We start from the raw sequence: 122,829 nt of genomic DNA, 5'->3' as shown, positions 1-122,829 counted from the left end.
AGACTGGATGGAAACACACACTAAGGATGGAAGATGCAAACATAGGGTGACAAAGTGAAGGGATGAGTTTTGAGCAGAAAGGCAAAGTCATTTTCTCTCGGTAAGCGGAAGAGGAGGAGTGCCAAGTCTTACTGGCACTCATGCCTTCCCAAAAAAGCAGGTTCTCAGGAAGATTTAAGAGGTCCGCTAGGGGTAACCATAGCCACATTTTCCTTTTGATTTCTATTTTCTGACCAAACTTAACCATTGCCGTATCCTGCTCAACCACCCTGTACCATTTTGAAGTCCCCTCGTAATTTACTACCTCAGCCTAGAGTTAAGAATCTTATCCTTTATAGGACAGGAAGCTAAAAGCCTGAACTTTGGTCTGGGCCTTCTTCATTGCTGAGTTCCCAGTGTCAAGTACATGGGAGGCATGTAATTAATGTATTTGCTTGAACGAATACTTAACCCAGTCCTCTACTTACCTTCTATCCTCCCACTGTCCTCAGGTGAGTGATTGCTGTATTACTGGTGTATTCTGTGAGGACAAATATGAACTTACATTTCACTCAAGTTTTCAATAAGTATTTACTCTGTTCAAGGCACTGTGTTGATAAAGGATACAAAGATAACCATTAGGCCAGGTATAGTGGCTCATGCCTGTAATCCCAGCACTTTGGGAGGCTGAGGCAGGAGGATGGCTTGAGCTCAGGCATTTAAGACCAGCCTAGGCAATACAGTGAGACCTCGTCTCTATTTTAAAATTATAAAAAATAAAATATTTTAAAAACTCCAAAGATAGCCATCAAGGAGACTTAACAAACAGCCCAGAAAGAGTTAAGACATGAACACACATAACTGCAGCAGAGAGACAGTCAAGCATGCCTTGAAAAATACACAGATTATCAAAGTCGTGTATCATTGTTACTCATAACAACCCTAGGAAATAAGTACTATTATGCCCATTTTATAAACACAAAACTGTGGCACAAGAGTTTTAGGTAAATTGCCCATGTTTACGCAGCCAACAGATGGCAAAACTAAGATTCAAACATGGGTTGCACTTGAACTCATGTTCAAGTTGCCTTTTGTCAGAGAATGAAAGGGTTTTTAGGCATAGAGAATACATGAGAGCAGCAAAGGAACACAGAGGTGGGGAAGGACAAGTAGTTGACTCAGCATAGCAGAATGCTTAAAGGGTTGGACTGAGGCGCAAGGGGGTAAAGCTTGGGGATTCAAATTACTGGAGGTCCTTGAATGCCATATTAAGGAATCTGAACTTTAATCCATGGGGGATGGAAAATCATAAAGATTTTAGCCGGGCGTGGTGGCTCATGCCTGTAATCCCAGCACTTTGGGAGGCCCAGGCGAGTGGACCACAAGGTCAGGAGTTTGAGACCAGCCTGGCCAACCTAGTGAAACCCCGTCTCTACTAAAAATACAAAAATTAGCTGGGCATGGTAGTGTGTGTCTGTAATCCCAGCTACTTGGGAGGCTGAGGCAAAAGAATTGCTTGAACCTGTGAGGCGGAGGTGGCAGTGAGCTAAGATCATGCCACTGCGCTCCAGCCTGGGCGACAGAGTGAGACTCCATCAAAAAAGAAAAAAAGAAAGAAAGAAAAGAAAAATAAAATTATAAAGATTTTTTACACCAGGTTTGGTGGCTCATGCCTGTAACCCTAGCACTTTGGGAGGCCAAGATGAGGATTGCTTGAAGCCAGGTGTTTGGGACCAGCCTGGGCAACATAGTGAGACCCTGTCTCTACAAAAAAATTAAAATTAGCCAGGCACGGTAGTGCACACCTGTAGTTCCAGCTACTGAGGAGGCCGAGGCAGGAGAATCACTTGAGCCCACGAGTTTTAGGTTACAGTGCACTACGATTTTGCCACTCCACTCCAGCCTGGGCAAGAGTAAGACTATGCCTTAAAAACAATTTTTTTTTTTTTTTTTTTTTTTTGCTGGGCATGGTGGCTCACACCTGTAATCCCAACACTTTGGGAGGCCAAGGTGGGCGGATCGCTTGAGGCCAGGAGTTTGAGATCAGCCTGGCCAACATGGCAAAACCCTGTCTCTACTAAAAATACAAAAATTAGCCGGGTGTGGTGGTGCACACCTATAATCTCAGCTGCTTGGGAGGCTGAGGAAGAACTGCTTGAACCTGGGAGACGGAGGTTGCGGTCAGCTGAGATCGTGCCATCACACTCCAGCCTGGGCAACAAGAGCAAAATTCCATCTCAAAAAACCCAAAAAACCAAAAACCAAAAAACACATTTTTGAATTTTTTTTGGCTCAATTCTGATGCACAATCCTCAGTTAATGGTATTTTACTTGGCTCATATTCTTTTTGAGACAGGGTCTTGCTCTGTCACCCAGGCTGTAGTACAGTGACCTGACCATGGCTCACTACAGACTTGACCCCTGGGCTCAAGCAGTCCTCCCACATCAGCTTCATGAATAGCTGGGACCACAGGCTTGTGCCACCACGCCCAGCTAATTTTTAAATTGTTTTGTAGAGATGGGGTCTTGCTATGTTACCCAGGTTGGCCTCGAATTTCTGAGCTCAAGAGATCCTCCTGCCTTGGCCTCCCAAAGTACTGGGATTGTAGGCATGAGACACTGCGCCTGGCCACTTTGCTCATATTCTTGAACATATAATCAAAATGTTTACTATGTATTCAGTGTGAGATACGTTGGGGGCTGCGGTGGGGGGATATAAGAATCACTCCCTGTTCTCTCAGAGATTACAATTTTACTGGGAAGCAATGAATACAAAATGAGCTGCATTCAGATTCTGAAAAGCCAGTAAGCTTACACAGAACAGGGAATTAGGTTCTAGTCAGGAAGGCCACCCAGGAAAATGCTGCAAAAATTGAGATATGAGTTGGTAGAAGTGAGTGAAGCTGTCTTTGGCAAGTAAGAATGGAAATGGCTGATGAGGCCTGAATTAGTCATCAAGGGTTTGAAGAGGGAGTACTTTCATGTTTCAGGCCAAGGTGGCTGAGGCCTTATCAGAACAAGGCAATTAACTGCACGTATCTTCACATAACACTCTATACAGTCCAGTCTGCCTCTTTGACTTGTCACCTCCCCTCTCAGAAAATCACTTTTTTTTTGTTTTTGAGATGGCGTCTCACTCTGTCACCCAGGCTGGAATGCAGTGGCATGATCTTGGCTCACTGGAACCTCTGCCTCCCGGGTTCAAGTGATTCTCCTGTCTCAGCCTCTCGAATAGCTGGGATTATAGGCGCACGCCACCATGCCTGGCTAATTTTTGTATTTTTAGTAAAGACGGGGCTTCACCATGTTAGTCAGGCTGGTCTCGATCTCCTGACCTTGTGATTCGCCTACCTCGGCCTCAGTGCTGGGATTACAGGCTTGAGCCACCGTGCCCCGTCCATTTTTTTTTTTGAGACGGAGTCTCACTCTATCACTCAGGCTGGAGTGCAGTGGCATGATCTTGGCTCACTGCAACCTCCACTTCCCACGTTCAAGCGATTCTCCTACCTCAGCCTCTTGAGTAGCTGCAATTACAGGCATGCACCACCATGCCTGGCCAATTTTTTTTTTTTTTTTTTTTTTTTTTTTTTTTAGTAGAGATGGGGTTTCACCATGTTGGCCAGGCTGATCTCAAACTCCTGACCTCAAGTGATCCACCTGCCTTGGCCTTCCAAAGTGCTGGGATTAGACATGAGCCACCACACCTGGCCTCACTTTTCATTTTCTAACGTGTGTGTGTGTGTGTGTGAGAGACAGGGTCTCACGCTGTTGCCCAGGCTAGAGTGCAGTGGTGTGATCTTGGCTCACTGCAACCTCCCGGTTCAAGCGATTCTCCTGCCTCAGCCTCTCAAGTAACTGGGATTACAGGCGTGTGCCACTACACCCGGCTAATTTTCGTAGGTCTAATGTCATTTCTTTCTGGGTAAGGATCTTTGCTATTTTAGGAATATAGGCAGATCTGAGTACTCAACCCCAGGTTCAAGTTGAACAGCTCCTCTTTAATCAAAGGGAGAACACAGATGTATCAAACAGAGTAGGAAAGAAATGTATCAAAAGACAGTAGGAAAGAAAGCCTTTCCTTCTTGAAAGGCTGAGGTTGAGAGGGAAAGCTAATTTATCACTACAACTCTATGGTAGCTTTCCATGCTAAATTTTCCCTGCCTCTTTTGTGATTTTTTGATATGGAAGAGTAGGGGTTTTATCTTCTCTGTAACAATTAGGCCATATTTCCTTATACCAAGTAGAGGTGCTCAAACACTGTAGTGGTATTAAAGGGCTGAGGAGAGTAACTGAAGACTGGCATACAGAACTCCACCTGGAGGACAAAAGTCCGGCAGATGATTCTTGTCATCTCAGTGCCCTTAAAGTAGTCCAAAATCCTAAAATTCAAAGCCAGAAATTCCACACCCATTTGGTAAGCACCTATATATACACCATATATTCTACTACACACAGATTATATATCTAAAATGGAAGGAAATCTTTCCTCTTGTGGGAAAGAGGAAGTGGAAAGGAGGTGTACATCCCAATACATCTACCTACAACTGAGAGAAATTAACTACTATTACCACCTCCCACACCATCATCTTTCCTCTCTCTTTGCGTAGCCTGAGCTTTCAGAAGCACAACTGCAAACATCTCTAACTGGTTCACAGGAATCTATTCCTTGGTCATGTCAAACAAGATGTTATTTATAACCCACACCTCCAACCCTACCTAACTTTGAGTGGATGGGGCAACAATTACAACAGACTCTGCTAAGTTTCCACAAATCATTGGTTTATTAGAAAGTTCCTTTCCCTCATTTTACAGCATAGATATCTCTATCATATGTGATAAAGTTAAATACAATCTGTTATGCTTGTAAGTAAGGTTTTTATTTTTACTTTTAAAATCACTATTCTGGAAGTTAAAGAAAATGCCCCTAGGAAGGCAAAGAGGCAGCCAGAGTATGGCTCAATCTACAAGCTAATGGGAAGCAGCACGAAAATGTTAATACTGTATTATTTATTTACATGGGCTGAAAGCAAAGAAAAATGAGTCCCTTCACTTACACAGATGATTTCATTTTTCCAGTGCTAGTTATCCAAGAAGTGATGCTTCTGAATCAGATGAGTACTGAACAGGCAGAGGGTGGGAGGGCAGTCAAGAGTTGTGTTTGCCTGCCACTTTCTTTTCATAAACTTTACTCTTTTGAGAATTTGAGAAGGCAGGAACAGAGCCTTGGCCCAGGTAAGTATGGTTTTTCTTGTCAAGTGACCAACCAACCAATTCTAGCCACACGAATAGTTAGGAAAATGCCAAAGTGGGAATTGTTAACCTCATCAAAGGAGATGGGACCTGCAACACAAGCACCTTTGGGTCAGTGTGTTAATTAGGGCTGAGAGCCTGGGTGAAAGGCAAGAAGAGGGGCAAAAGAGGCTGAGGTGGTAATTCCTCTTGTCAGTGTCATGGGAGAAAAGAAACAAGGAACGTTTACTGTCTAAACTGAGCTGGGCAGAGGGCATGGAAACTATGAAGCAAAATATCTGTAAATGTGCTCACCTCCCAACAAAAGGAAGACTGTCCCAACTCATCCTCCAGCCTACTTCTACTTCAGTTTCTACCAACCCAAAAGGCACATTAAAAAAAAAATTGTCAGAGGGGGCTAAGTACTAGGAAGGCAAATGGACTGACTGCCTGGAACAAGGTACCCAGGGAAACCCAGGAATCCCCCCAGACAATCACCAAATCTCACTGCTTCCAGACAATAAAGCTGTTGAATCCCCTCCTTCTCCTCTGTGGGGTCTACCTGTTTCTCTGTGTAAAACAGCAAAAGTACATGAGGGAGACTGTTAAAGATGAGCATCCCTCAGAAGCCCCCAGCTGACTGCTGCCCATTAGCTCAAAAATCCCAATACTGGGGGCACTACATACTGCAAATTACTTAACATTTTGTCCCAGCAAAAAATGTTTTAACATTTTATAGTTCATAACTTCAAAAAATACATAAGTTTGGTAAAATATACATGCTTAGTCAGTTTTGCATCTAGCAGAAAACAAATATTTTATTTTTTGTTTTCATTTTATAACCTTTAGAGTTTCTTAATTCAACTAGGGCAAACATATTTACACAAAGCCACCAGAACGAGGATCACTTAAAGAGCTGGATGTAAAAAATATTATTGCAGTATACTACAAATATGGAACCTTTTTTATATGAGCTACAAAAAGCAGCATTTACGTTTATAGAGTTCAGTGCAATTTTTTACATTAAAAAAATCCTATAAATTAAGAAGGAAACATCAACACAACAGAAGAAAATATACCCTTCACTTCAGACACATGAGCTCCTCTCTGGGAAAGTACACGGGCAACTCTATGTTCCATACAGCTTTTATTCATGATAGGATCTTCTTTTCTGGGATATGGAGATGCCTCTTCTGGGATGAGGGATACCAACATAACAGTGCCAAATGTGTGGCTCCGTTGATGTGGGAACTGGATGGAATTGCAGCCTGAGTTATATCAGGTTCCAGGTGAGACGCTTTCCACCTCACCTGGGATAACATAACGTCACCAAAGATGGTCAAAGATACTACCCCAAAGTGGTGGCACTTCCACCACTAGAACAGCTTGGCCTTCCCTGTGGCGCTGAGAAGGCAAGACCAGATGGGCCCACAGCAAGTGCTCTGGTGACAACCCACTGGCCAGAGGGGAGGAAAATGTTTTAAAATTTATAGAAGGGAAGAGCAGAGAAAAAAGCAGAGGGAGGAGGGGATTATCTAAACTTGACAGTTTGGAGATGTTGCTGCAGAGGGGTGGGTAGCACTTACTGGTGTTCCCTAGCTTAGAAACACAGAAGAGGGAGGGACAAATTGAGAGGAGGACAGGAAAAAGAAATCCCTGATAGTAAACTGAAAGCAAACTTCAAATCTAAACCCACCCCTGCAAGCCAAAACTCAATTCTTTGGCTGTCAGACACTGCCCATCCCAGCTTCTACTTGCTGGTATTAATGGCTCAACACCCCCAAGGGAACATTTATGGGTCTCCTCCCTTGGCCCTACCTAGGATCCCATCCCCCAACTCACGTGCCATGGCTGGGGGGATGTTGCAGGTCCTGACCTGAGAAGATGGGGTGAAGTAGTGGGTGAAGGTGGAGTGCAGTGGCAGCTGCTGCAGCAGGCCGTGGAGCAAGTAGGGTGGGGTAGAGGGCAGCATGTGGGACAGGGTGAAAGGTGAAGGGCCCAGGATGGATGGCTGAGGCGGGAATGATGTGGATGGGATGGCTAGCGAGAAAGGTGGCAGGGTGGCCAGGGATGATTGAGTGAGTGAGGTGGGACAAAGAAATGGGGGTCAGATGGGGCTGGGGAATATGATGCACCTGGGCAAGTGGTTGGGGATGGGGGTGAGGGTGAATGCCGATGGCGGCAGCAGCTGCAGCAGCATGATGTTGTAGGATGGCATGCTGAACAGTTGTGATGGAGGTGGCAGAGGCTGTAGCTGGCTGCTGAATGTGGATGGGTTGCAGGGCTGGTGTGGCTGGGGCCAGGGCAGCTGAGGCTGGAAAGGCCTTTACTTGCTTGGCCAGAAGCTGCTGCTGGATGTGTTGCTGAGCAGCCTGCTGGAGCTTGCTGTACTTCTCCATCTCCTCAGGGGTGAAGGTGATGGGCTGGCTTTCCAGGGGGGCCAGTGAAGCATCCTCAGCCCCATCTGTTGACTCAATACTAGGATCCCCACTGGGAGGTGCATAACTGGGGAAATGCTCAAGGTCTGGTGCTATAGGCAGCAAGCTGGACTCCACAGGGCCTGGCTGACTGCTGCTATCCAGGGACTCCAGGGTGTCCCCATCACTGGGGTCGGGGAGGTAGTTATGGGAGATGGTTGGGTCCCCAGGGTAGCAGTCAGAATGTGCTGGGGTGCCTAGTGGAGCCACAGGGTGATCAGCAGTACCTTCTCCAGACTTTGACTCTTCTGGGGGTGGGTCTAATAAGGGGCCAGTTGTTTCCTCTGAAGGGAACTGATGCGCAAATAGGGCATCACTACTCCCTGGGGGCCCCTCTTCTGTCTCTGACTGTTCTTGCTCTTCCCCCCTTTCCAAGCCAGACTCTTCACACTTCTTATTGGGCTTTCGGGTAGCTGGGAGCTTCCCTATCAGTGGAAGGACAGGCTTATTGCCAAGAGATGGGGGGAGCTTGGGCCCAAAGTAACCTTGTGGGGGGTCCTTGAGCTTGGGCCCAGCTTTATTAGGGGTGGCCTGCACCTCCTCACTCACACTAGGTTTCCTCTCCACTTTCCTTGACTGGATCTTCTCCAGTAGCAGTTTGGCAGTGACAGAGTTCTTGTCTTCAGGACTGCAGTCACCTTCTGACCCTCTTCCTGTGCCAATGTTGCTGTTCTGGGAAGGTGGACCTGTTGCTTTACTGTCATCTCCTCTGCCATCATCTTTCTTCCCAGGACCTTCTCCCCGGCCTGATCGGAAATAGTGGGGGGACTGGGAGCGGTAGATCTTAGAACGAATGAAGTCCCGACGCCCAGAATGCCTCTCCTCAGGGCTCTCGTGACCCCATGATCCCTTCCTGGAGCCTGATCTCTGGGAAGGGCTCCTGGTGCTGCGGCTGCGGTCCCGGCTATAGCTCCGGCTCCGTTGCCAGCTGTGGGCTGTGGTGCTACGGCTTCTCCGCTTGCTTCGACTACGACTACAACTGCTGCTGCGGCTGCGGCCCCGGGATCTTGAGCGCTCTCTGGTATGACTCCGAGATCGGCTTCGGGACTGGCTGCAACTGAGGCTATAGTCATCATCAGAAGATGAATATTTGTGCCGTTTTGATCGGTGTTTGGAGCTGGCATAGTCTGAGTCATCTGAGTCATGGGAGCGCTTGGAGTGCCTTCGTGATCTGTCACTGTAGTCACTGTAGCTGTCATCAGAGTAACTGCGCTGTCTACTATAGCAGCTCTGGTCTGAAGAGGCATCTGAGCTACTTGAGTAAGAACGCCGGGAGGAACGATGCGAGGAATGGCGCCGGCCAGACCTTGAGCGGCTGTGGGAATGCTCACTGCCTGAATCTTCCTCTTCTTCTTCCTCACTGTACTGGGATGGAGACTTCTGGTGCAGCCGGTGTGAGGAAGCATCATCACTATCCTCATCTCCACTACTGGGTTGGCTCCGATGGCTAGACCTGCTGCTCCGTTTGGTGCCTGCTCTTCGCTGGCAGGATGAAGGTGGAAGTTCACCTTTGTGTTTCCTCCCACCATGGTCTTGGGAGCTGCTACCACCCCCACCTTCATCCTTTTTGCCACTGCTCCCCTCTTCAGCTGGGAGGGATCTCCGCTGGGAGTCATCTTGAGCTCGCCGCCTTCTTCTTGGTGGTGCGGGACTGCCACTCCCAGGGGGTTCTGGTTTGGGTCCTCGTTCAGAATCTGCTGGGGCTGATGACTTATTCTTCTTTCGTTTTCGTTTCTTGCGCTTCTTAGATTTCTCCCCTGACTCTGCCTTAGAGCTTTTCTCTTCTGTGTCAGCCTTGTGTTTACGTTTGTGTTTGCTGGATTTTTTGTGCTTCTTTTTCTTTTTGTGCCGGTGGGACTTCCCAGATCGTTCTTTCTTGCTGGGAAGGCTTCTCCCTGTGTCTTCTGTCTCAGACCCATGGCTACCCCCAGGCTCCTGCTTGTTCAGGCCGCTACAGGCAGACCCTGAAGCAGGTGCGTCCATTCTGCCTCCTGAGGAACGTACTATTTTCTCTCCGCCCACTTCCTTGTTTTTATTTGGCTCACCAGGATTTAGGCCTTGGAGATGGTCCTTTGAGGAGCTTCCTATATCCTTTGGTTTTTCTGTTCCTTTAGTTCTGGCATCTTTGTTCCTTGAAAGTTTAAAGTCAAAATATAAAGGGTTACAACTGTATGAAATGGAGGGTTCTGCCTTGGTGAAAATTAATAGTTCTGATGGCCACTGGAGGGCAGTGCTTTCATCTTTGCTCAAAACTGGGAAGAAGGGACCAGTAGGATGTTTGGGTCCTTCTTGGCTTTCTTTCCCTGCTGGGGTGGCCAGAGATGTTTCTTTAGAAGAGTTGGACTCACACATTTGGGTCTCTGAAACCTTCTGACTATGACTTTCTAAACTCTGATCACTTACATCCCCTCCTAAGGCCTTCTTTGCCTCAGCTTTGCTTCCTGGTTCTGAGGGCTCGGTCATGCTGGTTTCCTTCGGCTGCTCAGAGACTTCACTAACTGTCTTTTCTGCTCCTTGGCTTGCTGCCGCCTTGATGCAGCTTTTAGGCTTGGGAGAACTGCCTTTTTTACTCTCTGGGGCATTCTTTGGGTGTGTAGTATTATCACCATCCATTTGTTCACTGGCTCTCATAAAAAGTAGAAAGGGAAAATTAGGTTTTACTTTGCAGTGTGCTGGGGGGATGTAGTGGTAATACTCAGGCTCTGTAGCCCCAGCTCCTTCTTCTCGTTTCATCCTTTTTAATTTGGATAATGTTGAGGCAAGGGACCCTCCATCCTGAGGGTCTTCATCCTCTTTTTTACCATCAAGATTACTGCTCCCATCAGAGTCTCCTACCTTCTGCAGTCCTTGGTCAGAACCCTTCTCATCGGGTTTTGTTCCATCTTCAGAGGTCCCTTCTTCCGCATGGTCCTTGAAAACTGATGCTATTGATTCGAGTTTGACAGGAGCCTTCTTGGCAAAAGAAAATGACACTCCCAATTTTTGCAATGGGGTCCCCAGATTATTCTTAATGCCAAAGCTGATGCCTTGGGAGGCTAACCCAGGAGCCTGGGCCAGTCCAGTGGTATTAGTGATTTGTACTGCAGTGAAAGGGCCTCCTTTATCTGTGGAGAATTCAGATCCCAGGCCACAAGAAGCAGTGGCACCTGTGCCACTATTTGTAGCTGATTCATCTTTATCATCTTCTCCACCTTCTTCATCTACAGCCACTGTGGTTGGTTTGAACATGGGACCACTTCCAGGTGCACTACATGATGATTTAGAAAAATAAAAAACAAAAAGCAGGTTTAGGAGTACATTTCATAAACCTTATAAAATACTAATCTCTTATATCCTATCATTCATTATAGGTAGGTCTCAAAGACAGTGAGTGGTGGTCATATTCCCTAGCCCTATACTAACAAATGCGACTTTCTAAGAGGAGGTTAGGCAAAGACTCATTCTGTTAACCTACCAAATTCCCAGGGCCAGCCAGTTATTACATAGCTTTTCCTTAAGCTGTCTAAAGTACAAAAAGCTGGGTGTGGTGGCTCATGCCTGTAATCCCAGCACTTTGAGAGGCCAAGGTGGACAGACTGCTTGAGGTCAGAAGTTCGTAAACAGCCTGGCCAACACGGTGAAACCCTGTCTCTACTAAAAATACAAAAATTAGCCAGGCATGGTGGCACACACCTGTAATCCCAGCTACTTGGGAGGCTGAGGCAGAAGAATCGCTCTAACCTGGGAGATGGAGGTTGCAGTGAGCCAAGATCACGCCACTGCACTCCAGTCTGGGTGACAGAGCGAGACTCCCTCTCAAAAAAATTAAAAAAAAAAAATAAAGTACAGGCCGGGCACGGTGGCTCACGCCTGTAATCCCAGCACTTTGGGAGGTGGAGGCGAGCAGATCATGAGATCAGGAGTTCAAGACCAGCCTGACCAACATGGTGAAACCCCGTCTCTGCTAAAAATACAAAAATTAGTTGGCTGTGGTGGCGGGTGTCTGTAATCCCAGCTACTCAGGAGGCTGAGGCAGAAGAATAACTTGAACCTGGGAGAGGCAGAGGTTGCAGTGAGCTGAGATCGCAGCACCACTGCACTCCAGCCTGGGTGACAGAGCAAGACTCTGCCTCAAAAAAAAAAAAAAAAAAAAAGTAAGACTTATGTCACGACTGAAATAGCCCATCATTACTATGTTTCTGATCTCATTTCTTATTTTATAATTTTGTCCATCAGTATGTTATCTAATGTATGGCTGTACATGTATTCACATAGGTTTTATTTCATTCAATTAAAGAAAAACTCTTGCTGGGTAAGGGTGGCTCACATGTGTAATCTCAGTGATTCAGAAGGCTGAGGAGGGAGGATTGCTCGAGGCCAGGAGATCAAGACCAGTCTGGGCAACATAGTGAGACCCCACCTCTAAAAAAAATAAAAATAAAAATTTCCCCATGCTTTCAAATTTCATTTTTTAAAAATTTGCATATTCTGAGTTAAACATAGAAACTTCCACTGTGCTACTTATGGCAGTCTGTGGTCAGCATGTCTGCCACAGAAACTAAAAAGTCCATGCCTATCTCCTGGGTACCGTAACAAGCATTTGCTTTGGTTTTGTGGCAGTTTCTGGGCATTCAGTACTACAGTCATAATGTTACCTGAGCACTTTCATCTTTGACAAAAGGAACATCAAGGAGCCTCAATAGTTTTAAACTGATGATCTTGCCTGAAAGTTTTATTTTTCTGAGGTGGGGTCTAACTGCATTGCCCAGGCTGGAGTGAAGTGGCATGATCATAGCTCATTGCAGTCTCAAACTCCTGGCTCAATCCTCCCACCTCAGCCTCCTAAGTAGCTATGACTACAGGTGCACCTCACCATGCTGGCTAATTTTATTTATTTATTTGAGACAGTGTCACCCTATTGCCCAGGCTGGAGTACAGTGGTGCGATCTCGGCTCACTGCAACCTCTACCTCCCGGGTTCAAGTGATTCTCCTCCCTCAGCCTCCCAAGTAGCTCGGACTACAGGCATGTACCACCATGCCCAGCTAATTTTTGTATTTTTAGTAGAGATGGGCTTCACCATGTTGGCTAGGATGGTCTTGATCTCTTGGCCTCGTGATCCACCCGCCTCGGCCTCCCAAAGTGCTGGGATTACAGGCTTGAGCCACCATGCTCGGCCCATGCTGGCTAATTAAAAAAAAATTTTGCAGAGACAGAGTCTTGCTATGTTGACCAGTTTGGTCTTGAACACCTGGCCTCAAGTGATCCTCCTGCCTCTGCGTCACAAAGTGCTGGGATTACAGATGTGAGCCACTGCGCATCTGGCTTGCAATTTTTATAGTTTGTACACTATACAGCGTACACTATACCCTTAAATTCCAAATCAAGAACTAAACAGAATCAGATACCTATTTGTATGATGTCCTTGTTATCCAAACCCTAGCTAACAGCTTTCCTCAACTCAGGGATAAGTATATTCAGACAATATGTAATCTCTCTTTTTTTTTTTTCTCCCAAGCTGGAGTTTTGCTCTTGTTGCCCAGGCTGGAGTGCAATGGTACAATCTTGGCTCACTGCAACCTCTCCCTCCTGGGTTCAGGCAATTCTCCTGCCTCAGCCTCCTTAGTAGCTGGGATTACAGGCGTACGCCACCATGCCCGGCTAATTTTTGTATTTTTAGTAGAGACAGAGTTTCACCATGTTGGTCAGGCTGGTCTCAAGCTCCTGACCTAAGGTGATCCACCTACCCCGGCCTCCCAAAGTGCTGGGATTACAGGCGTGAGCCACCGTGCCCAGCCAATGTGTAATCTCTTGCTATCTAAACTATTGCTACTGGAAAATGAGAACTCAACAGATTTGGAGAGCAAGAAATACTTACACTGTGTTATGAAACCTACTCCACAGCAAACAAATAAAAAACAACGCCCCCCAAACTGAATAAAAAGGGGATTCTTTTTTTTGAGACAGGGTCTTGCTCTATCACCCAGGCTGGAGTGCAGTGGTGCGATCACAGCTCACTGCAGCCTTGATCTCCCAGGCTCAAGTGATTCTTCTACCTCAGGCTCCTGAGTAGCTGGGACTACAGGCATGTGCCACCATGCCCGGCTAATTTTTAAGAATTTTTTTTTTTAGAGACAGGGTCTTCCTATGTTGCCCTGGCTGGTCTTGAGCTCCTGGGTTCAAGTGATCCTCTTACTTTGGCCTCCCAAGGTGCTGGGATTACAGGTGTGAGTCACTATGCCCAGCATATGCTTTTTAATATAAATGTTAGAAAATGGGAATAACTGTAATAGTGTCATAATTTATTGATTTATTGAGAATCTTTGATGTGCTAGGCATCCCTTCAAGCATTTCTGAGGTAATAATCACTCCTCACAACAACTGTAAGTTGTTCTTATCTCTATCTTACAGATAAGGAAACTGAGGCATAGAGAGTTTAGATATAATTTCATTAAGTCACATAAATAGTAAGAAAAATATGGCCTCAAAAATACACATACTTAATCAGTATATTATACTATAATTATATAGATATGCTTTTAGTTTGAAAGAAGGATCTATTAAACATTTTAAGGAACTGGAGGACATTATGTTAAGTAAAGTAACCCAGGAACAGAAAATCAAACACTGCAGGTTGCCACTCATATGTGGAAGCTTAAAAAAAAAAGTTGATCTCATAGAAGTAAAAAGTAGAACAGAGGATACTAGAAGCTGGGAAGGGCGGAAGGAGAGATTTGTTACAAAATTACAGCTAACTAGGAAGAGTAAGTTCCAGTGTTCTATACCACTGTAGGATAACTAGAGTTAACAATACTATATAGTTTAAAATAGTTAGAGGATACCGAATGTTCCTGCACAAAGAAATAATAAATGTTTGAGATGACGGATATGGTAATTACCCTGATCTGATCGCTATATATTATATGTATTGAAACATTACTAGGTAACCTATGAATATGTACAGTTGTTATCTGTCAATTAATAAAAACTGAAGGTTTATAATTCTTTTTTTTTTTTTTTTTTTTTTGAGACGGAGTTTCACTCTTGTTGCCCAGGCTGGAGTGTAATGGCGCAATCTTGGCTCACCACAACCTCCGCCTCCCAGGTTCAAGCGATTCTCCTGCCTCAGCCTCCCTAGTAGCTGGGATTATAGGCATGTGCCACCACGCCCGGCTAATTTTGTATTTTTAGTATAGACGGGGTTTCTCCATGTTGGTCAGGCTGGTCTTGAACTCCCAACCTCAGGTGATCTGCCCGCCTTGGCCTCCCAAAGTGCTGGGATTATAGGCGTGAGCCACCATGCCCGGCCACTTTTGTTTTTTTTGAGACAGAGTCTCGCTCTGTCGCCCAGGCTGGAGTACAGTGGTGCGATCTTGGCTCACTGCAAGCTCTGCCTCTCAGGTTCACGCCATTCTCCTGCCTCAGCCTCCAGAGTAGCTGGGACTACAGGTGCTTGCCACCATGCCCGGCTAATTTTTTGTATTTTTAGTAGAGATGGGGTTTCACCGTATTAGCCAGGATGGTCTCAATCTCCTGACCTCGTGATCCGCCCGCCTCGGTCTCTCAAAGTGCTGGGATTATAGGAGTGAGCCACTGCGCCAGGCACAAGGTTTTTAATTCTTAAATCTTAATTTAAATCTTAAATTATAATCTGAAATCTATAATTTAAAATTTTAAGGATTATAATTATCTGTACAACCCTCTGATAAAAAATATCCTCACCATTCAGCTTGTTTTCTTTGCTCTGCCAACTCATGGAGCCGCCGAAGGGCTTTTTCCTGTTTTTTCTCATCCTTGCGGGATCTTGAAGAGACATTTCGAGCAAACTCTCTCTGCTTCAGATCTTTTAATCTCTGGGTTAAAAGAAAGAAAGATACAGAGGGTGGATGATTTACAGTAACTTGGGAATCAGAAAGCAAAGCCTTTAGGACATGACCCTCAACCAACAGTCATGGTATTAGTGTAGAACACATTATCATATTCTCTTATGGCAATTGAAAACACAATGGCTGATTACTTTGGGTATAGCACTTGCAGTATCTGCATTTCTAATTAGGACAGCATATCATTTGCTTTATTAGGCAAAATAAAATGATCTCAAATGCAACAAGCAAATTTTAGAACACTGGGAGGAAAGAAAGGGACTATTTAATCACCTGCTCCTCCAGGATGCAAAACTAGACAAACATAACATGAGATAAATTGTAATAACACAAGCCAAAGAGAACAGAAAGGGGTTAGGCTAGTACAGAAAATTACCCAGGTGTAAGATCTTGAAAAGCAATGTACAGCTTACATGGGGGGGGTTATTTAAATTAGAACAAATAGAAAGCATACTTTTATTTCACCATAAAAAGGTGTTTTTTTTTTTTTTTTTTTTCCGCATGAGTAGAGGTTTCCTGTAACTATTAAATAAACCCAAGACAGGTCTTCCAGCACTAGCATGTTTAGAGCTCACCAGTCTGACCACTTTTATCTGGTCAGCCTGCTGAAAGTAGTATGTGAGGCTTTGCATTCCTTCATGGCCCTGAGAGGAATATCCAGGGGATGAGGAGGGAGAGCAGAGATAAGTCAAAGATTTTATTACTTAAAATCCAGATAACAGAATGGGTCTTTTATTTTCAGAAGCTACTGTATAATTTTCCTTAAAATAAAACAAAACAAACTACAACCAAAAAAGAACAGTGTTATGACACACTGGTGACAGAACCCAGACATATCTATCTGCAATGAAGACAGAACTAAAATTATTTTCAAGACATTAGATAATAACAAGAAACAAACAAAATGAAACATATACATTAGCCTATGCTTTTACAACAGCATTGGGAAAAGGAATTTGACCCAGTATAAAGTGGACATTGCTTTGTAGAAAGGCATGATGTTCAACAGACAGAGGAATTTTCTTACCTAATATTTATGAAATGTGTTTTGAATCTTTTTAAATTGGGAGGGGGGAAGGGTAAAAAGACACACACAAAAAAAGATATACAGCTAAAGACACTAGTAGAAAAACTCACTCTTGTGATCTGGGCTCCCAAATTAGAAGGATTTGCTTTCAATACATCAGCTGAAAATGTCACATCACAAAGAAAAAAAAGTAAAAAATAAAACAAGAGTGGAAGAGAAAAAAAAAAATAAAGCAAGCATTACTACACGAGCTCTCTTAGTGAATCTGTAAACTATTATACTGAACAATCAGGGACAAAGCCATCAACTCTAAAAGGGCTAGGGAGAAGGGAAGCACCTGTACAACATATATATGTGTACATACACACAGACTGACACAGTAATCCCACCTAGAAAAATGGAACTACCTGTATTTCTTCCAGAAAAATGGTTCCAGAACTTTGGAAAAGACCATTATGGTATTAAAAAGCAGTCCTGTTTCCATTAGCCCTTATTATGGGGGAAGTTCAAGTAATGAACAGCTGGCAAAACTGTTAGTGCCTATAATTAAGTTTTTTTTTTTTTTTTTTGAGATGGAGTCTCACTCTGTTGCCCAGGCTGGAGTGCAGTGGCACGATCTTGGCTCACTGCAGCCTCCGCCTCCCAGGTTTAAGAGATTCTCATGCGTTAGCCTCCCAGGTAGCTGGGATTACAGGCGTGAACCCCTATGCTTGGCTAATTTTTGTATTTTTAGTAGAGACGAGGTTTCACCATGTTGGCCAGGGTGGTCTCAAACTCCTGGTCTCAAGTGATCTACCTGCCTCGGCCTCCCAAAGTGCTGGGATTAAAGGCATGAGACACCACACCCAGCCCACAATTAAGATTTTTATAAAACCACTTCAAGATGAAGGATCAACTATTTTAAATAAATACGAATTCTAATTTCTTCCTCCTGAGGGGAATGGGGCAGAAAGAAAAGGCTTATCAGGCCTATTATATGATTACTTTTGGCCACAAACCTAGTTTTTTCTTCCCCAAACATGTAACAGGCTCTCTAACCAAGATTTAGATAGAATATAATGTTCTTCTCATATCTGCCATTTTCTCTTTTTTTTTTTGAGATGGAGTTTTATTCTGTCGCCCAGGCTGGAGTGCAGTGGTGTGATCTTGGCTCACTGCAACCTCTGCCTCCCAGGTCCAAGCAATTCTCCTGCCTTAGCCTCCCGAGTAGCTGGGACTACAGGTGCCTGTCACCACACCCGGCTGATTTTTTATATTTTTAGTAGAGATGAGGTTTCATCTTCTTGGCCAGGCTAGTCTTCAATTCCTGACCTCAGGTGATCTGCCCACCTCGGCTTCCCAAAGTGATGGGATTACAGGCATAAGCCACTGTGTCCATATACATTATGGCCTGCCATCTTCTCTCTAGCCACCTGCTAAGACTGGAAAATCTCCCCATGCCATTTCCTCCCCTCTTACAAATATTTCACTACTTTTAGGAAGCATTTTTCAAACTACATGACATTGTCCAAAAGAACAATCATTTTATCAAAGTATGGAGTCCCCAGGGTGAGTCAAGATTAGGCTTTCCATTCAGCAGCCACTCTGTACAACCTTGAAGATGAAGGAACAGGACCATGCCCACATCATGCTGAAGACATCCTATCTCAAGTTCCTACCACAGGAATATGGTTGGAGGTAGATACGGAAGAAGATGGGATGATGCAATAAAATGAATCCAAATTGCAGGCTCCCTCTGGGCAAACCTATCCTAAGAATACCCTATAAGGCTTAGGAAGGCTCCCAGTATCACATTTACAAACTTTACAGTCAAGTCTGCAATCTCAAAAGCAGAATTGAGAACCCCAGAATTCTCACCCCAACCTTGAGACCATCTCAAGCAAACCATCTCAAACTGAGTATGTATACTTGTGGTTTCTCTCAGATGAGGACATTCTGGCGACTTTTTTTTAAGAGACAAGGTCTCGCTTTGTTGCCCAGGTGGGAGTGCTGGGGCTATTCACATGTGTGATTCCACTACTGATCAGCATGGGAGTTCTGACCTGCTCTGTTTCCGACCTGAACCGGTTCACTTCTCCTTAGGAAACTTGGTTGGCCCCCAGCTCCTGGGAGTTCATCACATGATGCCTAACTTAGTGCAGACACCCAATCAGCATAGCGCACTATAGTTCAGAACTCCTGGGCTCAAGTGATACCCCCAGCCTCAGCCTCCCAAGAAGCCAGGACTACAGGCATGCACCACTACGCCCAGCCAAGACATGGGTTATAAGGTTCATATTTTCCTTTACCTAGAATGAATGCCTAACTCCAAGTGTCTCCTGCCTACTCAAGGTCAGACTAAATTCTTACAAAGTCTCCACTGATCCTTCAAAAGAGGGGACTGTTCTTTCTGAACTGTCCCTAGTGGTGCTTTGTCATACTGCTCACCTAGCAGCTATTGTACTTTGTTCTCTGACCAGTTATTCCTGTCTTTTAAAAAGGCAGTATGTGTAAAGCATCGGAGTCAGAAAGCTTGGGTTCAAATCCATTAATTACTAGCCAATCCACTTATTACTAGGTGATTTCACCTCTCTGAGTTCCAGCTCCCTCATTAAAAAACAGGGCTATCTATCTACAGATTAACAAGATTAAATGTCAAAATAAATGTAAAGCATTTAATAAGTCACAACTGTTCAATACTCCCTTCCCTCCGTGTGGGGCAGGGACTACAGCTTATCTTTATAATCAACCCCGCAGTGCACAAAACACTACTAAGTCTACGGAGGGCATCTGGTAAATGTCCAGTGAATAATTCAGTTCAAACATCAGATCCTTCATTTTTCCTCAAATAATTTTTTCTACCATTTGTAGGAAAGGTTGATATAAAGTATTCTCATATCTTTATTAGGGACATATTAAAGTTATATAGTATGGTCCTCCTAGTTACCACTCCAGATACCTCTTATTTCTAGACAGAATTGGGCCAAATGGCAAAAGATACTGGCCAGAAACTTCTCGGCTTCCTACTTAAAAAGTAATTTTTATAAAGGCACAAGGACCTAATCAGAGTCAGGTTTTCCAAAATTGCCTATTTTATTCCAAAAGGCTACCAATGTCTGGCTCATTTGTCACGGAATACCCACGTGAAATTCTGTGAATTGTACCTGTACTTTTCTCTTAAATTCTAAAGAGGAACACAACTATAGATAATTTCTTCAGGTGAGAATAGAGAAACATGCCTGCCTATGAGAGAAGAGATAGCGCTCACAAGACCAAACACTGCAGATATGTCATCAATCTCTTGTCAAAGTCTGAGCAAATTCCATACCATACACAAAAATTCAAGTTAAACTCCAAAATGGGACATTCTAATTTGAATGGATTTAATTATCCGTTTAAGCTGACTCAAAAGCTATGAGATGTCCTTATCTCTGAAAATTATACAATATGCTTTCTGAAGAGCTGCTAATAAATTAGATTATGTTATTGAACCACTAATGGTATTAACAAAAATTTAAGCCACATAGCACATTTTTAGTTGGGAAATATCTTAATTCAAGAAAAGGAGACTGAACCCCACTGGAAATGAAAAGATATGAAGATTCTGTTTTCCTGAAAAATCAATAGCATTTTTCCAAAACAGTATACATTTGTGGCACAGTACAGAATGGAAGGAACATTTCCCACAGATCCTTAATCACATGGTGGCTGGGATTTCCATTACACCTTCCAGAAGACCAGTAGAAAGGCAAGACCCTAACAAATGATCCAGTACTTGAAGTACCCATCCACATTAACTGTGGCTCTTTGGGTTAAAGACCACTCTAAATGGAAATGATATTCCAGTTCTTAAAACATAACTTAAACAGCATTATATTGGCAGAAAAATGTTTTACTGTGGACACAAAGTATTGCTCTATTATTGCTGAAAAGATTAAGCCAAAGAAATGAGAATCAGGTAAATCTGAATGTGGATTATAAATGTGCAGAAAAGGTACACCCCAACAGCCACCCACTTCTCTTTAAGTGTAGACTTCAAGAGCATAAACATTCTGCTCAGTGTCTATTAAAATAAGGCAACTATGACAATTGGGCTTTGCAGATCATCTGTAAAATGGCTCCCAAGAAATACGGCCTCTTTCTATAGTGGTTAGAACTTTTAAGATAGTCATCATTCTGTCAATAGTCAAGAGCAACAGTGTTCCTGCTCAACTGTGATTGAGTTGAGTAAGACACATATTTCTGCACAGTGTTCTCTAACAACAAAAGATAATACAAGGGTTTAACAAAATCTTTTTGTATCTTTTAGTGCTATGCTTCTCTCTACCATCAAAATAAAATTTGACACTAGGAGTTTATATTTGATGGAGTATACTCCACTAAGAATAATTCTGATTACTTTCTCGAGTATTTAAAATTGATTATCTACATTTAAATAAAACCCATTTTTCTCATGTAAAGGGGATTTCAGGTATCAGAAAACAGGCAGAATTTAGGGCAGAATATCTCCTACTGCCACTAAAATCCCATGTTCTACATTTACTCAGCTCTGAAGAGAAAACTTGATTTTGTCCCTTTAGGGTCTAAAGATTATCCATGGTGTCTTTCCCTCACCAGATAGCAACTCTGCTCTCCCAACAGGGACTGAGGCTTAGTCTTTCTTTGTAACTAACTATGCAATGTACACATAGTTGTCTATGACACAAAAGAGATGCGCAGTAAATATTTATCAAACTGGGTTGTGGCTCACACCTGTACTCTCAACACTTTGGGAGGCTGAGGTAAAAGGATCGCTTGAGGACAGGAGTTCAAGACCAGTCTGGGCAACAAAGCAAGACTGTGTCTATAAAAAAAAAATTGAGATGGAGTTTCACTCTTGTTGCCCAGGCTGGAGTACAATGGCGCAATCTCAGCTCACCGCAACCTCTGCCTCCCGGGTTCAAGGGATTCTCCTGCTTCAGCCTCCCGAGTAGCTGGGATTACAAGCATGCGCCACCACGCCTGGCTAATTTTTGTATTTTTAGTAGAGACAGGGTTTCTCCATGTTGGTCGGGATGGTCTCAAACTCCTGACCTCAGGTGATCTGCCCACCTTGGCCTCCCAAAATGCCGGGATTACAGGCATGAACCACCACGCCCAGCCAAAAAAATTTTTTTTAAATTAGTTGGGCGCAGTGGTTATGTGCTTGTAATCCCAGCTATATGGGAGGCTGAGGCAGGAAGATTGCTTGAGTTCAAGGTCACAGTGAGCTATGATTGTGCCACTGCACTCCAGCCTGGGAAACAGAGCAAGAACCTTTCATTTTATTTTTTATTTCATTTTTTTGAGACAGAGTCTCCCTCTGTCACCCAGGCTGGAGTGCAGTGGCAGAATTTTGGCTCACCACAACCTCCACCTCCTGAGTTCAAGTGATTCTCGGGCCTCAACCTCCCGAGTAGCTGGGACTACAGACGCATGCCACCACACCCGGCTATTTATATTTTTAGTAGAGACAGGGTTTCACCATGTTGGCCAGGCTGGTCTTGAACTCCTGACCTCAGGTGATCCACCTGCCTCTGCCTCCCAAAGTGCTGGGATTACAGGTGTGAGCCACCACACCCAGCTGAACCTGTCTTTAAAACAAAATAAAAAAAGATGTGTTGTATCTCGACCACTATTTCTGGCTAAGCATAATCTGGCCTTCTTCAAATCTCAACCACTCCTTTTCCTCTTATGTCAATGATCCTGCATACCAAAATCACAGCCTCTTCTCTCCACTGTTTTTTTTCCCCCTCCCTCTACAACAAAACATTAATGTTTGTCTCCTCTCCCCTTCCTAACTGAAGTAATCATGCTGTAGTTGTTGCTTGCCCGGGTCACCCTAATTCATGTCTCAGTGTTTGATGTTCATGGATGAGATCACCCAAGAAGATATCACCAGGTGGTGGGTGAGAGAAAAGACCATGAGAGAATATAGAATGTTTCAGTATTAAACTACCCGGTGAAGGAAGATTATAGATGAATGGTTAGGGAAAGCCACGTTACTGAACATTAGATGTAAATTCTTTCTTTTACCATATGCCTATGAGTAAGTGATGAAAATTAATTTTATTCAGTAAGAAAAAACCAAGTATTTGGTAAGAGAGAAAATTAGATACTAATGCCAATTACAGATAGTGAAAAACTGAGAGAAAAAGAAAAAAATACAAATTCTTTTTATTCTTATTTTTGAGATAGAGTCTCCCTCTATCACCCAGGATGGAGTACAGTGGCATGATCTCAGCTCACTGCAACCTCCGCCTCCCACATTCAAGTGATTCTTGTGCTTCAGCCTCCCACGTAGCTGGGATTATAGGCTCCCACCACCATGCCCGGCTAATTTTTTGTGTTGGGATTACAGGTATGAGCCACTGTGCCCAGCCCAAATTCTTTTTTTTCCTTGAGACAGAGTCTCACTCTGTAGCCCAGGCTGGAGTGCAGTGGCGCGATCTTGGCTCACCGCAACCTCCCGAGTTCAAGCGATTCTCCTGCCTCAGCCTCCTGAGAAGCTGGGACCATAGATGCATGCCACCACACCGGGCTAATTTTTTTGAGATGGAGTTTTGCTCTTTTGCCCGGAATGCAGTGGCGTGATCTCTGTAGCCTCCACCTCCTGGGTTCCAGCAATTCTCCTGCCTCAGCCTCCCAGGTAGCTTGAATTACAGGCACGTGCCACCATACCTGGCTAATTTTTGTATTTTTAGTAGAGATGGGGTTTTGCCACGCTGGCCAGGCTGGTCTCAAATTCCTGACTTCAAGTGATCTGCCCGCCTTGGATTCCCAAAATGCTGGGATTACAGGTGTGAGCCATTGTGCCCGGCCAGGCCGAATAGTCCGATATCAAATTAATTTGTCATAAAATTACCATGTAATGCTTGTTTTGCTATTTTCAGGAATTCAGCAAAACGCCTTAAAAGTATGGTATATTCTTTAACAGCACCAAGTATGCCTGCTTTAGGGCATATATATATATGAACATATACATACACACATGTACATATGTATATGTAGTACATATTTTCACCACCACTACCACCATGAAAACTTAAGCTGGTTAATGAGGTTTTAAAAATGACTTAGAGATAGACTTCATATACCCTAAAATTTACCCCACCCCCCTTTTTTGGAGACAGGGTTTTGCTTTGTCACTGCACTGGAGAGCAGTGGCACAATCAGAGCTCACTGCAGCCTCGACCTCCCAGGCTCAAGTGATCCTTCCCACCTCAGCCTCTCAAATAGCAGGGACTACAGATGCACTCCATCATGCCCTGCTAATTTATTTTTATGTTTGTAGAGACAGGATCTCCATATGTTGCCCAGGATAGTCTCAAACTCCTGGGATCAAGGGATCCTCCTGCCTTGGCCTCCCAAAGTGTTTACAGGCGTGAGCCATTGCTCCTGGCCCAAATTCACACATCTAAAGTGTCAAATTTAGTGGGTTTTAGTACATTCTTAGAATTGTGCAACTATCACCACTATCTAATTTTAGAACATTTTCATTACTCCCAAAAGAAACCTCATACCCATAAGCAGTTACTCACCATCTCCCCTTTGCCTAGCCCCAGGAATCTACTAATCAGCTTTCTGTCTCTATACATTTGTTTATTCTAGACTTTTTATATAAATAATACAATATGGGGTCTTTTGTGATCAGCTTCTTTCACTTAGCATACTATTTTCAAGATTCATGCATGTTGTATATACCAGTAAGTCCTTCCTTTTTATTGCTGAATAATATTCCATTGTACAGATGTACCACATTTTATCCATTTACCAGCTGATGGACATGTGGGTTATTTCCCTTTTTGGCTATTATGAAGAATGCTGCTATAAACATTTTTAGGCAAGTTCTTGTGTGGACATATGTTTACACTTCCCTTGGGTATATACTAGTAATATGGTAACTTTATATTTAATGTTTTGAGGAAGTGTCAAAAACTTTTCCACTATCTTTTCACTATCTCATCAGCAATGCAGGAGGGCTCTAATTTCTTGATATCTTCTCCAACACTTTGTTAGAGTACCATTTTTATTTTAGCCATCCCAGTGGGTATGAAATGGTATACATAAATTTTGTGGTTTTGTAGATAATGAGCTTTAAGTATACAGGTTGAGTATCCCGTATCTGAAATACTTAGAACTGGAAGTGTTTTAGATATTGGGCTTTTTTACATTTTAGAATATTTGCATTGTATATTTACTGCTTGAGCATCCCAAATCTGAAAACCCAAAATGCTCCAATAAACACTTCCTTTGAGAGTCATGTTGGAATTCAAAAACTTTCAGATTTTGGAACATATTGGATTTTAATTTTTTGAATTTGGGATGCTCAATCTGTATTTACATAGCACTCCAAGAAGATATCTGGGGACAAAGATTTGCCCCATAGGTAAAATCTGAAGGCGTTTAAGTCATAAGAGCTGCCTGGGTCCAAAGCAAATGGCACAACAACAACCCAGTTCAGAGCTCTTTACAGTACTGTCACTAAAGAACTTATTACTTAGGTTGCTTTAACTTTTCTGACTACAATAGAACAAAGAGTCTAATCCCAGCATCTCTACCACAGTGCATCACTGTAATAAATTAAGTGTAAGGGGCAGAAAGGTTGAAACTGTAGAACAAAAGTAAGGCAGAATCATTTTTAGTCAACTGGGATTGAGTGCCAAAATGAAGAACAGTTAGAAATACATAACAAGAGAATGCCTGGTTTACCCTGGCAACATTAGGTCCTGAAGTGTCTGTTTTGAGGGTTACCCCTAATCACAAAAGCAGACAGCTCCCCTAGGCAGAAGGGGATTTTTTCAACAGTTTTGTTGTTTTTGAGACGGAGTCTCACTCTGTTGCCCAGGCTGGAGTGTAGCGGTACTATATTGGCTCACTGCAACCTCTGCCTTCCGGGTTCAAGCGATCCTCCTGCCTCAGCCTCCGAGCAGCTAGGATTACATGCGTGTGCCACCACGCCCAGCTAATTTTTTTTTGTATTTTTAGTACAGATGGGGTTTCATTTCACCATGTTGGCCAGGCTGGTCTCGAACTTCTCACCTCACATGATCCATCCACCTCGGCCTCCCAAAATGACGGGAATATAGGCGTGAGCCACTATGCCTGGCCTTCAGCAGATTTTTTTCAAGGTTAGCTATGTCGTGATTGCTGGGTATAATAAGTTTACTCCCAACATAAGCAGAGGGGAGTGAATACATAAGACTTAACAGGTGAAAAGGCATGAAACATGCTAAATTTTTGGAAGACTGGCCAAATGATGTCAATTTTCTTATTAAGCAAAACAGACCCCAAGAAAATGGTATGAACAGTGGTATAGAATACCACTGAACCCAACATTTTCACCTCTCTGCTATAGGTTATTAAAATAAAACTACAACATGTTCAAGTGCTGAGATGCACTCCTTTCTTCAAACCTGTGTTGTTTCTTAAAGCATAATCCCTGAAGAGAACTGTGCTGTTTAAGTAATACATGTTATTGGGTAATGAAACAGTCAACTAAGAATAAGTAATCCTGTCAAAAAGCAGTTGCAAACAATTTAGACAAAGTTAACTAAATCATGTATTAACAGATTATATTCTGTACAAATCAGAATACAGTCACTGGTGGCTGCTAGAGGCTTCATCTGTTTTAGTTCTGCTATTTAAAGCTCAGGGAACTACTGCTTTTGTTCACAACTGAAACAGACCTTGGAATTAAATAAGACTTTAGTCCTTTTAGAAAATGTAAAAAGTATAGGAGTTTTCATACTACAGGTATTTTAGCAGAAAGAAGAGGGAGGCTAAAAGCATATTCCTCTGACTGAGATACTGAATCCTACAGTTAAAGGAATTTTTTTTTTTTTTTGAGACAGGGCCTTGCTCAATATATTACCCAGGCTTGAGTGCAGTGGCACAATCTTGGCTCACTGCAATGTCCACCTCCTGGGCTCAAATGATCCTCCTGAGGAAAACTCTAAATTTCTGTTCCTTGGTAATGTTATGTTACTGCGTAATGAAACCGTCAAGTGTCAAGTAAGAGTAAGTAATCTTGTCAAAAAGCAGATGCAAACAGTTTAGACAAGGTCAATCCTGTCAAAAAGCAGTTGCAAACAGTTTAGACAAAGTTAACTAAATCATGTATTAATAGACTCAGCCCCTCCAGCAGCTGGGACCACAGGCAACTGCCATCACATCCAGCTAATTTTTGGGGGCATTTTTTGTAGAGACCGGGTTTTGCCATGTTGCCCAGGCTGGTCTCGAACTTCTGGGCTCAAGTGATCTGCCCGCCTGAGTCTCCTAAAGTGCTGGGATTACAGGTATGAGCCACCACGCTTGGCCTAAAGAATTTCTGAAGATGCTTTACAGTACCAGATTTTGATAATCTGGATCAGACTACCAGAGACTGAAATCGCAAGGAAGTTGGTCCCAACACTATTAGCAAGGAGGCAGCTTTTCAACGTGCCAGTTCCCCAGTATCAGTCAGAAGCCACGGGAACCTGTGTGGGAAGGAAGGAAAAGCATAGGCCTGAGTCACAAATTCAAATGTTTACAGGAGTTTGGCAGGTAACATAATGAGTCACACAGATTGGTGTAAGAGAAAAGATGAAGTGGAGATCACAGCTAGTTGCAGAATGAGCAAAGAGATGGCAACTGTTCAGCTTTAGTCAACTGTTATGTTGAAATGTAGGCCCAATGTTGTCTGATAATTTTAATTTTTCAAGATAAGCCAAAGCCTAAATTATGTAAAATTGAATTTTTAAAATTTGGGAATGAACTGAAATTAAAAAGGGAAAAACTAATAATGTGAAGGCCAGATAAAATATATCCGTGAGATAATTTGTGACCTCTCTAGTTTATGTACTAGGAGGACCTTTAGTGGCACAAACAAGAGGCTAAGATTGGAAGAAAAATCCTGAGTAGGTAACAAGGTACAAAGGAAGCAGCCAAAAAGAGAGAAAGAGAGAGAGAGAAGAAAAGAAAAAGAGGAAGAAAGGAAGGGAGGAAGGGAGGGAGGGAGGGAGGATTGACTATAAAGGTGGTGCTGCTATTAATTAATTTACTTTTGGGAAACAATATTCTTTGGAGTTTGAATTTTAGGGCTCTTGAAATGCTAAAGAAAATGATTCCACTGTCATATCCATTAGCAGACAAATTTTTTAAAGATATGCAAAATAATTAAGGAGGCAGGGACGTAGGGATAGAAAAATCTGTAGTTTCAAATTTGTCTGTAACTTACACTAAGCCAACAAAGGTAGGAGATGATCAGTGCTAATGTCTTTTTTTTTTTTTTGAGATGGAGTCTTGCTCTGTCGCCCAGGCTGGAGTGCAGTGGCATGATCTTGGCTCACTGCAACTTCCACCTCCCGGATTCAAGCAATTCTCCTGCCTCAGCCTCCCCAGTAGCTGGGACTACAGGCACGTGCTGCCACGCCCGGCTTTTTTGTATTTTTAGTAGAGAGGGGTTTTCACCATGTTAGCCAGGATGGTCTCGATCTCCTGACCTTGTGATCCGCCAGCCTCGGCCTCCCAAAGTGCTGGGATTACAGGCGTGAGCCACTGCGCCCGGCTAGTCAGTGCTAATGTCTATTGAGCATTCAGGCGTTATCAGAATTAACTCATGTAAAAAGGAATCATATATTGGATTTCTTCAGAAATGGAAAGGCCTACTCTTAGAGATTTCAAAATGTATTAACATCGATCACTTGAAAACTAGGGTTAAACTACTGAAAAGAGCCAAAATACCTAATCAGCTTCTGTATCTCTGAAGATCAAGCTGGGTCTTAATATTTTTGTGTTAACGACTCTTCGTAAAATCTTGGAAAACCTGAGAAAAACTAGTGAATATAAAGAGGCACATAACACCCCCGCATCCCGTCAGGAAAAAAACAACTCAAACCTTGAATGAGGGTGACCATATAGCTCCTTTTGGAGAGATTATTTGTGCTTATTAAAGAGAAGGGTATGTTTAGGATCCTGCCTCTACTATAGTTTACTACTAACATAATACATTATTTCTCTGAAAAATATTAATGGTGAAAATCTGATAGAAGATGCAAACTAGGGATTGCTAATACAGGGTTGAAAGTACTTACCTATTATCTCAGATTCATAATAATCCTGTGTGCCTTCCTGGAAGACAAGACAGGGTGTCTTTATGATTTTAGAGCATGAATTTGGAAAAATGGTAGGTCCATTTGTATGTTAAGTTCATGTCCATCAAAGAGGAATGAAAAATATGTCCTTCCTCCTGTTAGGGGTTATGTGGCTGTGTTGTACCAAGGTCAATTAAAGATTCCTTAGAAATTATTTTTTTTGTTGTCCGAGACAGGGTCTTGCTCTGTCACCCAGGCTAGGGTATAGTGGCATGATCACAGCTCATTGCAACCTCAAACTCCTGGGCTCAAGCGATCCTCCTGGCTTAGCCTCACAAGTAGCTCGGACATACACTACATGTGCGTGTCACCACATCAGGGTAATTTTTTTTTTTTTTTTTTAGAGAGACAGAGTCTTGCTCTGTCACCCAGGCTGAGGTGCAGTGGCACGAGCATAGCTCACTGCAGCCTTGAACTCCTGGCCTCAACAGATCTTCCTGCCTCAGCCTCCTCAGTAGCTGGGATTATAGGCATGAGCCACTGCACCCAGTGGGTTCCTCAGACATTCCAAGTTCAGGGAAGAGACGAACTATGAAAAATTTAGTGCTGTGCTTCTTTTGTTTATATATTTGTAACATTCTGTTTTGAGATCCTACTGTTTGCATTAGAACAGCAGTATGAAGAAAGGTGAAAAAGCCTACCTTTCAAGCAAATGAAGAACATTTCACCAAAAAACAAAACCAAAACCAAACTTGTACTACGTGGTTTTTTTTTTTAATGCGTAAGATGAGCTTTTAAGATGAAGAAATAAACTCACATGCATTCATTCATCATACCAGCTAAAGATTTTTCCTAGACCAGGGATCACAGATATATATTCTGTATTAGTGAACAGGCAGTCCATGAGTTCTCCATGGGTAACCCTTAATTTTGTATTTTTATTTTGATGGTACTCTAAAGAAGAGTAATAAGTGAATATTCTGGATCACCTAGATGAGCACTTTATAAATGTTTACAACGTAACTTGAGACTTAAAATTACAATAATTTGTTTGTACTAAGGTCAAATGACACCACAATATCATATATATACGAAAGTTTTTAATTAATTCTGATAGAATAGGGTTTTCAACTGCAGCACTATTAACTGCCATTTTGCCTCTTTGTTTCAAGGAGCTTTTCTGTGCATTGTAAGATGTTACTAGCATTGCTGGCCTCAATCTACTAGATGCCAGTAGTATCACACCCTTAGTTGGGACAACCAAAAATGTACAGAGACATTGCCAAGTGCCTCCAGAGTGACAAAATCTCCCTAGTTTGAGAGCAAATGCATAGAGAAAAGTGGTGGGAGAGCCGAGGTAACACAAGGTGTGCAGGAGAATAAACATGTCAAATTCAAATGAACCAAAGATGTAACAATTTCTACTACATTCAGGTTGAGGACAGTGTCACTAAAACATTATCATACAACACATTAATGCTGTCAATGTGAATTTTATTACATTGTAAATCTGTTTTGCTTTTTTTCCCTTAAAAGGCAAGTCTATACATTATTGAAGTTTGAATTATACTTTTTCCTGGTTTACTTTTTTCTTTATTTTTGAGATGGAGTCTTGCTCTGTCACTTAGGCTGGAGTGCAGTGGTGCCATCTTGGCTCACTGCAACCTCCACCTCCCAGACTCAAGCAATTCTCCTGCCTCGAGTAGCTGGGACTACTAGCCAGGCCACCACGCCTGGCTAATTTTTTTTATTTTTAGTAGAGACGGGGTTTCACCAAGTTGGACAGGCTGGTCTTGAACTCCTGACCTCAACTGATCTGCCCGCCTTGGCCTTCCAAAGTGCTGGGATTATACTGTGTGAGCCACCACACCCAGCCTATTGTTTTCTAGTTAAAACTTTTTTTTCTTTACAAAAATTAGCCGGGCGTGGTGGCGCATGCCTGTAATTCCAGCTACTCTGGGGGCTGAGGCAGGAGAATCGCTTGAACCCAGGAGGCGGAGGTTGCAGTGAGCCGAGATCGCGCCATTGCACTTCAGCCTGGGCAACAAGAGTGAAACTCCGTCTCAAGAAAAACAAACAAACAAACCTTTTTTTTCTTTTCTTGAGATGGAGTTTTGCTCTGTCACCCAGGCTGGAGTGCAGTGGCACGATCTCGGCTCACTATAACCTCTGCCTCCCGGGTTCAAGTGATTCTCTTGCCTCAGCCTCCTGAGAAGCTGGGACTACAGGTGCACACTACCATGCCCAGCTAATTTTTGTATTTTCAACGGAGATGGGGTTTCACCATGTTGGCCAGGCTGGTCTGGAACTCCTGACCTCAGGTGAACTCCCCCTCAGCTTCCCAAAGTGCTGGGATTACAGGCACGAGCCACCGCACCTGGCCTCTTTTCTAGTTAAAACTTGACTCTGAAGTCATCAACTAGTGTGTAACCTTTCTTTTTCTTTTTTCTTTTTTTTTTGAGACAGGGTCTTGCTCTGTCACCCAGGCTGAAGTACAGTGACATGATCTTGCCTCACCACAAAATCCGCCTCCCAGGTTCAGGGGATTCTCGTGCCTCGAACCCCCAAGCAGCTAGGATTACAGGCGTGCACCACCATGCCTGGCTAATTTTTGTAGTTTTAGTAGAGACAGGGTTTTGCTATGTTGGCCAGGCTGGTCTCGAATTGGCTTCATGTGACTCTGTCCATCTCAGCCTCCCAAAGTGCTGGGATTATAGGCATGAGCCACTGCACCTGGCCTAACCTTTGTAATGTCATTTTTCCACCTAAAATATCTTTTCTGTTAATATATCACAGATATTTCTTAATTGAAAAAATTCTCAAGAACCCCAAAACTTGAGTATATACTTAGATACTAAATGTCTTAATTAAATAAAGATAATCTGAAAGAGTTTTTTATTTGTTTTGTTTTTTTGAGACAAGGTCTTGCTCTGTTGCCCAGTGTGAAGTGCAGTGGCATGATCATGGCTCGCTGCAACCTCAAACTCCTGGGCTCAAGCGATTCTAACACCTCGGCTTCTGGAGTAGCTGCGATTACACATGTGCCACCACACCCAGCTAATTACATTTTTTGTAATTAGCTTAGATTGGGGGGCAGGTCTTGTACATTGCTCAGGGTGGTCTCGAACTCCTGGGCTCAAGTGATCCTCCTGCCCTGGCTTTGCAAAGTGCTGCGATTACAGGTGCGAGCCACCGTGCCTGGCCTAAAATTTTTTTTTTTTTGAGACGGAGTCTTGCTCTGTCACCCAGGCTGGAGTGCAGTGGTGCGATCTCGGCTCACTGCAAGCTCCGCCTCCCGGGTTCACGCCATTCTCCTGCCTCAGCCTCTCCGAGTAGCTGGGACTACAGGCGCTCGCTACCAGGCCCGGCTAATTTTTTGTATTTTTAGTAGAGATAGGGTTTCACCGTGGTCTTGATCTCCTGACCTCGTGATCCGCCCGCCTCGGCCTCCCAAAGTGCTGGGATTACAAGCGTGAGCCACCGCACCCAGCCGGCCTAACATTTTTAAATTATAAATACTTTGAAAAACTGGAAAAGGTCCTGGATAGAAGTATTCACTGTTGAATTTTTCTTTCCTGAAAAACCAGTCTTTGAAAGAGTAAAAAAGTAACTGCCAATACAGCTTGTCTATATATATATGCTCTATAAATTTCTCTTCTTCGAATCAAGCAAAGCTGACAATGTATTAAAAGAATGTCCACGGCCGGGCGCAGTGGCTCACACCTGTAATCCCAGCACTTTGGGAGGCTGAGGTGGGCGGATCACGAGGTCAGGAGTTCGCCCCATCTCTACTAAAAATACAAAAATTAGCTGGGCATGGTGGCAGGCACCTGTAATCCCAGCTACTCAGGAGGCTGAGGCAGGAGAATCACTTGAAACCAGAAGGTGGAGGTTGCAGTGAGCCGAGATCCACCACTGCACTCCAGCTTGGGCGAAAGAGCAAAACTCCGTCTCAAAAAAACAGAAAAGAATGTCCAAAGGTATGTAGTAAGTTGAAAAGCTGTCTTGAATACAAGTCCATTAGTGGAAGAATCTTAAAATTGGTTAGGTATATTTAAATGGGGGAGACTGTTCCAAAAAAGTGTAATACCACAACCAGCTTACAAATTCTTCCCGTTCTAGTAAGAATAAAACTTGGTCAAAGATTGCCTTTTACCTGTGCACTGAAATCTTATGGTTGGTGAAGATGAAGGCTAAAAAAAATCTTAGTTCAACAAGTCCAGCTTAAGAGACATCATTCCAATGCTCATAAATTTACAAGTTTAACAAATACAACTATTGTACCCCCCAAAAACCTAGTAAGTTATGTTAAAGTCACCCAAGATCAAATGGCTTGAAATTCTTTAACAAGCCAGAACTGTCCTATAGGTGTAACAATTTATTTTTCCCTTCTAAACTCTCCCAGGGGGATTATTGCCATCTTCTGTATATCAGTAACTAGTTAGGTACAATTTTCTCCTCTAAAATGATGGGGTGGCGGCGGGGGAGGGGGCAAAGACTGCAAAGTGTAATTCATTTATCAGCTCTTCAACATGCAGCATCAGAGGTTTTTGTTAAAGTTAAGATAGCATCTAATTTTATTTTCCTTCTCAAAATTTATCTAACTTCCAAGGTATACTGAATAGCAAAATGACTTAATAATAGAAAATGGTAGCCAATAAAGCATGAACTCTTATGTAGGGAACTTGAAAATAACAGTCTGCTGAATAACTCTTCAAAGTTTAACGCGTTAAGAGCAGAAATGGAAACAAAGCTCCCAGTGACCCTCAGCTGAATTACAAAATTAAATAAAAACTTAGAAATCAATAAAAGGCAAAAACATTATATAAGATTTACAAAACACAATTTGTCAAATAGTGTATATGTGGGAGTGTGGGCTGGAGGTGGTGTCTATGTCAGGATTTCTGCCACTGAAAAAACAAAGTGTGTTGGATGACTGCAGATAAAGATTGGCAGACACAAGAAATCATAGACACCAAGTTTTGGGGGGTATACTCATAAAATCCAATTGTTGTAACAATAGATAGGTACCTTCTTCTGTTAGCAAGTAACTACAACTCACCTGCTTGTGTGCATGATCATAGGAGTTGATATGGTTATCAAATTCCTGATGTTTCTGATATTGCTTATCACACAGTTCACAATAAAAGTTGGCTCTGAGGTCTTCCAAGGCTTTGGCAATTGCCTTCTCTTTGTCAACATAATCCTTCAAGAACCATGAAATACAAAGAAACAAAAAATGAACTTGGTAAAACTTTAAGTGAATGTTATAGAGAAAATAGTCTATCTGAGAAGACAAAAAAGGGCTTTTCATAATATTTAGTGGTACCAGTAAAAGCTGGATGAAACACAAGTGGTACTTTGGTGGGTAATCTGTGTGTCGTCGTACTAACAATTGTCTTCAAATAAACAAATGTTTAAAAGGACTAAGGATGCTCAACTGATAAGTATAATGCAAATATTCCAAAACCCCCAAAAAATCTGAAATCTGAAACACCTTTGGTCTCAAGCATTTTGGATAAGGGATACACAACCTGTATTAATAGTCTAGTTTTCAGACACGAAGGAAAAAAGCATTACCTGAGTCTGTAGCCAATGATGGAGTTAAATATTCTATGGTCATTCTACATATAAGCTGCACTGCTTGGAAAGCCAACCCACAGATATGTGTTATCTGCTGGTCTCAGCGAGATTGAAAACTGTGGGACTCTTACATGTGAGAGGAGGTTGGAGAAAAACAACAACAACAAAAAACTGTGGGACTGACTCAAAGACAGTCCAATTTGCCTCAGCAGTTTCACTTAAAAACTAGACATCAAAAGACATCTCAAAAAGGAAAAAAGAGAAAACAATTAAAAGATACCTCAAAGCAAGTTGAGTATATTCATTTGCTAATGTCGCACAGAAGGATGAGAAAGGGACAGGAATGCTAAGTGACTACTTGCTTGACTTTTAGAGCAGGGTAGATGCATTACTTTCATAATGAGCAACTCCTTCTAGCAGACTGACCTAAAAAAGATAAGTCTTATCTCAAAGACTATATCTACAGTTTCAAAGCAGCTCTATCATCTCCCATAAGAGCTACTTAATCAGTAAACAAGAAAAGGTTATTATTTTCTGGAGTGGCAGTACTGAACTAATTTGGACAGACTTATTAAAACTGAAAAGTGAGTATGTGTAGCACATTGTTATTTTTGCCCTATCTAATCCTTCACAATAATTTTCTTTGACAGTTCCGGACAGTTTCATGTTGTCTGGCTATTAAACGACTTGTGGCTTTTTTGCCCAGGCTGGAGTACAGTGCAGTTCATGGCTCACTGCAGTCTTCACCTCCTGGGCTCAAGCAATCTTCCCACTTCGGCCTCCCAGGTATCTTGGACTATAGGCGTGTACCAGCAAACCTAGCTAACTTTTGTATTTTTTGTAGAGATGAGGTCTCACTATGCTGCCAAAGCTGGTCACGAACTCCTGGGCTCAAGTGATCCTTCCACCTTGGACTCCCAAAGTGATGACATTGCAGGTGTCAGCCACCACACCTGGCTGCAAATTTAAGCCACAAAACTAGAGTTCCTGGTATGAATACAGCAGTATAGGAAAACAGCTTTGGTTTTCTTCTTGGGTATCATAAAAACAAAATTATGAATTAAAAAACCCCCACCAACTGCATTTTCAGAAGAACTGGGCAACAGATATGATCTGGAGTATGAAAAACACACAGAAGGAAAGTTAAGCTCTTTATAGAACCTGAATGAGGGAAATGTAGTAGAAGCCACACAAGGCAAAGCTAAGCAATATCAAAAAAGCCAAAGGTGGCAATTTCAGAAAATGGCAAAACATATATCCTGTACATAAAAGGATCCTCTGAAATGAATATACCTACATCTCTTGCACTCATCAAGAATTTCTGAGATCTGGGAAGAACAAAGGGATGAACTTGGGTTAGGGTGGATGAGGAAACATTTGCAGTACAAAGAATGCACATAGAGAAAAGCAAAAAGTTCTGCCCAATTGCGGCAGATCTAAGAAAAGGCTGAGGCCAGGTGCGGTGGCTCACGCCTGTAATCCCAGCACTTTGGGAGGCCGAGGCAGGCAGATGGCTTGAGCTCAGGAGTTCAAGACCAGCCTGGGTAACACAGTGAAACTCCGGCTCTACCAAAAATACAAAACATTAGCTGAGCATGGTGTCACTTGCCTTTGGTCCCAGCTACTTGAAAGGCTGAGGTGGGAGGACCACTTGAGCCTGGGACGCAGAGGCTGCAGTGAGCCAAGATTGCGCCACTGCACTCCAGCCTGGGTGACAGAGTGAGACCTTGTCTCAAAAAAAAAAAAAAAAAAAAAAAAAAAAGGCTATCAGCACATGCTCACTAAAGGAAGATCCACTCAACTACACAGGACAAGAAAGGGCACATAGTGTGACAATGAAAATGGTCCCAGAACAATCAGTGACAATCAATAGTGTAGTAAAGTTATTGAATCTTAAAGACAGACTCCTTTCAGCAGCTAGGCAAAAACAATCAAGAAGGGGAAGATCAGGCCAGCCTTTGATCTCTTCAACAACACACACACACACTCTCTCTCTCTCTCTCTCTCTCTCTCTCTCTCTCAACTCCAGAAGACAGTGGTACAATAAATACTATAAGATATCTAAGGAAAGAATTAACTTAGGATTTTATATGTATCTTTCAAATATAGGGAATACATACACGTATATATGGAGTTATATGTATGTGTACATATATACACACATATACATAAGTTGATATATATGTAATTGCCTAAATTAATGTTACTATTTTTTTTTTTTTGAGCCAGCATCTTGCTCTATTGGCCAGACTGGAGTGCAGTAGTGCAATTACAGTTCACTGTAGCTTCGACCTCCTGGGCTCAATTAATCCTCCCACCTCAGCCTTCTGAGTTGCTAGGACCACAGGGGCATGCCACTATGCCTGGCTAATTTTTGTATTTTTCGTAGAGACAGGGTTTCATCATGGTGCCCAAGGCTGGATGTGAATTATTTTTATAGGCTTATGTTTATATAAAATACATATGTATATAAATAATTCAAGAAACACTGTTTGCACAACCACTTTTAAGTAAGTTAATAGGGTACAAAATTCAGAAATAATAGAAGAAAACTCAGCAAAAGAACTGGCAGACTGCTTTAAAACCATTTACTCCTATAACTAAGGTTAAAAGAAATAGGGCTATTAAAGTATATACATATAACTGTAACATATACATATAACTATGTATGTTATATGCTGTCAGAAAATAGAAATGATACAAATAATAAAAAACTGGGTGGGCAGGCAGAAGCAGATATGAATTTGAGTTTGCTTACTTCTGCAAACTCAATAGAAGTAAAAAGAACTTTACAAAACATGAAAATTATTAAGTAATAGAAGTAGTGTACATAATATAATAATTAAATGGTATGAAGCCACATACTAAGAATGGCCATTTTACTTATTAACATTATATGATAGAGTTTTTAAAATGGAAGAGGAAAGAAGAGAAAACAAGCTAGCTTTTTATTGCTTATAGTATGAAAATAATGGACACTCAAACATGGGTAATTTCATTAAGTTATAAAGGTAACTAGAACAACACAAATATAATCCATCCTATATCCATCCATCCATCCATGTATCCATCCATCCATCCATTTATTTCCCACTTTGAGACCACATAATAACTTAAAAAATAAAATAGGCCAGGCGTGGTAGCCCATGTCTGTAATTCCAGCACTTTGGGAGGCCGAGGCAGGCGGATTACCTGAGCTCAAGAGTTTGAAACCAGCCTGGGCAACATAGCAAAACCCCATCTTTACCAAAAATACAAAAAATTAGCTAGGCGTGGTGGTGTGCACCTGTAGTCCCAGTTACTTGGAAGGCTGAGGAAGTCCTTCAAAAAGTACTCGTAGGCTGGGTGCGGTGGCTCACTCCTGTAATCCCAGCACTTTGGGAGGCTGAGGTGGGTGGATCACCTGAGGTCAGGAGTTTGAGACCAGCCTATCAACGTGATGAAACCCTGTCTCTACTAAAAATACAAAAATCAGCCAGGTGTGGTGGTGGGCGCCTGTAATCCCAGCTACTTGGGAGGCTGAGGCACGAGAATCACTTGAATCTGGGTGGTGGAGGTTGCAATAAGCTGAGATCGCACCATTGCACTCTGGCCTGGGCAACAGAGTGAGACTCCATCTCAATTAAAAAAAAAAAAAAAGTACTTGTAGAGGCCGGGCGTAGTGGCTCACACCTGTAATCCCAGCACTTTGGGAGGTTGAGATGGGTGGACAGCTTGAGCCTAGGAGTTCAAAACCAGCCTGGGCAACATGGTGAAACCCTGTCTTTACAAAAAATATAAAAATTAGCTGGGTGTGGTGGCATGCACCTGTAGCCCCAGATGCTCGGGAAGCTGAGGTGGGAGGATCGCTTGAGTCCAGGAGGTCGAGGCTGCAGTAAGCTGTGATCACTGCCACCGCACTTCTAGGTGACAGAGTGAGAACCTATCTCAAATAAACAGTACTCACAGAATATTTACACAGACAAGGCCGGGCACGCTGGCTCACGCCTGTAATCCCAGCACTGTGGGAGGCCGAGGTGGGCGGTTCACGAGGTCAGGAGATCGAGACCATCCTGGCTAACATGGTGAAACCCTGTCTCTACTAAAAATACAAAAAATTAGCCGGGCGTGGTGGCAGGCACCTGTAGTCCCAGCTACTCGGGAGGCTGAGGCAGGAGAATGGCATGAACCCGGGAGGCAGAGCTTGCAGTGAGCCGAGATGGCGCCACTGCACTCCAGCCTGGGCGACAGAGACTCCATCTCAAAAAAAAAAGAGTATTTACACAGACAAAAAGCCCATTATAGGCTATAGAAGAAACCGTCATAAAGTCAGAAATGAAGAAGTAATATGCACAACATATATCAACACAGTATAATACAGCTAAGAATTAACAAAAATGTTTAAAAGACCCTTCCATGAATCTGAAGCTGCAGAATTTTAAGATAAAAAAGGATAATGACAACATTATACAGAGGCTAAAGTATATTGCTTTAAGAAGTTAAGCCTATGTGTATTCCTTGAACACAGGTTTAACCCCTTACAGCAATGGAAACAAGAAAATAAATAAATGTCACACTCTGGAGAAACTCTTGTGTGTGTATATATATATACAAGAAAACTGATTCCACTTATATAAAGTTAAAAAACATGTAAAACTAGGCCACGTGGTGGCTCACGCCTGTAATCCCAGCACTTTGGGAGGCCAAGGCAGGTGGATCACCTGAGGTCAGGAGTTCGAGACCAGCCTGGCCAACATGGTGAAACCCCCTCTCTACTAAACACACACACACACACACACACACACACACACACACACACACACACACACACACACAACAACAACAAACAAAAACCAGCTGAGCATGGTGGCACGTGTCTGTAATCCCAGTTGCTCGGGAGGCTGAGGCACAAGAATTGCTTTAACTCAGGAGGTGAAGGCTGCAGTGAGCTGAGATCATGCCACTGCACCCCAACTTGAGTGACAGAGTAAGACTCTGTCTAAAAAAAAAAACCAAAATTAGCTGGACGTGGTGGCGCACGCCTGTAATCCCAGCCACTTGGGTGGCTGAGGCATGAGAATTGCTTGAACCCGGGAGGCACAGGTTGCTGTGAGCCGTCGTGCCACTGCACTCCAGCCTGGGTGACAGAGCAAGACTGTCTCAACAAAGCAAGACTGTCTCAAAACCAACCAACCAACCAACCAACCCACCGACCCACCCACCCACCCACTACATAAAACTAAGCAATACATATTTAGGATACAAAACACATTAAAAAACCATTTTAAAATGCAAGGGAAAATAGAAGAGGAAGGAACACTTCCTAATTTATTCTGAGTATTACCCTGATACAAAGACATTACAAGAAAACTACAGACTAATATCTTTTCTGTGTACAGATGCAAAAATGCTCAACAAAATGCTATCAAACCAAATTCAACAGCATATTAAAAGGCGAAGTGGGATTTATCCCAGGAACTCAATGTTGGTTCAACATACAAAAATCAATCAATGTAATACACCACTACAATGTAATACACCATTATTAACAGAATATAAAAGGAAAAAACCCACAAGGTTATCTCAGTAGATACAAAATAAGCATTTGACAAAATCCAATACTCTCTTTCATGGTAAAAACACTAAACAAAGCAGGAGTTTCTAGAAATTAGGCACTTCCTCAACCTGATGAAAACAAAAAACCCCCAGCTAACATCATAATGGTGAAAGACTGAAAGCTTCTCTATAAAGATCAGAAAGACGACAGGAATGTTCACTGTTGCATTTTTTTTTTTTGAGATAGAGTCTCACTCTGTCTGTCGCCCAGGCTGGAGTGCAGTGGTGCGATCTTGGCTCACTGCAACCTCCGCCTCCTGGGTTCAAGCGATTCTCCTGCCTCAGCCTCCTGAGTAGCTCGGATTACAGGCACACAACACCACGCCCAGCTTTTTTTTTTTTTTTTGTATTTTTAGTAGGGAAGGGGTTTCACCATTTTGGCCAGGCTGGTCTGGAACTCCTGACCTCAAGTGACCCGCCCACCTTGGCCTCCCAAAGGGCTGGGATTACAGGTGTGAGCCACCGCACTGGCCACAGTGGTGATAATTTTACAACACTGTAAATAAGCTAAAAATCATTAAATTGTAGTATTGCTATAAAATGACTAAAATGGCAAATTTATGTTATGTGAATTTTATCTCAACAACAATTTTACCTACAAAATTGTGAGGGGGCCAGGCACAGTGGCTCACGCCTGTAATCCCAGCGTTTTGGGAGGCTGAAGCAGGCGGATCACTTGAGGTCAGGAGTTCTAGACCAGCCTGGCCAACATGACAGAACCCTGTCTCCACTAAAAATACCAAAATAATTCGCTGGGTGTGATGGTGCACACCTGTAATCCCAGCTACTCAGGAGGCTGGGGCAGGAGAATTGCTTGAAACCAGGAGGCAAAGGTTGCAGTGAGCTGAGATTCTGCCATTGCACTCCAGCCTGGGTGACAGAACAAGACTGTCTCAAAAAGGAAAAAAAAAAAAAAAAAAAAGGCGAAAAACACAAAAATCAGCATAGTGTTTATCTCTAAAGGAGACAGAAATGTGATGGGATCATGAAGTTACTGATAGTGCTCTTTTTCTTAAATTGAGTAGAAAATACCTAAGTGTTTATAGTTTTTCTTTATATCTCACACATTAAAAATATTTAATAAAATAACAAGAATGTCAAATGAGACTGCAGTTTTTGTTTTTTCTTTTAAAAGTCTGGTAGAGCTATTTGGCTCTAAGATTATATACAAGTAAAACTTCGATAAAAATGAAAATTAAAAAATAAAAATGGGAGGCTGAGGTAGGGGGATCATTTGAAGTCAGGAGTTTGAGACCAGCCTGGGCAACATAGTGAGACCCTATCTCTTAAAAAAAAAATTAGCCAGGCATGGTGGTGCACGCCTATAGTCTTGGTTACTTGGGAGGCTGAGGTGGGAGGATTGTATGAGCCCACGAGTTTAAGGCTGTAGTGAGCTATGATAGCACCACAGAACTCCAGCATGGACGACAGAGTGAGATCCCATCTCTATAAAATTAGAGATGAGAGAGTGATGAAAAGGAAGCAGTCAGAGTAGTGACTAAGAATTCTGGTTCTAAAGACAAGTAAAAAGAGAAGGTGGTAGCTATATGGAGAGTAAATCAGAGTGGGTTTTTTTTTTTTTTTTTTTTTTTAAATTTTAGGATTCCCTCTCCCAACAAATCTTCAAGTATGTTTACTGTTGATAGGAAAAGAACAAATAAAGAGAAAGGTTGCCAATACAGGAAAGAAGTGGAAGGTCCTTGATAAGACAGGGAGAGTTATGATCCAGAATTCAGATGTACGTACAAATTATCATTTAACAGATGGTGAAACAAAAGAGAAATATTGAAGTATGAGAGCAGGCGAACCCTGGTTTGATGTAGGATAGTATACGTAGATGAAGGCATTACTACCTGATGGTCCAAATTCTCTTTCTTAACTAAAAACATACGGGAAGGCAGAGATACGACAAGGGTAGTTAAGGAAAGATGAAGGCTGAGTACCAATGTTTGAGAATGACAGCTGAGAGGACTAAGAGGGACATGACACATGAGAGGATTAATTGGCAGCTCTGAGGGCCCAGTGAGGTTGGCAGAAAGGGTATAGAAATAAAGAATGCAAGTAATGCATTTTGTACTAACGGGACAGGCTTTTGGTGAGTATGTATGACAAAAGGACTAGGAGGAAAGGGAGTTGGGATCAAAGTGCTATGAGAGGTAAACATGAGTGTGTGGTGCTAGAGGGGAAAAGTACAAATTAAGGAGGAGCTAAGTTACTAAAGCTTCCAAAGTCATGTGAAGTTGAAGAAAAAATATAGGAGAATAAAGGAGTGACAGCAGGAAGGAAAAAAGACCATGGTCAGATAATAGGACATTAAAGATTTTAGAAACAGTGTAGTTCAGAGTTGACAGGGTTTCGGAGTAAATATTTTGATCAATAAGATGGGGAAAGTAATTCTTGCTCTTGCCCAGGCTGGAGTGCAGTGGTGTGATCATAGGTCACTGCTGTCTTCAACTCCTGGGCCCAAGTGATCCTCCCAATTCAGCTTCTCTAAGTAGCTGGGATTTATAGGCATGCACCACCAACACCTAGCTATTTTTTTTCTTTTTTCTTTTTGTAGAGACAGATTCTTGCTACATTGCCCAGACTGCTCTCAAACTCCTGGGCTCAAGCAATCCTCCCAAAGCACAGCTGTGATCCACCGCACCCAGCCGAGAAATAATTCTATTACCAGGGAGAGAGCATCTCAAGATACTATGTATAATCTTATGAGGCTGTGAATTACTGAGGTATTTCATTTATTTTTCACTCGACAGTGTAACTTTTACTTGAAAAATAAAAATGTATTCTTTATAATGTTTATATTTCAGACAGTACATAAAATGAATCTGGCTTTTCTCACTATTTCAAAATATTTATTCATTCAACTAATATTTATTGAGTACTTATGCATCACACACTGTGCTGGATGCAGGATATATACTGGCAGACAAATAGACATACTCTCTCTCCTCAATGCCCTTTCTGACTAGTACAGAAAGCAGAATATAAATTAGTGAATAAAAATTTATAATTACAAATTGTAAGAGAGGTTGTTGCAAGAGAATAAGGCAGAGTGGTTAATTATTTAAATGAGTTGATTAGGGAAGATCTATAATGAGGTAATATTTAAGCTAAAACCCAAAGGAGAAAATTTAACCAAGTGAAAGATGATGAAACATGGTGTCATGACCACTCTTGTGCCTAGAGAAAGAATGTAGCCAGAAAAAGAGGGCCCAGGTCTGAAGCTGAGGAACTCCAATATCTGAAGTTCAGGCAGAATAAACAGCAGCCAACAAAGGAATCTACATAGAAGCAGCAAGACAGATAAGAAGCAACTAATCTAGGAAAGTATAAATTCTTCAAAACCAAGAGTAATGAAAATGTTTTAAAGAAGAAAGAGTATGCCAGGCGCAGTGGCTCACGCCTGTAATCCCCACACTTTGGGAGGCCGAGGTGGGCAGATCACGTGAGGTAAGGAGTTCGAGACCAGCCTGGCCAACATGGTGAAACCCCATCTCTACCAAAAATTCAAAAAAATTAGCCGGCCGTGGTGGCTCATACCTGTAGTCCCAGCTACTTGGAGGCTGAGGCACGAGAATCACTTGAACCCGGGAGCAGTGAGCTGAGATCACACCACTGTACTCCAGCCTGGGCAACAGAGTGAGACTCAGTCTTAAAAAAAAAAAAATTAATAATAATAATAAAATAAATAAATAAATAAATGATTTATTGGATTTAGCAAATAGAAGTGTTTGGTGGCCTTGAATAAAGTGGTTTGGTGAAAACTGCTAAAGTCAGTATAAATAGGCTGAAGAGTGAATAAAGAGAGAGGAAAGAAGAAGAAAAAGGGGAAAGAAAAAGGGGCAGGAAAAGATGAGTTGGTTATATTATAGTTCTGGATAAAATAAAACACACAAAAATTTAATATATAGCTAAGCTAAGTTCAAAAACAAGAAAGGGGGTCAAGCGCGGTGACTTACGCCTGAAATCCCAGCAAACTGGGAAGCCGTAGCAGGCAGATCACCTGAGGCAAGGAGTTCAAGACCAGCCTGGCCAACATGGCAAAACCCCATCTCTACTAAAAACACAAAAATTAGGCTTGGCGTGGTGGCTCATGCCTGTAATCCCAGCACTTTGGGAGGCCGAGGTGGGTGGATCACAAGTTCAGGAGTTCGAGACCAGCCTGACCAACATGGTGAAACCCCGTCTCTACTGAGTGTTGGGGTTACAAGTGTGAGCCACTGTGTCTGGCCTCTGCAAGTGTTGGGGTTACAAGTGTGAGCCATTGTGTCTGGCCTCAAAGGACTTTTAACAATTTTTACTGCTACCACTACTTGAATACCTACTATGTAACAGGCATTGTGTTTTCAAACACTAATTCATGTAATCTTTCTAACACACTTTAGAAGTAGGTATTATTATCTCTATAGTTTTTACAGAGCCAATAAATAGGAATGTAATAGAAATCTGAGATCTACTACTAATTACCACCAAATGTCAAACAAATGCTGTTAGCAACAGTGATGATTTTCAACAAAATTTGAGTTCTTTCTTATTCAGTGAGCACCTCCCCATCTCCCAATGAATAGCTTTGTTTAAATACCTTGTACTTTTGTCTCAGCTCTTCTGTGTCTTCTTTTTCTACTTCTAGGACACGGCGCCGTTCGGTAGCATCTTCAGCATAATCAAGCTTGACAAAAATAGATATGATTAGATTTAATTCCTAAAGTACCCCCAAGATTAGCTATGAAAAAGTTATTTGCACAACTACAGTATTATCTGAAAACAAAAAAAAATTGTATTTTGCTTAGCTATTGCTTGCTTTATTGTCACCTCACAGAGAAAATCACATGCAAAATAGTTTGTTACTTTCATGCTGGTAGTTTCCAAAAGGCACATTTGTTGAAAGTAGACTTCACTTCAATGTTAATTTTCTTTTCTTTCTCTCCTTTTTTTTTTTTTTTTTTTGAGATGGAGTTTCACTCTTGTTGCTCAGGCTGGGGTTTAATGGCATGATCTCCGCTCACTGCAACCTCTGCCTCCCAAGTTCAAGTGATTCTCCTGCCTCAGCCTCCTGAGTAGCTGGGATTACAGGTGCCCGCCACAATGCCCTACTAATTTTTTTTGTATTTTCAGTAGAGATGGAGTTTCATCATGTTGGCCAGGCTGATCTCGAACTCCTCACCTCAGGTGATCTGCCTGTCTCGGCCTCCCACAGTGCTGGGATTACAGGTGTGAGCCACTGCGCCCAGCGACTCCTAATTCTTTGAAAATTAATATTGAGGCTGGGCACAGTGGCTCACACCTGTAATCCCAGCACTGTGGGAGGCCGAGGCGGGCGGATCACCTGAGGTCAGGAGTTCAAGACCAGCCTGACCAATATGACGAAACCCTGTTTCTACTAAAAATACAAAAATTACCCGGGCATGGTGTCATGCGCCTGTAATCCCAGCTACCTAGAAGGCTGAGACAGGAGACAGGAGAATCCCTTGAACCCGGGAGACCGAGGTTGCAGTGAGCCGAGACTGCGCCATTGCACTCTAGCCTGGGCAACAAGAGCGAAACTCCATCTCAAAAAAAAAAAAAAAAAAAAAAAAAAAAAAAAAAAAGAATTAGAAGTCAATGAAGAAAATATTTTAGGCAATGAAAAGTAGGTATTACAGGTGACAGCCGTACCCAATTCTACAAAGGCAAAGCTTTTATCACAGCAACATTTTAAGAGCTGAGCAACACTGCCTACTGAAGCAAGTACCAAGGTCTGGATCTAAGTCTGATATTGCCTTGCTGTATAACCCTCGGCAAATCACTTAACTTCTTTATGTGCCAGTTAAAACAGCAGCTCTGTTTATATTCTATTTGTCTCAAAAGTAGCACTAAATGAAAATGTAAAATATATTTTTTAGTCATCCAAAGAAAAATATTAAAACTACATTTCATCTGATAAATGTATTCTTGCACAGACATCTGAATTTGGAATTAGTATTATTTCAAAATATCCCACAAAACTTATGAGTTAATGAGATCAATTTACCTCCATTTCCATGCGACCCATGCCCATGACATCATACTTGACAACGATTGGAATGGGATCTGTTCTCCCTGTAACAGGAACACATAATCAAGGTAAGGTGCAAAGCCAAACCAACAGCTCATTTTACACATTGGGTTTTGGGTGGTTAGAGATCTTGCCTTGGAGTGCAGAGACCAGAAAGCTACAGTGAACCAAACACAAGCCATTCTCACAGCTTACACTCAAGACCTTCCTTTCCTAGTTTAAAGCCAATTAACCACCTTGGCTGACCTTCCAGTTGGGATTAATTTCAAATTACTATGGCAAAATTACATTAATAAGTAATGCAAAGCACTTTTAAGCAATGGCATCAGGAGGTTTAAATTGTAAAACTTTAAAAATTCCTTTTAAGATCCCCAAATAACTTCCCATCAAATATCACTTTACTCTGCCCACTGATATCCTCCTACACAACTTTTTAACCTAGTTAAAAAAAAAAAATCTCAACTGGCATGGTTAAATAGAAAAAGTACATTTTTAAACATGATGCAGTAAAACTTTATAATTACAACTCAGTATGTTGAATTTGTTTTCAAAAGATGCTTTACAATTTTTTTTGATGTTCCTCATAGACTAGGAGATGCTTTACAATTTAATGGGGCTGTGAAAAGTTTAAATAAAAAGAAACAATTAGTTGCCCTTAGAGAAAAGAATAGTTTTCCTTTTAATCTGGTGCTCTAAAGTCCCATTTCCTAGAGTGGATTTAACACTGGCTGCGAGGGTAACTGGTAAGCTGTGAAAAGGACTAGTTGCGAAGAAAATTGACTTTAAACTAATTGATCTATGCTGGATAATTTTTTTAATAAATATATATTTAATCCACTCATAACCAGCCAAACAAAGCAAAATGGGGCAGACAAGCACTTTACTACCACAGCTGTTTTACATCACAACTTGCGCTTTTTATTGTGATGTAAGCCCACTGAAAAGAGGACTTACCTTATCCGTTGTATACCTTTAGTGAAAAAACACAATGTTTACTTCCCTCATCATTTCACTCAGGCTGGTGTAAACAATTGGTTTTTTTGGTTGTGTTGTTGTTGTTGTTATACACACACACACATATATATACATATATTATACCTTTGGGCTAAAAATGGAGTTTTCTTAGGCTAAATCTGAGGCATTACCCTCCCAACCCCAAAAAAAACTTTTTAAAAAATAAATGCCATGATCATGACTGGTTTTGGTCCTGCAAAATAAAGAAGAAACCATGTTCAAAACGACCACAACCACTTATACTCGGTGGCTCTATATTTGTGGAATTAATTTTTGCCTTTAAGATGGAATGAAAAACAAATTCATAAGTTTAACTACTTATGTATCCTATTATTGTTTTTAAACAATAAATAGGGAGAATTAGAATTATCACAGTAAAAAAACAAAACAAAAAAACCAAACCCAAACTGTTAAAGAACATCTCATGTCAGAAAAAAAACAAAACAAAACAACAACTTCTAGAATACAGCCTTCTTTTAGATACAATCAAAGGACTGCCAGTAAAGCAAAATGAAAATGCATTACTACCCTATGCCCAATGGTATAATAAATAAGCAGTGACTGCAATCTTTAGCAAAAGGACCAAATTAAAGACAGGTTATAAAAATGACTTCCTAGGTGCAATATCACTTTCATAACGTCTCAGTCAGGGATTTACTGGTAAAAACAAATAGTCCAATGAATGAATTAAAAAGAAATGTCAAAGCAATTTATTTTGGTATCTTTTTTGATCTGTCAGAATTTGTTTTGCAAGAATCAAGAAAGTTTTGGTACAAATTCATTACCTCTGTAAACCCCTGTTTATAAACTCTGCATTAGTACTTTTGCCTTCTAAGGCAGTCAAAGTTTGTTTTAATTTATTTATAAATTGCAGTAGCAAGTGCTAGTGCCCATTACATTGTGGGGAAATCAAGTTTTTGACAGTATTAGAATTTAATGTTTTAACTGATTTTATTGGCAGTTCTAACACAAACAGATACATCCCTTCTTAACATTACCCTTTAATGAACAAGGATCAGACAAGTTGCATAAGGAAAGGAAAGGAAAATGAAAAAGACCAAGCAGAAGGATGAAGGCTACAACAGAGAAAGTAAGCCTAACATATTGGTGCACTGATGACAAAAGGAGTAATTCAGTCTGAAAATAAAAAATTACCACTGCTAAGATTACCATCACCACAACAAGTCCAGGATCATAATGCTGTAAAAAAGAAACACCATTTGTTAGGCAGAAACCATTAGGGTAGGAAACAGGCCTTCTAGCAGGCAGACTGGATGGGGTAAAGTTAACAGTTGGGCTTTGTCCCTCCCCCAATCTCAGCCGGGGACAGAGGAAGGACATTTTGTGCTACAGCAGCTGTTTTCATACTGGTCAGACCAAGGTGTGAGATTTTTGTACTGCTACTTGAGAACATGAACAACACCCTCTTCAATAAGGCAGGGGGTAGGGTGTCAGTTTAAAGTAAGAGAACTAGCTCTAGTTTCCAATCTTTCATTTAACTATTCATTCTCGTAAATCAGTATTCAGGGCCCAAGGTAGGACTTTTAAAAGAAATGACATCTAAGACTCTATCAGATCAACTAACTGGACAGTAATCAAGTCATTTACTTCACCAAAAGAACTCTAGGAGGCTTGGAGTATGGGTGAGATGTCCGCAAGACTTCTCTAGAAATATATACATAAAACAATTAAGCGGTCTAGAAAATAATCTTAGATCTTCAGTGCTTGGAGAACTTTGTGCATTTGAATTCTGTTATGAATGAATACAACTCTTTAAGTGGCTCTCCTCAGAACTTTGCTTCCTGTTAACCGAGACTTCCCAGGCTGGCCAATATCCTTCTTTCAGCACACAACAAAACCAATCTTTGAAGGACAGCTCTAGAGAAACTGACATCACAAGAGCTGTCACATTTAAAATTACTCCACTCAGAGTTAACTCACAGAAAATAAACAGTATGACTTTCAAAGCAATCTTGAAGGTGACATTATTGCCTGGGCCAAGTAGTAATTTCTTAACATTATTAAAGAGGCTATAGACCAAGGAAAGATCCCAGTGGGAAAAGACACCAAACACTACATACAGGAAGAGGCTGCAGCATTAAAAAACAAAACAAAACAAAACAAAAAACCCCCTCAGTTTATTCAGTTGCTATCAATGATAATCCTAAAGAACATCACTTACAATATCTGAATACCAATTTGTAGTGATGACCTCAAAAGGTAGGTAGCAAGAGTGTCTGCTAATATGTATTCTCTAGAAAACTCAACTTTTTTTTTTTTTTTTTTTTTGAGATGGAGTTTCGCTCTTGTTGCCCAGGCTGGAGTGCAATGGCGCAATCTCAGCTCACCACAACCTCCACCTCCTGGGTTCAAGCGATTCTCCTGCCTCAGCCTCCCAAGTAGCTGGGGCTACAGGCATGCACCACCGTGCCCGGCTAATTCTGTATTTTTCGTAAAGACGGGGTTTCTTCATGTTGGTCAGGCTGGTCTCAAACTCCCGACCTCAGGTGATCTGCCCACCTCGGCCTCCCAAATGCTGGAATTACAGGCGTGAACCACCTCGCCCGGCCTCAACTTCTTTTAAAAATAAAATCCAGGTTCCCTACTTCTTGGTTTCTTTTAAAATACAGCAAATATTATTTAAAATATATTAAATTAGTGAGAACATTTTTGTTGCTTGTTTCACTCCAAAGGAAGCAACTTCAACCAGAACACTAAATAATCTCCTTAAAAGAAACTGTCTTCCTCAGGAAAAGATCTACAGACACTTACTGTACTTTGGTCAACTGGAGAAGGGAAAGGAAACACATGCAAAATCAAGAATATGCCAATATCAATGTATTAATCTGATGGAAAACAACTGATACTCATATTTTCTAAATCAAAACCTTAAATAATGTTTCACTAACTGGAATTACACATTTATTTTTTAGAGACAGGGTCGCTGAGGCTGGAGTACAGTAGCACGATCAGCTCACTGCAGCCTCCACCTTTCAGGCTCAAGTGATCCTCTTGCTTCAGCCTCCCAAAGCTCTGGGATTACAAGTGTGAGCTGCACATCAGCCTATTGCCTATTTTAGAAGGTAGTTTTACTTATGCAATAATAGAAATTCCTAAGTGCTCTCATATATATGCAAGTCTTGCTAAAATGTGAAGGCATTATAACATAACTAAAGAAAGAATACAGTCAAACACAAAAACCCACTGATTATCACAGCCACTCTGTCATTGAGAACAATCCCTCAGGAATCAGTTCTGATTTTAAAATGGTTAAGGTTACACCAATCTACAAAACTGTCCTAAAGACTTAAACTACAGAGAAATAACTCTTTTGTTGTTTTTTGGGAAACACCATTTTTTTTTGAGATGGCATCTCACTCCGTCACCCAGGCTGGAGTGCAGTGACGCGATCTCGGCTCACTGCAACCTCCGCCTCCCCCAAGTTTAAGCAATTGTCCTGCCTCAGCCTCCTGAGTAGCTGGGACTACAGGTGCACCACTACACCCAGCTAATTATTTTGTATTTTTAGTAGAGACAGGGTTTCACCATATTGGCCAGGATGGTCTCGATCTCTTGACCTCATGATCTGCCACCTCGGCCTCCCAAAGTGCTGGGATTACAGGCGTGAGCCACTGCACCCAGCCCAGGGAAACACTATTTTTAAAGAGACAAACTCTAGAAATAGAACAACTGGGAAGAATATATTAAAGGACAACCATAATCTAGTAATCAGCCATACTTTAGAAACAGAAGACATATGATTTCCCTGCAGAAACAAATTAGAAAGGAAGAAGCTTCTACAGTGATTAAAACACTGGTTGAATTGTCAACAGATGTAAGAATACCACAGTGTAAGATGTAAGAACACCACAATGTATCTCTGCTGCTTTTCCCCTTACAGAGATTCAATACAAATATTTACAACAAATATTGAGTTTTGGCCAGGCATGGTGGCTCACGCCTGTAATCCCAGCACTGTGGGAGGCTGAGGCGGGCAGATCACTTGAGGTCAGGAGTTCGAGACCAGCCTGGCCAACATGGTGAAACCCCATCTCTACTAAAAACACAAAAATTAGCTGGGCGTGGTGGCGGGCACCTGTAATCCCAGCTACTCAGGAGGCTGGGGCAGGAGAATCACTTTAACCCGGGAGGCAGAGGTTGCAGTTAGCTGAGATTGCACCACTGCACTCCAGCCTGGGCAACACAACGACACTCCTTCCCCCCGCCCCCCCAAAAAATCAAAAGCCCGGGCACGGTGGCTCAGGCCTGTAATCCCAGCAATTTGGGAGGCCGAGGCGGGTGGATCACCTGAGGTCAGGAGTTCAAGACCAGCCTGACCAACATGGTGAAACCCTGTATCTACTAAAAATACAAAATTAGCTGGGCATGGTGGTGCATGCCTGTAATCCTAGCTACTAGGGAGGCTGAGGCAGGAGAATCACTTAAACCCGGGAGGCGGAGGTTGCAGTGAGCTGACATCATACCATCGCACTCCAGCCTGGGCAACAAGAGTGAAACTCTGTCTCAAAGAGACAAAAATAAAATAAAATAAAATAATATATATATACACATATATATGTGTGTATATATATGTATACGTATATATATACATATATATAGAGAGAGAGACAGAGAGAGAAGGAGAGAGAGAAAGAGAGTTTCTACTATATTCAAGGCACTGTTCTGGGCACTGCATATAGTGATGATGTTAAAAAAAAAAAAAAAAAAAAACCACCACAACCGCAGCACCACGTTCCATGAATTACCAATAAATAGGCAAAATAGAGTAATCTGACCAGCTGGAACTTCAGCTGAGAATGAGAGAAAACAGAACATTTGTGAAGCTAATGCATAAGCAGTTAAAAAAGCTTAAAATGTCTGAAGTTGTCTTTTAAAGATATCTAAAGTTGTCTTTAAAGACGACCTTAATGAAGTGCAAGTAAATATAAAAGCCATCAAAAAGTCACAAAATCCATGTTTTTTTTGAGACAGGATCTTGCTAAGCCACCCAGGCTGGAGTGCTGTGGTGCCATCTCCGCTCACTGTAAACTCCAGCTTCCAGGCTCAAGCAATTCTTGCCTCTAGGCCTCCTGAGTAGCTGACACTACAAGTGCCTGCCACTACATCTGGCTAATTTTTGTATTTTTAGTAGAGATGGGGTTTCACCATATTGCTCAGGCTGGTCTCAAACTCCTGGGCTTGAGTGATCTGCTCACCTCAGCCTCCAAAGTGCTGGGATTACAGGTGTAAGCCAATGAGCCCGGCCTAAAATCCACTTTCAAAAGACAATTAAAACTGGGCTGGGCTTGGTGGCTCACGCCTGTAATCCCAGCACTTGGGGAGGCCAAGGCAGGAAGATGCCTTGAGGACAGGAGTTTGAGACCATACTGGGCAATAGAGCAAGACTCTGTCTCTCCAAAAAATTTTTCTTAAAAAAATTAGCTGGGCATGGTGGCATGCACCTGCAGTCCTAGCCACTGAAGAGATTGAGGCAGAAGGGCCACTTGAGCCCAGGAGCTGCAGTGAGCTATCATCGCACCACTGCACTCCAGCCTGGGTGACAGAGAAAAACCTTGTTGAAAAAAAGAGAAAAGGGGGGAAAAAAGACCATTAAACTGATAAAGGCCAAGAACCTACACTGACATCTTTAAAGTACTTATTTCTTCTTTTTAAGTAATGCAAATACATATGTGAAAATCAAGATAAAAAAAATTACGCAGGTGATTCTCTGATTTGCAAAAGTATTCAAAATAGGATTCAAGTCATGTTAATGGACTTAAATATCATTTCATTTATTGAAACAGTGATCACATGAAACTTTCAGAAACACTGAATAAAAAATGGTACATTTATTTCCAAACCAAAGCTTAATTTCTGCAAATTTCTCCTGAAAATGAGTCTTTAGGTGGCATAGAAACAATTATTACTTTCAGCATCGTTTAGATATTTTTCTAAGCAACTCTAACATATGATATATGCTACCTCTCAGAAAACATTAACTGAAAACATTGAGCACATTACTTAATCCCTAGAGAGTTTTTAAGGTTTAAAAAAAAAGGAAAAACTTTCTACCCAAAATAGAGTTCAAATTATCCAGTACTACAAAAACCTACTATATTCTTGCCATGGCCTTTTTAGTGACCTATACAACAACCAAATTAATTTGATTTTTTTCTTCCTTTATTTATTTTTTAAAACAGGGTCTCACCATCGCCCAGGCTGGAGTGCAGTGGCATAACCACGGCTCACTGCAGCCTCAACCTCCTGGGCTCAAGTAATCCTCCCATCTCAGCTTCCTAAGAAGCTGGGACTACAGGTGCACACCACCACATGTGGCTAATTTTTGTTATTTTTTGTAGAGACGGGATTTCACCATGTTGCCCGCCCAGTTTGTTCTTGAACTTCTGAGCTCAAGCAATTTGCCCACTTTGGCCCCACAAGGTGCTGGGATTACAGACATGAGCCACGGTGCCTGGCCAATTTGATTTTCAAATACAGATGTTTTCTAAGGCACACAAGTTTAATTATGACCTAAACGAATTTCCATCTGATACTTTCCATCTAGGATAAAATAGTTCAATTTTAATCATTTAACTAAATATATTAATAAACAGGAATAAAGGTGGGGCAAAAGGCTTTAGTGAAAGTGTTGTTAAATCAGAATGTTAGGCCTGGGAAGGATATCTCATCCAGGGATAACATGATATCCTCAAGCCCTTAGAAGAGATAATAAAGAGAATTCATGAGTTACTTTCAATAAAAAAAAAAAAAAACCTGAAGAAAATCATACTTTTACATGAGATACAACTGTTTTAGCTAAAATTATACTGACTCACTAAAGATTGCCTCAAGCTAACCACCATGCTAAGATCAATTTGTTTTTTCAAATGGGAAAGCCAAATTAATAAATACAATTTTGGGGTAAAATAGTCTAAAACATGGGGCTGAGGAGATACGGAAAAAAACAGTTAAGTCTTTAGTTTAAAAAAAAAAAAAAAAGGCCAGGCATGGTGGCTCACGGCTGTAATCCCAGCACTGTGGGAGGCCAAGGCAGGCAGACTACTTGAGGTCAGGAGGTCGAGATCAGCCTGGCCAACATGGCGAAACCTCGTCTGCATTTAAAATACAAAAATTAGCTGGGCGTGGTGGCATATTCCTGTAATCCCAGCTACTTGGGAGGCTGAGGCAGGAGAATCACTTGAAACTGGGAGGCAGAAGTTGCAGTGAGCCGAGATCGCACCATTGCACTCCAGCCTGGGGCAACGAGAGAATCTCCATCTCACGGGGGGAAAAAAAGTGGTAGCACTTTTGTGCCCTGAGTTTTACTTATGTTTATATCCATATCTGACACAGTATGTAGGCCAGAATAGCATTTAGTTAAAAAGCATTTGTTGACTCAGAGAATGAACATGTTCGTAGCGGGTCTGAAACTTGTTCAACCGTAAATACTTAGTCATCATGATGTGCGCCGCTTAACATCACAAGATACTAATGATTTAACTCTCATAATCAAGGAATTATTTTATCAAGTAGAACATATCACTATATTAGAAACGTCTCCATATATCAAAAAATATGTAAACTTTTATAATGAAATATTTGAGTTTTACATTACTGGTCATTAGAGCCTTAAGGCTTGTTCAATTTCATTTCTTGTTATCACTCAGTAGTCAAGGAGAAGGAAGCATCAAATGTTTAAGAAAAAAATACTAAAGAACTTACATTCAACATATATCGACAAACTTTTAAAAAACTGAATTGGAAAGTTGCCATAACCAGTTTCAGTGAAGGAAAACCTCAAGTCAGCCCCCATAATAATGGTGTTTTCCAGGAGGTTTAGGGTAAGTGGTCTATTAGAAATTCTGAAAACATTTTTCCTCTTTTAAAAAAACAGGTCAAAGTAAAAATTAATTGCTTCCTTCAAGTACCCAGTACACTCCTATATACATGTAGGTAGACCAAAAATTACCAGTGAGCTCCAATCTATGTGAGTATTTCTTTTTCTTTTTTTTTTTTTTCCCCCTAAGATGGAGTTTCACTCTTGTTGCCTAGGCTGGAGTGCAACAGTGCGATCTCGGCTCACTGCAACCTTCACTTCCTAGGTTCAAGCGATTCTCCTGCCTCAAGCCTCCTGAGTAGCTGGGATTACAGGTGCCCGCCACCAGGTGGCTAATTTTTTGTATTTTTAGTAGAGACGGGGTTTCACCATGTTGGCCAGGCTGGCCTCGAACTTCTGACTTCAGGTGATCCACCCACCTCATACTCCCAAAGTGCTGGGATTACAGGCATGAGCCACTGTGCCCAGCCTACATGAGTATTTCTTGATTAATGAATTCCAAAAGAAAAAATATACTTGTAAAGAGTGGCAACATGAAACTCAGGGGATCTGAATTACAGTTCTGTCACTAATGGGGCATGTGACCCATTATTAGCTATTAATTTCTTTTTATTTTTAGAGACAGAATCTCACCCTGTTGCCTAGGCAGGATGGAATGCAGTGAAGTCATCATAGTTTACTGTAACACTGAACTCCTGGGCTCAAGTGATCCTCCCACCTCAGCCTCCTAAGTAGCTAGGACTACAGGCACTCACCACCATGTGTGGCTAATTAAAAAAAAAAAAATTTTTTTTGTAGAGATGGTGTCTCACTATGTTGCCCAGGCTGGTTTCAAACTCCTAGCCTCGAGTTATCCTTCTGCCTTGAGTTATCCTTCTGCCTCAACCTCACAAAGTGCTGGGATTACAGGTGTGAGTCACCATGCCGCCTATATTAGTTTCGTGATCCAAAAATAGAGGAGTTAAAGGCCAGGCACGGTGGCTCATGCCTGTAATCCCAGCACTTTGGGAGGCTGAGGCGGGCAGATCACGAGGTCAGCAAATCGAGACCATCCTGGCTAACACGGTGAAACCCAGTCTCTACTAAAAACACAAAAAATTAGCCAGGTGTGTGGCAGGCGCCTGTAGTCCCAGCTACTCGGGAGGCTGACACAGGAGAATGGTGTGAACCCGGGAGGTGGAGCTTGCAGTGAAGCCGAGTTCACACCACTGCACTCCAGCCTGGGCGACAGAGTGAGACTCTGTCTTAAAAATAAAGGAGTTAGACAAATCTATAAGGTTCACTTCACAATTCTAAAGTTTGAAGAGTGGAAAATATTTGAGTAGAAAATATCTGGGGGAATTATGTAGACAGCAGCCAGTCTTGTGATACTATAATAAGCCAACAATCAAATGCCTTCTTAAACTTACTATTGTTTTTCCATAGCTACACTGAAAATTTTACTATTCCAGGATCACTCCATTACCCCAAAACTTTCCAGCCCCATTTAACTTTCCACTGCAACTCCTCCATTTCATCTATTTTTTTTTCCTTAAAGACTGAGTCTCACTCTGTCACCCAGGCTGGAGCGCAGTGTCACAATCTTGGCTCACTGCAACCTCCGCCTCGCAGGTTCAAGTGACTCTCCTGCCTCAGTCTCCTGAGTAGCTGGGATTACAGGCATGCATCACCATGCCCAGCTAATTTGTGTTTTAGTAGAGACGGGGTTTCACCATGTTGGCCAAGCTGGTCTCGAACTCCTGACCTCAAGTGATCTGCCCGCCTTGGCCTCCCAAAGTGCTGGGATTACAGGTGTGATCCACCGCACCTGGCCTCCATTTCATGTTTAATAAAAAAAATTTTTTTTTTTAAGACAAAGTCTCACTCTGTTGCCCAAGCTGGAGTACAGTGGCACACTCTTGGCTCACTGCAACCTCTACCTCCTGGGTTCAAGCAATTCTCCTGCCTCAGTCAGCCTCCTGAATAGCTGGGACTACAGGCACGTGCCACCATGCCTGGCTAATTTTTGTATTTTTAGTAGAGACAGGGTTTCACTATATTGGCCAGGCTGGTCTTGAATTCCTGACCTCGTGATCTGCCCGCCTCAGCCTCCCAAAGTGCTGGGATTACAGGTGTGAGCCACCGCACCCAGCCAATAAACTTCTTCCTATATTTTTCTAGGCAATCCCTAAAAAAGACTGGGCTGCAAAGCTTAGCTCTCTAATAAGAGATAATAGCTAGACACTTGTGTGACTTTTGGCAAGCAGAGCCTGAGTCTCAGCAGCCTCCTCTGCAAAATGAAAATATTATCACCACCTTTTTTTTTTTTTTTTTTTTTTTTAAGACAGATTCTAGAGCTCTATGGCTCAGGCTGGAGATTAGAGTGCAGTCACACAATCATAGCTCACTTGCAGCCTCAAACTCCTGGGCTCAAGCAATCCTCCTGCCTTAACCTCCCAAGTAGCTAGGGCTACAGGCATAAGCCATCACACCACACCTACCCCATCCCCCTTTTTAGGACTGGCATACAGACCAAAAGAGACAACAAATGGAAGATATTTCGTAAACTTTAAATCACTATACAGAATGCTCAAGGGTTCAGAAAATAAAGAAATTAGTCTTCCTTTTATTTCCAAATTAGACATTTTGGGGGTGTTTGTTTGTGAGACAGGGTCTCACTCACTCTGTTGCCCCAGCTGGAGTACAGTGGCGTGATCTCAGCTCACTGCAACCTCTGCCTCCCAGGTTCAAGCGATTCTCCTATCTCAGCCTCCTGAGTAGCTGGGATTACAGGAGCCCACCACCAAGCCCGGTTAATTTAAATTTGGCATTTTTGAAAGTAAATACCTTAAAATGAAAGATACTCTAAAACAGAATCTGTGATAATTTCCAAATGTTTTACATACAATTTGATGGTAATGAAACAACCCCATTTACAGATGGAGAAAATTATTATCTATGATCAATAATCAAAGTATTACAGGCTGGGCATGGTGGCTCACGCCTATAATCCCAGCACTTTGGGAGGCTGAGGCAGGATGACAGCTTGAGCCCTGGAGTTCCAGACCAATCTAGGCAACATAGGGAGACCCTGTCTCTATGAAAAAAATTTAAAAATTGGCCAGACATGGTGGCAAATGCCTATATTCCCAGCTACAGCTACACAGGATGCTGAGGTGGGAGGATCACATGAGCCAAAAAAAAAAAAAAGGAGGAAGGAGGAGGAAGAAGAAGAAGAAGAGGAAGAGGAAGAAGAAGAGGAAGAGGAGGAGGAAGAAGAAGAAGAAACAAACCACTATCACTATATACCCTTTTGCTCACTTAAGAAGCTTCCTGGACACTCCACTCTCTTGCCTAAGTATCCTACTAACCCAGTGTCATTTTAATAAGGCAAACTAACCTAGGTCCAAAAGTCTATGAATACTAAGATAGGAAACAATGTAAATTAGGCTAAGGCTAAGACTATTAAGAAAAAAAAAAAGCACTATACTACTTTAGTGTAACCAATACATTTTGGATAAATTTAAAAAAAAAAACTGTCCACCCTATTTACTATAATGAAGGTAATTTTCTTAGAAGCCTGTTATTCATATGGTCCAAAAGAATGTTTTTCTAGCCCTGATCCATTCTATTTGCATTAAAAAATGGGGCAAGGGGATATTTAAAATATCATTTCCTGGGCTAGGCGTGGTGGCTCACGCCTGTAATCCCAGCACTTTGGGAGGTTGAGGTGGGTGGATGACCTGAGGTTAGGAGTTCGAGACTAGCCTGGCCAACATGGTGAAACCCTGTCTCTGCTAAAAAATACAAAAATTAGCCGGGTGTGATGGCACATGCCTGTAATCCCAGCTACTTGGGAGGCTGAGGCAGAAGAATCACTTGAACCCGGGAGGCGGAGGTTGCAGTGAGCCGATATCGCACCACTGCACTCCAGCCTGGGCAACAAGAGCGAAACTCTGTCTCCAAAAAATAAATAAATAAAATAAAATATCATTTCCTGAACCCTACCCCAGACCTGCTGATTTATGCTGGTCAGAATCGACATTAAATTTTTTGCTTGTTTTCTTTTTCAGTAGATACAAACTATTGCTATGTGGCCCAGGCTGGTCTTGAACTCTGAACTCAAGCCATCCTCCCACCTCAGCCTCCCAAAGTGCTGGGGTTACAGGCATGAGCCCCTGCACCCAGCCTCAGAATCTACTTTTTTTTTTTTTTTTTTTTTTTCCTGAGACGGAGTTTCACTCTTGTTGCCCAGGCTGGAGTGCAATGGCGCGATCTTGGCTCACCGCAACCTCCACCTCCCAGGTTCAAGCAATTCTCCTGCCTCGGCCTCCCGAGTAGCTGGGATTACAGGCATGCACCACAACGCCCGGGTAATTTTGTATTTTTAGTAGAGACGGGGTTTCTCCATGTTGAGGCTGGTCTCGAACTCCTGACCTCAGGTGATCCGCCCGCCTCAGCCTCCCAGAGTGCTGGGATTACAGGCGTGAGCCACTGCACCCGGCCTGAATCTACATTTTTAACAAGAACCCAAGGTGATTCTGCTGAAAGCCATAAGACTAATAATGGAAAAAGCACTGGGGTAGAAGTAAGAAGACTTGTTTAGTAAAGGTAGCTCCTATCCTTAGTTTCACCTCAGATAAACATTTAAGTTTCTCAATCTTTTAAGTGGCATTATGTCTCATTCTATATACTGGAGAGAGAAATATATAGGTATATAAAACATATAGCCATATTTAATTCCTGACACCCCCAAATCTTGTAAAAATATGGCTATATGGAGGGTATAGCAAGGTCACAGTGCTTACTAGTTGCAGAGTTAGAATTGAACCCAGGTGAAATTTCAGAGGAGCTCACAAAGTATTAACTTGCGGTTCAAATACAGCCTGGTATGTTTTGTTTAATTTCATTATTTTAGACTTCAAGCCAACATTTATCAATTAGAACATTTCACAGAAAAGGAATCTGAATTCCTGGCTGCTTTTAACAATTTTAGAAGATCCAGCAACACTGAGATTATAATCTTAGGTGGCAACAATTAGCTTCTCTAAACACAGCAAAACTCACACCACTTGCTATTGTCTCACACTCACTCAATTTCAACAACGTATGCTATCATCGGGCCGCAACTCCTACTTCAGGTCTACATTCTTTGCTCCCTCCTTTTGAACCAAATGGGAGTTACAAGAAAACCAAGTGGGATTTCTATCTACTGGTTTGGGAAGATTTAGTGAGAAAGGAAATACTGGATTTAAAACTAATAAACTACATTTGAAAAGATATTATACTACATAAAAATATATTACACTTTGTTCTCTTTTCCGAGTGTTTTAAGTGCCATTGTTTTGAATTTTGGTGGTAAATTTTAAATGAACTTTTGAAAGATTTTAATAAAATATGTTTATTATAAAACACTTACTTTATGTTCTTATCATTTTCAGATTTCATTCCACTTTAAAATACCAACGCTTCTCATGGAAGAATAAAGAGATTCCACTAACTCACAGACACCTGTACTCCATGTATCTATCAGCAAGTATAGATGCACAGATAGAAAATAGTTGGTTGCTTCTTTATTCTCACAATCTGAGACTTTTCACTTAATTATTATAAAAAATTTGAAATTATAACTTAAATTGCTCAATTCTCTATTAAGCTTCCACTGTACCTTTAACTTCACAATTAAAAGTCATTATACTGTATTAAATTTGTTACATTATTTGTTTCCCTATTAGAAATAAACCTCTGGAGGGCAGAGGTTCTATCTTATTCACTCTTAAAGACTTAGTACAGATCTGGCACATTCTTTTTCTCTTTTTTTTTGGAGACAGAGTCTTACTCTGTCACCCAGGCGGCTCACTGTAACCTCCGCCTCCTGAGTTCAAGCTATTCTCATGCCTCAGCCTTCCAAGTAGCTGGGATTACAGGCGTGCACCAACATGCCTGGCTAATTTTTGTATATTTTGGTAGAGAGGGTTTCGCCATGTTGGCCAGGCTGGTCTTGAACTCCTAGCCTCAAGTGATCCACCTGCCTCGTCCTCCCATAGAGCTGTGATTACAGTCGTGAGCCACCACACCCAACCCAGATCTGGCACCTTTTAAGCATGCAATAAACATATGCAGAATACAAAACAAGAAAAACAGCAATAGAGAATACATAAATGCACAGTAATTACTATCCTTTAGGAATTTACAGTCTACTGAATTAGGTAAAAGAGACACATCAACAAAAATTATACAAGATTGAATATTTAAAATGCCACAGGAGAGAAATAGAAAGTAGAAGTCAGGGAGGAAATTATAGTATGAGACATAAGTTACAGTATTTTCTTTTTCCCTGGACACCAATTTCCATCCCTAAATATTTGGCAAAAGTTCTTACCACTCAACTTTAGCCTTAAGTTTCTAGTGAATTTATACTCATCATGAAGAATATATATGACCACTTCAAGTGCCCTACGAGAATATATCACATTCAGAATTATCTCCACTTTTTCTGGCCTGAATAACTACTGTATATTTCAATTCGGTGGCACTGGTATTTCTCACCACCATCATATCTCTCCAGGATAGGGAAGTAAGCTAGCACCTACAGTTTAGGTACATTACAGCATATTGGTTAAAAGCATAGGTTTTGGCACCAAGATTCTACCACTTATCTGCTGTAAGATCTTGGGCAGGCTGGGCGTGGTGGCTCACGCCTGTAATCCCAGCATTTTGGGAGGCCGATTCGGGCGGATTGCCTGAGGTCAGGAGTTTGAGACCAGTCTGGCCAACATAGTGAAACCCCGTCTCTAATAAAAATACAGGAAAATTAGTCAGGTGTGGTGGCATGCACCTATAATCTCAGCTACTTGGGAGGCTGAGGCAGGGGAATTGCTTGAACTAGGGAGGTGGAGGTTGCAGTGAGCCGAGATTGCACCACTGCACTCCAGCCTGGGTGACAGAGCAACACTCTGTCTCAAAAAAAAAAAAAAAAGGAAAAAAGATCTTGGGCAAAGTATTGCTCAGAATATCAATTTTCTCACCTGTAAAATGGGAGTATCTACCTCAAAGAGGATTTAAGTTAGAAAATCCATGTCCAAGCACTCAGTAAACACTTAATAAATGATGGCTATTATAAAAGATTAACACTAAATCTAGTGAATAGGGGCTTGCTAGTCAAACATGTGCATAAACTGACTATATATTGTCTTCATAGTTGACCTGTTTTATCAGCCTTCATAGTTATTCCTTCCTTTCCATTTCCACTATTACTCTTTCAAGTCCTTATCTATACTCATACCCAGACAACTTTCTAAATGGTTTTCCATCTCCATCCTCAGACATTCTTTGACCAGACTATTATTTTATTTCCATCACCAATGCCTGGCTGGGATAATGAAAAGAGATTTCGATGGCAAATCAAAGAATTTGGGTTTGGGTTTCAGCCCTATCATTAAAACATTTTGGAACCCCAAAAATACATTTCTCAACTGTATAGTGAGTTTTAACTTATCTTCAATATGTCTTTTTTTTTTTTTTCTGAGATAGGGTCTTACTTTGTCACTCAGGCTGGAGTGCAGTGGCATGATCTCAGCTCACTGCAACCTCGTCGACCTTCTGGGCTCATGCGATCCTCCCACCTCATTCTCCCAGGTGGCTGGGACTACAGGCACATGCCATCATGCCCAGCTAATTTTTTCTTTGCATTTTAAGTAGAGATGGGGTTTTGCCATGTTGCCCAGGCTGGTCTCGAACTCCTGAGCTCAAGCATCCACCCACATTGGCCTGCTAAAGTGCAAGGATTACAGGCGTGAGCCACCACACCCGGCCTTCAGTATCTCTTCTGGCTGTAAGTCTATACCTCTGCTCTGATCAAGGTGTCTTTGGCTTACAAAATACAATTCCAGATTGGAGGAGCATTAAAGCCTTCCACATTCAGTGTGGCATGAGCTTTGGAGGCAGAAGGACTGAGATCTGAATCCTGATTCTATAGTTTACTGGTTGCTTACCCTTGGGCAACATATTGGACTTCTCTAAGACTCAGTTTCTTCCACAAAATGGGACAACAGTAATTCTCTCAGGGGCTTATTATAAGATTTAAATGAGATATTTGTTAAGTGCTTAGCATATATGAGATTTGTGCCTATATTAATATTTCCCATTTCTCCCTTCTAGTTGTAGGTAGGGGTGTGTGTGTGTGTGTGTGTGTGTGTGTGTGCAGGCGCGCGTTTTGAGACATGCTCTCACTGTCATCCAGGCTGGAGTACACTCGCAATGACACGGCTCCCTGCAGCCTCAACTTCATGGCCTCTCGTGATCCTCCCACCTAAACCACCAAGTAGCTGGGACTAAGGGTGCACATCACCATGCCAGGCTAATTTTTTTTTTTTTTTTTGGTAGAGACAGGGTCTCACTATGTTGCTCAGGCTGGTCTCAAACTCCTGAGTTCAAGAGATGTTTCCACCTCAGCCTCCCAAAGTGTTGGGGATTACAGGCATGAGCCATCGTGCCCAGCCTAGTTACAGTTTTTAAACTATTCCTGGAGACCTAGAACTCTGCTTCAATCAAAACAACTGCTGGGTTGCCCCCTCTTTCATATACTGAAGTTTAACCTCAAAAAAAAAAAAAAATTGAGGTGGTTTCTTCTGTTAAAAAACGCATAAAATCCACTACACCATGGACATAATCTGCTCCAATTAGCCACACCTACTCTTTGTCAACTGCAATTACTTTGTATACATCAGTATCTCCTATCTTTGGTAATATCTATTCCTCCCTCCTCAGTACTTAGTGAAGTCACCCCTAGTTATTCTTCTTTTGAACCCTTACAGCATTTTATTATTATTTAGAGAAAAGGTCTTGCTCTGTTGCCCAGGTTGGAGTGCAGTGGCACAATCATAGCTGTAACCTTCAAATCCTAGATTCAAACAATCCTCCCACCTCAGCCTCCCAAGTAGCTAGGAATATAAGTGTGCACTACCTTGCCTAATTTTTAGAAGGGGTCTCACTATGTTGCCCAGGCTGGACTTGAATTCCCAGGCTCAACTGATCCTTCTGCCTTAAACTTTTGAGTAGCTAGGACTACAGGCACATGCCACTGGAACTGCAACTTCTTTTCTGATTGTTATTTTGGCATGACTTAACTCACATTTAAGGTCTTTTCATTTATCCTTTAAATGTGATGATCTCCGTACTGAGAAACAAGTAGTCCCTTTCTATACAGCATGCAAGTTTATCATTCTCATTCAGTCTCCTCTCCTGCAATCCCTTTCATCTTTATATTTATTTTAATTTTTGTAGAGACAGGGTATGTTCCCCAGGCTAGTCTTGAACTCCTGGCCTCAAGCAATCCTCCTGCTTTGGTCTCCCACAGTGCTGGGACTGCAGGGGTGAGCCACCACATCCGGTCCTTTCCTTTTCTGTTTTATCCCTAAAACCTAACCTCTTACCTTAGACTGCCAATTCTGACTAATCTTGTTTATTACCTGGGCCTCTTCTCTATAGTTTATATTTATTCCATTAAAAAGGTCAAAGGCTCTACAAGCTCTATATTTTATTTTATTAAATGTGGATTGTGAATAACTAAAATTATGGTTGCCTTTGGCAACTGTATGAAGACTCCAAGACCCATTTAATTAGCAGGAAACAGAGATTATAGCTACATGCTTCTTCAAATACACCAGCTCTGTGTATAACTAAGCTTTTCTGACAATCCATACCTTGATTTGTGATTTGGGGGAGCTACATATTTGCTATTCCCCCACCAACCTATTCCTATTTTCAGTAACAGCTTTTCCTAAGAAGGGAAAAGGTATAAATACTGATTTCAAAGTTAGGCTTATAATTGAATGGCAGACCCTCGGTAGCTGTATCATCTTTCCAAAACTTTCCATTTATAAAATGAGTGGCCGGGCGTGGTGGCTCACGCCTGTAATCCCAACACTGTGGGAGGCCGAGGTGGGCAGATCACCTGAGTTTGGGAGTTCGAGACCAGCCTGACCAACATGGAGAAACCCCATCTCTACTAAAAATACAAGATTAGCTGGGCGTGGTGGCACATGCCTGTAATCCCAGCTACTCGGGAGGCTGAGGCAGGAGAATCGCTTGAACCAGGAGGCAGAGGTTGCGGTGAGCCGAGATCGCATCATTGCACTACAGCCTGGGCAACAAGAGTGAAACTCTATCTCAAAAAAAAAAAAAAAAATTAAAAAAAATAAAATTAAATGAGCATATTAATATCTATTTCATTAAATGAGACCATGCAAAACATCCAGACTCTAGATCAATATTTGGCACATAATAAATATTAAGCATTATTTCCTTTTTATAAAGGAAAACATGAATTAAAAAGGGAAAGTAAGATAGAAAGACAACTTAGCTTCTGTAAAGACTTCAGAAAAATGTAGCTATGTCACTATAATATTAATGAAAATATTTTCTCAAAAAATGATTTTTCTTGACAGAGTTTCGCTCTTGTCACCCAGGCTGGAGTGCATTGGCATGAACTCAGCTCACTGCAACCTCCGCCTCCTGGGTTCAAGCAATTCTCCTGCCTCAGCCTCCCGAGTAGCTGGGATTACAGGCACTCGCCACCATGCCCCGCTAATTTTGTATTTTTAGTAGAGGTGGGGTTTCGCCATGTTAGCCAGGCTAGTCTCTAACTCCTGAACTTAGGTGATCCACCTGCCCTGGCCTCCCAAAGTGGTGGGATTACAGGCGTGAGCCATGGCGCCCAGACAAAAAAAGATTTTTCTTAAGAAATCAGTAAAATATTTATAGTGATTGATTGAGACAGGTCTTGCTTATTTATTTATAGAGACAGGTCTAGTTATGTTGCCCAGGCTAAAGTGCAGGAAGTGCAGTGGCACATCACAGCTCACTATAACCTCCAACACTAGGTAGGGCTCAAGCGATTCTCTCGCCTCAGCCTCCCAAGTAGCTAGGACTACAGGCGTGTGCCATCACACCTGGTTAATTTTTCTATTTCTGTTAAGATGAGGTCTTGTTATATTGTCTAGGTTGGTCTCAAATTCCTGGCCTCAAGCTACCCTCCTGCCTCAGCCTCCCAAAGTGTTGGGATTATAGGCATGAGCCACCACACCAGGCCAGAAGTTAGTGCAATATTAATTCATATTCTAATTTAACAATAAAGCCTAAATTGTAACATTACATGTTTCTATTCTATTCGTTTGAATTCAAATCTAGTTTTCAGCCTGTAATCCTAGCACTTTGTAAGCACAAGGTGGGAAGACTGCATGAGGCCAGGAGTTTGAGACCAGCCTGTACAACATAGAAAGACCTCATCTCCAATGGAAAAAAAAAAGTCTAATTTTCCTTTAGTCATAAAATGTAGTCTAAACATATTTGAGACTTATGTAATGCAGGCCTTACCCTACATTGTATTCACCATTTATTTCCTAACTGAAACAAGACTGGGAAGGAGGTATACATAAATAAAACCAAAGAAATACCCCCAACTCTACTCTGTTTTCATTCTGCCTTCTTTAGGTCTTTTCTCAAATAATTATATTTTTTGAATAGTAATACAAGTACAGAATAATTTTTTTTTTTTTTTGAGACACAGTCTCGCTCTGTTGCCCAGGATGGAGTGCAGTGGCGCAATCTCGGCTCACTACAACCTCTACTGCTGGGTTCAAGTGATTCTCCTGTCTCAGCCTCCTGAGTAGCTGGGATTACAGGCACGCACCACCACACCCAGCTAATTTTTATATTTCTAGTAGAGAAGGGGGTTTCACCATGTTGGCCAGGCTGGTCTTGAACTCCTGACCTCAGGTGATCTGCCCACCTCGGCCTCCCAAAGTGCTGGGATTACAGGTGTGACCCACTGCAGCCGGCCCAAATTTTAAAAATATAGTAAAATGCAACTCAGTTTCCCTTCAGAGAGTCTATCTTTAACAAAAATTTTATCTTTATGGTCAAGTAAATACAAACATAAATATACAGGCACACTCCTGTATGCCCACAGAATGTACCATTTTAATATTTCACAATAAAATGCCTCAGTTTTACTATACAAGCTACAGAGAATGTTCGTCTCTCTCAACATATTTTTTGGCTAATGATTTTATAAAGTAAAATTTTTACATTTATTTATTTCAATCCCAAAACTTAACACAATGTTCTTAAAACGATGTGTGAGATGTCTGGAGATACACTCCAAATAAAACAAGCAAAACTTTGAAAAAGCTGCTTCAGTATCAACAAACGGAATGTACATGTTATTACACAGGAAGCAACTGTGTGTTAACAATCATATTAATTATTTAGTAACCAGGAAGATGTGCTTAAGAATTTTATATCCTAAAAATTTTGTTAATTGCACGAAAAGGCCAGGCATGGTGGATCACACCTATAATCCCAGCACTGTGGGAGTCCAAGGTGGGAGGATCACATGAGCCCAGGAGTTCAAGACCAGCCTGGGCAACATAGTGAGACCTAGTCTCTACAAGAAATTTCTTAAAAATTAGTCAGGCGTTCGCCGGGCACAGTGGCTCATGCCTGTAATCCCAGCACTTTGGGAGGCCGAGGTGGGCAGATCACGAGGTCAGGAGATGGAGACCATCCTGGCTAACACGCTAAAACCCCGTCTCTACTAGAAAAACTACAAAAAATTAGCCAGACATGGTGGCGGGCGCCTGAAGTCCCAGCTACTCAGGAGGCTGAGGCAGGAGAATGGCGTGAACCCAGGAGGTGGAGCTTGCAGTGAGCCGAGATTGTGCCACTGCACTCCAGCCAGCCTGGGCGATGGAGCGAGACTCCATTTCAAAAAAAAAAAAAAAAAAATTAGGCATGGTGGCATGCGCCTGTAGTCCCCACTACTCATGGGTCTAAGGCAGGAGGATCACTTGAGCCCAGGAGATCAAGGCTGCAGTGAGCTATGATTATGCCACTGTACTCCAGCCTGGGCAACAAAGCAAGACTCTGTCTCAAAGGAAAAAAAAAAAAAAGCTGGATTCAAGAACACATCCATTTTCATTTTTAAGTAATCCAAGTTGCTCCCTGTAATGTTTTCACTAGTTGATATTCTCATGGCTATGATGTAAGTACCTATTTTCCCATAATCTTACCAGGCTAACTTTGGTCTTTCTCAAGCTGATAAACACCTGAAGGAAACTTGTTCTTTGCCTATAATGAGATATTACAGATATTTTCCCCAGTCTGTTTGTTGACTTTGTTTATGATGAAATATAGCCAAACTTATCCTTTCCTTTTTTGAGACAGGCTTGCTCTGTTGCCCAGGCTGGAGTACAGTGGCACAATCACAGCTCACTGCAACTTCGAACTCCTGGAGTCAAGGGATCCTCCTGCCTCAGCCTTCCGAATAGCTAGGAATACAGATGCACGCCACCATGCCTGGCTAATCTATTTTTTAAAATTTTTTAGGAACTGGGTATTGTTGCCCAAGCTGGTCTTGAACCCTTGGCCTCAAGTGATCTTCCCACCTTGGCTTCCCAAAGTCCTGGGATTACAGGTGCTTAAGTCACTGTGCCTGGCCTTAACCTTTTCTCAAGGGCTTCTAAGTTTTGGGTTATGCTCAGAAAAGCTTTTCTTACTCAAATATTATTTTAAGATAATAATTCTACCATTGTTCATCCTAATAATTTCATGATTTCATTTTTTACGTTTAAACCTCTCATTCACCTGGAATCTATGTGGGGTAAGGAACGACAATGGGGACCCAACTTTTAAAATTCTGGGTTGTTATTCAGTTGTTCCAATGCCACGACTGAGTGACTGATGCTCTTTCTAGATGTTAGATTTTTCAGAAGTTAGACTCAGCAGTAGAGATGACTAGTGAGCTCAGAATTAGTGAAACAGACACCAAAATTAGGGATTTAGGGGCTCTAAAACACATCTAACATCAAAAGCACAGATCCTGAAGTCCAACATCTATTACATATAAAGCAATATTAACTATTACTGTTGTTAATCTTGGAAGCCCTAAGGATGGATTATCTCTAATTCAGTTAAAAGAACTATGTACTATACAATAGGTGTTAATAATAAGCATATATGGCATTTTTATAGTCTGTATAATGCAAGTTCACTTACTTTGTTTTCGTAACTACTCTTTAAGAAGACAGGCAGAGATTTTAATATCCATTTATTGCTGAGGAAAATAATTCAGTAATGGTACCTTGTCCCTTCACTTATAGGAAATGGTAGTGTCAAAATCAAACCCAGATCTTTTATTTCCAAATGTTAACAAACTGCCATTACACCCTGCACCAAGTACTTTTACACAAAAATTAGTGAGACTCCCTACTCACAAGGAGGTTGAAACAATTTTTTAATTAAATATTCAGACTGATCACATACTTAAGTATGAAAGGAGTGCACAAAAGTAGAAAACATCATCCTTGGCTTCAAGGAAACTTCAAAGGTCTACAGAAGTTAAAAAAAAAAAAAGCAAGACTCGAGGGACTGGGAAATAAACCTGAAAGTCAGGAACCATGTCTTATCTACTCTCCATGTCTTAGGGTATTTACTGCTGGTATAACAAGAATGTAGTGTTAGGTCAGTAAATATGTGTTGGTTGTCTAAATGTACTCATCGAACCTTCTAAACAGGGTGAGATAGGAAATAATATCAGACCCCATTCATTTTTCCTAGGAGCTAAACTTTTGTCTGTCACCAAAGAATCAGCCAAATCATCAAATAGTACTTACACAATGTAACAAAGAAACTTCAGGCACCATTTCTGGGCTACACCTACTGACTAGATGTATTTCACAGAAAAATAAAAATTTTGAACTACATTCCATTTCAAAGCTGACAAAAGGTTATAAAACAATTTCCAGAACTGAATCCAGTCTAAATGCTACAAAATACAACTATCATTCACTCTTGCTTTATTCTGAATTAAACATATCCTCTGTTTCTATAATAAATAATTGTTCATAATATTTCTCATCAGTAGTGCTTTTTTTGTGTTGTTTCCTTCAGATATCTTGTCAACATTATCTTTTCTTCAGGTCTTTTATTTTTTAATACTAACAATTATCGGCCATATATAATAACTTTTTAAAAATTTCTGAAATATTTTAACAAATACTAAAGGAGAATGAAATGTGAATAAGAAAATGAGTACAAAAATAAACTCAGTTTACAAAGTACAATTTAATATCCTGCCACAGATAACTTCATTCCAGAGTCTGCATGCCCTATTCTCCAATCTATTCAGTAACAAGACATCAGCACTGGAGCACCAAGAACTGCAACTTTTGTTGGCAAAAGCCTTGCATGGGTCAAAATAATTTTTAAAGCTTTGACAAAAAAGCCCAAAAGGACCAGGCTTAAAATTTTAGTGGATGGTTGCATGTGAGATATGTTAAGAGTCCTAAACTCAAATAAAAAGGAAAGTTGACAATGAACTAGTCAATGTGAAGAACTTACAAAAGCATAAGCCCAGAAATCACATGCGATGCCTACTGTTTACACTAGAGTGACAGGGCTTTTTTGAGTGGTTATTTATATCAAAGGTTTAGTATGGTCAAAGAAATCTGTCATAAATTGCCTCAATATGCAATAAATGTGGATATATTCTAGGTTAAATTATGTGGGTACTATAGAAAGAGGTATGTGAGAGAAACCAGCACAACGCCTGCATGTACACTGCTGAATCCGACACTAGGAAGTAAACAGTCAGTTATGAAACAAACTCAATTCTTAATGTTGGAAACAGAATAAGGCTCCATTCTTTTTGGAGAATAAAGATACTAATCATTTAAAACAGATGGACTTTGCACCAACAATGTAAATATACTTCACATACACAACTGTACACTTAAAAATGATTAAGATGCTAAATTTTATGTTATGTGTTTTGGAAAGGGTGAATTTTATTTTATTTATTTATTTATTTATTTTAAACAGAGGGTCTTGCTCTGTCACCCAGGCTGGAGTGCAATGGCCCAATCATAGTTCACTGCATCCTTCAAATCCTGGGCTCAAGTGATCCTCCCACCTCAGCCTCCCTAGTAGCTGGGACTATAGGTGTGTGCCACCAAGCCCAGCCAATTAATTTTTTTTTTTGTAGAGATGGGGGTCTTGCTATATTGCCCAGGCTGGTCTCAACTCCTGGCCTCAAGTAATCCTTCTGCCTCAGCTTCCCAAAGTGCTGGGATTTCAGGCGCTAGCCACTGCACCCGGCTATGTTATCCATTTTTTAACAATTAAAAAGAAAAAAAACCTTCAAATGAGCTTTAAATTTCCCTTGAATTTTTAAATGAATAGATTTATGAGTTATTGAGTACTTACTATATATACTTGTTACCATGGAGATGGAGGCAAAATATGGATAAAACCTAACTCCTCTTTTCAAGAAGCTCAAAGTTTAAAGGGAACCAAAATTCTAAACTGTTTTTTTTTCGTGTGTGTGTGAGACAGAGTCTCACTCTGTCACCCAGGCTAGAGTGTAGTGGTGCGATCAAGGGTCACTGCAGCCTCAACCTTCTGGGCTCAGGCAATCCTCCTACCTTAAACCTCTTAACTGGGACCACAGGCATGGACTACCAAGCCCAACTAGTTTTTGGGGGGTGGGGTGTAGGGGGAGATAGAGATGGGGTCTATGTTGCCTAGGCTGGTCTCAAACTCCTGGGCTCAGGTGATCCTCCTGCCTCAACCTCCCAAAGTGCTGAGGTTACAGGCATAAGCCACAGCACCCTGCCTAAAATCTCCTTAAAAACAAAAATTTAAAATAACTTTGGATCATCCAAAGTAGGTGAGTAGCCATTTACCTATCCTTTCTTAAACACATTATCTGTCTCTTCTCCCTCCTTTCTCTCTGCAGGTTCTAGTTGTACTTTAAAGTCTCTGATGCTTAACATAAAAAATTCTGGGATTCAAACAGATTTGCTAGCCACTATGAAACAGCCCCACCTTGTGTGCCTGAACAAAGAGAATAACAATCAACAATGTTCCTGGGTGTCCTCGAATAGAAGAGGTATTTCAAATTGGAGAGAAAAGCAAATCTAGTCTTCTGACCTTCTTCTAAAACAATCACCTCCATTCAAGTCAACCCAACACTTAAAACTATGCAAACCACTGGGACAAATTCTATCAAAAAGCCATCTCCATTTCAGTCCTGATTATCTTCTCTCTTCTGGGCTCTTACAAAATCTGTGGTCTATCCCATACGAATTGCTCTTAATCAGAGTATTCTTTGTATTGTTTGTAAAGAGTTCTTGTGCCACTGGAAAACAAGTTTAAAGGTAATTAAATCTTCTATTTCCCCAGAAGAATAGGTTAATACTTAGTAATGAATATTTCATTAAAACATATTTATTGAGCATCTCCCATGTATCACCAGTCAATAGAATTTGTAGAAGTAGAATTTTAAAATTAAAGGTTTTAATAACTGAAACATCCTGGCCGGGCGCGGTGGCTCACACCTATAATCCCAGCACTTTTGGAGGCCGAGGCGGGCGGATCACGAGATCAGGAGATCGAGACCATCCTGGCTAACACGGTGAAACCCCGTCTCTATAAAAATACAAATAATTAGCTGGGCATGGTGGCAGGCGCCTGTAGTCCCAGCTACTTGGGAGGCTGAGGCAGGAGAATGGCGTGAACCCGGGAGGTGGAGCTGGCAATGAGCCGAGATCGCGCCGCTGCACTCTAGCCTGGGCGACAGAGCGAGACTCCATTTCAAAATATAAATAAATAAATAAATAAATAACTGAAACATCTTATTTCAAGCCCTGTCCTCCTGGTTTCTCTCTTTTTAATTAATTAATTAATTTTTTCTTTTTTAAAAGATCAAGACGGGGTCTCGCTATCTCACCCAGGCTGGTTTTGAACACGTGGCCTCAAACAGTCCTCCTGCCTCAACCTCCCAAACTGCTGGGATTACAGACATGAGCCACTGCACCTGTCCTTGTGTTCCTCTCAACACACTTGAATTGATCAGACTTTGGCATTCAAACTGAAAATCCATTTCCAAAATTCAAAGAATTAGTCAACAGTAGCACACTTCTCCCCAAAGATGCCTATTATACAATAAGCTCCCGCATGACCAGATGTAGAGGCACAACGATTCCTGTAATTTTTTTCTTTTCTTTTGAGACGGAGTCTCACTCTGTTGCCCAGGCTGGAGTACAGTTGCACGATCTTGGCTCACTGCAACCTCCGCCTTCCAGGTTCAAACAATTCTCTGCCTCAGGCTCCCAAGCTGGGACTACAGGCATGTGCCACCACGCCTGGCTAATTTATGTATTTTTAGTAGAGATGGGGTTTCACCAGTTGGCCTGGCTGGTCTTGAACTCCTGACCTCGTGATCCACCCGCCTCGGCCTCCCAAAGTGCTGGGATTACAGGCGTGAGCCACCGCGCCTGGCCAATTCCCATAATTTCTGAGGTAGCATTCATATCACATCTGCAAAGAACAAACAGTAGCTCTTGAATCTGAGAAAGCTAAAAAGTGAACGCAGTTGGTTGGTTTCCAACTAGGGAGAACTCAGAAGCTGAAATATTAGTATTTTGTTTTTAATACAAATGACTGGTATAAACAGAGTAACAAATGCAATGGAAACTTTAAGCCATACATTTTCCAGACCTTGATAGGAACCTGAGAAATAACCTCTCTGCTCAGAGAGCCCTCAAAAACCTCTGCTTTCATTTTATGTTTCATGGAGGTTAATTTTTCTTCTCTACCACTACATAAATTTCTTATTGCAGAGCAAAAGAGCCAGGGCAATCACCAGCTTCAGGGAGAATTTAAAAGGATAAAAATTAAATTCTGCTACTGAATGATTCTCTTTATAATACTGAAGCCACAATACATTACTAAATAGCACAAAGAAAGCATACTCTGATATTTTGCATTCCTTTTACTCCACTCACCCATCACTTCCACCAAAAAAACAATTTAAAACAGGCTGAGCCACACACAGTATGTTTGACTTGAAAGTTTCGATGACACAGCAGCTTACTCTTGCAAATTATTGGCAAATATAGAGGCTTAACAGTGACTTAAAATACAGTTATAGGACAAACAGACTACTCTAAGGGGAAAAAGGCAGTAGGGAGAAACCCAAGCACTTTTTTAAAAACACAACAAATACATTCACGTACAAGATCTGCATCAGAAATGGTTTTCTTCCTTTTTCTTTGGTAAATGTAAACACTTACCCTGAAGAGATTTTCCCAATCCCTGGCCCAGCTTCCACCCATGTTTCTGGAGTAAGCGGTGTCCAATATTATCCTGACAGACAGAACAGAGAGACAAACCAAAAATATTCCAATAATATATTCTTCCCTTCCTAGAGACATTTAAACAGATGATGAGCAAGAGATACTTCTACATATATGCATGCAAAAAGGTGCTAATAATAGGGTAAATGTGCCCAATAAGAGGGACATTAATGTAAAAAGAAAAGCTGGCTAGTATTTTACATGGGAAGAACATATGGGGTAAGGGTCCTTTCTGATGGTGTGTTGGGCAACTTTTGTATATAACATTTTTAAATGGAGAAAAAGGGGAAAGGGAAAAGGGGAAGAATACATTTATGAAGTTTTAAAATAACACTAAAAAGCATAAAATCAAGGTACTTATACAGTCATATCCACCACCTAAACAGCACCACTTTAAGATTTTTTTTTTTTAAAGAAAATCTACACTGTGTTTAGTTGTTTTGTTTATGTGTCAGGCTTTCATGATACAAAGTAAGTTATAAGTGTAAGACTGCCCCACCACTAGAAATGAAAAAACAATCAGAGCAAAATCCAGGCTAGACTTGATTGGTTTAAAAAAATAATAATAATATATATAATATAAATATTTAACTAGCATGCAGCCAATATTAAACTGAAAAAACAGTGAGGTTAGTAAAACAAGAAATTAAGTTGATTAAACAGAAAAATAAAATGAGCTCAAGCACAGACTGAGTGATGCATTTCAACATGTAGTCTAACAAAAATGCTAAGATGTTAGAATGAAACAGGCCTAGCAATAAGTTAACAGTAAAGAACCATTAGTGCATGTAGGGGGAGAAACCAACATACATAATGTCTCATCTTCCCAGGAGCACATTCGAAAAGGTATTTCAATGTAAACTGCATGAAAAAAATGCTACAAACAACAATTAAATGTCAGCTTTCGTTTCAGGGGTCAAGGTATTGGAAACATCTGCAGCCCTTTCTTTGTCCAATTCTTTGCTTTTTACAGTTATTGTGAAGTACCAAGACAAGGCTAAAATAAGCACTAACTGTATCAGAAAAAATGATCGTATTCACCCAATGGACAACACTGAAAAATTCTAAACACAAAGTATTCTATATGTATTAAAATGTAATTTATAGTATTAATCCAGAAAAGATTAAAAGTCACAATATAAGTAATGTTAGCAGAAAACAAAGGTAAATCATTTGAAAATCCCATATTTCCTGAAATCAATTTATAAAGCTGATGAAACCACAAATTTCTGCATTAAAACCAAATATTGCACATTAAACTGTCTGGCATCTCCATATTCAATGATAAAGTGTTCTTTGAACTCATAGAGGAAAGAAAAACATTTTTTTACTGTTACCTTCCCTAACTAGAAGTTAGAAGAAGATTAAGCCTCCCAAATGCTCTGTTTGTTTGTTTGTTTAAGGACCATTTTCTTCTGTAAGTTTATGACAGCATGCAACCTGGAAAACTGGGCTAAACAGCTAATTATTTCATTGATGGGGGAAAACCAGGACTTTTTTTTTTCTGATACAGCATCTTGCTCTGCTGCCCAGGCTGGTGTACAGTGGTGCAATTATAGCTAACTGCAGCCTTGACCTCCTGGGCTCAAGCAATCCTCCCACCTCAGCCTGGGAGGTATGGGCGCACAACACTATGCCTGGATAATTTTTTTATTTTTTGTAGAGATGAGGTTTCACTATGTTGCCCACGATGATCTAGAACTCCTGGGCTCAAGCAATCCTCCCTCCTCAGCCTCTCAAAGTACTGGGATTACAGGCATGAACCCAGGATACTTTTTTAAAAGCAAAAACTGGAGGCAAATTATAATGAAAAATTTGTTTCTAAAACAAAACATATTGTTTCAAATATACATATAAAATCATTATGGTGCACAAAAGTTTGCTGCAAGTTATTTTTGCTCTATACCATTTGAAAGAATTAGAAACACTACTGATCCCAAAGCACTGACTTCCACATTACTACACATCACAAAAATATAACACTACTGGCTGCTGGGGCTTCTTCCCTTCCCCCCTCCTAACTGAACTGCCAGGAAAAACATTCCCTTACCCAGTGTTCAGTGTCTATTTATAACTTTATTATCCCCTAAAACAGAAAAGATTAAAAGTCTCAATATAAGTAATGTTAGCAGAAAACAAAAAGGGAAACAGGCCCTTATTTTACTACTATGAAAACAAACTTACCTGTGCAGAAAATCCTTATTTCATATCATAATTCCTACAACTGAATAATTCTAGGAAGGACAAGGATAGCAGAATGACTCTAAGAGTATATGGTTTATTAGATAATTGTTTAATCTCTTAACAGACTCATAACTATACTTGGCACCAAGATTTAGGCATTAAACAATGCTGACAAAAATTGTTGCTCCCCCCCCCTCCATTTTGTTGTTGTTGTTGTTGTTTCTTTTTTAAAGAAAACTCAATCTTTGGCTAAGTGGAGATGAGACATTATGCTGATTGTGTTATATTATGAATGCACTAAAATAAACAGACAGATGAAGCAGTATGCTATTTCCAAAAGCAGTGCAAGTGGAGTGAAAGCATTTCCATACGAACCTGGCTTTAAAAACTGGGCTGTCAAAAGAACAGTTAAATGTAACACAAAGTAAGAAACTGTCCAATCACTAATGGTCGTTTTTTTTTTTTTTTTTGTCTTGTTTTCAATTCACTGCTTGCAAGTAATGTATTTATTAAAGAGTGAAAGCATAAGTAAATTCACGAGTCAAGACCAGCTGAGAGATTCAAGAGCAGCGTGTTGTGACTGACAACAGTGAAAGGAAAAGCAAATGTTAAAGGGAGAGGGAGAAAAAAAAGAAAAAATTAAGGTTATACACATTAGCACCACTTTTACAAAACCACTCAAGAGGATGGCTGTCACCTTCTCAGAAAAAAATCATTGATAGAAAATGGTAGTGGCATTTCTCTTCTAAAACTTTAGGTTAAAACTGTTCTTTAATTAAATCCACTTTCTCAGGGACTATAATAAAATATTTAACTTGCCACTCTAAGTCCTTCCAATCATAACAAAGGCAATAGAAACAATAGACACATCTCCCAGAATCTCCTCCCCTCACCAACCTCCTAGGGTAAATGAATGACCAACACAGAAAAACTGGACCTTTCCTATCATTTCAAACTACCTGCTTTTGGAGGAAAAAAGGCAGCTCTGTGACTCTGCAGGAAGGGCTAGTATTCAGTATGGTCTCCCTTCCTACCAATAAAAGAAAAAAAGGTTTTATAAACACTCGTCAAAAATCCAATAGGCTTAAGGATGACGGCTAACACAAGGAGGCACACCAAAATAATTTATAACAAAGTAAAACAAACCAGACTTGTCTACCTCTGAAATGATCAAAACTATCTCTGTGAAAGAACAAGAAACTCAATAACCAGTCTTTGGGAAACAAGCAATCTATTCTCTCTGTTAACAACTGTAATTTTTGCAAATTATTCCAATTATTCCAGGATTTTTTTTTTTTTTTTTTTTTTGAGACGGAGTCTCACTCTGTAGCTCAGGCTGGAGTGTAACGTCAATCTCAGCTCACTACAATCTCCACCTCCTGAGTAGCTGGGACTACAGACACGCACCACCACATCCAGCCAATTTTTTTTTTTGTATTTTTAGTAGAGACAGGGTTTCACCACGTTGGCCAGGCTGGTCTCAAACTCCTGACCTCAAGTGATCCACCTGCCTTGGCTTCCCCAAGTGTTGAGATTACAGGCATAAGCCACCACGACTGGCCCATGGATGCTATTTACAACACCAAGTTGGCACAAGTAGCTTACGGCTCAAACAGGTAATCTAGACAGAACAAGGGCAATGAACATTAAATTTCTTTGTTCCTTTTTTTTTTTTTTTTTGTGAGACAGGGTCTCGCTCTGCCACCCAGGCTGGGGTGCAGTAGCACAGTCACAGCTCACCGCATCCTTGACCTGCAAGGCTCAAGTGATCCTCCCATCTCGGCCTCCCAAAGTGCTGGGATTACAGGTGTGAGCCACCATGCCCAGCCAATTTATTTCCAAAGTAGTAATTATTTTTAAAAATAATTTAAAAAAAAAGTAACTCTACTTAATTTCAGTTACTATAATAATGACTAAAAATCTTTTGGTTTTTGTTTTTTAAATATATAATTTGGGGTTTAATTATAATCTCATAGAACCAAAAATAAATTACAGAAATTTTTTTTCATTTTAAAAACTCTGGTTAACAACAAAGATGCATGATAGAGGTAGGCTGCTTATAATTTTTTTCTTCTAAAGTCAACTTGATATAATTTAAATGTACATTTAAGAACTGCAAAGAAATCCTAACTTTAATAAATAAGGCAAAGCTTATTTATTATGTAGAAAAGCTGGTTTTCTACATAATTCAGAGTTCTCACAAACCACCTATTTGTTTTCTCTCTCTGCTCAAGACCCCAAAATGGTGGCTGTGCGGCCTGTTCTTTGGTTGGAAATGAAGTTCTTCTTCTAATTCTGGTTAAACCATGTAGCTAAACTGAAAACAAACTTTTTCACCTAGATTACCTCAGTTGGCCTTTTTTTCTCCCCCTATTTCTACACATAAATATATCATTAAAATGCTAATTTTTATCATTTGTTCTTCTCTAATAAACACGTGAGAAAAGGAATATAATTTTTAAGCAGGAAGATCTCTGACAACAAGAAGTCTGTATTATAAACAACTACCAATATGCTGAAAACACAATACCAGCAATGTAAAAATACTTCATTATTAACTGTTTCAGCCATTCCTCAACATTTTATTAATTAAATACCAAGTAGAAACTTTCTGCTCCATGAAGCTGTATGCCACCACAGTAACAATGATCATTTTGGTAACAGTACCACCAATACACATGTATGACGGGAGCCTGCCAAAACACAGGAAAAAATTTACTTTATTGTATGAAGCTGGCTGTAAGTTTTTACAGTAGGAAACGGCCTATTATGTCTCAAGAGAAAACCATGCTACAGGTATGTCCATGACTGGATGAATACTAATTCTATACTGAATTTTGTTTTAGTTGACAGCCACATTCAATTTACATCATTTAGCCCATTTTCAACAGTGACAAAATAGTCTCTTGAGTGGATTGTAAGCTTTGCTGATTGTGTATTAAAGACTATAAGCAAGAACCAATGCTACTAGGTGAACCCATGCAAACAAGTTGTAAAAATTCCCGAAACAAAAAAACTCTATAGCTCACTACAGATGACACAATGAAGACTAGAGAGAAAAGCCATATAGTAATGCTACACCATTCAGCTCCAAGAAGCACATTATTTCTAGTGCAGTCCACATATGGTCACTGCTAAATGTCAAATCAGCAGTCTTATAAAGAGTTACAGTTTGGAACTAGTGGAGTCCACAGATCTAGACAGATATGCAACATCACAAAACCCAATTATACATATACTTCCAAATCCTTAAGATGCGCAAACTAAACATCAGCAACTGGAGTTTGAAGCTTACACTAATTTTTAAACCTATTAGGTCATCCTGACAACCATAAAGAAAGAATTTTAATCAGTCAGGTAGAGCAAGGACCGACTAGCGGCTGATGGGTAGTTGCACTTCCAACCACAACAGTAACAACATGTTTTAAGTCTATGATGCATGCATTCTGCCTTCTATATAGCTTAAAGTCATTCTCCCATCTGATCCCTCATCTTTTTTTTGTTGTTGTTTTTGGAGATCGAGTCTCGCTCTGTCACCCAGGCTGGAGTGCAGTGGCACGATCTTGGGTTCAAGCGATTCTCCTGCCTCAGCCTCCTGAGTAGCTGGGACTACAGGCGTGTGCCACCACACCCGGCTAAGTTTTGTATTTTTAGTAGACATGGGGTTTCACCGTGTTAGCCAGAATGGTCTATCTCCTGACCCTGTGATCCACCCACCTCGGCCTCCCAAAGTGCTGGGATTATAGGTGTGAGCCACTGCATCCAGCGTTTTTTTTTTTTTTTTCTGAGACGGAGTCTCGCTCTGTCACCCAGGCTGGAGTGCAGTGGCGTGATCTCGACTCACTGCAACCTCTGCCTCCCAGGTTCAAGCGATCCTCCTGCCTCAGCCTCCTGAGTAGCTGGGATTACAGGCATGTGCCACCACGTCTGGCTACTTTTTGTATTTTTAGTAGAGACAGGGTTTCACCATGTTGGTCAGGCTGTTCTCGAACTCCTGACCTCGTCATCTGCCCGCCTCAGCATCCCAAAGTGCTGGGATTACAGGCGTGAGCCCCTGCGCCCAATTCCTCATCTTCTAACTATGATAAAGGTCATAAAGGACCATGTATCCTAAATAACACCAATTAATTCTTCTGTGATTGAATCCTAGACGGAGCTATGGCTTTAGATCAAGCTTTGTTTTGTAAATATTTTGTCTTTAAGTAAGTGGAGGTTATAACATTTGAGACCTAAATATCTCATAAAGCAATAACAATTTTTAAAATTCAAATTCAAAGCTTCTCGTAATAGGGATAAAATGTTCACACTTTTCAACTTGTTTTTAATAGAGATAATCAAGTTGTTTAGCAATTCTTATATAATTTTCTTAAAAAGATATTTCATTCTTGAGGAAAAATCTCATTGAAAGATATCTGGTTGGTTGAAGCAAATAAGGGAAAATTAAACTTCAAAAAATATTATTAAATGCTTTACAAATGCTGGATTTTGATATATTTTCAACATTTACCTAATAAAATTGAAATACCAATATCTCACTAACAAATCTAGGCTTCGGAAGTTCACTAAAAGCATAATACATTATTGCATCTTCATGTCTCATTTCCCATCTTGCTGGTTTGCATCAAATTTAGCCTACTACAAAATAAAAAGACCTTAATCCTATACTCACAATAACCCTTCACACAGGCATATTCTTGGCACAAACCTGTGCAGAGACTTCCACGGTTACCAGCTGCTGCAGATTACCTTTGGTTAAAAAAAAATGACTAGACCTTTAGCTCCTGCAATGATCTGTAGACTCCCAAAGCTGCATATTTTCAGCCACTTTTGAGTTGCATGCTGTAGCAAAACAGTCAGCACCTCTCAATAGATATTGCTGCAGAGAAAGATTTTAATTCAGCACTCTTTCTGTGTTAGAAGTAACACCATTTTCCCCTAAAAACAAAACAGCTTAATATAGCCAGCCAGCCATGTAATTAAATATTTACTTATTATTTAGTGGGCATTCCTTAGGTGATAAGGGACTTCTTTTGTTTGGTGGGAGGGAGGGAACACTACCTACTTTGATGCCAATCACTGTAGGAGTTTCTCTTAAAACTTAAAATTTTCTGTGACCAAAAAAAGTAAAAAAAAAAAAAAAGTTGAAAAAAAAGAAAAACACTTAAAATTTTACTCACAAATGATCAGGCAACAGAAATAAGATCCCTCTTATCTTGTGTGTCAATACTTATTTTTTTTTTCTTGCATCTTTGTTTATTCTCCCAGATCCTGTGCCCTACTTCTACCTAATACAATGTAGGCCATGAAGTTCTCTCCTACAACCTAAACTATCTCATCACAAATAATGCATATATTTATCTTTCAGAAGTAAATTTTCATTAGAAGTGTAATTACTAATATACATTTCTGAACATTCATTTATTTATAAAAATTAAATATCCAGCCTGAGTACTATATACTATTTGCTATTTTAAGTGAAGAAGGTAGCACTACTTAATAAATAAGGCATATTATCAATTCTACTCCCACTGAATGAGATTATTCAACAATGATTACTCAATTAGACTGCCTTCTGATACTGTTCTCCCTATATGTGGCAGAAAAAGTCCTGGACATTATGAGAGGTAAAATAGCATTAGCCTCATGTGCCATAGGAATGAAATTTCCAAAAATATTTCAGTGTAGCCCTCTAGGCTTAAAATATGTTAAATATCATTTAATTTAGTGGTTTAAAAAATATTTGTTAAGTATCGTAATAATGAATACTAGGTTGCAAATTTCATCTAAATTTACTGCTACTGTTGAGTATCCACAGAATTATAGCTTGTGTAAGACTATTAACCAACCATGCACCTTGTAGAATATGGTACTGGGGAGCTGATTCTGACAGCTCTGTCTTAAACTTAGACCCTCCTGTTTTTTTTTGTTTTTTTTTTTTTATTTGTTTGTTTTTGAGATGGAGTCTCGCTCTGTCACCCAGGCTAGAGTGCAGTGGCACAATCTCGGCTCACTGCAATCTCTGCCTCCCAGGTTCAAGCCATTCTCCTGCATCAGCCTCCCGAGTAGCTGGGACTACAGGTGCCTACCACTGCGCCCGGCTAATTTTTGTATTTTTAGTAGAGACAGGGTTTCACCATCTTGGCCAGGCTGGTCTCGAACTCCTGACCTCGTGATCCACCTGTCTCGGCCTCCCAAAGTGCTGGGATTACAGGCTTGAGCCACCGCACCCGGCCAGACCCTCCAGTTTTGTAAATTGAAATGGAAAAATTAAATTAGTTTGCAAATACAAGATACTGTCTAGCCTACAGATTTCATTACAAAATTCTGCCTTGTCATAATCCCCAAAATAATTCAGAACAAGGCACAAACCAGTGATTTTTTTTTTTTTTTGAGACAGAGTCTCGCTCTGTTGCCCAGGCTGGAGTGCAGAGGCACGATCTTGGCTCACTGCAAGCTCTGCCTCCCGGGTTCACGCCATTCTCCCGCCTCAGCCTCCCGAGTAGCTGGGACTACAGGCGCCTGCCACCATGCCCGGCTAATTTTTTACATTTTTTGTAGAGATGGGGTTTCACCGTGTTAGCCAGGATGGTCTCGATCTCCTGACCTTGTGATCCACCCACCTCGGCCTCCCAAAGTGCTGGGATTACAGGCGTTGAGCCACTGTGCCCGGCCTAAAATCAGTGATTTTTAACTTAGTAAAGTGGGCTTGGCATTTTATCCTTATGTCAAAACACAAGACTAGGCTTTCAGTGAAATATCAGATGAGAATTCTCCCTCTGCAGCATTATCACATGCGTCATCAATTACTGCCATGCCTAAGTCTAGCATCATGCCAGCACATTAAGACAGAAGGTACTATATGCAGTGTTCACTGGACCAGAAAGACAGAAATAAGAAAGGGAGGTGGGGAGAAAGAAACCCTAGAGAAGAAATTAAAAAAAGGCAGACCGTGCAATACAAACCAGATCATGGCTGCTTAGCTAATATGGGCCAACTGCTGTGGAAGAAAAATGTCGAACACCCCAAGTTGTGTAAATTTCTGTAAACATCTAAACACACATACAAACACACACAACACCAACCTAATTAGGAACATAAATATATGTTGATCCTTTACTATGTTGCAGTTTTGAAAATAAAAGCTAAAGTTAAAATATCCGTATTCTCTAAATTGCCTTCTTATTTTCCTGAGGAAGAAGCTAGTGTTTCTTAAGGGGAAGCGGGGGGCTTGTCATGATGGTTATAAAGATTAAGATTCCCTTTTTGACTTTTTTTCCCCACTCAAGTTTTACCAATAACTCACTGAAATCCTTATTAAATATGTACACTTAAGCACAAATAGTAACTGCTGACAATAATGACAAGTTTAGACATTTTAACAATAGACTGTGTTATTTAAAAATAACGGGTTTTTCAAAATGAAAATAATGTTCAAAAATTAAGAAGTTTTTTTAAAACTAAGAGCCAGGTAAATAAACCTCCTTGTTCTATTGCTTGATATCATCAGTGTCCAAAACTAAGCAGTGTGAAAAGATAGAAATAATCAGCTTTTGACAAAAACCACATTTCTTAAGCTACAGAGACCAAACTTGCCATGTTTCACAACAGTCTGGTAAATAAAACATATTACTCCTTAAATGTTTTTAATATAACATTAAAAAAAAAAATTTCCATACATATTCTACTTATGTAGGAACACTTCATACATAATTATATTGCCCAAGAAAGGTGAAGCTATAAAGGATCAAAATACATTTTACTCCTTTATTCAATTTCACAAAATGCTAAACTTTAACTTGCTACCTTCAACAAAGTATCGGTATGGGCCAAAAAGATATTTTTCCATCGAAATTCTAATGTGTTTCTAGATTTTTTTGGACTGATTTCCCAACATATTAAATATTAGATTACATCCCAAGCTTTAATTGATTACTGTATGGCATGCAAGAAAACAACTCTAAACTGTACTATTGGTTATTAATAAGTTTAACTTCACTCACATCAAGTGTCACACGAACACTACCTAACTAACTAGCTAAGACCCGAAATTAAGCACTGATTATCTTACCGATTCTATAGGCTTGTCAAGTGATGCTTGTTCAATTTCCAAGTGTCCTTCCTCATACTGATCAAAGTGATTACCCTGAAAAAAGATGATTACAGTTATTTTTCAAAAGCAGTTAAGTGTCAAATTTATTAACAGCTTAACCAAACTAAGGGTTATTTTTAACTTTTCTTTTTTTTTTTTTAACCTAAAAGGACACTGCAATAGTTCATTTTCAGTACACAATCAAAACCACACCACAAATTCCAACTTTTTAAAAATTTATAAAAATGGGTCAGGCGTGGTGGCTCACGCCTGTAATCCCAGCACTTCAGGAGGCTGAGGCAGGTGGATCACCTGAGGTCAGGAATTCGAGACCAGCCTGGCCAAAATAATGAAACTCCGTCTCCTCTAAAATTACAAAAAATTAGCTGGCTGTGGTGGTGTGCACCTGTAGTCCCAGCTACTCAGGAGGCTAAGGCAGGAGAACTGCTTGAACCCGGGAGGTGGGGGTTGCAGTGAGTTGAGACTGGGCCACCACACTCCAGCCTGGGCAACAGAACGAGACTCCATCTCAAAAAAGAAAAAAAAAAAAAAGAAAAAACTTTATAAAAGGCCGGGCGCGGTGGCTCACGCCTGTAATCCTAGCACTTTGGGAGGCCGAGGCAGGTGGATCACGAGGCCAGGAGATTGAGACCATCCTGACACGGTGAAACCCCATCTCTACTAAAAATACAAAAAATTAGCTGGGCATGGTGGCAGGTGCCTATAGTCCCAGCTACTCGGGAGGCTGAGGCAGGAGAATGGCGTGAACCCGGGAGGCGGAGCTTGCAGTGAGCCGAGATCGCACCACTGCATTTCAGCCTGGGAGACAGAGCGAGACTCCATCTCAAAAACAAACAAACAAACAAACAAACAAACAAACAAACACTTTATAAAAATGTATTAGAGCTGGGCACAGTGGCTCACACCTGTAATCCCAGCACTTTGGGAGGCTGAGGCGGGAAGATCACTTGAGGACAAGAGTTTAAGACCAGCCTGGGCAATACAGTGAGACCCTGTTTCTACAAAAAAAATTTTTTTTAATTAGCCACACATTGTGGTGTGAGCCTGTAGTCCCAGCTACTTAGGGGGCTGTGATGGGAGGATCACTTAGGCCAAGGAGGTTGAAGCTGCAGTGAGCTGTGATCAAGCCACTGCACTCCAAGCCTGGGGGACAGAACGAGATCCTATTTCAAACAAAACAAAACACAACTTACTAGGAATCTAGGCCTAGTAATCTGAACTTTTAGTCTCCTAACAAGTGTTGAAATTGTAAACTAAAACACTATCAACCATTTGGGACACCAACTCTTTTAGACTGACTACATTAGGAAGACTACAGAGTCTTACAAACAAAGAGCCATGCTGTTTTACCTTTTTTTTTTTTTGAGACAAAGTCTCACTCTGTAGCCCAAGCTGGAGTGCAGTGTCACAATCTCAGCTCACCGCAACCTCTGCCTCCCAGGCTCAAGTGATATTCGTGCCTCAGCCTCCCAAGTAGCTGGGACTACAGGTGTGTGCCACCATGCCTGGCTAATTTTTTGTATTTTAGTAGAGTCAGGGTTTCACCATGTTGCCCAGGGTAGTCTCAAACTCCTGAGCTCAGGCAATCCGCCCACCTCAGCCTCCCAAAGTGCTGGGATTACAGGCGTGAGCCACCGCACCCAGCCTGTTTTACTTTTTTATATGCAATATTGCATTAAATCTTTAATAATGAAGAAAACAAGTCATAGTAATGAAAATAAAACCTATTTTTAAATAAATACTGCTCAATCTGGTAACATTATTTTAAACTAAATCTGCTAAGACATTAAACTTTAAATCAACTGATACCTCCCGGCTTTTCAAGAAATTAAAAATAAGCTCTTGACAGTTTCCAAAGCAACTATTCCTCAAGATGATCCGCAAAGGAGATAAACATGCTTTATAATGATGTATTTGATCATAATCAAGCAAGTTGTCACTGCAACTAAAATAAGTAAAAACAGTTTCAACAAATGATAGCTGCAGACAACTAAGAAGTTATCTCTAATCATAGTTTTCACAGATCTCCTTGCTTCATCAGGAAGGAATAGCTCATAATTTGCTTTTAAATCAAAATATCAATTTTCTGGTTCCCTTCTTGTCTTAAAATATAGGGCATCAGGATTTGTGAGTCCCACAATGACCTAAATCAAAAGACTAAAGACTTCAGTCTTTTGGTCTAGCCTAAACGAATTCAGTGTGTGGAAAGATATGATAACTTGAATGTTAACCTAATAAAAGTTACTTTGCCTTTTCAAGGTAAAATTAAAATTCTAATTCAATAATAAAATCTAATGATGGGGAGCTCTAACATGTAATTTGCCAAATTGTATAGTAAGTATTACGTTTCTCTCACTAGACTGTGAAGTCCTTGAGGACAAGAACTGAGTCTTGTTTATCTCTTACACCTAATAACATGGCAACCAAACACTAGGGAACAATTAGGTGCTAAAATTGTGTGGCAGTGATGAACAAGTTCTAGAACAAGATGGTGGTGGTGGTAGTCGTACAATATTGTTCATGTACTTAATGCTACTGAACTGTATACTTTTTTTTAAGAGAAGGGGGTCTCACTATGTTGCCCAGGCTGCCTTCAAACTCCTGGGCTCAAGGAGCCCAGCCTCAGCCTCTTGACCAGTTGGAACTACAGGCGCCACACCACTACACTTGGCTTGGACTATATACTTTAAAATAGTTAAAGGGTTAAATTTTATGTTACACATATTTTACCACAATAAAAATAATAAAAATAAAATTGTATGGCAAAGTCTATCCAAATAAAGAAAGGGAAAAAAAAGAAGAAAAATGGAATAGCAAGGGACAGGAGGAGTATGTTTTCCAAAGACAAAAAAAAAAAAGGACTTAAAAATGGGTATTTCAGGAATGAAAAAAAGCAGTCATCAACAAATGATTTTTAAAAATTAAAAACAGCTATTAATCCTGAAAGTCTTTTTGTTTTGTTTTGTTTGAGATGGAGTCTTGGTCTGTCGCCCAGGCTAGAGCGCAGTGATGCCATCTCAGCTCATTGCAAACAAGGCCTCCCAGATTCAAGGGATTCTCCCGCCTCAGCCTCTGGAGTAGCTGGGATTACAGGCACACGCCACCACACCTGGCTAATTTTTGTATTTTTAGTAGAGATGGGGTGGGGGGTGGGGGGGGTTCACACCATGTTGGCCAGGCTGATCTTGAACTCCTGACCTCAAGTGATCTGCCCGCCTCAGCCTCCCAAAGTGCTGAGATTACAGATGTGAGCCACCAGGCGCAGCCTGAAAGTCTGTCTTCAATTTACCTCCAAACACCTGCTTCTTGGCATTTTAATTTCTACTGCAACACTCAACATTTTAAGTTACTTTAAAGGTGTTAATTGCAAAGTACTTCTAAATTACTAAATAATAAATATCCAAATACTGAGATTAACTCAAACCTCATTATAGTACAGAACACCAATGTACAGCTGAATATCGATTCTTTCACTCTACAGGTCTATACAATTTAATGATACAGGAATAAACCAGGCACAGTGGCTCATGCCTGTAATTCCAGCACTTCGGGAGGCTGAAGTGGGAGCACTGCTGGAGGCCAGGAAGTTGGACATCAACTTGGGCAACATAGCGAGCAAGACCTTGTCTATACAAAAAAAACTAGATGGGCGTGGTGGTGTGCACCTATAGTCCTAGTCCTATAGTCCTAGCTACTAGGGAGGCTGACGCAGGAGGATCACTTCAGCCCAGGGGTTCAAGACTGCTGTGAGCTGACTGAGCTACCGCATTCAGGACTGGGTAGCAAACCAAGAGTCTGTCTCAAAAACAAAAAAAAAATCAAAAAACAAAACAAAACAAAAAAACCTCATCCTAACAATAACTATGTACTACTTTTTTAAAGTAATTAAACCTTTAGTTTGTTTGTTTAGAGACAGAGTCTCTCTCTGTCACCCAAGCTGGAGTGCAGTGGAACCATCATAGCTTACTGTAACCTTAACTCCTGGGCTCAAGCAATCCTCCCACCTCAGCCTCCCAAGTAGCTAGGGCAACAGGCATACACCATGACGCCCGGCTGTTTTTTATTTTGATTTAGATGGTCTCAAACTCCTGGGCTCAAGTGATCCTCCTGCCTCTGCCTCTAAAAGTTCTGGGATTACAGGCCTAAGCCATCAAGCCTGGCCTAGAGTACTTAACTAAGGACAACTATGTGATGGTTTTAAACAAAAAGAGAATTGCACCAAAATATATCACTATCAAAGATGACATTTAAAGCACAAACACAGATTATTAGAGAACTACCAAGTAAGTCTACAAAAAAGAAAATGGGCACCTTCTAGGAAAAACCATTTCAGCTCATCCTTGCTGCATGAAAAATCACACAAGTTTTTCCAAAAAGATAATGAATCATTAGCAAAATCTTCTTTTAATCTTAGGCTTAAAGTTATTTTAGAAAACCCTTCTGTAGATTACAAACTACTGTCAGCAAATGCCAGGTTCCAAATAAGACATTTAACAAATTTCTAAATACTGTTAGCTAATTAACTTTTCAAATCATTCTGGATCTGTCAGATGCAATACAAATCAGGATTAATAATATAGACAGTTCAACAGAGAAATTTTAATGTTTTCAATTAACGGTGCTAGAACTAGGTGTCCATATGCAAAATAAAAGAGCTTCAATCCATACTTTGAATAAAAAAAGAACTCAAAATGCACTGCAGACCTAAATGTAAAACTGAAAACGATATATTCTAGAAGAAAAAATACAAGAGAAAAATCTTTGTGACCACAGGCTAGGCAAATATTTTCGTAGAGACAACCCCAAAGCACAATCAATATATGGAATAAAAAATTGATGGCTGGGCAAGGTGGCTCACACCTGTAATCCCAGCACTTTGGGAGGTCGAGGCGGGTAGATCACAAGGTCAGGAGTTCGAGACCAGCCTGACCAACATGGTGAAACCCTGTCTCTACTAAAAATACAAAAATTAGCCAGGCATGGTGGTGCGTGCCTATAATCCCAGCTACCCAGGAGGCTGAGGCTGGAGAACTGCTTGAACCCAGGAGGCAGAGGTTGCAGTGAGCCGAGATCACGCCACTGTACTCCAGCTTGGGCGACAGAGCAAGACTCCGTCTCAAAAAAAAAAAAAAATTGATAGGCTGGACTGGGAGAAAATATTTACAAATCTTATTCCTTTTCAAAAAAAAATCAGAAACCAATGAATGCTGAACAAATCCATACCTGATTAAAAACTTGTATCCAGAAAATACACAGAATTCTCAAAAGAGGGGAAAAAACCCAATTTTTAAAGTGGGCATAAGATTTAAACATTTCATCAATGATATACAGGTGGCAAGTAAGCACATGAAAACACATTCAAGATTATTAACCATTAAGGAAATACAAACTAGAATCACAATGTATTACCACCACATGCCTATTAAAATGGCATTTAAAAAAAAATGCGGCAGGGCGCGGTGGCTCATGCCTGTAATCCCAGCAATCTGGGAGGCCGAGGCAGGAGAATCACGAGGTCAGGAATTCAAGACCAGCCTGGCCAACATGGTGAAACTCCGTCTCTACTAAAAAATACAAAAATTGGCCAGGCGCGGTGGTTCACGTCTATAATCCCAGCACTTTGGGAGGCCAAGGAGGGCAGATCACCTGAGGTCGGGAGTACAAGACCAGCCTGACCAACATGGAGAAACCTCGTCTCTACTAAAATAAAAATAAAAAATTAGCCAGGCGTGGTGGCTCATGCTTATAATCCCAGCTACTCGGGAGGCTGAGGCAGGAGAATCGCTTGAACCCGGAAGGAGGAGGTTGCAGTGAGCTGAGATCGCGCCATTGCACTCCAGCCTGGGCAACAAGGGCAAAAAAAAAAAAAAAAATTAGCTGGGTACGATGACAGGCGCCTGTAATCCCAGCTACGCAAGAGGCTGAGGCAGGAGAATCGCTTGAACCCGGGCGGCAGAGGTTGCAGTAAGCCGAGATCACGCCACTGCACTCCAACCTGGGTGACAGAGTGAGACTCCAGTCTCAAAAAAAAAAAAACAAAAAAAAACCTAATACCACTTCTTTTTTATTTGTTTGGAGAGACAGTCTCTCTCAGTTGTCCAGGCTGGAATGCAGTGGCACCATCATGGCTCACTCCAGCCTCAACCCTCCTTGGGGCTTAAGCAATCCTTCCCATTTCAGGCTCCCGAGTAGCTGGGACTAGAGGTGCACACCACTACACCAAGCTAATTTTTGTATTGTTGGTAGAGATGGGGTTTTGCCATATTGCCCAGACTGGTCTCGAACTCTTGGGCTCAATCTGCCCATCTTAGCCTCCCGAAGTGCTGGGATTACAGGCGTGAGCCCTTCTCTGATAAAATTTCAGACGAGCAACTTTCACAGATTACTGATGGGAACATAAAATAGTACACTCAACTTAAAACACCTGTCTGTGAATGTTTTTAACAACTTTATTTGTACGCTAGAAACTATCCAAATGTCAATTGAGAAATGAACTTTAAAAACTATGGTATACCCCATACAATGAGATATTACTTGGCACTAAAAAGAAACAAATTATTCATACAAGTAGTAACAGAGATGAATCTCAAATTAATTATGCTAAGTGAAAAGAAGCCATACTCAAAAGGCTTCCATATATAGGACATTCTGGAAAAAACAAAGCTAAAGAAAAAAAGATCAGTGATTGTCAGAAGCTATACACTGGTTGTTGTGGTGGCTGCACTATGATGCGTTTTGTCAATACTCAAATTGTACTTTTTTTTCACCGTCTTATGGTGCTGATGAACTGTACATGTAAATGGGCGAATTTCACTGTATCTTAATTGTACTTAAATTTTTTGAAAAATGGTGAAAACAGGCTAAATATTTCTGTATTTCACCTCTAAAAAATGTATTTTTTGAATACTTAAATTCAAATCCTGTTCCATAGGCAGATTGTAGTGGCAGTTATAAGAATCTATAAATGTGTTAAAATTCATAGAACTGGGCTGGGCATGGTGGCTTACACCTGTAATCCCAGCACTTTGGGAGACCAAGGCAGGCAGATCACTTGAGGTCAGGAATTTGAGACCTGACTGGCCAACATGGAGAAACCCCATCTCTGCTAAAAATAGAAAAATTAGCCGGGTGTGGTAGTACACGCCTGATATCCAGGTCCTCAGGAAGCTGAGGCAGGAGAATCGCTTGAACCTACAAGGCAGAGGTTGCAGTGAGCCAAGGTGTCGCCACTGCACTCCAGCCTGGGCGACAGAGTGAGACTCTTGTCTCAAAAATAAATAACCCCATGTTCTCACTCTTAAGTGGGAGCTGAACAATGAGAACACATGGACACAGGGAGGGGAACATTATACACTGGGGCCTGTCAGTGGGTGGGGGGCAAGGGGAGGGAGAGCATTACGACAAATACCTAATGCGTACGGGACTTAAAACCTAGATGAGGCTGGGCGCAGTGGGTCATGCCTGTAATACCAGCACTTTGGGAGGCCAAGACAGGTGGATCTTGAGGTCAGGAGTTCAAGACCAGCCTGGCCAACATGGTGAAACCCCGTCTCTACTAAAAACACAAAAAAATTAGCCGGGTGTGGTGGCGGGCGCCTGTAATCTCAGCTACTCAGAAGGTTGAGGCAGGAGAATCGCTTGAATGCAGGAGGCGGAGGTTGCAGTGAGCCGAGATCACACCACTGCACTTCAGCCTGGGCGACAGAGCCAGACTCCATCTCAAAAAAAAAAAAAAAAAAAAAAAACCAAACCAAACCTAGATGACGGGTTCGTAGGTGCAGCAAACCACCATGGTACATGTATACCTATGCAACAAACCTGCATGTTTTGCACATGTATCCCAGAACTTAAAGTAAAATTTAAAAAATATATTTCTATCAAAAAATAAATTCATAGAAATCCATATCAAATAAGTCAATACTACTGCATGTTAATTTTCAAAACTAAACTAAAAAACATGTACAGAGCAGCTCTAGAATACATTAGAAGCTTGTAGTAGAAGTTAACTCTTAGAAATGGGTGTCTAAGGCCGGGCGCGGTGGCTCACGCCTGTAATCCCAGCACTTTGGGAGGCCGAGGTGGGCGGATCACGAGGTCAGGAGATCGAGACCATCCTAGCTAACACGGTGCAACCCCGTCTCTACTAAAAATACAAAAAATTAGCCAGGCACGGTGGCTGGTGCCTGTAGTCCCAGCTACTCAGGAGGCTGAGGCAGGAGAATGGTGTGAACCCAGGAGGCGGAGCTTGCAGTGAGCCGAGACAGCACCACTGCACTCTGCCTGGGCGAAAGAGACTCCGTCTCAAAAAAATAAATAAATAAATAAATAAATACATACATACATACATACACACACACATATATATACAGCCTACCTCTCATATCTCTTAGACACCCATTTCTTTTTTTTTGTGTTTTTGAGATGGAGTCTCACTCTGTCACCTAGGCTGGACTGCAGTGGCACCATCTCGGCTCACTGCAACCTCCGCCTCCCGGGTTCAAGACATTCTCCTGCCTCAGCCTCCTGAGTAGCTGGGACTACAGGCACCCACCACCACACCTGGCTAATTTTTGTATTTTTAGTAGAGATGGGGTTTCACCATATTGGCCAGGCTGGTCTTGAACTCCTGACCTTGTGATCTGCCCACCTCGGCTTCCCAAAGTGTTGGGATTACAGGCATGAGCCACTGCGCCCGGCCGAGGTAGGCTATTTTTAACTGCATTTTTTTCTCTTGAATTTCATACTTACTACATTTTAAAATAAAATTCAAAATATTTAATCAGAAATTTATTTTTTATTTTTTTGAGACAGAGTCTTGCTGTGTCACCCAGGCTGGAGTGCTGTGGCACGATCTCAACTCACTGCAACCTCTGCCCCCTGGGTTCAAGCAATTCTTGTGCCTTGGCCTCCCAAGAAACTGGTATTACAGGCATGCACTACCAGGCTCGGCTAATTTTTGTTTGGTTGTTTTTGTTGTTGTTGTTGTTGTTGTTGTTTTTTGAGACAGAGTCTCACTCTGTTGCCCAGGCTGGAGCACAGTGGCGTGATCTCAGCTCACTGCAACCTCCACCTCCCAGGTTCAAGCGATTCTCCTGCTTCAGCGTCCCGAGTAGCTAGGACTATAGGCAAATGCCACCACGCCCAGCTAATTTCTGTATTTGTAGTAGAGACAGGGTTTCACTGTGTTAGCCAGGATGGTCTTGATCTCCTGACTTCGTGATCCGCCCGCCTCGGACTTCCAAAGTGCTAGGATTACAGGTGTGAGCCACCATGCCAGACCAATTTATTTATTTATTTATTTTTTAGCAGAAACAGGGTTTCGCCATGTTGGCCAGGCTAGTCTCGAACTCCTGGCCTCAAGCAATTTGCCTGCCTCAGCCTCCCAAAGTGCTGGGATTACAGGTGTGAGCCACCATGCGCAGCCCAGAAATTTATTTTAAATGGTGTTGATTCAAACATACATTTAGTTTTCATTTTAAAAGCTCAAAGGTAAACACAAAATAACATCAAAATATCCATTAAGGTTATATGAAACTTTTTAAAGCTTAAAGTAACAGACCACCTAATTTTCTTGCCTGGCTTCTCAATATTTGACACCAGAGTCACACTTTTGCTGCTGAAAAGTTGGCTACAAAAAACAAGGGCAAACCAGGTGTGGTGGGTGGTTCACACCAGGTGGGTAGGTAGTAATCCCAGTGCTTTGGGAGGCCAACTCTGACACATTATTATTAACTAAAGTCCATACTATATTCAGATTATCTTAGACTTCCTCTAATGGTCTTTTTCTGTTCTAGGATCCCACAGAGGATACCACATTACATTTTGTTGTCATGTCACTTTAGGCTTCTCTTGGCTGTGACAGTTTCAAAAAACTTTTAAAAAGTAAAACTTAATGTTGTAATTGTCATGTTAAATTTCGCCCTAATTTGATATTTCAATGTATCATAAGTGCTATGATGTGTCCTGCAGCATAGTGGGACCCTCTGTCTAACTTTTATTATGTATTTGTTTGTGATTCAATCTCAGCTCACTGAAGCCTCAACCTCCCAGGCTCAAGTGATCCTCCCACCTCAGATCCCCAAGTGCTGAGACCACAGGCACATGCCACCACGCCTGGCTACATTTTTTTGTATTTTTTTTAGAGACTGGGTTCCATCATGTAGCCCAGAATGGTCTCGAACTCCTGAGCTCAAGAGATCGCCCGCCTCAGCCTCCCCAAGTGCTGGGATTACAGGTGTGAGCCCACCATGCCAAGCCTGTTTTTATTTTCTGAGACAAGGTCTCACTCTGTCATCCATGTTGGAGTGCAGTGACACAATCTTGGCTCACCGTAACCGCCATCTCCTGGGCTCAAGTGATTCTCCCACTTCAGCCCCCCAAGTGGCTGGGACTACAGGTGCAAGCCACCACACCCAGCTAATGTTTTCATTAAAAAATTTTTTTTTGTAGACTTGGAGTCTTGCCATGTTCCCAGCATGGTTTCAAACCCCTGGTCTCAGGTGATCCCCCTGCTTCGGCCTCCAAAAGTGCTAGGATTATAGGCTTGAGCCACAGCGCCTGGCCTTTACTAATGTTTGATTTTCTGTTTATTTTTGAGATAGGGTCTCGCTCTGTCACTCAGGCTGGAATGCAGTGGCACAATCTCGACTCACTGCAGACTCCGTCTCCTGAGCTCAAATGATCCTCCCACCTTGGCCTCCCAAAGTGCTGGGATTGCTGCTGTGAGCCATCCCGCCCAGCCTCTAATAAAGTTTTTAAAAGCAAATCTGGCCAGGCTACCATTCCCTCAATGAGAGTGTCCCCATACTCTTCCCATGCCCCCAGCCCTAAGACCAACTCACTTTTACTTTGAAGTCTTGTCTGACACTCCTTCTCTGTGCTCCTTTAGCTTTATGTTTATACCTTCGTTATGGTACTTGTACTGTGACTCCCTGTTTACTTATCTCCTCTACCATAAAGCATGTTCTTTAAGTCCAGGTACTCTTTCTTCATCTATATGCCCTATATAAGAACATTTTCTAGTACACTAGTGAATATTATGTGTTGATTTAGAATAACTAAAGGTCTCCCTGTCACCCAAGCTACGGGGCAGTGGTGCAATCACAGCTCACTGCAGCTTCTACTTCCTGGGCTCAATTGATTCTCCTACCTCAGCCCCCCAGGTAACTGGGACTACAGGCATGTATTAGCACACCTGGCTAATTTTTGTTTGTTTAATGTAGTTTTTGTTTTGTTTTTGGTAGAGACGGGGTTCCACCATGTTGCCTATGTAAATAAAATGAAAAGAGGCTGGTTCATACAAGACAGTTTTTATTTTATTCAAGTTAACCAAGGTAAAGACTCGGTTCTTTCACATTCTTGCTCTTGCCCATTCCCCTTTCTCCATTTTTTCCATTTCTTTTCTTTTCTTTCTTTTCTTTAACAGCCTGTGTTGCCCAGGCTGTTTTCAAACTTGGGCCCAAGCAGTCCTGCTGCCTCAGCCTCCAGAATAGCTGGGATTACAGGCACACAGTCTTTTAAAGGTGATTTGCATTGTTAAAATTATGCCCATTAAGGGCATTTTTTTGTAAAATGCTTTTCTTGAGACATTTTATTAGACTGAGCTCATAGGTAGACCTTAAAAAAATTTTTTTTTTACAGTTTTTGTAATAACTTTAATCTTACCTCTAAATATGTCACCTAGTCTGATAGCCTGGACACAGGTGAGGAAAGGTTGTGCAAGCAATGTCTTTAATTTTTTAGTATATTGTGGCCCCCTTTATTAAAATATACTACTAAACACAAATAATACAAATGTAAAACGGGTATTGTTAAAAGTTTAGGCCACACTGTAACAAGTAAAACATGAAAGAAAGCCCTCCTTTCTCCTCTGTTTCATTTCTTAGAGGTAATCATTGTTTTCAATGTTACCTTTCAGTTTTTTAGTAAAGTTTTAAATTACACATGCTCTTTGGAAGAAGTGCTTTAGAAATACTGAATATGAGTTTATTGTAATTAGTAACTTTTGTGATTACTTTCAGATAGACAGAGATTTTATTTTTTCAAGCAGTTTCAGGTTTATCGCAAAGTTGAGCTGAAAGTATAGACACAGCATCCTGCACATTTATTATAATACATTTGCTACAATAGATGAACCAACATTGACATATCATTATCAGCCAAAGTCCATAGTACATTAAGATTCACTCTTGATGTAGTTCTATGAGTTTTGACAAATGTATACAGACATTTATCTACCATTATAGTATCATAGAGAATAATTTCACTGCTCAAAAAATCCACAGTGTCCACCTGTTCATCCCTTTATTTTCTTCCCCTCAAACTCCTGGCAATCACTGATCTTTTTACTGTTTCTACGGTTTTGCCTTTTCCAGGATGTCATATATTTGCAATCATTATGTAGCCTTTTCCAATTGGCTTCTTTCACATATTCTTGAATAAGTATCCAAGGTTCTTCCATGTCTTTTCCTGGCTTGATAGCTCATTTCTTTTTAGGGCTGAATAATATTCCATTGGTATACCACAGTTTACTTATCCATTCACCTACTGAAGGATATCTGGACTGCTGCCAAGTTTTGGCAATTACAAATAAAGAATGCTATAAACATCCATGTTTTTGGTTTTTGTGTAGACTTTTCAGCTCCTTTGGTTAAGTACTAAGGAGTATGATTGCTAGATTGAACGGTAAAAAATAGGTTTAGGTTTGTAAGAAACTGCCAAACTGTCTTGTCTTCTCTTTCTCTTGATGGTGTCTTTTACAGAGCAGAAGTTTTAAATTTTAATAAAGTCTAACTTACCAATTATTTCTTTCATGGGTGTGCCTTTGGTTTTCCATCTGAAAAGTTATCATCAACCCCAGTGACACCTAGTATTTTGTTTACTTTTACTCATTGTGATGAGACTACATTTATGTTGGGGGTAGGTGGAAAATGTTTTGTGCTTCACTACCAGGGATTAGTGATTGCTGTTAATATTTTATTTTTACAGCAAAATATGGAGTTGATGGTGTTTATGTTTTTGTGTTAACGTTAAAGAAACCAATTAGCTTTTTTTTTTTTTTTTGAGACGGAGTCTCGTTCTGTCACCCAGGCTGGAGTGCAGTGGCGCGATCTCAGCTCACTGCAACCTCCGCCTCCTGGGTTCAAGCGATTCTCCTGCCTCAGCCTCCCAAGTAGCTGGGACTACAGGAGTGCGCCACCACATCCGGGCTAATTTTTTGTATTTTCAGTAGAGAAGGGGTTTCACCATGTTAGCCAGGATGGTCTCAATCTCCTGACCTCGTGATCCACCTGCCTCGGCCTCCCAGAGTGCTGGGATTACAGGCATGAGCCACCGTGCCTGACCCTTTTTTTTTTTTTTTTAAGACAGAGTCTCACTCTGTCGCCCAGGCTGGAGTGTTGTGGCGCAATCTCAGCTCACTGCATCGTCTACCTCCTGAGTAGCTGGGACTACAGGTGTGCACCACCACGCCAGACCAATTTATTTTATTTTATTTATTTTTTTGAGATGGAGTCTTGCTCTGTCACCCAGGCTGGCGTGCAGTGGCATGATCTCGGCTCACTGCAACCTTCGCCCCCTGGGTTCAAGCAATTCTCCTGCCTCGGCCTCCCAAGTAGCTGGGATGACAGGTGCGTGCCACCAAGCGTAGCTAACTTTTTGTATTTTTAATAGAGACGGGGTTTCACCATGTTGGCCAGACTGGTCTCGAACTCCTGACCTCAGGTGATCTGCCTGCCTCGGCCTCCCAAAGTGCTGGGATTACAGGTGTGAGCCACCACACATGGCCCATGATAATTGTATTATAGTTAGTGTATGGATACTGTAGTAGGGAATATAGTGAGTGGTATACCAAAATTCTCTGTACTATTTTTGTAACTACTCTACAAATCTAAAATTACTTTAAAATAAAACAAAAAACAGGCCAGGCACAGTGGCTCATGCCTGTAATCCCAGCACTTCGTGAGGCCGAGGCGGGTGGATCACCTGAGGTCAGGAGTTCATGACCAGCCTGGCCAACATGGTGAAACCCCATCTCTACAAAAATAAAAAAATTAGCTGGGCATGATGGCGGGTGCCTGTAATCAAACTGCTTGAACCCGGGAGGCAGAGGTTGCAGTGAGCCAAGATTGCCCCATTGCACTCCAGTCTGAGGGACAGAGTGAGACTCCATCTCAAAAAAAAACAAAAGCAAAAACAAACAAAAAGTAAAACAAAAAACCTTCCAGTTATGGAATAATCTCCAGGACATACAATTAAGAGGAAAAAATCAAACTGCTAGAAAATGTGCTTGCATGCTACCCTTTGGGAAAGTTAAGAGTGCATAATGCTTAGTATATGGATAATATACTAAGCATTCTGTGAAAGAACCACCATGCAATTGGAAATAGTGGGGTTGTCTTTGGGAAGGTTAACTAAGTGGTTTTCTTTTCACTCTGAATCCTTTTGTCCCCACCCCCTTTTTTTTTTTTTTTTTTTTGAGATGGAGTCTCTGTCACCCAGGCTAGAATGCAATGGTGCCATCTTGGCTCACTGCAACCTACCCCTCCTGGGTTCAAGCAATTCTCCCACCTTAGCCTCCCAAGTAGTTGGGATTACAGGCACCCGCCATCATGCCCAGCTAATTTTTGTATTTTAGTAGAGATGGGATTTCACCATGTTGGCCAGGCTGGTCTTGAACTCCCGACCTCAGGTGATCCGCCCGTCTCCGCCTCCCAAAGGGCTGGGATTACAGGCGTGAGCCACCGCCCCCAGCTGCCTTTTGTCCCTTTTGAATGTTATACTAGAAAAACAAAAAGAGGAAGGAGGAAAAATGTGATTTCAAACCCCAAGGGCACAACTATAATAATAGTAGTAGTAATGATGACAATGATAGTAGTGGTGATATTTTATTTCTTGCCTCCTAACCCACCTCCCCACCAAAATTGAGTCATTCTGACAAACTTAGACTTATCAGGATCATTCTTTCTAAAAACATTCAGTATGGCGTCTGATTATCTGAAGGCCTCAACAGGATCTGAAAGGTATTTTTTGCTGCTGTACCTTCTCTTCAAAACCTCACTTAGATCTCTGAAATTCCTTTAGATCTAGATGATCATATAACATATCATACAAACCACTTCGAGAATAAAATGGGGGGTAAGGCTGGGTGCAGTGGCTCACACCTATAATCCCAGCACTTTGGGAAGCCAAGTGGATCTCTTGAGCCCAGGAGTTCAAGATCAGCTGGGGAAACACAGGGACACCCTATCTTTACAAATTTTTTTTAATTTTTGAAAAAAATTTTTTTAATGATGGTGTGCACCTGTAGTCTCAGCTATTCAAGAGCCTGAGTGGGGAGGATCCCTTGAGTCCAGGAGTTGGAGGCTGCAGTAAGCTATGATCTTGTCACTTCAGTCCAGCCTGGGTAACAGAGCAAGACCCTGTCTTAGAAAAAAACAAAAAAAGAAAAAACAAAAGATGCTAACAGTAATTATTCCAAGACAAAAGGTATAAACTAAAACTCATGGTTATCCTAATAAAAATTCATAGGTCCTATATTACAGCATTCCTAAAATTTAGTTTTAATGACTGCTTATAGGTATGAGCTGAGGGAGGTAAAAAATAAAATTTAAATTTAAAAAAATGATGACTGCTTGGAACACTTATTTCATTATCCAAATCAACACTTCCTTTCTGAATACTATATGCTTTCAAAGTTGAAATATAGTTTTTCATTTATGCTGATCAGGAATTTAAGTTCAAAAGGGTCAGACTGGAAGCAATCTAGCTTTTCTAAAAAAAAAAAAAAAAAGTATTAGATTTTAAATTATATGCATACACCCAACTGATTTTCCTTCAACTGCCTCCACTCTCAAAAAAAACTTCAACTTGTGGCAGATCTAATGGCAAATGAATACAACCTGGCTGACCTGCTCTGCATGTTATTAAAATACACAGTAAGCTCTAGTTCCTTACAAGTCAAGGATTCTACTTCCAAACACAGGACAAATGTGGAAACTTCTCTCTTACAAATTTGGTTGTGGTGATCATTTAAGTATCAATAAAGACAGGAATTGCCTTAAATTTATCCAGATAAATGAAATCTTATTATTTGCTAACTGGTGCTGATTCTGACGTCTACATAATCCCACAGCTGTATCCTTTATGTGATTAAACTATGTAGAAATTAGTAGAGACAAATTAGAGCTGGAGAAGAAGGAATTATTAGGACAAGTCAAAGATCACAATCAAGAGCCTATAATCTCAAAAAGCAAAACACAATACGAAACTCTAGAGAGATGTTCTTAGCCTCTTCCCTCTTCCTATAACTATTAAAATTTAATACAACTTCAGTCAGGCGTGGTGGCTCATGCCGGTAATCCCAGCACTTTGGGAGGCCAAGGCAGGTGGATCACAAGGTCAGGAGTTCAAGACCAGCCTAGCCAAGATGGTGAAACCCCATCTCTACTAAAAACACAAAAATCAGCCAAGTGTGGTGGTGGGCACCTGTAATCCCAGCTGCTTGGGAGGCTGAAGCGGAGAACTACTTGAATCTGGGAGGCAGAGATTGCAGTGAGCCGAGATTGCGCCACTGCACTCCAGCCTGGTGACACAGCGAGACTCCGTCTCAAAAAAAAAAAAAAAAAAAAATTCTTACAACTTCTTTGAAAAACATTTTTAAATGAATAATATTACTCAAAGTTGGTGGATATTGGCTGGGCATGGTGGCTCATACTTGTAATCCTAGCACTTTGGAAGGCAGGAAGATCACTAGAGGCCAGGAGTTCAAGACCTGCTTGGGCCACAAAAGAAGACTCCATCCCTACAAAAAATACAAAAAATTAAATTAACTGAATGTGGTGGTACACACCTGTAGTCCCAGCTACTCGGGAGGCTGCAATGGGAGGACTGCCTGAGTCCAAGAGGTCAAGAGTGCAGTAAGCAGTGATCGCAAATTTCCTGGGCAAATTTCCACATTTGTCCTGTGTTTGGAAGTACAATGAAATCCTGTCTCAATAAATAAATGTATGTATGTGCCTTTAAAAATGGAATTTAAAAAGAAAATGTCCCAGGAGAAAAAGCCTATCCAAAAAGAAATGGACATCCTGGGGATTATTAGTGTCATTTCACTAGTATACTTAAAATTTATTTCAATTTACGGCCAGACGTGGTGGCTCACGCCTGTAATCCCAGCAATTTAGGAGGCTGAGGTGGGTGGATCACCTGAGGTCAAGAGTTCAAGACCAGCCTGGCCAACATGGTGAAACCCCATCTCTACTAAAAATACAAAAAATTAGCCAGGCGTGGTGGCGGGCACCTGTAGTCTCAGCTACTCGGGAGGCTGAGGCAGGAGAATGGCGAGAACCTGGGAGGCGGAGCTTGCAGTGAGCTGAGATGGCTCCACTGCACTCCAGCCTGGGTGACAGAGTGAGACGTCTCAAAAAAAAAAAAAAAAAAGCGCCCGTAATCCCAGCACTTTGGGAGGCCGAGGCACGAGGATCACAAGGTCAGGAGATTGAGACCATCCTGGCTAACACAGTGAAACCCTGTCTCTACCAAAAAAAATTAGCCAGGCGTGGTGGCGGGCTCCTGTAGTCCCAGCTACTCGGAAGGCTGAGGCAGGAGAATGGCGTGAACCTGGGAGGCGGAGCTTGCAGTGAGCCGAGATGTAGTCACTACAATCCAGCCTGGGCGACAGAGCAAGACTTCGTCTCAAAAAAATAAAAATAAATAAAAAACTAAGGACAAAAAAAAAAGGGGGAGATACCACCACCTAGTTTGGAGAGTTACTTGGATTAGATAAATATCTTCGAAATGTCTTGGCACCAGACCTGACATGTAATATAGCTGGCAACAAACAGTAGCTGATACTATCCTCACCATATATCACAGTAGTCAACTTTTATAAAGGTGTAATGGTCAAGGATAAGCTGGTAGAACCCTAACTTGAGAGTATCCAGTAGAAATACCATTCTCCTCTCCAATCTATTATTTTACTGGAACAAATGAACAAAATGGAATTTTGTCTTGTTTTCTTATCCTTTTATGATGCCACGATAACAATCAGGTACTCACTAATGTTTGGAAAATGGAATGGGATTATCTGCTAGACCCACAGACAGTGAAAAGACAAGCAAGAAGTCATAAATGACCAATTAAACCACTGGTTTATAACCAATTAAACCAATGGTGGTAAGCCATTAGGTTTTTTTTTTTTTTTTTTTTTAAAGACAGAGTCTCATTCTGTCACCCAGGCTGGAGTGAGTGGCAGAATCCTGACTCACAACAACCTCTGCCTCCTGGGTTCATGCAATTCTCCTGCCTCAGCAGCCTCCCCTCCGCAGTAGGTGGGACTACAGGCATGCACCACTATGCTCAGCTAATTTTTGTATTCTTAGTAAAGACAGGGTTTTGCCATGTTGGCCAGGCTGGTCACAAACTCCTGAACTCAGGTTATCCACCCACCTTGGCCTCCCAAAGTGCTGGGATTACAGGCACGAGCCCCCACGCCTGACAACTATTGGTTTTTAATACTGAGATGTTCTGAAACAAAAATTATAATCTTTAATAAGCATACCAACTATTTTCTACCAGTTTATTAACTGGTACAAAATGCTGCCATGTATTAAAGAAGTACAATGTTTTGCACACTGGAGATAATACCAACACTTTACATACCACAATCTATATACCACAGTACATATACCTTAAAGAGAGGCCAATCTATATACCACAATAAACAGAATACTATACAAGAAATCAGCCAGGCTCGATGGCGTGCACCTGTAGTCTCAGCTACTAGGGAGGTAGAGGTGGGAGGATGGTGTGAGCCCAGGAGTTCAAGTCCAGCCTGGGCAATGTAACAAAATTCCGTCTCTTTTATTTAAAAAGAAAAGAACAAAAGAAGTCAAAAGAGCAAAGTTCAAACTTCAGTTCTGCACTAGGCAAAATAATTTATCTGGGCCTCAGTTTCTTCATCTTCAAAATAGGATTAGTACCTCTTCTATTTACTTCACTGAATTATTAGAAGAACCAGAAAAGAACATTATATAAGAGGCATTTATTAAACCATGACAGTATACAACTATACCATATTACCATTCTCATAACCAGGTCAGATTATCTTTGTAACATCCTGGTGCCTCAGTTCCTTAACTTCCTTTCCTACAATGATCTTGCTCTCCATTCTGCCTTAACGATGTACTCTCATGTTCATTAACAATAATCTCAACCCTTCTATTAATATAAACCCTATTTCAAACATTGTGTTCTACGACCACCACCTTCTACCTTTCTAGCTCATTCCCTACAGTACTCCCACTCTAACAAGTCTTAAACCCCATCAGAATCTACAATCCATTGATCCTACCAATTTTTCACCCTCTCACTACCTACATTGCTGCCACCACCCCCACTCCCAGAAGTCCTCATTCATCTCCTTACCACGCTTAAAATCACATGGTCCGGCCGGGCACGGTGGCTCACACCCGTAATCCCAGCACTTTGGGAGGCCGAGGTGGGTGGATTACCTGAGGTCAGGAGTTCGCGACCAGTCTGGCCAACATAGTGAAACCCTGTCCCTATTAAAAATACAAAAATTAGCCGGGCATGTTGGCATGCACCTGTAATCCCAGCTACTTGGGAGGCTGAGGCAGGAGAATCATTTGAACCCGGGAGGCAGAGGTTGCAGTGAGCCAAGACTGCACCATTGCACTCCAGCCTGGGCAACGAGAGCGAAACTTCATCTCAAAATAAAAGAAAGAAATCACATGGTCCATTATTGTAATCACTCCTCGTATACACCCTCTACTCCTTTGCTCCTATTCACATTAACTCTGGTTAAGAGAGACTGGTTATCAGCACTTTAACTATATGGGTATAGCACATCTAACAAACTATAGCTGAATTAATCTTCCTATAAGAAAGAGGACTTTGACTGTCTATCCCTCAGCTTAAGAACCTTAAATAGCTAGCGCATGCCTGCTTGCAGCATTAAAATAAAATTTATCTTTGCAGCCCTAGTCTTCACTTTTTCCCTATGCCCAATCATTAATTCATTGTCCTAAAAAAACAAATTCTGTTTGTTCCACTTCTTTACTTTTGTCCTGGCTATTTTTTCCAACTGAGTGTACTTCCATTCACTTGAAGGATGCAATCCCATCCTTCAAGATCCAGCTTAAATGCTAACTTCTTCATAAAAGCATGCCCAGGCCAACACGGTGGCTCACACCTGTAATCCCAGCACATTGGGAGGCCAAGGCGGGCAGATCACTGGAGGTGGGAGTTCAAGACCAGCCTGACCTACATGATGAAACCCCATCTCTACTAAAAATACAAAAATTAGCCAGGCGTGGTAGTGGGCACCTGTAATCCCAGTTACTCGTGAGGCTGAGCCACGAGAATTGCTTGAACCCAGGAGGTGGAGGTTGCAGTGAGCTGAGATCATGCCACTGCATTCTAGCCTGGGCAACAGAGCAAGACTCTGTCTGAAAAAAATAAAATAAAATAAAAGCATGTCCAATCATCCCACTTTAAGGATTCTCTCCTTTACTTAGAGTTATGCATTTATTAGCTATACTGTTTTTCTGATAATCATGCTGGTTTTTCTGATAATCATGCTGGTCTTATGAATAATAAACTAAACCTTACTACTTACGTTATCTCTCCAACTAAAATGAAAACTCCTTGAAAACAAAAACACTTCTTAACAAACTACCCGCACAGAAATACTTACACTACAATACGTACTTCTTCGTACAACCACTATTCAAACACTGTTTTATTTAATTAAGTTTTCAAAAATTAGTCTATATTCTAGAAACTATTCTAAAGGTAAATATACCCCTTGTTATTGCTCGCACAGATGATACCCTAGTACAATATTAAACCAATTAAATTTTCAACCACTTTTGCCCTTTCTTTAAAGATACCTCATAATTTCACTCATAGCTCTATTCATAGCAACAAGGGAAATTACTGACACTACAGCATACAATCCACAAGCATTCGCTTTAATTTCTTTTTTTGTTTTGTTTGGTTTTGAGATGGAGTCTCACTCTGTTGCCCAGGCTGGAGTGCAATGGCACAGTATCGGCTCACTGCAACCTCCACCTCCCAGGTTCAAGAGATTCTCCTGCCCCAGCCTCCTGAGTAGCTGGGACTACAGGAGCGCACCACCACACCCAACTAATTTTTTGTATTTTTAGTAGAGATGGGTTTTCACCATGTTGGCCAGGCTGGTCTCGAACTCCTGATCCCGGGTGATCCACCTGCCCTCAGCCTCCCAAAATGCTGGGATTATAGGCGTGAGCCACCGCGCCCAGCCTACCTTTACTTCTTCTATAGTCAAGACCTACAGTATCAAAATAATTTCTTGATTTTGATCAGCACTGCCTACAAAAATGATGAAAAAGTAAGCTCCTCTTTTCTTATTAACTCTGGAAGAATAATGTTATGGGGGCTATAAGACAGGTACTGACTTTTCCAACAATGTCATTATTAAAATGTCAGAAAACTCTATGACTTTTTTCTATTACAACTTTAAACCTGTAAAGCTATTTTGTGTCTCAATTCTATGAAACACTAAGATAAATTAGAATTCCTCTTTGAAATCAATGTAATTACCAAAGAGTCACAAGGATGACAACAAACAACTGGAACTTCATGAGATGAGACCAAATGCGTATTACAAAGACACTTTCTGGTTGCTTGAGTGACACGCACACAGGAATTATTGTACCTCAAAACTATCACAAGAAGAATTAAAGCAAATGGCAGGATACTCCTGTTTTGCTCACTAACAACTTTTATTCCTTACTATCTATGGGGCTTACTAAATAACAGAGTTACGTGCTACTCATCTGTGTACAATGTCAGAACAACTTTAGTTGCTTTTTCTTCCTAAATTAGGAATAAAATACTAAACATATTTGTTTAAATTCCAAAGAAATCATTTGGTATAAGAACGACCATACATTATACACCTTCTTTCAGCCTGGGCATATTTAACTTTTTGCATTGACTAATACGATATGCATTAAGCACATTTGCTTAGACCTCCAGAGTTAAATGGACAATTCACTTTTTATAAGTGGAAAATCATTACAACATCTTCTGGTATTCACTGCAATATCAAATCAATGACTTCTTTCAGTATTTGTGGTGGTCATCTGTAATTCCTTTGGTAATTACCATGAATCTGCTTTCACTTAATGCTAAATGGTAATGCTAATATGAAAAGAAAATTAATGCCAGACATACAAGCAAAAGTACCAAGTTGTTTCAGGGAAGGAATTTTAATAGAACTCACGAACTGGAATCTATCTACTTTAAGCTAGAAACCATTTTCATTAATAAAATACTAGAAACTAAGTCACAAGAGCAAAAATGAAAACTTTACATAGGTTTCTGATTCATAATTAAGATCTCATGAACTTCTGCTACACTTTCAGAAAATGGTAATCTTGGCCAGGTACAGTGGCACATGCCTGTAATCTCAACACTTTGAGGGGCCGAGGTGGGAGGACAGCTTGAGCTCAGGAGTTTGAGACCAGCCTGGGCAACATGGCGAAACCCCATCTCTACAAAAATGAAAAAAATTAGCAGGGCTTGGTGACACACCTGTAGCCCCAGGTACTCAGGAGGCTGAGGTGGGAGGATCACTTGAAGCTGGGAGGTCAAGGCTGCCGGGAGCCATGATCGCGTCACTGCACTCCAGCCTGAGTGACAGAGTGAGACCTTGTCTCAAAAAAGAATTTTTTATTTAAAAAAATTAAATTAAAAAAAGTCTTGACCACATCAAAAAAACAGACTGTCAGCTGGGTGCAGTGGTGCATGCCTGTAATCCCAGCACTTTGGGGGGCTGAGGTGGGAGGATCGCTTGAGCCCAGGAGTTCAAGACCAGCCTGGGCAACAAGTTGAAACCCCGTCTCTAAAAAAAATACAAAACTTAGCCAGTCATGGTGGTACATTCCTGTAGTCCCAGCTACTTGGGAGGCTGAAGCGGGAGGATTGCTTGAGCCCAGGAGGTGGAGACTGCATGAGCCAAGATCCCACAACTGTACTCTAGCCTGGGCAAAAGAGCCAGACACTGTCTCCAAAAAAAAAGAAAAAAAGAAAAGAAAAACAGACTGTCCTTTTAAAATTTTTTATCATGTACCCAGATAGACAGAAATCACATGGAAATGTATCTCAATTATGAAGCAGCACAATCAGGATAGCTTATTACATATGTATCTTGAAATATTTTTAAGTCACAAATTTTAGCTTTGGTTATACAATTTATCATAAAGACATGAGAAACTGTGATGAAAGAATCCCTTTGCAGTACTCTAATGAGAACTGTGTTACATGTATAGAAGAAAGGGAAAGGTACAACAGGAATACCTGTTTTTCTATCATTTTGACTGTATTGTAAGTGCCCTGAAATAATACTCGGCATAATACTCTATTTGTCCAGATCTGTTTCTTCCTGCCTCCCATGCCTACTTTGAAAACAAATAATATACATCATCACATGAAGTCCTCTGATCACAGTTCTTCCCAACCCCAATCTTTCCTAATTACAACTTAAGTCTCTCTCTGTGATGTTGAGATGTCCTTGATATGTCCCACATTTTAAAAGTGATTATATACCATTTACCCTTCAAATCACCTCCAGGGAAACTTCTCTTATGCTGACTTTACTTTGGTCACTCTCGATCTCCTAAGAATATATTAACCAATGTCAATATCATTTTGCATTTGCTAACAATCATGTCAATTCAGCATCAGTATTTTGAAACTGGTACAGCCCTGATTCTAATCCTTTTCACTTATCATACTATGAGACAGGGAAGAGTAATGATTTTGTATAAATTTCAGTATCCCAAGCCAAACTGACATTAATTTTCACAGCTTGTGGCATTTCTTCCAGATTACAGGAGCGAGACATAGGAAAAACCATTTAAAACACTTGTCCATGTGTCATATCTGGCATACCTGAATTACAATGCCAACTATATTACATACAGAAAATATACTAATATGCTTCTGTGACTTAAATATCTTAAAACTATGAACCTCTTCACTTAATAGTCTCAACTAAGAATTTCCTAAGGGTCACATACTGGTTACATATGGAAACACAAAGAGGATTCCTACAAACATACTGCATAAATGTAATACATGACTAGCTTATTGCTATTTACCATTATGATTACTTACATAGATTACAGAAAGTTCTTGGGCAATTTCTGTATTTTTATTATGACCTTTAACATAGCATGTCTTGTTTCTCTTATCAACTTATCACTCACTAATCTATTACTGTAGTTCCTTTTCATTAGAAATAAAATGCAGAGGGCCAGGCGCGGTGGCTCACGCCTGTAATCCCAGCACTTTGGGAGACCGAGGTGGGTGGATCACCTGAGGTCCGGAGTTTGAGACCAGCCTGACCAACAGGGTGAAACCCCGTCTCTACTAAAAAATACAAAAAAATTAGCTGGACATGGTGGGACATGCCTGAAATCCCAGCTACTCGGGAGGCTGAGGCAGGAGAATCACTTGAACCCGGGAGGCGGAGGTTGAGGTGAGCCGAGATGGTGCCATTGCACTCCAGGTGGGCAACAAGAGCGAAACTGCATCTCAAAATAAATAAATAAATAAATAAATAAAATGCAGAGAACACTCGGAACACGAATCATCAGTCCTCTGCAGGTACATATACTAAAGAACATTTCCTCACCAGCATTCAGCTGCATCACCAATAATAGCTGCGCAACCATAAAATGCTAAGCACTGTATCTTAATGGCACCGTATAGCTAGCTGTACATCACTGTACAAACAAAACTTTCTTTAATGAACCTGTAATCCAAAGTGTTGATTATCTTAAGTTATACATTTTCCATTAGTTTGTGTAACACTTCAATTTGTGAACAAATATATCTTAATCTGGTAAATGCCGGCAGAAGTAACATCTCATTCAGAAATTGAGGCCAGATTCTTAAAGGAGTAGTTAAAACTCTTAAAACATTTGTAAAAATAAATACATCAGCTTAGATTACAAAGATTTCCAAAGATTAAAAAAAAAAAAAAAACACTTAAAAGGCTAGACAAAAGAATGTCTAAACTAAAACAGGTAACAATATATCCTCTATGACACAATGTAATTTATCATTGTTGAAAGCCTCCCTAGAAGCCGTTGGGAGACCAGAAAGAGACAGATCTGGACAAAACCAAACAAAATAAAAACTGGAACTGTATCACCTTTCCAAAAGCTCCCTTATTCTTTGTCACCTATAAGTCTATCCTCCACATTTGATGACCCAATTACAGCTACATAAAATGTATAATTGTCAGCAGCAGACAGAATGGTCATGAGGACAAGTACAAGAATCCAAAAGCCAGTATGAATTTAGGCTCTGCCATTTAACAGATGTATGTAATTGGCTAAGTTACTTAATTCTCTGTGCCTCAGCTGAAAACGGCAGTAATAACAGTACCTACCTCGTAGGGTTATAGTGAAGACTATGAGATAAGACACATAAAGCCTGTGGAATAGGACCTGTTTGTTATTATAATAAAGTTACCAATTAAAAAAAGTTAGGTCCCTGATAATTATTAATCTCTATATACATGAGCGCTTCAAGTGGCATATCACTGTTAACTATAACTTTTCACTACATATACAAAATACCTTCGCAACTTTAGGTATTCACAAATTTTAATAGCCCAACTCCCTGACTCCATAATAATTTCAAGAGACATCAAACTCTCCAAAATTTGCACTTGATAAACCGGTGAAGAGTGAAGTTCTACAACTTTAAATCATCCTGCCAAATTAAAGGCAAAGAAAATGTCATCTCGAACTTACCAGAGAAGATGAACAATTTCCAGTGCTACAAGATGTGTTGAAAGCAACAAGATCTATCCACTGTGTTTGGAAACCTACTATGACTTGTTTTCAAGTATAGTCAGTGGCTTCACCCAAAACCTTAAAAGGAGGCCACGTTTAATTTTGAATAACGTGAAGCTGAAAATGTTTCAGATACATTATTCACAGGAGAATCCTATTACATTACATTCTCTCACCAATAATTTTGAATCAAAATACATCATTAAATGAAAGTCAATCTGTATTTTCCCTTTATTAAAACATGTAGAAAAATACCACTTTATTTTTAAATGAATGTACTTTAGGAATGTTAACATAATTTATAAAAGTTTTAACATCTTACAACTGTCTAAAAAGGTTTCCATTCCCAATACCCTATTTACCCAAAATGCTAGGACATCTGAATTTTAAAAACCAACATTTTCGGCCAGGCGCGATGGCTCACACCTGTAATCCTAGCACTTTGGGAGGCCGAGGCAGGCGGATCACGAGGTCAGGAGTTCGAGACCAGCCTGGCCAATACGGTGAAACCCCATCTCTACTAAAAATACAAAAATTAGCCGGGTATGGTGGCGGGTGCCTGTAATCCCAGCTGCTCGGGAGGCTGAGGCAGAAGAATTGCTTGAACCCGGGAGGCAGAGGTTGCAGTGAGCTGAGATCGTGCCACTGCACTCCAGCCTGGGCGACACAGCGAGACTCCATTTCAAAAAAAAAAATTTTTTTCCTGGCTGACCCAATTTAACAGGGGTTGGTTCTTTCAACATATAAGCAGAAAATGAAGTATACGTATCATCTTCAAAGGACTACCATGAAACCAAAATCGGGTTTTGCAATACCCAACTAAAGCATCAGAAGACAGGGTCATCTTACTTGGAAACTGAGTATTGAAAAAGTACAGGCTAACCCCCTGAATTTTTTTCAGGAAACAGCATTCACACTCTGCTATCCACAATTTTCAAAATCTTCATTAAAGGCCCTGAAAATCCTGTTTGCTAAGCCTGCTGGAATTCTGTGGTTGACAGTCATCTTTCCTCAAAACTTAACTGTCCATATTATCTATTTTCGATTTTATTAGGTCACCTTGAGATTATTCTCTCCTCTGAAAAGCATTTGCGGGCTTTAGTTATCAGTATGTCTCTACCGGTAATTTAAAAATCAATAAAGCTCATACACCTTGCAGCCAACTCATATTTTATAGTGCTTGCTAATATATATATGTGTGTGTATATATATTTCTCAGGGATCAAAAGGCTAACATGAACTGCTTCAAACTTTGGTGAATCTGCATTATATCCTTAGAACATCCTGAGACTCTCCTGTATTGTGCTGCAGCTATACAGCAGGCGCATGATCACAAGGCTTTTTAACAGCCCCCAGATCCCTTACTGCTGCAAAACTTCTCATAAGCGTTCTATGTACTAGACTGTTAACAGTGCTGAGTTAAAATTGTTAAACTGCTTTACCTATTTATTTACCAATCCTATCATCTCAGGGAATTCAAACTCTTTAAACTGCCTTCTGAAACACATCTAGAGTGCTTTCGTACTGCTTTGAGTAGGATCTGCAGCGGGATAAAAACTTGAGTTCTGAGATTCATCCCGACCCAAATTGCAGTTGCCAGGATATGCGGTAGTAATGCAGTGGTTTTTTTTTTTTTTTTGAGACTCTACGGATGTATTTTACCTAGAAATAGCCAATCTCTACTAAATCCCTTTTAGTCTTCGAGATTTCCGCGGTAACAATTTCAACAGAAAGGTATTTTCAACAGCGAAAAAACAAGTTATTCTAATTTGGCCTTTATTTTTTACTCAATAGAGCTTGCCATCGTAAGGGCATTTTTCCATACCAACATTTGCAATTGAAGAAAGAAAAATCAAGCTTTTGGCACTAGTGACCCCATGCGTGGACGGCCTATTATCATCACGCTTCTTACAAATCTTTCGAGATAGGATTTGAGGTTAGGCTCACATCGGATCATAGTCCAGTAACTTACTGCTTTCCAAGCCCAATTAACAGCCTAATAACAACAGCAACACTTATGCCCCGCGAAATCTCAATGCATGACTAACCAATAAGGCGTCTGACAGCGAAGGCAACCTTTTCCCAGGTAAGGAAGAGGAAAAGCAGACAATGAAAGGAATTGATTTATCACAGTGAAGAAAGAAAAGAGAAGGACCCCAAAAGGATCCGTGAGAGCAAAATCCCGGGGTTCGGAAGCCTTGGCCTCAGCAATACTCTCCCCCAAGCCCTCTCAGCCCAACCCAACCACCCCTCTTGTCCCCTGGGAGCCAGCCCTTCACCGGCACAGATCGGGCAGACCTGGAGGGCACAGCCCCTCACACGGCGCTCAGGCCCGGTTCCGAAATCCGATGCCAAACAGGCGGAAGCCGCAAGCCCCGCGGCCTGAGTTTCAGGGGTAAGAGAATGCGGGTGCGAGGAGATGCGGCCTCCCTCAAGCCGGGAGGCCTCTTGAGAAAGCAGAGACGGGAGAAGAGCGAGCTGGTTCGCAAGTCGGAGCAAAACTGGAAGGAAAGAGGGCTGGGAGCCGGAGATGAAGGAGGTTCTGGGCTAGACCAGCGCCTTCCCCGCATCCTCGGCGACGCCCGTGTTTACCTGAAAGTCTCGGTCTTCGTTGAAGCGGGAGAAGCGGTCCGCCATTTTGCCGCCTTCACTCCTCTCAGGACGACGCTCTCCGGTTCGCTCCTTCCCTCCTGCGACACCCACCCCTCCCCGGTTCCCCGCCTCCTCCCACGCCCACCGGGCGCGCGCAGCCGAGGGAGGGAGCGAGAATGCGCGTCCTGACGGGAGCCCCGCGGCGCAGGCGCCTGCCAGCCCTGGAGGCTGACCCTTCCCTCTAGCCCCTGCTCCGCGCGCGACCCGGAGCGACCCCGGTGGCCGCGCGTGCGCACTCCCGCCCGAGAGCCGCGAGAGCTTCCGGAGGGAAAGGTCAGAGGGGGCACCGTGCGGACAAATCTGGATGTTTTGCTGTTGCTCACTTCCGGGTGTCTTTTCTCACTGTTGCTTCCCCGTGTGCGCAGAAGTCCATCGTCTTCACTAAACAGCAGCATAATGTTGGGCCGAAAGCGCGACCTTAGAGCCAGACTGCTTAGCTTCGAATCTCAGCTCACCCTGAGGATTCAACGGTGAACGAGACAGGAATGATCTCCTCTTATGGGGATTTCATTCCAGTGGAAGAACTCACATAACTCGTAAAATAAATATTTTTAAATATCAACAAGTGCCACAAAAAAGTAAAACTGGCCACAGTGCTGAGAGGGACAGTCTCTGAAAGGACCTTTGACCGAGGCACAGCGAGGAGCCTACAGCACTGGGGCATAGGGAACGTTAGACCCAAAGGCCCAGAGACTGCAAGGAGCTTGACTTCGAGCCATCCTTTGCTCTGAGAAGTATTTCACAAGGGACCGAAGTTGATCCAGATCGACTAAAGCTCTCTGGGCTTCAGTTTCCTTTTTATACAATAGGGAAATTGGATTCAGTAATCTCTGATGCTCCTGCCTAGCGCTGACTATGAGAGTCAAGAATCGGATTTTTCCATCCCTTCTGAGGACCTCACCCAGTGCTCCAGGACTCTTAGCCAAAATACATAAAACACATAGAAGGGTGGCAGGACTTCTCTCCTTTTGAAAAGAGTAGTTGACAGAAATCACACAATGGAAAAATGGGTCTTACCCTGCCCTGAAAGAGTCAAATGGAATGTAATTTTTTGAGGAAGGGTGTGTATTTTCTAGCTATTACCCTTTGCCCCACCCATGCTTCAGCCTACGCTTCCATCTAAGGGGAGGCAGGGCACACAGAATTCAAACATTGTATTCTTTTTTTTTTTTTTTGAGACGGAGTCTCGCACTGTCGCCGGAGTACAGTGGCGCAATCTCGGCTCACTGCAACCTCCGCCTCCCAGGTTCAAGAGATTCTCCTGCCTCAGCCACGCTAGTAGCTGGGATTACAGGCGCCCACCACTAAGCCCAGCTCATTTGTTTTTTTTTTTTTGAAAAGGAGTCTCACTCTGTCGCCCAGGCTGGAGTGCAGTGGCGCGATCTCGGCTCACTGCAAGCTCCGCCTTCCGGGTTCACGCCATTCTCCTGCCTCAGCCTCCCGAGTAGCTGGGACTACAGGCGCCCGCCACCACGCCCGGCTAATTTTTTGTATTTTTAGTAGAGACGGGGTTTCACCGTGTTAGCCAGGCTGGTCTCGATCTCCTGACCTCGTGATCCGCCTGCCTCGGCCTCCCAAAATGCTGGAATTACAGGCGTGAGCCACCTCGCCCGGACTTTTTTTTTTTTTTTTTTTTTGTATTTTTAGTGGAGGCGGGGTTTCACCATGTTGGCAAGGCTGGTCTGGAACTCCTGACCTTGTGATCCGCCCGCCTCAGCCTCCCAAAGTGCTGAGATTACAGGCGTGAGCCACCGAGCCTGGCTCAAACATTGTAAAGAGACTTAAGGGTAGCATGAAAGATTGAATCACGGGGATACACACCACACTGACCTCTTCTCCCTCTCAAAAGCCCACTGAAATGACAGCAGAGGAATAAGAAGTGCATAAATTCACATGGACAAAGAGACCTGGAGAAGAGACAATGGCAGACAACAGATGTCAACATTTTGGAGGCCAGAGAGCATAGATAAATGGAAATGACTTTAGTAGAGTGGAGAAAAAGAAGTCATAGAGTAGGAGAAGACAGGAAAGAAGTTGATCAATGCTAAAGTGCACCAGAAAGGCTCAGAAAGTAGAAGCCCCTGGTGCCACTGATGATTCGATGTCTCTTTTCCCACCCAGGTAGCAAACTAGAGGTTTTCCCTCTGGAAAGGCTGAACCAGAGAGACTGGACTTTATAGGTGAGAAGAAGCAACCATGCTGAAAATGGGAGGATATGGTAAAGCCTCCATTCTGGCCAGAGAGTCTGACTTCTCCAACAAAAGAACATAGGAACCCTCTCTAGAAAATTGACTAGCTTAGGGAAGAAAACGCTTCATGTACCAACAATGGGAGTGAGGGTAGGGAGGTGTCTTCCTACATAAAGATCATGTTCCTGCCCAAATACTCCACAGAGAAGTCCATCATTCAGGAAGCCCCATCCACACAGACCTTTCACTCAGCTTTTTAGTGCCTTGTTATGAATGGATAGCCAAAGAATACCAGACATTTGAAGGGAACCTGTAACAGGAAAGATAGAAACACCCCCAGCCTGGGCATCGTAGTAAGACCCCAACTCTGCAAAAGAACTTTAAAACTAGGCGTGGTGGCATGCACCTGTGGTCCCAGCTACTTGGGAGGCTGAGGCAAGAGGATTGCTTAAGCCCAGGATTTGGAGGCTGCAGTGAGCTATGATGACAGCAACAGCCCCCCTCCCCCAAAAAACGAATTCAGAGGAACCAGAGATAATGAAAGGAACAGAAGAAACCATCAAAAGAATTATCAACATCCACGGAGACATTATATCACATCAGGGTACAAGGGAACACATCAGGAAATAAGAGACTGCATCAAGGGGCATGGGATGCCAAAAAAGAAAAAAGGATATTGAGTTTAAGAAAGAACTTTTGGCCAGCGCGGTGGCTCATGCCTATAGTCCCAGCACTTTGGGAGGCTGAGGCTGAAGCAGGCGGATTGCCTGAGGTCAGGAGTTCGAGACCAGTCTGGCCAACATGGTGAAACCCCGTCTCTACTAAAAATACAAAAAAATTAGCCGGGCGTGGTGGTGTGCACCTGTAATCCCAGCTACTCGGGAGGCTGAGGCAGGGGAATTGGGCAACACAGCAAGACTCCATCTCAAAAAAAAAGAAAGAAATTTTGGGGCTGGGTGTGGTGGCTCATGCCTATAATACCACCACTTTAGGAGGCCAAGGCAGGTGGATCACTTGAGGTCAGGAGTTGGAGACCAGCCTGGCCAACATGGTGAAACTCCGTCTCTACTAAAAATACAAAAATTAGCCAGGCGTGGTGGTGAGTACCTGTAATCCCAGCTACTCAGGAGGCTGAGGCAGGAGAATCGCTTGAACCCAGGAGGTGGAGGTTGCAGTGAGCTGAGGCCACGCCACTGCACTCCAGCCTGGGTGACAAGAGTGACACTCCATCTGAAAAAAAAAATTAGCCGGCCAGGGTGGCGCATGTCTGTAATCCCAGCTACTCAGGAAATCACCCAGAAAACAGACTAAAAAGACGCCCTGGTCTAAACCACCTTTACTTTCTCCTGAATTATTGCAGTAGCTACTACGTGTTCTGCTTCTACCCTGGCAGCATACATGTTACAAAGGAGCTCTGGTGATCTGTTAAAGGTCAATCAGATCACATATGTTGTCCCCTGATTCAATGCACAGTGACTTTCCACGTCACTCACAATATAAAGTTCACCTCTTACCACCCCACCTCTCACCGCCCCACCTCTCAGACCTCATCTTCCTCTCTCCACCCCTGTTTCCCTTCTCTCTGGACATACTGGCCTCTTGGCTGTACCTGGATCCCATCAGGCCTGTTCTTGCCTCAGCCTGCCTCACCCATGGGCTTATGTATTTGCTGTTCTTTCTGCTTATCATTCTTACATATCTCCTTGGCTTGGCCCTTCATCTTCTAGTCTTTATTCAAAAAGTACTTTTTTTTTTTTTGAGATGGAGTCTCACTCTGTTGCCCAGGCTGGAGTGCAGTGGTGCAATCTCGGCTCACTGCAACCTCCGCCTCCTCAGTTCAAGCAATTCTCTGCCTCAGCCTCCCGAATAGCTAAGATTACAGGTGCCCACCACCATGACCAGCTAACTTTTGTATTTTTAGTAGAGACAGGGTTTCACCATGTTGGCCAGGCTGGTCTTGAACTCCTGACCTCATGATCCACTCGCCTCAGCCTCCCAAAGTGCTGGGATTGCAGGTGTGAGCCACCCTGCCCGGCAAAAAGTTATTTCTTTTTTTCTTTTTTTCTTTTTATTTTGAGATGGAGTTTTGCTCTTGTTGCCCAGGATGGAGTACAGTGGTGTGATCTCGGCTTACTGCAACCTCCGCCTCCTGGGTTCAAGCAATTCTCCTGCCTCAGCCTCCTAAGTAGCTGGGATTACAAGCCAGCACCACTACACCAGGCTAGTTTTTGTACTTTTAGTGGAGATGGGGTTTCGCCATTTTGGTCAGGCTGGTCTCAAACTCCTGACCTCAGTTGTTCCACCCACCTCGGCCTCCCAAAGTGCTGGGATTACAGGCATGAGCCACCATGCCCAGCCCAAAAGTACTTATCACTTTTCTAGTATGTAATATAAACTCTATGAGGGCAGAGATTTTTCTTAGTTTTGTTTTTCTATCTCCCCAGCACCAAGACTAATGACTGGCACATAGTAGGCACTAAATATTCACTGAATTGATGAGGTGGAAAATGGGAAAGAATGAATAAGAACATGTTGGCATCAATTCAATATCTGAATAGTAGGACTTACAGAAATAACAAAGGAAAATGGAAGAAAAGCATATTAAAAAGCTGGGCATGGTGGCCAGGTGTGGTGGCTCACACCTGTAATCCCAGCACTTTGGGAGGCCGAGGCAGGTGGATCACCTGAGGTCAGGAGTTCGAGACCAGCCTGGCCAACATGGCGAAACCCTGTCTCTACTAAAAATACAAAAATTAGCTGGGCGTGGTGGCGGGTGCCTGTAATCCCAGCTACTAGGGGGGCTGAGACAGGAGAATTGCTTGAACCTGGGAGGCAGAGGTTGCAGTGAGCAGAGATTGTGCCATTGCACTCGAGCCTGAGCAACAGAGCGAGACTCCATCTCAATAAATAAATAAAATACAATAAAATAAAAAGCTGGGCATGGTGGAGTACGCCTGTATCCCAGCTACTGGGAAGACTGAAGGAGGAGGATAGCTTTAAGTCCAGGAGTTCGAGACTGTAGTGTGCTACGATCATGCCTGTGAGTAGCCACTGCACTCCAGTCTGGGCAACAGAGTGAGACCCTATCCCTTAAAAACAAACAAACAAAAAAGGATTCGAAATCAATTTTTTTAAGTATATTAAATAATGTGTGAACATCTTCTAGTACTAAGGGCCTGAGTTCTAAATTGAGAGATCCCAAAACAATGGATGAAAAAGAATTTGCTGCCAGGCACAGTGTTGTGAAATTTCAGGGCACGTGGGACAAAGAGAACCTCCTAAAGGCTTCCAGAGAGGAAAACTAGGTCACATATGAAGGATTGAGAATTGGAATGATGTTGGTCTTCTCCAGAGAAGAGAAGACTGGGCAGTAATACACCAACCTAGAAATCTATACCCAGCCAAACCATTAATCAACTATGAGAGGGAAAAATGACATTTTTTTGACCTGCAAGCCCTCAAATAAATTTTCTCTGGGAGCCACTGAAGGATATTTTAGAGCAAAACAATTACAGAAACATATATTCAGTGTTATGGTTGAGGTGCTACAGAAGACACAAAGATGAAGAGGAAAAGATTTATTCTAGGGTTTATAAACAAAGGCATTGCCATCAGGTAAACCTGGATTTCAAACTCAACCTCTGTCACAAAAAGTACCTGTCAGTTAGGCACAGTGGCTCACACCTCTAATCCCAGCACTTCGGGAGGCTGAGGCCAGAGGATCACTTGAGCCCAGAAGTTCGAAGTTGCAGTGAGCTATGATCCCACCACGGCACTCCTCCAGCCTGGGAGACAGAGCAAGACCCTGTCTCTAAAGAAAAAAGAAAATCAAGACCAACGTGGGCAACATAGTAAGACCCTGTCTATAAAAATAAAATAAAATAAATTAGCCAGGTGTGGTGGCGTGCACCTGTAGTCCCAGCTACTTGAGAGGCTGAAGTGGGAGGATCATTTAAGCCTGGGAGGTTGAGGCTGCAGTGAGCACACCCCTGCACTCCAGCCTGGGTGACAGAGCAAAACCCTCTCTCAAAAGAAAGAGAGAGGGGGGGAGGGAGGGAGAGAGAGAGAGATAGAGAAGAAAAAGAAAGAGAGTGAGAGAAAAGGGAAGAAAGAAAGAGAGAGAGAAAGAAAGAGAGGAAGGGGCCAGGCATGGTGGCTCACGCCTGTAATCCCAGCACTTTGGGAGGCCGAGGCAGGCAGATCACGAGGTCAAGAGATTGAGACCATCTGGCCAACATGGCGAAACTCCGTCTCTACTAAAAATACAAAAATTAGCTGGGCGTGGTGGCGCATGCCTGCACTCCCAGCTACTTGAGAAGCTGAGGCAGGAGAATCGCTTGAACCATGGAGGCAGAGGTTGCAGTGAGCCGAGATCACGCCACTGCACTCCAGGCTGGTGACAGAGCCAGACGCCTTCTCAAAAAAAAAAAAAAAAAAAGAGAGGAAGGGAGGAAGGGAGGCAGGCAGGTAGGCAAGGCAGGCAAGCGGGGTGCAACAGCTCATGCCTGTAATCCCAGCACTTTGGGAGGCCAAGACAGGTGGATCACCTGAGGTCAGAAGTTCGAGTCCAGCCTGGCCAACATGGTGAAACCCCGTCTCTACTAAAAATACAAAATTGCAAGGAGTGGTGGCACATGCCTGTAATCCCAGCTACTTCGGAAGCTGAGGCAGGAAAATTGTGTGAACCCAGGAGGCAGAGGTGGCAGTGAGCCGAAATTGCACCATTGCACTCCAGCCTGGGCGACAGAATGAGACTGTCTCAAAAACAAAACAAAACAAACAAAACCCCCCCACACACAAAGAAAAAAGAACAGTCTGGGCACTGCGGCTCACACCTGTAATCCCAACACTTTGGGAGGCCAAGGTGGACGGATCACTTGAGGCCAGGAGTTTGAGACCAGCCTGGGCAACATGGAGAAACCCCGTCTTTAGAAACAATACAAAAATTAGCCAGCGTGGCAGTGTGTGCCTGTAGTCCCAGCTACCTGGGAAGCTGAGGTGGGAGAATCGCCGGAGTCTGGGAGGTTGAGGTTTCAGTGAGCCGTGATCACACCACTGCACTCTAGCCTGGGTGACAGAGTGAGACCCTGTCTTGGAAAAAAGAAAAAAAAAAAAGAAGAAAATCAGTCCCTGTCAACAATATATGAATGTAGTAATACAAGAAATAATATGTGAACATTTTCCAGAACTGAAGGACCTGATAGTTGGCTGTATATCAGGCGCTATGCTTAACACTTTACATGGATTATCAAAGTAATTTTTGACACATTAAGAGGCAATAAACTTGATTATCTCCACTTTACAAATGAGAATACTGAGGCTTAGAGATAAGAAACGTGGGGGACCTTCTCTGTTGGCTTTGAGCCCCTCCGTCTTTCTCTGTAGAGGGGAGTTTCTTCCTCTGTCTTCTCCCTTCTTGCCTATTAAACTCTCCACTCCTTAAAACCACTCCACGTAGGCCGGGCACAGTGACTCACGCCTGTAATCCCATCATTTTGGGAGGCCCAGGTGGGTGGATCATGAGGTCAGGAGTTCGAGACCATCCTAGCCAACATGGTGAACCCCCATCTCTACTAATAATACAAAAATTAGCCAGCTGTGGTGGCACATACCTGTAGTCCCAGCTACTTGGGAGGCTGAGGCAGAAGAATTGCTTGAACCGGGAGGCGGAGGTTGCAGTGAACCCAGATGGCACCACTGCACTCCAGCCTGGGTGACAGAGTAGAGCCAGACTCTATCTCAAAAAAAAAAAAAAGAAACAAAATGCAAAAAAAAAAGAAACAAAATAACGCTCCACATGTGTCCGTGTCATTTTATCTAAACCAGCATGAGGACCAAGAACCCTGGTGTTCCTCCACTCATCAGAAGCGTATAATTTTGTCCATGGTCCGGGAAAGGCAATTCAATCATCAGACTGAAGCAATCAAACTCCAAATGGTGCTGCAAACTGAACCACACAGGGACACGCCATTCTTTTGACGACCCATAGATCGACCCTAGGAGGAGCCCTAGCTGCTGTTCCCCATTCGAAGCCCCTTTTCAGCAGGAAGTAGCCAGAAAGAGTCATTGCCCAAAACCCCCTAACAGCAGTTAGTGTGGAATCTCCACAGGGGGGAATGTTGTAGGAAAAGGGGTCCTTGGGAAGTTTTCATTTTTTAAAGCATCTCCAGAAAAGTTTCTTGTAAAGCCCCAGCTCTTATAGCCAGGCCAGCAACCTTTGATATGTAAATGCAGGTCATCAGAAACTGGATCCACCCAAATATGGAGGTTCCTGCGGCCTTCTTGCCCTTTTCCCAGTTGTTTCTGGCAACATGGCCACTCTTACATATCCCATGTGTGTAGAACATCACAGCGCCCTGTATTTGCATATTAAAAGGCTAGGGTGGGAGGGCCAGCTTCTTCGTGGGTTACGTGAATGACATGCCTAGTCAAACCAATCCCCTGAGTCCCATGCAAATCAAACACTGCCTCCTTCAGCCTCTGCATATATATATAGCTGGCTGGTATCCCTGGCAGGTAGGGACCTTTTCCACTTTGGAGCCTCATTCCCTCTGTCTGTGTATGGGGGAGCTTCTTCCTTCTGTCTTCTCCCTTCCTTCTTGCCAATTAAACTCTCCGCTCCTTAAAACCAAAAAAAAAAAAAAAAAAGAAAGAAAGAAAGAAAGAAAAACCTTGTCCTGGCTCCTGTAGCTATGGAAGACAGAGCCAGATTTTATGACTGTGGTCAAGTCCCTTAGCAGCTGGTCAGGTTTCCTCCTCAGCATATCTGGAAAATAACAGCATGCAGCCCCCACACGCTCTGTTTAATGTTCAAAAGCTTGTTGTAAAATATACATAACGAAATCTGCCATTTTAACCTTTTTTTTTTCTTTTGAGGCGGAGTTTTGCTCTTGTTTCCCAGGCTGGAGTGCAATGGTGCGATTTCGGCTCACCACAACCTCCACCTCCCAGGTTCAAGCGATTCTTCTGTATCAGCCTCCTTAGTAGTTGGGATTACAGGCGTATGGCACCACGCCCGGCTAATTTTTGTATTTTTAGTAGAGACGGAGTTTCATCATACTGGTCAGGCTGGTCTCAAACTCCAGACCTCAGGTGATCTGCCGGCCTCCACCTCCCAAAGTGCTGGGATTACAGGTGTGAGCCATCGCGCCTGGCCCATTTTAACCTTTTTTTTTTTTTTTTTTTTTTTAAGACGTTGTCTCGCTCTGTCGCCCCAGGCTGGAGTGCAGCGTCAGGATCTCCGATCACTGCAAGCTCCGCCTCCTGGGTTCACGCCATTCTCCTGCCTCAGCCTCCCGAGTAGCTGGGACTACAGGTACCCGCCACCATGCCCAGCTAATTTTTTGTATTTTTAGTAGAGACGGGGTTTCACCGTGTTAGCCAGGATGGTCTGGATCTCCTGACCTCGTGATCCACCCACCTCAGCCTCCCAAAGTGCTGGGATTACAGCCGTGAGCCACCGCGCCCAGCCGATTATTCAATTCTTAAATTGCAAAATTTCTCTCTCTCTCTCTCTCTCTTCCTCTCTGTATATATAAGTTTATGTTTTGGGTTTTTTGTTTTCGTTTTTGTTTTTGTTTTCTGAACCATTTGAAAGTAAGTTGCAGACCGGGCACGGTGGCTCACGCCTGTAATCCCAGCACTTTGGGAGGCTGAGGCCGGCGGATCACCTGAGGTCGGGCGTTCAAGACCAGCCTGACCAACATGGAGAAACCCCGTTTCTACTAAAAATACAAAATTAGCCGGGCGTGGTGGTGAATGCCTGTAATCCCAGCTACTAGGGAGGCTGAGGCAGGAGAATTGCTTGAACCCGGGAGGTGGAGGTTGTAGTGAGCCGAGATCGTGCCATTGTGCTCCAGCCTGGGCAACAAGAGCGAAACTCCGTCCCCCCCCCAAAAAAAGTAAGTTGCAGATATCCTAGCACTTCACAGC

The 122,829-nt window shown here is 41.7% G+C and overlaps 1 protein-coding gene across 8 annotated transcripts; it reads right to left on the bottom strand.

Annotated features, from left to right (window-relative positions):
• Positions 1-4,737: 4,737 nt before the first annotated feature.
• Positions 4,738-112,965, bottom strand: GPATCH8 (G-patch domain containing 8). Of its 8 annotated transcripts, none has more exons than XM_055101742.2 (10): positions 112,649-112,691; positions 84,141-84,215; positions 76,448-76,465; positions 73,826-73,898; positions 48,029-48,073; positions 45,836-45,903; positions 44,408-44,494; positions 33,707-33,850; positions 15,386-15,516; positions 4,738-10,932 (listed from the first exon to the last, which is right to left on the bottom strand). In XM_055101742.2, the coding sequence occupies exons 6-10, from the start codon at positions 45,860-45,862 to the stop codon at positions 7,047-7,049; spliced, it is 4,275 nt and encodes a 1,424-aa protein (XP_054957717.2). In that variant the 5' UTR covers positions 45,863-45,903; positions 48,029-48,073; positions 73,826-73,898; positions 76,448-76,465; positions 84,141-84,215; positions 112,649-112,691; the 3' UTR covers positions 4,738-7,046. The 8 variants fall into 8 exon arrangements, with proteins under 8 accessions (XP_054957717.2, XP_054957718.2, XP_003805928.3 ...); XM_055101743.2 differs by lacking the exon at positions 112,649-112,691 and adding an exon at positions 83,035-83,069 and having other exon boundaries at positions 84,141-84,221; XM_003805880.6 differs by lacking the exon at positions 48,029-48,073.
• Between the last annotated feature and the right edge of the window lie 9,864 nt (positions 112,966-122,829).

Source organism: Pan paniscus, chromosome 19, assembly GCF_029289425.2.
Source record: "Pan paniscus chromosome 19, NHGRI_mPanPan1-v2.0_pri, whole genome shotgun sequence".
Lineage (NCBI taxonomy): Eukaryota > Metazoa > Chordata > Mammalia > Primates > Hominidae > Pan > Pan paniscus.
The sequence above is the reverse complement of the archived record's forward strand: the minus strand, read 5'-3'. Positions and strand labels throughout refer to the sequence as shown.

Coding starts and splice junctions, on each gene's coding strand:
- GPATCH8 (XM_003805879.5), bottom strand. CDS start 112,693: ATGGCGGACCGCTTCTCCCGCTTCAACGAAGACCGAGACTTTCAG. Junction 45,904..73,825: donor ATTGGGAAAATCTCTTCAGG/GTAAGTGTTTAC, acceptor TTCCTGTTACAG/GGAGAACAGATCCCATTCCA. Junction 44,495..45,835: donor TGGGTCGCATGGAAATGGAG/GTAAATTGATCT, acceptor ATTTTTGTCAAG/CTTGATTATGCTGAAGATGC.